Genomic DNA, 144,179 nt, shown 5'->3' on the forward strand with positions numbered 1-144,179 from the left:
AGCTGGAGGTACCTCCCTTGTCACCATTTTTCTCTTGGTGTCAGGAAAACTTGTTAAAAGTGATTCATGCTGATAGCGAAGCAGCAGACAGAAATGACACTTATGCCGTGTACACACAGACGGACTTTTCGGCATCAAAGGTCCGATGATCTTTCCGACGGACTTTCGATGGATTTTCGAATGAACGGACTTGGCCACACACGATCACACCAAAGTCTGACGGATTCGTACGTGATGACTAAAATAAGGAAGTTGATAGCCAGTAGCCAATAGCTGCCCTAGCATCGGTTTTCGTCCGTCGAACTAGCATACAGACAAATGGAATCCGTTGGAAAGATTTAAAACATGTTTCAAATCTAAAGTCTGCCTGATTTTCGACCGAAAAGGTCAGTCGGAAGTCCAATGAAGCCCACACATGGTCGGATTGTCTGACGGATTCGTTCCGGCGGACGAGTTCGGTCGAAAAGTCCGCCCGTGTGTACACGGCATAAGTGCTATTAATTGAAACATGTTCACACTATAGAGGGATATGCTTTGCTCATATTTCAAGTCTGGGGTTTACAACCACTTTAAGTATTTGCATAATCAAATACCTCTGGACTTTAGCGAGATTGCACCAATATGCTCAGCCCAGATACCTGCAAACATTTGGTGGTTGTACTATTTGTTTAGTTCTTGGTGACTTCTGGTATGCTCTCCATGCCATCTTCAGCTTCCCCCATCCTACTTTCCTCATCTCATGGTGTTATCCAGTCCTTTCCCCATATTAAAGTATTACAGGCAGTTACCAATTCCTTTGCTTTCTATACATCAGTAACAGTATACTGACTCTTGTGTTATTGCTCTGTGACATCTGCATTTTCATTTATCACAGCTACAGCATTTTCAAACTGCCAGCAAAATGGGTAATATTTTAAGTCTAAATTAGACTATACATTTGTCCCAGCTTTTAGCAGCTTTCATCAAACAAATGACTTTACATTCTAAATGGGGAAGGGGCACCTAGATTCTCTCCTTCGTACCATTATGACAGCACCTATGACTGTCTGTTTATGTTACCAGATTTTATAAAATAAATCCAGGAATATCTTATTGACCACACCCACTTTTATCTACAAACTCACCCCCCCCCCCCCCCCAAAATTCATGCCCCCATTTTTTGATATGCCTTTGAATAATTGGGTCACAGACTTTTGGAACTAAGGATAGACATTCAAGGTACAAAATAATAGATTTTAGGTAAGAGACACCAAGATATCTATGCATAGTTAGAAGGGGCACCTTCTATCAAGAAGAAAAATGCAGCATGCATAGTACACAACCCATAGAACAACTGGAGGAATGGCCAATAAAGTGGGTGTTGTTTCACAGTGTAAGTCTTGTAGTGTGGCAGTAAAATAAGTTCCAGCATTGGTGTCATTGTAAGCTCTAACATTGGTGTAATTGGAAACAATAACAGCCCTCATTACTAATGTAAGTGGTCACAATCGTAGGCCTCCGTGTTTTTTTTTTTTTTTTTATGGAAACATTTACTTTGAATAGGAGACACTTATGCAGACAGGTATAAATGTTAGCCTGCCTGTGCTTCCTTCATTTTGTCATTTTGTTATTCCACACTGCTGTCAAACTGATATGTGCAATAAGGTAAAGAGCAAAGTTTAGTAACACACAACAATTATCCAAAGCTAAAATTTGACTGATTGCTTTAGACTGCACTTTGCAAATCACCAATGCTCATTGTACTCTATTTTGATTGCAGAAAGAAGACAAGGCCACACTTGAATCTGTGTCCTGATATAGCTATCATGCAAACAAAGTAATAAGCTTGTCAAATAAGGGAAATTAGCAAAGGACAGTAGCCCACAACAATAATAACCCCTCAACATTGGTGTTCAATGCTGAGAGCGCACACCACTGCCCCCCTGCATATCAATGGTGGCTACACCTGGGCATCATGAAGAGATGACTATCCATCTGAAAAACATGGAAAAGATCAAAGATGTTTAGTTTTTTAAGATGTACACATGTAATTGTAAAAATATCAATTTATCCTATCTTTTTAGCTTAAGTGAGACACTGGCACTTTCATTCACAGTGCAAGGGCCAGGAGTAGGTATCTCAGAGTTCAGAGGTCATTAGCATGTAATCCAGAGTGCAGGGGTCTGGCGTAAGAAGCACACAATTCAGAGGTCAGCAGTATGTAATGCAAAGTTTAGGGGCAGGAGTAATTAATGCAGCAGAGTTAGTTAGTCTACTGACCTCTGATCTCAGAGTTCAGGGTTCAAGCATAGTAAGTAGTGCAAGTAGCAAAAGAAGCTGTGAACTTCCATGCAGGCTATGCTGTAGTAGATATTTAAATGCCCTCTCTATGCAGCTGAGCTGCAATATGTAGGTGGGGCTTGGTGTGGGTATGGCTTGAGTGTGGACACAGGAGGCCCCATGAGATGTCAGTTCGCCCCTGCCTTCAACACAAATATTTGCATTGACACAAAAAAAGCTCCATAGGCCACAGTTCTACATTAACCACTTCTATACCAGGCACTGCCCAGGACTATTTTCAACTTTAAGCGCTGTCACACTTTGAATGACATCTGCGCGGTCATGCAACACTGTACGCAAATAAATTTTTTATCATTTTCTTCCCACAAATAGAGCTTTCTTTTGGTGGTATTTGATCACCTCTGAGGTTTTTATTCTTTGCTAAACAAACTAAAAAAGACCAACATTTTTGAAAATAAAAAAGTTTTTCTTAGTTTTTGTCATAAAATTTTGTTTTTCCCTTCACTGACGGGCACTGATGGGCACTGATGAGGTGGCACTGATAAAGTGGCACTGATGGGCACTGATGAGGAGGCACTGATATGTAGAATTGATGGGCACCAATAGGCGGCACTGATATGTAGCACTGATGGGCACTGATAGGCGGCACTGATAGGTGGCACTGATGGGCACTGACAGTCGGCTGTGATGGGCACTGACAGGCGGCTGTGATGGGAACGGACAGGCGGCACTGATTGGCACTGATAGGTGGTACTGTTTGGCACTGACAGGTGGCACTGATGGGCAGCACTGACGATGAGGTACTGAGAGATTACTGACAGGTGTTACTGCTGGGCACTGATTGGCACTGTGGTGAGCACTGATTGGCACTGTGGTGGGCTCTGATTGGCACTGTGGTGGGCACTGGCACACTTTATTGTTGGCACACTGCTGGGCACTGATTTACAGGTGATTTGCACAACTGAGGGGGCTGTGCTGATAATCAATGTGCTGATTTATCAGCACAGACCCCCCCTCTGACAGGGAGAGCCGTTGATCGGCTCTCCCTGTCAGCGTGAACTGAGAAATGACGTTTACCGGCACTTCCTGGTTCACGCGATGATCAGCTGTGATCACGTGGTAATAAGTCGCACCCGCGATTGCTGCGCGCCCCTATGGCCGTGCGCCGGCATGTTATCCTGCTGGACATCATATGATGCCCAGTCAGGTTAACAGAACCACTTCCCGGCCGTCATTCTGCATGACGGGCGGGAAGTGGTTAATGTTGCTAGCTGATCCTCTGGTGGACCTGAAGCTAAATTGGTCTCCTTACATGTCAGCACTGAGCAGTGGCTGCCTAGTGAAATACTCATTTCAGCCAGGGGCTTACTCAGAGGAGAAGTGGCTGTACAAGTTGCCTGTATGTATATCAGCTATATAGAGTGTATGTCCATAACGTTTACATGCAGCATGGGCACCTTTTATGCAGAATCTTTTCACCAGCAAAATCTCGTGTAATACTTTACAGTTGCATGCATAATACCTGACAGTGACTTTTTTTTCTTTCATAAATGTAGCTTTTACTATTGTAACTGTTATTGTTGTTCTTTTCTTCTGTTCTTCCAATTGATAAGCTTGCACAGGTGGTGTCTAAATCTCAATGATCTGGGGATAATTATTAAAGTGGTGTCCCCAAAGGGGTCACTGGCTGATGATGGTCAAAGGTACAGTCACTGCACACGTCCAGCACAGATGACAATGAGCAGAGTTGTTCCTCACTAGTGCAGAGGCTATCATCACACACAAAGCACACCGACACAAAGCGCAGTCTAGAGGATGAGAGCCTCTTGAGCCCGTCGGGAAAGAGAGCCCTGACTGATGGGGGCATGACCAGGGAGGAGTTGCAGGAAAATTGTTATAACTCAGGATTGGTAAAAGGGGGAAAAGGGTTGGGCCTGAGCTCAGGAGTTTGGCACCCCAGGGGATTATGGTCCTTTTCGGAAGGAAGAATGGAAGAGCTCGGACCTGACCCTGCGGCTCCAGCTATGGACACGGATCACCTCCTGGCTAAGGTCCGTGAGCTGGCCCTCAGGGGTCAGGCTGACTGGCTCTTTGCCCTCTTATCCCCTGGGGTGCCCTCTCCTGCCCCTTCCACTGACCCTTCCCCTGTTCCTCCTCCCGTGTCGGATGGACGCAGGGCCCGCAGACGTGCCCGTCCACCTTCTCGTTTCAGCCCCAGCCCCTCTGCGGCCTCTCACTGCTCCCCCCCTCCTCCCCCCATCCATCCCTCTCCGGTTCGGGTTCCCAGGGCTCCAGCAGCCAGGAAGCGGGGGTCGGCCGCCCGCTCTCGGCGTGCCCCCCCTCGTCGGTCGCCTTCCCCAGCCATCCGGAATGACGTGCGGCCCCCCCCTCGGTGTCCCCGTTCTCATAGCCCCCGCTCAGCAGCCCCCCCCTCGCCCCCCTCCCCTTCCCTGTGTATGGCGCGAGGCCTGGATGGAGCTGGAGCGCTCCGCCCCACGGCCTCGCGTTGCATAGTTCCTGCTTCCGCCCCCGCTAGCAGCGGGGGGGCGGCGGGTGTGCGGCCGCTCCGCTCCTCGGCCAGGCTGTCCTCTCGCAGGGCGGCTGGAGGGGGCCGGAGCTGCTCGCCTGCTCCGGCGGCTTTCGATCCCTCGGACGGAGGCGTGTGCAGCGGCGGCGCCTCGGCTCGGTACCGGCTCCCCCTAGCGGCCAGTTCACTCCCTGCGCCTAGCCAGGCGGGAGTATTCGAACTGGCCGTGCACAACGCAGAAAATGCACGCGCCCAGCACCCCTCTGCGCCCGGCTGGGCGGGGGGTGATTGTGGGGGCAATCATAGGGGAGCATATGGGTGCGGGCTGCCTCATCCTGCGCCCTCCTGGGCGGGGTCGCAGCTGGCCCAGGATTCATATGGCCAGGGTGCCTTGCAAAACGCGGCCCTTTCAGCACCCGGCTGGGTGGGGGGTAATTCTTCTCGGGACGGGAATCATACAGACGTGGCCAGGTCGCAAGGTCCCCCTGCGCCTCTATGGGCGGGGCACTCGGCGGCTTCTGGGCCATCGGTAGCGGGCTTTTCACAGGGCAGGACTCCCATTGCGCCCGGACGGGTGGGGGACAGGTCCCAGACCCAGGCCGCGCCATGCCATTTAGCATCCCGGATGGGTTGTGCCCCCTCTGCGCCCGGCAGGGCGGGTGCGGGTTTTTCGGCCCTCACGGATGCCATTCCCCCCCGTGCTCTCAGACGCCCTCCAGTGCCCGGTCGGGCGGAGGGCTCGCGGATTCCCCCCCGCCAGTCACCGGGGTTTAACCCCTCCTACGTGGTCAACATGGCGGGTAACGCCAGTCTCCCTGCGGCCGGCTGGGCGGGAGATTCCGAATCCGGGCTGGCGGCAGCTTCCGCCCTGGATCAGCCGGTCAGAATCCAGAGACGCTCCTGCACCTGCACAGTCACTGCCCTCAGCCAAGAGGACCCTTCAGTGTCCGTGGCGGGACCCCCGCCTTTGGATCTATCAGTCGGCCGAGACGGCCCGAACATACACGGCCCCGTTGCTCCTCACGGTGCTGGCCGTTCCAACCTGCAGTCTTCCGGAGTCGCATGGGACACTGCCTCGCCCGTTGATCGCCCGTCATCGGTGATGCCCCCAAGGATCAGTGAGTATGATTGTGAATTGATTTGGGGGAGGTCAGTTGATGATTCCGTATCGGGCCCTGAAGACCGTATAGCGTCGGTGGTTAGGTCGGTTCTCTCTAGTATGGGCGTTTCGGGTGCGGCGGCAAATCTTTCCCCTCCTTCCGGAGGGGCCTTGTGGGCTGTAGCTCCCACGGGTTCCCACATACCGGAGGAGACGAAGGAAAGAATATAGAGGGGGGTGGTGGTTGCGCTGTGATGGGGAAGGGGATGGGAAAAAAGGGGGGGGGAATCTACACTAGAGTGTATCTGGCAAATATGCCAAGTGACCTGAAGGTAAAATATATAGAACAAAACACAGCACACTAGTGTATAATAAATGACTAAAAAAGTGACTAGTGCATATAATAAACGAATGGATAGAAAGCACTAAATAGTGTAGGTATAAAAGCAAAGTGGTAATGAATCACATAAAAATGAACAATGCACATGATAAGAAGGGCAATCACACTGATGACATATAATGCATATCTCACTAGGTGCACAAAAGAGCTAGTGAGTAAAGAATAGCGAATGATCTTAAACATAAATCAGAAACGCTTGACCAATAAAATACATCAATAAATAATGATAAATAGTGATGGCAAAAGGAAATATAATTCCAGAAAAATATAGAAACCGTGGATCTCAAAATGTATATATAAAAATATAATGATGGTGTTGAATATAGACGACAGTCCCACCACCAAGTGTAATAATGCTGGGTCACAATTCAAGTAGACATCCAAACAAATTGACAGGTGAAGGGAGGGGGGTGGTCTTTGATGGGGGCACCTCAGTGAACACAGGCCCCTTACCTTACAGCTGTAAGGTATACAGCATAAAAGACACTCAGTGGAATATGGAATCCAGAATGGTTGCGGCTGCCGGTATGGCTTGTGAATGCAGTGGTATCACATACGGAAAAAACATATAGACAGCATATAGTGTGATACCATATGACACTGGGGGGATGGACGAGCTGAAGGAGGAGGGGGGGGTTGCACTCACTTTGTGGCAGATGAGCGCAAGCCTCAATCCACGAGTGCCGAACTCGTATAGTCCACACTGCTGGCCGTAGACCCCTCTAGCATCTCATATCTCCTGTGGCTCTCCACCCGTCATCCGTCATAAAGATAATGTGGTAGCAAGACAAGAAGACCGCATATAGCGTAATCCAGTACAGTAAACACACTTTATTTATGTTAAAAACAGTGGTACACTTACAAAAAACAGACAGCTGGGGGGTAAAACTCCGCGAGCGCCGTGCTCGTAACATCAGCTGTTGTGTGGCAGCGTCCCGTGCTCCTAACGCGTGTCGTCACGTCACGTGACTTCTTCAGAGGATAACACGGGATAGAAAGCCAATGCTTTTAAATGGTCCCTGCGTAATGAATACACGGCGGCCATTTTCCCGGAGGACGCTGATAGTAAAAGGTGGTACAATGCCTGGCGGCCATTTTCCCAGGGTCATATATATCAAAACAGAATGTAGAAACTATATAAAAAAAATATATAAAAATGCCAGCAGTCACACCGCTGTAAGGGCCTCAAATAATGCAATATGAAATGAATTGAGGCCCTTACAGCGGTGTGACTGCTGGCATTTGGGTTCCACTGTCCTCTGCCAGTGATGTTGACCCGTTGCAATATGTTGTCTTTATGGCTGCATTCACGACCAATATGTCATTCTGCCCGTTTTTATATATTTTTTTTATATAGTTTCTACATTCTGTTTTGATATATATGACCCTGGGAAAATGGCCGCCAGGCATTGTACCACCTTTTACTATCAGCGTCCTCTGGGAAAATGGCCGCCGTGTATTCATTACGCAGGGACCATTTAAAAGCATTGGCTTTCTATCCCGTGTTATCCTCTGAAGAAGTCACGTGACGTGACGACACGCGTTAGGAGCACGGGACGCTGCCACACAACAGCTGATGTTACGAGCACGGCGCTCGCGGAGTTTTACCCCCCAGCTGTCTGTTTTTTGTAAGTGTACCACTGTTTTTAACATAAATAAAGTGTGTTTACTGTACTGGATTACGCTATATGCGGTCTTCTTGTCTTGCTACCACATTATCTTTATGACGGATGACGGGTGGAGAGCCACAGGAGATATGAGATGCTAGAGGGGTCTACGGCCAGCAGTGTGGACTATACGAGTTCGGCACTCGTGGATTGAGGCTTGCGCTCATCTGCCACAAAGTGAGTGCAACCCCCCCTCCTCCTTCAGCTCGTCCATCCCCCCAGTGTCATATGGTATCACACTATATGCTGTCTATATGTTTTTTCCGTATGTGATACCACTGCATTCACAAGCCATACCGGCAGCCGCAACCATTCTGGATTCCATATTCCACTGAGTGTCTTTTATGCTGTATACCTTACAGCTGTAAGGTAAGGGGCCTGTGTTCACTGAGGTGCCCCCATCAAAGACCACCCCCCTCCCTTCACCTGTCAATTTGTTTGGATGTCTACTTGAATTGTGACCCAGCATTATTACACTTGGTGGTGGGACTGTCGTCTATATTCAACACCATCATTATATTTTTATATATACATTTTGAGATCCACGGTTTCTATATTTTTCTGGAATTATATTTCCTTTTGCCATCACTATTTATCATTATTTATTGATGTATTTTATTGGTCAAGCGTTTCTGATTTATGTTTAAGATCATTCGTTATTCTTTACTCACTAGCTCTTTTGTGCACCTAGTGAGATATGCATTATATGTCATCAGTGTGATTGCCCTTCTTATCATGTGCATTGTTCATTTTTATGTGATTCATTACCACTTTGCTTTTATACCTACACTATTTAGTGCTTTCTATCCATTCGTTTATTATATGCACTAGTCACTTTTTTAGTCATTTATTATACACTAGTGTGCTGTGTTTTGTTCTATATATTTTACCTTCAGGTCACTTGGCATATTTGCCAGATACACTCTAGTGTAGATTCCCCCCCCCTTTTTTCCCATCCCCTTCCCCATCACAGCGCAACCACCACCCCCCTCTATTTTTTATGCGTTTTTGTCTGTGTGGAGCAGTTTTTAGGTGTTGCAGCAGTGCCCCCCTGTTAGTTTATGAGTCCGCGAGCAGCGCAGGAGTCTCTTGCTCGAAGGAAACAATATGGCGTCGGGATTTCGTTGATTTCCTCGCTCTAGTTCCGTCAGACAGGGAAACGGTCGACAAATCCCGGCGGGTAGACGTCATTACACAGGGCGATAAGGTCAAGCAGCTTCCTAGAACATTTGGGAACTGGCTGCAAGGTTTTTGTGCCTACGCGGGTGTGCTCTGCGAGCGTTACCCAGAGTTGGCGACCTCCTTGTTCTGCTACCTGGACCTTATCTGGGGAGCGTACAAGGTTTATGGGGGTCAATGCTGGTTCCAGTATGACACCCAGTTTCGACAGAAAATGGCGGCGCGCAAGGAGCTTCGCTTCGACTGTCAGGATGGTAGCCTATGGTTGTTGCTAATGTGCCCTCATAGGCCAGCGTCCTTTCAGTCCGCGGTCGGCGCTCCTCAACCCGGAGCGTTGGCCGCCTCCAAAAAAGGTGTCTGTTGGCTTTTCAACGAAAGCCACTGTAAGTGGTACTCCGCCTGTCGCTTCAGGCATGAGTGCTCTAGCTGTGGGGGTGCACACCCCTCCAGCCGGTGCTTCAGGAAGGGAAAACAGACATTTTCCAGAGCGGGAGCCAAGACCGACCTTCCTAAGCCGGAGGACGCCGGTGAACGTCCTAGAGATGTTGCCCTGGCTAGACCGGTACCCACTTTGTAGGGAGGCCCTGATCCTAAAGGATGGCCTGGATCGAGGTTTTTGGATACCGTTTTCCCCGTCGGACGCTCCTACCATGTCGGCTAACTTAAAATCGGCTGTGGAATTTGAATCCGTAGTGGCCGAGAAACTCCAGAAAGAGCTGGAGATGGGGCGCATGGCGGGCCCCTTTGATCTTCCCCCATTCCACAACCTGCGGGTGTCCCCACTCGGCATGGTCCCCAAAAAAGCGAGTGGTAAATTTCGTTTAATTCATCACTTATCGTACCCTTCCGGCTCCTCTGTCAACGACGGAATTGATCGCGAGGAATCGCGGGTGCATTACGCGTCATTTGATAAGGCTCTTCACCTCGTTAGGGCAGCAGGGCGTTCCGCTCTTTTGGCAAAAGCGGACATTGAATCCGCTTTCCGCCTTCTCCCGGTCCACCCGGATTGTTTCCACCTCCTGGGTTGCTACTTTCAGGGAAGCTATTTCTTCGATATGTGTCTGCCTATGGGTTGCGCCATTTCGTGTTACTTCTTCGAGTTATTCAGTAGCTTCCTTGAGTGGGTAGTCGCCCGGGAGGCCGGGTCTCAGTCCATGCTGCACTACTTGGATGATTTCCTTTTTGTGGGTCCCTCGGACAGTGGGCGGTGTCAATGCTTGCTCTCTGTTTTTCAAGATGTTTGTCGGCGTTTCGCCGTCCCGCTGTCCGTGGACAAGACCGAGGGTCCGGTAACGGTACTATCTTTTTTGGGCATCGAGATCGACACAGTGGCTATGGTTTTTCGCCTGCCGAGGGAGAAGCTGACCAGGCTTCTATCCCTGGTTCGTTTGGCGAAAGGGTCCAAAAAACTGCAGCTGAAGCAGCTACAATCTCTGCTGGGGCACCTAGTATTCGCGTGCAGGGTTATACGCATGGGGAGGGCTTTCTGCAGGCGATTGTCTTGGGCCACGAAGGGCGTTACGGCCCCGCACCATCACGTTCGGATCACCAAGCCCATGCGGGCGGATTTGGACATTTGGCTAACCTTTTTGCAATCCTACAACGGACAGTCTTGTTGGTTGCAGGAGGAGGTACCGAACTCACAGCTGGAGTTGTACACTGACGCGGCAGGCTCCTGTGGTTTCGGTGCCTTCTTTCGGGGGGAGTGGTCTGCGGAATGTTGGCCGGCCTCATGGGCCCGCATGGACTTATTGCGCAATCTCACCCTTTTGGAGCTTTTCCCGATCATTGTAGCGGTGGAGCTTTGGGGCGAACAGTTGCGCAATCGTCAGGTGATCTTTTGGTCAGACAATATGAGCGTAGTGCAGGTAGTGAACAAGCAATCGGCCAGTTCCCCCCCGGTTGTGTCACTGTTGCGTTTTTTGGTTTTAAGATGTTTGCATTTTAACATTTATGTTAGGGCAAAACACGTTCCGGGAATTTCCAATGACATTGCCGATGCTCTTTCCCGCCAACAGTACCCCCGTTTTCGTTCCCTGGCTCCGTCGGCTTCGCTGGAGGGCCTCCCCTGTCCGGCCCACTTATGGAACCTCGTTTCCGGGGATTGTTAGAACTGCTTCGGTCGTCGCTTTCTCCGCGGACGTGGGCGTCGTATTGTCGGGTCTGGCACGAGTGGTCACAAGCGTCGGGCGGTGAGTTCTCTATTTCATCTCCGGATGATAGACGTTTGATATTATTTGCTTACCTGGTCCAGTTACAGGATAAGGGAGTGTCGGGTTCCACTGTCTCTTCGGCTATGTCCGCCTTATCCTTTTGGTTTCAGCTCCTGGGATGGGGGGATGTCACAAAAGCCTTTCCAGTGCGTCGGATATTGAGGGGCTGGAAACGCATCACTCATCTGCCTGATTCCAGGCGCCCCATTTCTTTACAGATCTTATCGGATGTTTTGGCTATGTTGCCGAAGGTGTGCTCATCCGAGTTTGAGATTTTGCTGTTCCAAGTAGCTTTCTCATGGGCGTTTTTTGGGGCGTTTCGCATCGGGGAATTAGTGGCGAAATCCAGGTCTTCCACTGGGGGTATTCGATCGGAGGATGTTGCCCTGTCAGAGCGCAGTGTCACCATTTTATTGCGCTCCTCTAAGACTGACAGTCTTGGCAGGGGCCGCCGAGTGGTGCTGCACCACTGTGGCGGCCCATTCTGTCCTGTGTCTCTGGCCTTTCCTTTTCTTTCCGCGCGCCCCCCATCCCCTACGTTTTTTTTGTGCACGCTGACTCCTCCTCTTTGAGTCGTTTCCAATTTTTAAAAGTTTTTCGTTTTTGCCTCGAGGCTTTAGGCTTACCAGCGGGCGATTTTTCGACTCACTCATTTCGCATAGGCGCTGCCACCGCCGCTTCTGGCTTAGGGTTTTCCGATACGGAACTTCAGCGGCTGGGTAGATGGGTGTCGTCTCGTTTTTCGTTGTATGTTCGCCCTCACCTTTTGTGTTAATTTCAGGTTTCCCCCCGACTCAAGTATGGATACTGGGCGATTCCTTTGTCTTCTGGGCGGCTCGTCGCGCAGGAATCCGAAAATATGGGAGAAATTTGGGACTCTCTTCAGAAGTGGCAAGGATTCGCTGGCTGGGCCTGCGCGGGCTGCGTTGGCATCAGGTACTGTGGGAATGTTGGCACCTTCGTACCCGCGTGTCCGGTCACATCGTCCTTGTGGTTCACGCCGGCGGGAATGACGTAGGTTACACCCGGTCCGTGGACCTAATTGCTGCCATAAAGAGCGATATTGCTCAATGCCTGGCGATGTTTAACAGCGTGACTTTCGTATGGTCAGAGATTGTCCCTCGTTCTATTTGGGCTAGAGAAGTTCCGGGACCCTGTTTAGAAAATTTTCGGAGGAAGGTCAACGCCCAAGTGTCCAAATTTGTGCGGAGGATCGGGGGGGTCGTTGTCCGTCATAAAGATTTGGAGGGAAATAACAATGACTTGTTGAGGAGGGATGGTGTCCATCTTAACGACATTGGCATGGACATATTCAACCTGGGACTTCAGAGGGGGGTGGAACAGGCGCTGGCTGCGGTGGGGCGCCCGTCAGTGGATCACTGACTGGCTGGTGGCGGTTTTGGTGACCTTGCCAGAAAATATGGAACCCCTTTGATGCCCGGATGGTAATTGGGAGATTGACGGCCGGTCCGGCACTGATGGTAAGGACAGGCCCCTCCTTCATCTCCCTTTTACATTTGTAGTTGAGTGCTCACAACTGTGACTGGCACGGTCCTAAAGGTTAATGTTAATGTTGATTTAAATAAAGCTGTGGCCTTGCCCTTTCCAACGTTAATGGTTGTATGTGGTTTTTTATTGGATGAGAAGAAGGGGTAAGGTATGACAAGTGGTATGGTTGGGACCTGGGCTTATTGCACCTCAGCAGTCATGAGAGCCTCTTGAGCCCGTCGGGAAAGAGAGCCCTGACTGATGGGGGCATGACCAGGGAGGAGTTGCAGGAAAATTGTTATAACTCAGGATTGGTAAAAGGGGGAAAAGGGTTGGGCCTGAGCTCAGGAGTTTGGCACCCCAGGGGATTATGGTCCTTTTCGGACGGAAGAATGGAAGAGCTGCCCACCCTCCCGCCCTAATTTTTGATGGAATGTCACAGCGTGTTGCGGTTTTGGTGACCTTGCCAGAAAATATGGAACCCCTTTGATGCCCGGATGGTAATTGGGAGATTGACGGCCGGTCCGGCACTGATGGTAAGGACAGGCCCCTCCTTCATCTCCCTTTTACATTTGTAGTTGAGTGCTCACAGTACAACTGTGACTGGCACGGTCCTAAAGGTTAATGTTAATGTTGATTTAAATAAAGCTGTGGCCTTGCCCTTTCCAACGTTAATGGTTGTATGTGGTTTTTTATTGGATGAGAAGAAGGGGTAAGGTATGACAAGTGGTATGGTTGGGACCTGGGCTTATTGCACCTCAGCAGTCATGTCTCTTTGTAATTGGGTAGTATGGAATACTCCAGAACAACTAACAGAAACAAGAGGAGACTCCTGTCTATGCTGCAAAATTCAACAACAGTTCTTCTGCTCAGGTCAGAGTAAAATCTTCTCATGAAAGACTAATAGGGGCCAGAGGTATGTACTCCTCAGGAGTGGAACCTACTTGACCCAGGTTCAGAGGACAGGTCTCCCATGAGATACTAGAGGAGACTACTATATAAAACTCTCAAGAGACTAATCACTTAGCCCGAACTTAGCGTAAAGTATTTCCACAAAACTAAAGAGGACTAATCATTATGTACCTCTCAAGAGAGGAACTACATGGCCCAGCAATCCCAATATTACACAGTCACCAGGATCTTGCAGTAAAGCTGTACTCACAAGGCCAGGGGAGCAGCTGTGCCCATTCAGCTTCCTCTAGGTGCCTACCAGTGAGGCTGTGAGAACTGGATCCTTAGGTGGAGTCTTGGGGTGTCAAAGAAACTTTCAGATGTAGGCCCCCTGGCCCTGCCACAGCTGGGACCTCAGTGAACAGCAACTTGAAACAGCAGAATGGCTGAAGGCAGGGGGTCACAAACCCCCCCCCCTCCAAATACACACACCTAAACAGGAGAAATCCGATGAACAGGAAGACCCTGCTGTTCTGAAACTCAGACAGTTTGTATGCTCCTCAGCCACCTTCTGGGCATACCTATTTAGGGATTCGCTGTGAAAGACTACATTTACCTAACATCCTAGCAACTAGGAGGGCGCTACATTATCTTTAACTGTGTGACAGTGTATGTATATAATTTTAAAAAATCAACCTGTGACTGGTCCTGTCTTAGGACTAGTGGGGTTTGTATGCTGATAATTAAAGTGTTTGTTACCCCAACATTTCATATTCCCGATATGTGACTGCTGTACCATGTACTTGTATGAGAAAGTATCATGTTCTCTTTGTATTACTTCCTTTGTATTAAATCCTTGGTGTTCCCAGGCCAGTCCCCTTGCTTTCATATTAAAAACTGACCGCACTAAGCAGGAGAGCAGACTGTGGTCAGTTCTCTAGCTACAGTCAGGTCCATAAATATTTGGACATTGACACACTTCTAATCTTTTTGGCTCTATACACCACCACAATGGATTTGAAATGAAACAAATAAGATGTGCTTTAACTGCAGACTTTCAGCTTTAATTTGAGGGTATTTTCATCCAAATCAGGTGAACGGTGTAGGAATTACAACAGTTTGTATATGTGCCTCCCACTTTTTAAGGGACCAAAAGTAATGGGACAGATTAACAATCATCCATCAAACTTTCACTTTTTAACACTAGGTTGCAAATCCTTTGCAGTCAATTACAGCCTGAAGTCTGGAACGCATAGACATCACCAGGCACTTATGCACCTTCCCGCCCAGACCAATTTTCAGCTTTTAGCGCTCTCACATGACAATGAATGACAATTACTCAGTCATGCTACACTGTATCCAAACAAAATTTTTTATCATTTTCTTCTCACAAATAGAGCTTTCTTTTGGTGGTATTTAATCACCGCTGGGTTTTTTATTTATTGCGATATAAGCGAAAAAAACAACGAAAATTTTGAAAAAAACACACTTTTTTAGTTTCTATTGTAAATTTTTGCAAATAAGTCATTTTTCTTCATAAATTTGTGGCAAAATTTATACTGCTAAATATCTTTGGTAAAACTAACCCAAATTAGTGTATATTATTTGGTCTTTGTGAAATTTATAGAGTCTACAAACTATGGTGCCAATCACTGAAAATTGATCACATCTGATCATACCTGATGTACTGAAGGCCTATCTCATTTTTTGAGACACTAACAAGCCAGGAAAGTACAAATACCCCCCAAAGGACCCCTTTTTGGAAAGTAGACAGTCCAAGGTATTTACTAAGAGGCATGGTGAGTTTTTTGAAATTGTAATTTTTTTCCAACAATTCTTGGGAAAATTAAGATTTATTTATTTTTTTTTAACACAAACTGGTTATATTAACAGGTTATTTCTCTCACACAGCATATGCATAATTGCAACTACACCCCAAAATACATTCTGCTACTCCTCCTGAGTATTGCGATACCACATGTGTGAGACTTTTACACTGCCTGGCCACATACAAAGGCCCAACATTGAAGTAGTACTTTCAGGCATTCTACAAGCATAAATTGCACATCCTTTCTCAACCACCTATTACATTTTTAAAGGCCCTGGAGCACCAGGACAATGGAATTGCCAACAAAATGACCCCATTTTGGAAAGCACACACCCCAACGTATAATCTATGAGGCATAGTGAGTCTTTTGAACGGTTCATTTTTTCCCAGAAGGTTTTGGCAAATGTGGAAAAAAAATGAAAATGCATTTTTTTTTTACACAAAGTTGTCCCTTTATAAGATATTACTAACACATAGCATGTACATAGCAAAAATGACACCCCAAAATACATTCTGCTACTCCTCCTGAGTATAGAGATACCACATGTTTGGACTTTTACACAGCACCTCCAGGCATTCTAGAAGCATTAATTACAAATAATATTTTCTGACTACCGATCACATTTTTGAAGGCCCTTCATATTTTTAACACATAGCAGGTACATACCAAATAACAAAAGATTACCTGTGGTTTTAGAAGTGCAGTGGTCCACAGAGGAGAGCATCGGTTCAGACAGCAGGCAGCAATGAGGTCAGCGACAGCAAAAGCAGTCATCCAAGCAGCAGGCAGGAATACTGTCCATAGTTCGTACAGGCAGAGATACTGTCAGCACAGCCAGTGCACAGCCAAAGCACAGGTCCAGGTAGCAGGCAGAGGTGTCCCAGCAGAAATACTGTCCAAAGTTAGTAGAGGCAACAGGCAGATATATGGTCAACACAGCCAAAGTATTGGTCCAAGCAGCAGGAAGAAATGTGGTCCATAATGCCATGGGTCATTACAGGCAGCAAAATGGTCAGCACAGCCAAAGTATTGGTCCAGGCAGCAGGAAGGCCATCAAGCTTAAGGCCAGGGGGACAGGGGTAGAGGCTTCTCCCACCCAAATCGCTTTGAAGCCTCCGGGCAACCATACCCTGTTCTGGGAGCACAGAAAACGAAAAACTGCTTTTCTCTACTCAGACCGCTATTCTGAAGCCCCTCACATATGTGAGAAACCTGTATACTGAAGTAGATGGCCAAAAGATCAGTCCAAGTGGCAGGCAAAAACATGGTCGATTAACAGGCTGAGGTTGGTGCACGTGGAAGTCAGAAACGTGGTTTAAATCAGCAAGCAAAGACATCGTCGGTAAACAGGCCAGGGTCAGTTAATTAACATGGTAGCAGGCAAATGGGGAAATAGCAGTCTGTTAATAATAAGGGGAACTAACATTGGATGGATGTGTGATAATTTTTGAACCAATCTCCGATGCACAGGCCAGGTTGGGAGGGACATTGGGGACAATAATAGCTGGTATCTCTTCTTACTCCTCCTCTGCTGCATACACAGCATTTCTTTTGGCGTCTTCTTCCAGATTCTGTGGGGGGAATGTGATAGGGAAAGTGTTGCTCGTGAAGTCGACTCACGCTATCAGAGTGAATGCTTCCTGGGGCGGGACCTTGTTGGTAAATGAGGGCAGTGACGATATCTTCAATATACTTGAGGTAGGTGATTTGTTGGTTTTGAGTTGCTTTTTGGTAGCAGACAAACAAATTAAAAAGGGCCATGTGAAACAGGTGAAACGCAACTTTTTTGTACCAATAACGGGACTTTGTGGTTGATAAATAGGGCTGTAGCATCTGGTCGTTTAAATCCACCCCCCCATGTACATATTGTAATCGTGGACACATTTACAATGGGGCCACGTCTTCTTTGGATCTCCACCATGGTGTCATTGTGGATGGTAGAGAGGATGTGGACATCTTTCTTGTCCCTCCACTTCATGGCCAACACCTACTCGTTCCTCATGAATGCCGATTCTCTGTTTTGCAATTTTTTTGTCAACAGATTTTGTGGGAATCCCTTCTGTTTTTTTTTTAAAGTACAGCAGACCGGGGTTTTTTTACTATAAAGGTGACGAAAAAGGGGCAGGCTGGTATAATAGTTGTCGACATATAAATGGTATCCTTTGTCGAACAGGGGGTATGCCAGCTCCCAGACAATTTTCCCACTGGTTCCAATATATGTGGGGCAATCATGGGGCTGGAGCTGGGAGTCTTTGCCCTCGTAGATCCGGAATGTGAAGACATATCTAGTGGCTCGATCACATAATTTATTTAATTTCAGCCCATACCTGGCTCTCTTGCTTGGTATATACTGCTTGAAGTGCAGTTGGCCAGTGAAATATATGAGGGACTCATACAGCGCGCCGCCGAGTTTGTTGTGACATGTGATCGGCTGTGACTTTGACACAGCCGATCACGTTGTAAACAGCTAAATTCATTGGCTGTTTACCGTGATTGGGGAAGTGCTGTGTCTGAGGGACACACGCCGTCCCCCGCTCTCCGCATGCCCCCGCGGGCGCGCTAGGGGGTTATCCTGCTGGGCGTCATATGACGCCCAGTCAGGATAACACAACCACCGCCTGGCCGTCAATCTGCTATAGGCCGGACGGGAAGTGGTTAAAAAAGAGAAAAAAGGTATTTATATATTTTTTTTTTTATATCTATACAAAAAATGTTTTGCCTTTCATTTTTATTTTAAACTAAATGAGTTGTTTTACAAGGTGATCGTTTACAATCACTTTAAGGATTTAATGCCTAAGCCTTTTTCTGACACTTGTTGCTTACAAGTTAAAATCAGTACTTCTTGTTAGAAAATTACTTAGAACCCCCAAACATTATATATATATATATATTTTTTTTAACAGTGACCCTAGAGAAGAAAATTGCAATCATTGCAATATTTTATGTCACACTATTTGCGCAGAGGTCTTTCAAATGCAATCTTTTTTCAAAGAAATACACTTTCATGAGTTTAAAAAAACAAGTTAGCCCAAATTTTTTGTATATTGTGAAAGATAAGGTTATTCTGAGTAAATAGATACCTAACATGTCATGCTTTAGAATTGCGCACGCTCGGGAAATGGCAACAAACTACGGTACTTAAAAATCTCCATAGGCGACACTCTAAACATTTTTACCAGTTAGAGTTACAGGAGGATTTCTAGTGCTAGAATTATTGCTAACGCTCTAATGATCGCCGCAATGCGTGGTTTAAACACTGTTTACATTTGCAGGCGTGACTTACGAATGCGTTCGCTTCTGCACACGGGCATGGAGGGATAGGGCGCTTTAAATTTTTTTGTTTTTCTTATTTATTTTATTTGTTTTTTTTTGTTTTGTTTTTACACTGTCCCTTTTAAAAAAATTGATCACTTTTATTGCTGTCACAAGGAATGTAAACATCCCTTGTGACAGTAATAGTCAGTGACAGGTACTCTTAATGAGGGATCTGGAGTCTATAATACCCCAAATCCCTCCTTTGCACTTAAAAGCATTCAAAACGCCAAGTTCGGCTGGGTTGAACACTGTCATTTTTTTAAAAACCTGGCGCCTTTAAGGCTTCAGTAAACCAGAAGTGATGTCATGACAGGCCCCATGGTGGGACGGGAGAGCCCGGGCAAGCCACAGAAGGCGGCGGGGGGGGGGGGGACATCCCCTCCCGCTGCTTGTGATAACAAATGACTGGCTGCTTAGCTGCATCAATTGTTTTCATATGAAAGACAACCATTGGCTCTAAAAAACGGTACCGAGGTGATGCCTGAAGCTGCAAGCATCACCCTGGTACAACCCCCTAAAGCCGAAGGCCACCTATTTGCGTTACATCGGCGTGATGAAGTTTAAGGTTGGCACTGTTATCCACAATTTTCAGTTTAATTTGTGTGACTAATGCCCCGTACACACGGTCTGACTTTGTTCGGGCATTCCGACAACAAAATCCTAGGATTTTTTCCGACGGATGTTGGCTCAAACTTGTCTTGCATACACACGGTCACACAAAGTTGTCGGAAAATCCGATCGTTCTAAACGCGGTGACGTAAAACACGTACGTCGGGACTATAAACGGGGCAGTGGCCAATAGCTTTCATCTCTTTATTTATTCTGAGCATGCGTGGCACTTTGTCTGTCGGATTTGTGTACACACGATCGGAATTTCCGACAACGGATTTTGTTGTCGGAAAATTTTATATCCTGCTCTCAAACTGTGTGTCGGAAAATCCGATGGAAAATGTGTGCTGGAGCCTACACACGATCGGAAGGTCCTATCACACATTTTCCGTCGGAAAATCCGACCGTGTGTACGGGGCATTATTATTCATGTTTCTGTGCTATATATGTTTTGATACAGTTATTTATAATTTACTATGATCTTTGATGTTTGTCATCTTTGTAAACTTTCAATAAATGAGTTTAAACGTAATTTTAAAAAATCCAATCTTATTCTTTCATAATCCTATCTTTTTATTTACCAAGCATATCTGTCACACATTTCCACAATTCTTATTTGTTTAATTTCTAGACCACTAATTATCATCATACAACTTTGAAATCCCCCTGATGAAGATACGATATTTCCCTTGTATCGACATGCATAGGGGAGGGGACTGGATGGTGTAGGAGACAGCTGGTCTACCTTATGGAGTAGGAGCACATGATCTCATTCACGGCTTGGCGCTATGAAGGCATGCTATAGAGCGGTACACTAACGCACCAGACCCATGCGAGTACCCTATAATAGGGCTTTGTTTGCAGTAAATAAAATATTTTAAAATGGTATCACACTATGGAGTTTGATATTTATATGTGAGGTGGCTACATCTTTGAGCAGTGTTTGGACCTTGCAACCTAACCTGGAATCCGTTTTGATGATTTAAAAGTGTGTATTGACCAAACTTAATTGCGAGGTCACACGGTCTGAGGTGAGAGGCCATTACCTTGGGGTGGGGAGCACCTGAGTGTAATCACTGCTGCAGATTGCTATATTCACAGTCACCTGTCAAGTCACATTTATTATTGCTGTATTAACCACTTCAGCCCCGGACCATTTGGCTGCCCAAAGACCAGAGCGTTTCTTGCGATTCGGCACTGTGTTGCTTTAACTGACAATAGTGTGGTCGTGCAACGCTGTACCCAAACAAAATTGATGCCCTTTTTTTCCCACAAATAGAGCTTTCTTTTGGTGGTATTTGATCGCCTCTGCGGTTTTTATTTTTTGCGCTATAAACAAAAAAAGAGCAACAATTTTGAAAAAAACGCAGTATTTTTTACTTTTTGCTACAATATCCCCCAAAAATATATAAAACAATTTTTTTTCCTCAGTTTTTTTACATATTTTTGGTTAAAAAAATCGCAATAAGCATATATTGATTGGTTTGCGCAAAATTTATAGCGTCTACAGGGGGATAGTTTTATGGCATTTTTATTTTACATTTTTTTTTAATTAGTAATGGCAGTGATCTGTGATTTTTATCGGGACTGTGACATTATGGCGGACACATCGGACATTTTTGACACATTTTTGGGACGATTGTCATTTATACAGCGATCAGTGCGATTAAAAATGCATTGATTACTGTGTAAATGACACTGGCAGTGAAGGGGTTAACCACTAGGGGGCAGTGAAGGGGTTAAGTGTGTCCTAGAGAGTGATTCTAACTGTGAGGGGGCTGGGCTTGAACACACAAGACAGTGATCACTGCTCTCGATCACAGAGAGCAGTAGATCACTGTCCTGTCACTAGGCAGAACGGGGAATGCTTTGTTTACATAAGCATCTCCCCGTTCTACCTCTCTGTGACACGATCACGGGCACCTGGCGGACATCGAGTTCACGGGATCCGTGATCACGGAGACCGCGGCCGGCGGGCACGCGCTCGCAACACCGCTTCTTAAAGGGGACGTACCTGTACGCCCTTTTGCCTGCCAGTGCCATTCTGCCAAGGTACATTGGCGTGCGCTGGTCAGCAAGCGGTTAAGGACACTGAAAACTGATCCTGGGTGGTCAGAGTATCACGGACTTACATGCACTTGAGCACTTTATGGTTCATTTTTGTATCAATATTTATATTTTATGATATATGTATATATTCATGCTGTATGATGTTGAAAGCTGAATGATGACTTCAGTCGCTTATATTTTATTATTATATTCTTGGATTTGAGTTATAGGTACATCACTTTAATAAATTTTTTTGTTTTTTTAGGTTTTTGCTGCAGGTTCAGCAGATCATTAAGGGGATAGCGCAGTACATAATTTATTTATTTAACATTGAAATATAAAACAGCCTCCTGGCTTTAAATCCTAGGACTCTCAGAAATAAAGTACAGTGCTGCTCCTACAGCAAATGTACGGTATCTCCAGGTGTTGGCCTGGTCAGTGCAGACAGAGACACTTTCCTAACTTGTATATGCATCTGCTGCTCTCTGGCAGCACAAACGTCTCATTAACTGGTCAGAGCCCTGTGATATAGCCAGCACCCATACAGAATGCTTGTAGCTGACAAATTAACCCAGGGCTGGAGGCTTCATCCCGCCCAAAAGTATACAAATCCACTGGGCTCCAGAACCCATGCCAGGATTTACCAAACCTAAAGAAGAAGGCAAAAGCCAGTTCTCTCTGCTCAAAACCAACCTTCTGGAGCCCCTCAACCTGCATGAGTAAAAACCCTGGGTGAACTCTAACCTTTCTGGCACCATGGTATAGCCCTGTCACAGTTTCCTAGCTAATTTCAGTATCTTATGCCGCGTACACACGATCGGAATTCTCGTTGGAAAAGCTATGATGGTTTTTCTGACGGAATTCCACTCAAGCTTGTCTTGCATACACACGGGTCACACCAAATTCCGACCACCAAGAATGCGGTGACGTACAACACGTACAACGGGAGAAAAGGGAAGTTCAATAGCCAGTGCGCCACCCTTTGGGCTCCTTCTGCTAATCTCGTGTTTATCTCGTGTTAGTAGAAGTTTGGTGAAAGACGATTTCAGACTCGTGCTTTTTCAGATAGTTTTACTGCTGTTTTGTGCTTGTGGGTTTGTACCTGTTTTTCAGTACGTGTAGTCAGTTCGTATATGTTTTTCAGTGCGTTCTTGTCCGCTCGTTACTGATTTTCAGCTCGCTCTTCACAGGCCTCGCTGTTCTTCAGTGCATTCTGTTTAGTTTGTTCTGACCAGATGACCGTTTTGAAGCCATGTTGCTAATACGTGCTCGTCATAGAGTTCGTGCTGTGCGGGGGCTTGGTGTTGGGCTTCTAGCTTTGACACAAGCCCAGTCCATGAACAGGGCGAGGAGGAGTTCATGGACCAAGAATTGGTTGCTCCAGCGTGACCAATTCTCTCACATGCATTTGCTGCTGGAGATCCAGGAGAATAACCCTGATGATTTCAGGAACTTTCTCCAGATGACGGACCCCATTTTTCACCATGTGGCTTTGCTGTCCCCTTATATCATCAGGCAGGATACCCGCATGCAGAAAGCCATCACTCCCGAGCAGAGGCTAGTCACCATGTACTTGGCGACTGGGAGAAGTCTGCAGGACCTCAAGTTCTCGACAGGTATCTCCCCCCAGGCTCTGGGGATCAATATCCCAGAGATCTGTTCTGCCATCATTCAGGTCCTGCAGAAGGACTATATTAAGGTAAGATTTCTCCTTTAACATCACATTCTATGTATTTAATGTTTGCTAATATATTGTATTTCTTTCATCATTCCCTAATTACCATGATTGGAAAATGCTGTGAATGTCCCCTTTGTCCTCATGCATGCTGGAATTTTTAAAAGTTTGTTTTTTTGTCCTTCATGCATATTTGCCTTCACTAACCTCCCCAGCATGCTATCCTGGGCCCATATACACCTAGCCGAGATACTTAATGTATTTTGTCTGCTTGATTTTAGTACTTTACCCCAAACACCCCCTAAAATGTGTACAAATGTTATTTGTGTCCTTAAATTCATGCATAGTGCAAGAGGTTTTTATTTTTGGGGCCCAAACTCATTTGGAATCCTCCCCCCCCCCCCCCCAACCGCTAAGTCAGCTAATAACAATCCTCTATCTGCTGACTTTGCCAAACCCATACACACTATGCCTACCTCTTTTGTGGTCATATGTATGGATGAATTCACCAAAGCATGTAGTGGAAGGGCCTGCCTGAATACTTTCAAATGGTACTGGTTAAAGTTTTGTTCTCCTATTATCTTGATATGTAATTGCAGAATGTAAAAATGTGCTTCAATTTGTACTGTGTGTATTTATATTTTTTGTATTATGACACTTCTTTACCTGTCCAGTGGGCTGCCAATAGTGTAAGTAATGAGGGGCTGGCCACAGTAACACACATTATTTATGCATTCAGCTCTCAATGAAGTGGAAAGGGTTACCTGTCCAAAACATACCCCCCCTAAAATATTTCCAAGGGGCCATCAGAGGGGGTAAGGAATCTGATAAGTGGACCTTATATTTTTGCCTTTAAATAGTCCTTAAAATAAATGTTATACTGATGTTGGCCAAGAATGTTTGTGTCTAATCTGCTTGCAATGTTTATGTGCAAAATTACTATTTTTTTTTGTTTGACTCCACAGTTTCCTTAAACGCCACAGGAATGGCAGACTGTGGCTTCCCAATTTGCCCAGCAGTGGGACTTTCCTAACTGCGGTGGGGCAATCGATGGGAAGCACGTCCACATCGTCCCACCTCCCCATTCGGGGTCATACTATTATAATTACAAGGGGTTTAATAGTATTGTGTTGATGGCGGTGGTGTCGGCGACATATGAGTTTCTGTATGTGGGCGTGGGGAGGAATGGCCGGATGGTGCAGTATTTGCCCGGACCGAGTTCTATCGACGTCTCGAGAGTGCTGGTTTGGGATTGCCACCTCCGGAGGAGAACGTGGAAGGACATCCATTTGTCTTCATCGCAGGTGAAGCATTCGGTCTGGGTGACCACGTGATGAGGCCATTCCCCCAGAGGACCCCGTAGAAGAGGGTTTTTAATTATCGGCTGGCCAGAGCCAAAAGAGTCGTGGAGAATGTGTTTGGGATACTGGCCAGCCGGTTCTGCCTATTTCAAACAGCCATAAATATGGCGGAGTACAAACTAAATCACATAATTTTATGTTGCTGCATCCTGCATAACTTTTTGAAACGCAATAATCCTAATTATGTTGCCTCAGTTGGGCCTGAGGCTGGACTTCAGGAAACAATGACAGCCCTGGAAGCTGGCCGTTCTGGCTTGGCCCCCCAAAGCGCCCGTGAAGTGCGAGAAAAATATATAGAATATTTTATGGGTAGGGGGGCCATTGCTTTGCCAGTAAATTTGTAAGCAATTTTCTCTTTTATCAGATAAAATCTTGATTTTCATTTACTGCTTGGGTTTATTTTTGATGTCTCCTAGGTTCTCCTAGTGCACTAGTAGTGCCAAGTGGTTTTTCCATTATTAAATAACACCCATTGTCACTAAAACACCAACTTAACGCAAAACCTAGTATTGATCATTGAAAGAAGAAGCCACACATTGTTCAGTATAAAACCTTTTATTACGTGCACATGTGCATTGCAAAATATATTTTTGTTAAAAACCCAAATTCTTGGTTTCATAAATTTTGAGGTTTTTTTTTTTAGGGTACATAAACAGTCATGTTTCAAAACATAACATACACAACTCTGGAACTTACAACGTTCAACATTGAAAAACTGAAGGCAATATCAGACATTACAGTGTCCAAAATGTGTTGATATTGCCTTCATCAGATGGGGGTGAAGTCACCCCTGTAAAAGCCAAATTTTGAAAATGCACACAAATTGGGAGTCAAACTGGGGATTTCCCTCCTGATCTCATGCCTAATGTCAACTTGTGCTATCTCCCATCATGGGGGATCAATGGACATGTTTTGGGGGTGCAACCCCTTCCTCTCACCTACTTGAGTTTTGAGGAAGGAGTTTCAGGCACAAAACGCGTACATTGATATCCCCTGATGGCAGATAGCACATGTTGACACACTATGTGCATCTTCAAAATTTGGCTTTTAAAATGTGTAAAAAATTTGTCCGCTAATATCAAAAATGGTGCCATTTTTTGGGTATTTATATTCTTCCTAGTACATCAATCATGTTCTTCAGTTTTTTGTTCTATCTCATTTGTCTTTTGCTTTTATAAAGTCTAAATCCCGACTACAAAATACTATGTCCTGGATTAGCCTTTGGGCACTGTCACTGGTGAAATTATGTGATTGTTCTTCCACAACCTGCACATCACCTAAAATAAAAAATACACACCATGTATTAAAAATATGCAGGCATACATCTATTACCTGAATCTGTGGTGTCAGACACTCACCTTTTGTGGTGACAATCTCCACTACCTCTCCTGCCTCCACATCCTCAGGTTGTGACCCCTGTTCCCCTTCTTCAGGAGAAGGGGGGGGGTGCCTGGTGTCCTCTGATGTTCCGAGTCTTTTCTCCCCTATGACAGTGAAACAAAAGGTATACTTAGCACACCGATATTCGAGGCCAGAAATAGGAATATGAAACATTGCTTGGAAGTGGGGTACAATTGTCTGTTTGGGCAGAGTTCAAAGTTGAAGACATCATTTTTTCCCTTACCAAAGCTGGAATACTTACCTTATTTGGACAAGATTCACACATGTAGACACCCCTAGTATCCCACTGTGTGGGACACCCTAAAAAGGTTGTTCTTGTGTCCCACACTAGTGCTCCTGAGTCCAGATGTGTAAATAGCTGCTGAGTGTTCTCTCCTTACATTACACTGAATCAAGTTTGCAATTCCTTCTAGTTTGAAACACATCTAGACAAAAATGTCCTAAGCTTCTTTGAATACAAATTATCATGCCCAAATGTAGTTAACCCTGTATCTGCCAAAAACATTGTATTTATTTGGCAAATGAACGATATTTACTATGACTGATTACTGTGCCCACGAACATGAAAGTAGCCATTTTAAACTGTCCAACAGTAAAAAAAAGAGCAGCATGCAAGGGAAAATAATAATAGGAACACACGACAACTACTTACTTTTTAGAAGCACTTTCTTGATCCTTCTATACTCAATTTCAGGTCTGACCAGCGTTTCCTCAATTGCTCCTTGGAGCGTCGTACCCCAAAATTCCTGTGCAGACTCTTTACAACTTTAGTCATGATCTTGGCCTTTCTCTCATTAGGGTTGGTGTATGGTCCATACTTCCCATCATAGTCAGCCCTCTTCAATATGTCCACCATCTCCACCATCTCTACAAAGGACATATTTGAGGCCTTAAATATCCTACTGGATCGGGACGTTTCTGGCTCCGGGCTTTCCTCCTCATCGTTACTGCTATTATACACCTGCTGTGTCTCCGCCATGTTCCCCTCCTCCACTGCGACGAAAGAGACGGGGCGGGGAATATTCTAGAAAGAACATCAGGGGCGGGCGACGCAGGTGGAGTTTCACGCATGCGCAGTGTATAAAAAGCTAACACGCGTGTGTCGTACCTACGTTCTGTGAGCGGAGGAAGGAGGAACGGAAGCGACGAGCGTAATAACGAAGGTAACATTTTAACTTGGGGCATGAGTGGCCTATACTGATTCTTCTATTTATTAACATTCAATTTGCAACAGTCATGAGCTGAAAATTGTGCGTGATTTATGAACTAAAAACTAAAACTATGTCACTTTTTCATACACAGGAAGACCTCAGCCAGGACGAGGCTCTGGAATGTGGCACACAGGAGGAGGCGGGGGTGTCAGCCAAGAGGAGGCGGGGTAAGTGTCAGCCAGGAGGTGGCGGGGCCCAGCCTCACCCAATCCCAGGTCCCTCCACTCCGCCTTCCACCCAAAAGGCCCAGGAAGGGGAAGAACGTGGATAAGGCAGCACTTGCCCTCATTAAGGAGGCTAATGAGGCCCTGAAAGCCCCCTCGAAGCTCTAGAGGCCTATGGCATCTATATTGCCTCAAATTTACAGCAAATGGAGGCTATCCAACGCTGCAAATGCGAGAAAATCACCCCCCATAAGGGGTTGAGTGGCCAAATGAGGGATGACGTCCACTTATGTACGCTTGCCCATCCTCCTCCTCCTCCTGCCACAAGTCCACCTCCAGAGCCACAGCCTCCAAGGAAGGCTGCAGGGAAGCATGGAGGGAATGTTGCACGGAAGAGAAGAAAGTGATTGCCTGGGTTCAGTCTGGTCTGACAGAAGACGCAGCCTGTTGTAGTACCACAGCCTGGGGACATATATGTCATCTGCTGCTGTTCCTGATCTCTGGGAGTCCTGGACCAGATTGTGCTCCCTTCTATATGGACTACCAATTTTTTTATCCACAGAGTTGATGTGTGCCCTGGGGGGCCAAAGGCTTCGCAAATTCCAGCTGTTTCTCCAGAGTTGCCTTCCCTCATTATTTTGTTATGAGCCAGAATAAATGGAGGTTTTTGCTTATGAAAATACTTGCCGATGTGTTTTTCTTCAAATAGGACAGTTTTTTTGTTAGTAGGCAGGTACATTTCAAAAATACAATGTCAAATTAACAAGGGACACCAACACCAAGCAACCTCCTTGAGGTTTACAAATACAAGATAATAATGGTGTTGTGGAAATGTGACATACAAAAAAAATAAAAATATGGAGATGACTATAAAATAATTACAAAAAAATACAACAGGAGATCTTGATTTAAAAAAAAATGACTATAAAAAAAAAATTAAAAACATTATTATGGAGATCTGGCTTTAAAAACAAAGATTATTCATGAGATCACGAGAAAAAAAAGAAATACGTTTGTGAGAAGTCTGTGTGAATATGAGCAGCAAAACAACTTCATTCTTCTAGCATTATGAAGAAGAAGAGAATGCGCTGCATTGAAAGATTTAAAAATTTGCAGTGTGACGAATGTGCCATCTCCATTACGAACGGTCGTTTTATCTGACTGAGCGGCTCCGTCTCGTACTTGATTCTGAGCATGCGTGGTTTTTTGCGCGTTGGAATTGCATACACATGAACGGAATTTCCGTCTGAAAAGAACATGCCCTCAATCTTTTGCTGGCGGAAATTCGGCCAGCAAAAGTCAGATGGAGCATACACACGGTCACATTTTTCGGTCTTTTGCTGGCCGAATTTCCGATCGTGTGTACGCAGCATAAGATATTAACACTATATGCACTGCAGAAGAGTGGTATCACTGACATATGGCAACATAGCTATATTTGGTCAGTGACAGTGGGGTTTATTTACTAAAGGCAAATCCACTTTGCACTACAAGTGCACTTGGAAGTGCAGTCGCTGTAGATCTGAGGGGGACATGCAAGGAAAATAAAAAACAGCATTTTTGCTTGTACATGATTGGATGATAAAATCAGCAGAGCTTCTCCTCATTTCACATCTTCCCTTCAGATCTACAGCGACTGCACTGCCATGTGCACTTGCAGTGCTAAGTGGATTTGCCTTTAGTAAATCAACCCCATTGTCAAAATTTGATCATGTGGTCATATTAGGTCAATGCTGTCACCATGTAATGTGGTGTTGAGGGGCAGGGATTTCCATGGCTGCAGCTGATTGGGAAGGCGGCCTGCTATCATGTGACAGTTTCTCACGGGTTCAGACAGAATTCAGTTTGGCCCGAACTTTAGCTCATTGCTAGTGTGTAGCCATTTTAGATGTTGCTGGAATAAAATATACTGCTTTATACAGTATTTGTTTTTTTTAATATAAGTGGATTGCATACAGTATCTCATTAAATTTGTTAGAGTTGGATAAGGGAAGAATGGTAACTTCTTGCTTTGGTGAATTGAAATCTGATTGGATGTTATAGGTTGGTGCACATACCAAAAAGTTATTGCTCATTTTGCTGTTTGATGAATATGATCAAATGTATTATACCCTGCATTGAGTTTGCTTGTCAACGTATACAAGGCAAACTCATAAGAGACTCTTCTTCAGATTGTCATAATGTACTTGGCTTCTCTTTGTGCTAATTAATCTTAATAATTACATGTGTCGTTATTGGCAAAGATCAACAGCTCCTCTCTTACAGAATTTCTTTTTATGAGTACTACATCTTTAGAGGACAGAACGGACAATGCTGTGTGTAATTTATCTAACAGAGCTCAGAAACTATGCTGTCACTCCTCAACTTTTTATCTCTCAACTCAATCTATAATTCAATCTTTCTTCCAAGACATCTTATTGCAGACGTTTGACTACTGTCCCTGTCCTCAGGACTCCCAATACCTCAAGATTTGTGGATGGTCTGGATTTATGGTGGCAGGGACTGAGAAAGCAAAAGCCAGTCAGTCAAACCTTTGAGCCAAATGAATAGCTAAGATGCCAACAGTGATTATTTTCACACCATGAGACCTTTTAATTAGCATGCCAATAAATTGATATATCAAACTGTGCTAATTATTAATCCATCTACGTTATTAAGTGTGGAACTAGGAGGCATATTTTGTGTTCCCTATGCACAGATTGAATATTCAGTTCTCTAAATCCTATCTTTAAAATTATACAATTATGCTCTGTTTCTAGTTGTTTAACTCTCCCTTACCCTCCTCCTGGTATGCTTCATCAACTGTATTTCTTATTGACAGCATCTTGTGATCAATTACATTTTCTATAGCGATTATACAGGAGATTTATATATTGGCATTTGTGATCAATGACAAGCACAATTGCAAAGATAATTAACCATCCTCACAGGGATTTTTTTTTTTACTCTTTTTTGTTTATAAAAGAGATTGTTTTAGTTTCAAAGTAGAAATGAGGAAACATTGTTAGGTAACAGATTGCATTTTATTTATAGTACTCTATGGACCCTGCCCTGTGCTGTTGTGTCCCTATTAATTCCATGTAATATGTGATGTTGCTAGGCTGTAATCAGTCTGACTTATTATTTACCTTTTTATTGGTTCTGCAAGTCTTTCTAGATCTCAGTGGATTGATTGCTTCTGCCTGTTAGGGCCCTTTCACATGGACGTGTCAGTGTACGGGCTCCACTTTGCTCAGCAGGGGATCGCTCCGTTGATCCCCGCTGAGCAGGCAGATGACAGGTCTGTCTCTGTACACTGTGCAGGGACTGACCTGTCAGAGCGCCGCTCTCCTCTATGGGGATCAGATGAAGACGGACCGTAGAGTCCATTTTCATCCGATCCGCAGATGGATGGAAAAGTAGGGTTTTCCTCCGTCACACTTTAAAGGATCGGAGTGGGTCAGATGTCAGTGGACATGTCACCGCTGACATCCGTCGCTCCATAGACCTGTATGGAGTGTCTGTTCAGGTCCGCCTAAAAAACTGACAGGCGGACCTAAACGGTCCGCCCTTGTAAAAGGGCCCTAACTTCGAGGAATGGTTTGGGAGATAATACATGTTTTGGAGCACCTTTCTTGAACTCTCTGTTCCCTTGGGCCTGTCCCTGGGAGGATTCCCATGTGAGTGATAGTTATTGGCCTTTTCTCAGTTTAGGCATGTGCTGAAGGCCCAAGAATTTGAGCACCCAGTATTACATGTTTTCTATAAAATAAGAATATGTATATAGACAGTAAAAAAATAAAACATTAGTTTAAAAAAGCATAAGCTTAAAGTACATGTAAAGGATATTTTTATTTTATTTTTTTGTGAATAGAGTGGGTAATGGTTGGGCTTGCTGTCGTACATTTTGTGCTGTCTGCATCCCTGCTGAGGAGATTGAGCTCTTTTATGTATCCAGGGGACCATTGTCCGTAATACAGAAAGTGATGGCAAATCTAACATTTTAACATTTCTAACATTTTCTGGTTGTCACCAGCCAGAAGAGAGATAAAACGACTTTAAAGGGACACACGTTCTTATAATAACTCTAAAATGGGAATTACATTCACTTTAGATTTCCTTTCATTTCCTGTTAGTCACTGAGAATGGAAGTAAAGTAAACTTCTCCAATGAGACATAGGCAGCAAAAAATAATCTGATAGAGATTTTAATCCTTCCATACTCTATCCAAAACTAAAAAGATACATATACTTTAAAAATAAATCTAAAAATGACCTGAAACTTTCCTGTAACATATGTATCTAGTAAGAACAAGCATATGAAGCCTGGGTCAGTGCATACAATTGAGTTGATTGCAACCTTTCCATATCATGGTTACTGTTGCCAAGGTTGAAAAAGATCTAGCGCACAAGACCTTTCATATCGACAAATATATAAGCTTAATTTGCATTGAGGATGACATTGGCATGACCAAGCCAAACTAGAGGCCATGAAGGCAATGGTCTTGAATGTTAGCACCTTTCCTGCAAAACAAATATTGCCAGAGTAATGCCTCGTACACACGGTTGGATTTTCCGACGGAAAATGTGTGATAGGACTTTGTTGTCGGAAATTCCGACCATGTGTAGGCTCCATCTCACACAATTTCCATAGGATTTTCCGACACACAAAGTTTGAGAGCAGGATATAAAATTTTCCGACAACAAAATCCGTTGTCGGAAATTTCGATTGTGTGTACACAAATCCGACGGACAAAGTGCCACGCATGCTCAGAATAAATAAAGAGATGAAAGCTATCGGCCACTGCCCCGTTTATAGTCCCGACATGCATGTTTTACGTCATCGCGTTGAGAACGATCAGATTTTACGACAACTTTGTGTGACCGTGTGTATGCAAGACAAGTTTGAGCCAACATCCGTCGGAAAAAATCCTAGGATTTTGTTGTCGGAATGTCCGAACAAAGTCCGACCGTGTGTACGGGGCATAAGCTATAAATTGTAACTTACACAGTTTTTTCCTTCTATTAAACCCATCTTTCATTTAGGAATTCAGTGCTGCAAGTTTTCAGATGTTGTAATGGAACAGAAATTGGCTATAGAGAACCCTAGAGCAAAGAAACATTTTCTCTCATATCAATTTGCAGACATTTTCTTCTCCACTATCTACTCTTTTTATCCTATTGTAGTGTTTCTACCTGATGTTCTCTTTATCTTCATTCTAGGTCTTTAATGTCTTCAACGTTCTAAATTTTCCTGTTTAGCTTTTATTTCTTCTGACTCTTATAGATTCCTGTCTCCTTTTATGTCTCATTTCAAATGCCTTTCTTTATTGGTTTTCTTTTCCCTTTTCATAACTTTTTGGCCTCTCTCTTTCTTCAATATTTTTTACATTACTCTGATTACAGCATAGCTTACACAGAACAAAAAGGGAAGGTTCTGCTACAACTGTTTAGTTTTCCAATCAGGCTGGGTTCACACTAGTGCGAATTCGCATTAGCAGGAGATTGTGACCGGATCTCTATGGAGCCAGTTCACATATCTCTGCAGTGGCTCCGGTGCGTCTTTTGGTCCGTTACAAGTCTGAATTCAGCCAAAAATTCGGGTTGAAATCAGTCCTGAAACGGTGAACGAGGATGCACCAGACTCTTGCTGTGAGCCGCTGCGTGCTCATATGTGAACCCAGCCTTATGCTAGTAATTGTTTTCCTCTCTTTATTATTATATTGATAACTGCTTTTCTTCATAATAACTGCTTGACAATAACCAGTAGTTGAGAGTTGTACACTATGTTTCTACATAAACTTTGACTACTGTGACACATTTGCTAAAGCAGTTATAAATAAGTTATCCAAGACCATATCTTTACTTTATTTTAGTCTCCATCAGTTGAGGAAGGCCCCCATCCTCCCCTGTACGCTGTCTATAACTTTCAGCCAGCACACCATGGTCATGCTCATTACTTTTATTGCTTAATTTGTACTGCTTGCCCTTGCTGTGTGCCCTCCACTCTCTGCAGTCAGGGAGAGCCAAAAGAGCCAAGGGACCCATCTCCCAGCTGATAGATCACTGTCTGAATTTGAGAAATGGAAACGGGCTGCATTTTAAAAGTGTAGCTCCTAAGTACACTAAAACAATTCATTTATTTATTCACTGGTGAATTCTAATTGTAATCTTTGCAAAAGATTGCTAAGAAGTACCACATTATAAAGTCTTTAGTTACAGTGATATAATACTGCACAATGCATACATCCCTTTTTTGTCCTATAATCCCATTATTCTTTAACCTAACTTTTTCCCCTTCATTTGACTATTTAACTAAATATTTGAGCTATTATTTTATGTTCAGTTTACCAGTTAAAAATGTTTGCTTTGTTTCTTTATCGTACATCACAGGACACAGAGCCGGTTATATTCATAATTGTTTGGGTTATACGCCCCCTTTAGGTGAATGGACACTGGTAGATCAAACAAACAGGAAGTCCTCCCCTATATAGCCCCTCCTATACAGGAGGTTCTTCAGTTTTTTTTTGCCAGTGTCTATAAGGTGATGGTCACTGATGTACTACATGTGCTCTTGGAGGTCCGGAACGATTCTACTGAGAATCATGGACTTCAGTCGGATCCATTTGAAAAAGCTGTCAGCCAAAAAGGATGGTACCTGAGCCTCATTAGATAGGAGAAAAGATTCCTCAACGTTTGCCTGTAACGCAGCCTTATTGCGCTAGACCCTGCATAATGGAACCCTGATGCAGTGTTTGTTCTGACCAAGATGCTTTCCTGCAGGGTGCTATACAGGTCCTGGGGAGTGGACCCCAGATTCAGGGGGACCCAGTCCCCAAAGGTCTTTTATGACAAAGCCCGCCATGATGGGTGAAGGTTGGACTCCTGTTATGTTTAGAGTCCTGCAGCAAGAATGGTAAGTCTGCATGTTGCAGTTTCTCTTTATAATAAAAAAAAAGAAAAAAGAGATTTGGCTCTCTTTCTCCCAATGGCCACTGGGGGGAGTGTGCTGTTTGTTCATGCTCTGTGTACATCTCAGGAAGTGTTGGGCTGCAGTTTCTCCTCCAGCCACTAGAGGGCGCATGTTCACCCAGTTTGGGCTATTCCTGTATAAGCAGAAAGTAGAAGGGCGGACATTTTTTTGAGGAAATACCATGTGGGCTGAAGTTCAGCAATGCCTCATGAGCCCATAGCTACTAATGAAGTGTAAGTACTTACTATGGGAGAGCTGCGTGACCAGACAAGTCATGATTATATACTGAAAAAGGTTATACTTATATACTTACTCATTAATCCAGGGGGCTTGTACAACTGTTTGTTGATACACCCCTGCACTGGTATCAATGCACTTAAAGGAGTAGCATGCAGTTGATATGTACAGGCTTACATTTAGGTTGCACTGAAGCAGCATAGAACCTGCATTCAGGATGCATTGGATGTGTTTGGCTAGTCCTGCAAAAACTAGTATTGGGCCAAATGCAGTTGGGCAGGTGCAGCATAATATGACATTTTTTGTATGCATACATGTATAAGTGCATATGAACTGCATTTGTATTTGCATAGTTACATGCCTGTTGGCATGGAACTGCATATTTACATGCCTGTTTGCATCAGAACTGCATATTTGCATGCATGTTTGCATAAGAACTGCATATTGCATGCCTGTTTGCATAGGAACTGCATATGTACATGCGTGCTTGCATAGGAACTGCATATGTACATGCCTGTTTGCATAGGGACTGCATATTTACAAGTGGGTTTGTATAAGACTGCATATTTACATGTGTGTCTGCATAGATCTGCATATTTACATGTATGTCTGCATAGAACTGCATAATTACAGGCGTGTCTGCACAGAACTGCATATTTACAGGTGTGTCTGCATGGGGCTGCATATTTACAGGCGTGTCTGCATGGGGCTGCATATTTACAGGCGTGTCTGCATAGAGCTGCATATTTACATGCATGTCTGTAAAGAAATGCATATTTACATTCGTGTCTGCAAAGAAATGCATATTTACATGAGTGTCTGCAAAGAAATGCATATTTACATGTGTGTCTGCATAAGAACTGCATATTTACATGCGTGTTTGCATTTAACTGTACATACCTGCATACCTGGGTACCTGCGTATCTACAGTATCTAACAAAAGTGAGTACACCCCTCCAGTGTTAATTTAGTCAACTAAAATGACTAAAACATTTTAGTCGACTAAAATTACTAAAACATTTTAGTCAACTAAATGAATACTATTTTAGTCGTCTAAAATACGACTAAAACTAAAACAATTGAGATGACTAAAATACGACTAAAACTAAAAGCCATTTTAGTCAAAAGACTATGACTAAAACTAAATTGCAATTACTGAAATGCACTGGAGATTTTAGTTGACTAAAACGTAGGACATTTTAGTCGACTAAAATGTACTGGAGATTTAGTCGACTAAATACGACTAAAACTAAAACCATTGCAGAAGACTAAAATGGGACTAAAACTAAAATGCCATTTTAGTCTAAAGACTAAAATTAACACTGCACCTCTCACATGTTTGTAAATGTTTTATTATATCTTTTCATGTGACAACACTGAAGAAATGACACTTTGCTACAATGTAAAGTAGTGAGTGTAAATTTGCTGTCCCCTCAAAATAACTCAACACACAGCCATTAAAGCCTAAACCGCTGGCAACAAAAGTAAGTACACCCCTAAGTGAAAATGTCCAAATTGGGCCCAAAGTGTCAACATTTTGTGTGGCCACCATTATTTTCCAGCACTGCCCTAACCCTCTTGGGCATGGAGTTCACCAGAGCTTTACAGGTTGCTACTGAAGTACTCTTCCACTCCTCCATGACGACATCACGGAGCTGGTGAATGTTAGAGACCTTGCGCTCCTCCACCTTCTGTTGGAGGATGCCCCACAGATGCTCAATAGGGTTTAAGTCTGGAGACATGCTCAGCCAGTCCATCACCTTTACCCTCAGCTTCTTTAGCAAGGCAGTAGTCATCTTGGAGGTGTGTTTGGGTTCGTTATCATGTTGGAATACTGCCCTGTGACCCAGTCTCCGAAGGGAGGGAATCATGCTCTGCTTCAGTATGTCACAGTACATATTGGCATTCATGATTCCCTCAATGAACTGTAGCTCCCCAGTGCTGGCAGCACTCATATGGCCTCAGACCATGACACTCCCACCACCATGCTTGACTGTAGGCAAGATACACTTGTCTTTGTACTCCTCACCTGTTTGCCGCCACACACGCTTGACACCATATGAACCAAATAAGTTTATCTTGGTCTCATCAGACCACAGGTCATGGTTCCAGTAATCCATGTCCTTAGTCTGCTTGTCTTTAGCAAACTGTTTGCAGGCTTTCTTGTGTATCATCTTTAGAAGAGGCTTCCTTCTGGGATGAGAGCCATGCAGAACAATTTGATGCAGTGTGCGTTGTACTGAGCACTGACAGACTGACCCCCCCCCCTCCCACCCCTTCAACCTCTGCAGCAATGCTGGCAGCACTCATACGTCTATTTCCCAAAGACAACCTCTGGATATGACGCTGAGCACGTGCACTCAACTTCTTTGGTCGACCATGGCAAGGCCTGTTCTGAGTGGAACCTGTCCTGTTAAGCCGCAGTATGGTCTTGGCCACTGTGCTGCAGCTCAGTTTTAGGGTCTTGGCAATCTTCTTAGAACTTAGGCCATCTTTATGTAGAGCAAAAATGATTTTTTTTCAGATCCTCAGAGAGTTCTTTGCCATGTGAGGTGCCGTGTTGAACTTCCAGTGACCAGTATGAGAGAGTGAGAGCGATAACCCCACATTTAACACGCCTGCTCCCGATTCACACCTGAGACCTTGTAACACTAACGAGTCACATGACACCGGGGAGGGAAAATGGCTAATTGGGCCCAATTTGGACATTTTCACTTAGAGCTGTACTTACATGTGTTCCCAGTAGTTTAAACTTTAATGGCTGAGTGTTGAGCTATTTTGAGGGGACAGCAAATTTAATAAGGGGTGTACTCACTTTTGTGAGATACTGTATGTACTTGCATACCTAGGTGGTTGCATAGTGATAGACCAATATGGTTTTGGACTTGCACCCTTGGCGGATTGCGTATAAGATTTTGTCAAATCTAGTTGCTACTTCATTTACCTGTTATACGAGTTAAATGGCTCCAGAAAAGAGAGGCGGCCGGGTACACCGCATGTACACTGCCCTCCAGGTCCAGTGATCTGGCGGTGTTCACATCTCCTGATGGACCAGTCGCATCAGATATATCTGAACCACTGTGATGTTTGGCATTGCAGTGATTCTTGACTCATTAGGAGTCATTGGACTGCGGCCATATAACCCTGAACATGCCTGATCACCGTTAATCAGAGCCTAAGCAGGATCATGCCTGGTTAGTATTTGGATTGGAGACTCCCCGGGAATACCAGGTTCTGTAAGCTTTTCCGCTACTAAGTGAATCTGAGGCTGGTGTGTTTTGAGAGTATCTTAAGCCAGAGGATTTTAGGGCGATCTCTGAGGTGGTTCGCTCCGACTTTAGCCGGGAGAAGCCTGCTAGGTTAACTACGTCTCTTGGGACCTTCTGGGTCTGCCACAGAGTTGTCAATCTTAGGCCTTGCATTGGCTCTTGAGCAGAAGTTATGGGCTCATTATTGTAAATACTCGACCCAAAACCAAATGGGGGCATGAGGTCTATCTTAAGATCTGCTAGACATCCTTCTGTGCCAGATAGGCTCAGTCAGTTCAGCGATGACCTCTCTGCAAGAGGTGGATTTTGGGGTCTATAGTCATCAATGTGCCGTAGGCATATCTTCATGTGCCGTTTTTTTTCCAGGCTCATCAAAGGTTTCTGCAATTTGCAGTAGAAAGTTGTCTTTTTTCATTTTGTGACTTTGCCATTTGGGCTGGCAACAGCTCCTGAGGGTTTGCAAAGCTTCTAGCCCTGGTGTTGGACTTGCTGAAGATGCAGGGGGCATCAATCTCAGTATACCTCAATAAACTTTGCTCAGGAAACAGTCCGTACCAGATTTTCCTCCTTCGATACAGGAAGTTGTATCTAGGTCAAAGCACCTTCCTTACATACAGTCCTACTCCAGGTCTTTTGTAGAGGATCATTCTCTCTGTCTGGAACATGAAGATCCAGGCATTGGATTGCCAGAAGGCTCTGTTCCCAGGCTATTGCACAGCTAAAATTGGTGGTTGATGGTTCAGAATCTGGAGAAGGGGAAATTCTTACATTCAGGGGTTTGGAAGATAATAACCACTGATACCAGTCCCTCCAGTTGGTTTGAAGGTGGCTACAGGTCAGTGAACTTGGTCTCCATAGGAGAGAATACTGCCCATCTGTCAGAAACCATGAAATCAGACCGAGACAAAAGCACAGTTAAATCACACTTGTTTAATAATAAAAGAAAATAGAACAAACGTAGTCAAAACATAGCCAAAGTTTGGTAACAGGAACGGATAGTCAGCCAAGCCAGAAAGTCAGGGAGCAGTGTAGTGGAACAGCAAGCAGGATCTGGAGCCAGAAGGGATGTCAGCCAAGCAAGTCTTTAAACAGGAATGCAGGAGATAGTCTCTGTGATGTTGACCAAGGCGAAGGCAGAGATCCTCTGGACTTGGACGGCTTAAGTAGGCAGGACTGACAAGCAGGATATCATCAACAGGTAAGTAGCTGTGGAGAGATAGGAACTGGCAATTAGCCGACAGCTGAGCGGCCAGCTCAGAGAAGGAAGGGCTGAGCCCAGCCCTGACACCATCAATATCTTAAAACTTTTGCCCAGTACACCTTGCTCTGGATTATTGGATGAACCAGTTGTAGGTTCAATCCGACAATGTCTCTAGAGTGACATATATCAACCACCAGGGCAGCGCCAGGAGTTGTACAGGAAGGTGAACCACAGACTGTCTGGGGCAGAATGACAGGTGCTGTCTTTTGTCACTAGTACAGTACATATATCAGGTATGGAAAAATGGCAGGGGAGTTTTCCAGTTATCAGCGATGCCGGTACCATGTGGTCCCTGCATCCTGAGCCGTTTTTTGGCAATCTGCCAGTGTTGGGAAACTCTGCAGGTGGATCTACTGAATTTTAAGTTCTACAACAAGTTGGACAGGTTGTATCCGGGACACTGGCTATAGGGGTAAATGCACTGGTAACACCTTAGGGACCAGTTCTCCCTAGTTGGCGCGTTCCCTCTGTTTCAACTACTGCCGCATCTTTTGCAAAGAATCCGGGAGATGGTAACACGGATAATAGTGTTAGCCAAATTAGCCCTGGAGGGTATCCTACACCGACATAATGAATCTTGCGGGGGACGCTCCTTGGTCACCTCCGGTCCAGCCAGACCAAATGGTCTTGGGGTTTCCATTACAGGACTTGGAAATCTTTTATGCCCGGGGTGTGGCTAGGAAATGGCACCCGTGGAAATATGTGAGTGCAAGATTTTTTCCTTTCTCCAATCGGTAGGGGAAATTAGACTGGTCTTAAGTGCCATTAAGGGTCAGATTTCGTCCCTATCCATTTTTTCCCAGAGACCGTTGTTGTGCACCCCTTGATTCAAGCTTCATGCAGGGTGTAAAAGCAGACAGTCCCACCTGTCAGTCCACCCTGGTGTCCTTCGGACTTGAATTTGGTCTTGGCTGTCCTTACAGAAGCTACCTTTTGAACCAATTCGAGAAACTCTGTTAGTTCTTTGACTTGATGGGTGGCTTTTTTGGTTACTATTGCTTCGGCAAGAAGAATGTCTGAGCTGGCGCCTCTTTAATGTAAGGAGCCATTTTTGGTCTTGCATCATGTTAAGATGATGTTGCGTCCTCATCCGTCTTTCTTGCCTAGAGTGGTTTTCTAGTTTTCACTGGAATTAGGACAGTGTCTTGACTTTCTTTTTCCTAGTCCACAATTGGCAGGGAAAATATTGCAACATACTCTGGATATAGTTCGGATGGTTAGGATTTATTTGAATTGTCAGCACAGGCTGAAATCCTGGTTTGCGCTGCCAGAAGAACTCTGGAAAGGCTAGCGGCATCCAGGTCAACTATTTTTCATAGGATCCGCCAATTAATCATTCAAGCCTATGGTTTGAAAGGGCAAAATCCCACCCTTGCTGGGGACAACTTCTCTACCAGAAGTGTGGGAGCATCTTGAGCGATCCACCATCAGGCGGTGGCTCAGGTTTGCAAAGCCACTTCTTGGTCTTTGGTTCATACATTCATAGGGTTTTTACCAGATGCATTTGAAAACAGTAGAAGTTACTGCCTTTGGCCTCAGCGTATTACAAATAGCAGAGTAGGCCCTTCTCTGGTGGCAGTTTTCTGTGATGGTGCTTCCCTCCCCTCAAGGGCATTGCTTTAGGACATCCCAAATAGTTATGAATATAACTGTCTCTGTGTCTTGTGATGTACGATAAAGTAAAGTAGATTTTTCCTACATCTTACCTGTAAAATGCTTTTTTTGGAGTACATCACAGGACACGGAGGTCCCTCCCCTCTTTTTGGGAATTTATTGCTTGCAAAACCGAAGTACTACCTGTATAGGAGGGGTTATATAGGGGAGGACTTCCTGTTTGTTTGATCTACCAGTGTCCATTCACCTATAGGTCGATGTAACGAAACGTCCTACACTCTGCTTGAGTGCTTTCATCATATAACGTTCCTCCCAGTCTGAATATAGATATCAGTTATTCCAACCGCTGACAACACTTTGTACTGCGACCAGTACCTTTCCTGGAAGGAGGAGAGAATTTTTCCCTGGTGTCGCTGCTCATATGCTAGCGCTTTCTTCCACAGTTTCCAACGAATTCCTTCCGAATTCCTCTTCCATGGTGGCTGGTATCTGTACCTCTCCTCCTCTCCTGCTATCCGGACCTTGGATCCAGGTGGGGGTTTGGATGTCCCAGACTAAAGGAAGCATCCCACTGCTTGCCACCAATGTAACGAAATGTCATGATGACATGAATGATTATTCCAACCGCTGACAATAAACAAAACAAGACAATACTCGTTTGGTTGCTGAACATGGACTGTTTATTAGAACAAAAATACAGTCTTATATACAGTTGAAGAGGAGGTTCCCCCCTCCTGCTCATATTACTCTAACAATACACCTTTAACCAGAAACCTAATTGACATGAGCTAGTTATCTAATCATTTAGATCTGGTGACTCAGAGATATTGTCAGGGCTGGGCTCCGCCCTACCTTCTCTGAGCTGGCTGCTCAGCTGTCTGTTAATTGCCAGCTCCCATCTCTCTCCACAGTTACGCACAGTTACCCAGCTGTTGTTGATTTGTTGGTCAGTCCTGCCTACTTAAAGTCGTCCAGCTCACTTGATCTTTGTCAACATCACAGAGTCTTTCTCCTGCGTTCCTGTTGAAGACTTTCTCGGCTGACATTCCTTCTTGCTCCTGATCGTGCTTGCTGTACTACTATGTTTATCTCTGGCTCTCTGACATTTGCTTGGCTGATTACCCGATCCGGTTACTGAACTCTGGCTTGTTTTGTCTACGTTTACTCTGTTTACCTTATTATTATTATTACTATTATTATTATACAAGTGTGATATAACTACTGTATACTTCTGTCTCGGTCTGATTGATGGTTCCTGATAGATATGACCTTTCAGGGTAGACTTGACGTCTCCTCACTCAGCTTACAATACACATAAGTATAAACACATCCCCCAATAACGGATAGAATGGAAAAGAGCTGCGCTCATAACATTAAACATAAATGGTGAAATGATTCCATAAATTGATAACTCAATAGTCCATGGATTCAATTCAGGTAACCACCACAGTGACTTCACACAAATTGGAAGAAGTGCCCGACCACTATATAAATTGCCTGCTTACCAGATAGTAGGCAACAAGAAGCGATCGGCTGTAACCCAGCCACGGCCTTTATCGTGCAAAGATGGCTGCTGGACCCACACAGGAATACACCTGGTTATGGACCTGATGATAACAACCCTCTAAGCATCCCGCTGGATCATGGCTATGCTTGAGATGTACTCTGGGGAAGCTCAGAGAAGGGAGAAACTGACCACAGCGTGATACAGTATACCATTTATTAAAAAAAAGAGAATGTATTGCACTTACATAAATAAGATAAAAAATTCATAAAACAAGTGCCGGCTGGCGAACACAGGAGCCCTTCCTCCTCACAGACAGCATGGTGACGTCAGTGCGTGCCCTCCCAGACACGTTTCGTCATAGGTGACATTTTCGTTGGGGGTCGGGCAACGCAATGACTCCGTAATCGCCATTTTGGTACTGGGCATCCAATACATAACAATACGACTAGAGGGAAAATCTTCATATTAGACCCCGCTCCACCTCCAGTGGATTAGGGGGTAATAAATAATGGTTAGAGGACAGCAGAGGCAATCCAATCTAACGTATGGGGAGCATTAACTACTTGTTGTTTTGTTCTCCCTTTTTCTTTTTTTCCCTTTAATATAATGCACTTTTTCACATACAAATGTTCTTCTTTAAGAAAACTAATATTAGTGTTTACACTTTATATTATCTAAATTTATCAATGAATTGGTTTACTTATCCACTCATTCTACCTTTAGGTCACTGGGTCTATCCATATTAGGGTATTAACTACTGAAGGGTTATTGACCTTTCACTTTTCACCCTTATATTTTATTTTTTAATTTTCATTTGGCCGTTTACTTGGTTATTATTAATTTAATCACTTAAAATTGATTCAATTCACTTCACCTTTTAATACACATATTTTTTTATATTTTATATTTTTGTATACATTTTTTAAATATTCTCTTTTTAGGTCTTTTTTGCTTAATTCATTTATTTGGTATGATACCTAATAATTTTTGTCCTATTTATGCTGACTCTAATTGTACTGCCGAGTCCTTTCCGGTGAGGTTTGTGAGTAGTTAATGCTCCCCATACATTAGACTGGATTGCCTCTGCCATCCTCTAACCATTATTTATTACCCCCAATCCACTGGAGGTGGAGCGGGGTCTAATATGAAGATTTTCCCTCTAGTCGTATTGCTATGTATTGAATGCCCAGTACCAAAATGGCGATTACGGCTTGACGTTCATTGAGCCGTCTAATGTATGTTTGCCGCTTTGGAATGGATTGATGCCCATAACCAAAATGGCATTTGCGGCCTGACGCTTACGTCTCAGAATGAGGTTTGGACCTATTTATGGTGGTGTGTCATTGCGTTGCCCGACCCCCATTGAAACCACGAAACGCGTCTTGAAGAGCATGCACTGACATCACCAGGCTGTCTGTGAGGGGGACGGGCTCCTGTGTTCGCTGGCCAGCACTTGTTTTATGCATTTTTTATCCTATTTATGTAAGTGCAATACATTCTCTTTTTTTTAATAAATGGTATACTGTATCGCGCTATGGTCAGTTTCTCCCTTCTTTGAGCTTCCCCGGAGTACATCTCAAGCATAGCCATGATCCAGCGGGACGCTTAGGGGGTTGTTATCATCAGGTCCAAAACCAGGTGTATTCTTGTGTGGGTCCAGCAGCCATCTTTGCACGATAAAGGCCGTGGCTGGGTTACAGCCAATCGCTTCTTGTTGCCTACTATCTGGTAAGCAGGCAATTTATATGGTGGTCGGGCACTTCTTCCAATTTGTGTGAAGTCACTGTGGTGGTTACTTGAATTGAATCCATGGACTATTGATTTATCAATTTATGAACTAATTTCACCATTTATGTTTAATGTTATGAGCGCAGCTCTTTTCCATTCTATCCGTTTTTTGTGTGTATCCCACGATTGAGTTGCTGCCTTTGTCTCAATTTTTTCATTTATAAGTCTAGCGCGGTTTTTTAAAATTTTCTTTACATCCCCCAATAGTTTACTATGAGACAAAGGTATGCTAATGAGTACAATAGACTATTGGGTGAAAGACCCGGGGCTTTCCAGATCTCCATGGAATACATGTCCAATAATGAACAATATACAGTAGTCCCAATGTCACAAAAAATAAATAAATAGAAATAAATAGCATATAAAATTAGTAACATGTTAGAGGAAATATAAAGTAAAGAACTAAATTACTTCGTATTTATTCCTAAAAAGTGTAAATAAAGAAAACAAAATGGAAAAGGGGGATGTGGGGTAGGAAATAGGGGGTAAGGGACAGAAAATTTGTGAGCAACCAGAATGTTATGAATTAACTGATCATTATGAGTAATGTTTTTGCCTCATCTGAGTAGTAAAAAGCATTCCATAGGACTAGGTTTTCCATGTCGGTAATATTTTCAACTTTTGAAAACCTTAGTGATAGCATGGATGTATGCGGGTCTTTCCACTTCAAGGAGATACAAGAATTAGTGGCATTGATCAAATATCGCAGGTTTCAATTTTCGTAAGTTTTAATTGGTATTTCTGAGTTATGTAGGAGAAAAAATGAGGGGTCCTCGGGAAGGACATAATCCGTAAATTTTTGGGAAATCTCCTGTACTTCTCTCCAAAATTATTTTGTTTCGGACAAGCCCAAAATAGATGTAAAAGGTCTCCCCTGTTCTCCTGTCACCTCCAGCATCGGTCTGAAATAGAAGGAAAGAAAGTATGAAGTATTGATAGAGTCCAGTACCATTTCGCTAATAGTTTAAAATGTAATTCCTGTAGTCCGGTAGATATAGAAGATTTGAGAGAAAACCAAATGATACGTCTGCATTGATCGTTGTCAAAGGTTAAGTGAAATAAATCCTGAAATTGAAACAAATACTGAAAAAAATAATATGGAGGGTGGTTGCAGATTCCCTCTATTTATTCCATATATGTATTAACTTGTCAATTCCTATAGTTAGCTAGTCTATTAAAACTCTGATCACGTTACTGTTGATATTACAATAATATAAGGTTAGCTATGAAAAGAAACACACTGCTTAATAAAACAACATCTTATTTATTGCCCAAGAAAATAGGAAAACACTAACATGAAAATACAAAGCATATAACAACAAGAAACATCAAATATACCTTTCACAAGGTTGTCCTATAGATACGGTATCATCAGCTGGGCTCGAGATGGTAACAGAGGGAGCTCTCTATCTCATCTAGACCTTTGACGAATCAACGTATTTATGGGGCAGTCCTCCTCAATATATTATATTACTGTCCGTCCTGCTGTATTGGTCTCTAGGGGCAGCATTGTCCATGTATCATGTCTATGCATCCTGGGTCAATCTTCAATGCCTTTGATCCTTTGATCTTTGTAACCCACCTTCATCAATTATCCTGGCTGCCATGGCCCTCTTTGATCACACCAGACAGTCAGGAGCCAAACTTTTGTTCAGTCTTGCTTCTCTCAGATGAATAATCCGATATGCTACAAAGCTTTGATGTGCAACTTTTTACATTCCAGACAGCTCCCAAGAAGGCGAAGGCTTGGTATATCCATAGTTCATATTTCAAACACCTCTTGTATTTATGAACTAACATGTTGCCTTCCAACATTATGTTTAAGTCACTCCCCCATTACTGGATATAATTTGGTTTATGGTCACCAGATGGAGTATTCAAAATGGAGTAAGTCAAGAAGAGAGAGTGTTGTATATGGCCTGTGTCGGAGAGGAGGAGATAGGTCGTTGAAAAGCTTGAGGAGGATTAAGTGAATAAAGAAACTGTTTACTTTGAAGTGGTTCCCAGCAGTCCAAATGAAATGGACCAGAAGCATGCATTAGGGAAAAGATGGAAGGCCAATGGAAGGAATCAAGGAAATGAGAGGCTTGGAAGCAACGGGAGTGAAGCAGACAATGGACTCTAGTAAACCTGGTAGAAAATGGGGGTTACCTATGATGGGGTGAAGAGGGAAGTTGTCAGGAGACAGGGAAAATTCAGAAAGGTGCTGATTTTTAAAGTAGGGGCAATTATAGCATGTGAGCGAAGTGGTGATGGGAGATCAGTGAAACCTGTTTTGCCAACCGTCAGTATTTTGACTGGCAGCCAGTATAAAATGGGCACTTTTCTCCTGCAAGTAAATGCTAGTGACAGGAAAAGGTTGTCAGTAAAAAATATGGCTGTGATGCTCGGATCGGAACTGCACATGTGGAGATGGCCGAGACCATCCAAGTGCCTGCTAGAGTGTGTTCGGGCGGTGCTGGCTGGAGGCGAGTCTGGTGGAGGTGGCGTCTGAGTGTGATGTGTGATGTCATGGTACAAGGGAGCTAAGCAGAGGGGCTGGAGCCTCGTATGCGGGAAAAGAGCAAGACAAGCCGGGAGTGGGACTGTCAGTGCTGTGTGGACTGAAGGGACCACCTGGCGTGGAGAGAGACTGTCACTGTGACTCAGGAGGGGACGTGTCATGACGGTTAGGTGTCATCATCTTTGCTGCTGCACACTGCTGTCAGTGTCACTGTGAGAGTCAGTTTTTATATGTGTGCGCCTGCCCATTATGATTTATTGCCCTTCTGAGAACTGTCCCTGAGATACTAACTATATCGAAAGGAAAAAGAAATATGTTTTTGGCCCTAATCTACCTATAATCACATTGATAATTGCATATTGTACTTGTTTGTAGCCTAAATACTGAAATTGGCACCTAAAACTTTAATTTTGTAACTTACACAAAACAAAAATACATTTTATATATATATATATATATATATATATATATATATATATATATATATATATATATATATATATATATATACATACATACATACATATATATATATATATATATATATATATATATATATATATATATATATATATATATATATATATATATATATATATATATATATACATATATATATATATATGTATATATATATATATATATATTTTAGTGGGGATGGAAAGTATTCAGACCCCCTTAAATTTTTCACTCTTTGTTATATCACAGCCATTTGCTAAAATCATTTAAGTTCATTTTTTTTCCTCATTAATGTACATACAGTACCCCATATTGACAGAAAAACACAGAATTGCTGACATTTTTGCAGATTTATTAAAAAAGAAAAACTGAAATATCACATGGTCCTAAGTATTCAGACCCTTTGCTGTGACACTCATATATTTAACTCAGGTGCTGTCCATTTCTTCTGATCATCCTTGAGATGGTTCTACACCTTCATTTGAGTCCAGTTGTGTTTGATTATACGGATTGGACTTGATTAGGAAAGCCACACACCTGTCTATATAAGACCTTACAGCTCACAGTGCATGTCAGAGCAAATGAGAATCATGAGGTCAAAGGAACTGCGTGAAGAGTTTAGAGACAGAATTGTGGCAAGGCACAGATCTGGCCAAGGTTACAAAAAATTTTCTGCTGCACTTACATAGTTACATAGTTACATATAGTTACATATAGTTATATAGTTAGTCAGGTTGAAAAAAGACATAAGTCCATCCAGTTCAACCTTAAAAACAAGAAATAAAATAAAAAATATCGTACAATCCAATATACCCTATTTTATATCCTCAGTTGATCCAGTGTAAGGCAAAAAACCCCAGCAGAGCATGCTCCAATTTGCTACAGCAGGGGAAAAAAATCCTTCCTGATCCCCCAAGAGGCAATCGGATTTTCCCTGGATCAACTTTACCTATAAATGTTAGTACCCAGTTATATTATTTACATTTAGGAAAGTATCCAGGTCTTTCTTAAAGCAATCTCATGAGCTGGCCAGAACCACCTCTGGCGGGAGTCTATTCCACATTTTCACAGCTCTTACTGTGAAGAAACCATTGCGTATTTGTAGATGAAATCTCTTTTCCTCTAGACGTAAAGAGTGCCCCCTTGTCCTCTGGGTTGACTGTAAAGAGAATAACTCAATACGAAGTTCACTATATGGACCCCTTATATATTTGAACATGTTGATCATATCCCCCCCTATTCTCCTCTTCTCAAGAGTGAATAAATTCAGTTCCTCTAATCATTCCTCATAGCTGAGCTCCTCCATGCCTCTTATCAGTTTGGCTGCCCTTCACTGCACTTTCTCCAGTTCCCCGATATCCTTTTTTGAGAACTGGTGCCCAAAACTGAACTGCATATTCCAGATGAGGTCTTACACTTAAGGTTCCTAAGAGCACAATGGCCTCCATAATCCTTAAATGGAAGACGTTTGGGACGACCAGAACCCTTCCTAGAGCTGGCCGTCTGGCCAAACTGAGCTATCGGGGAGAAGAGCCTTGGTGAGAGAGGTAAAGAAGAACCCAAAGATCACTGTGGCTGATCTCCAGAGATGCAGTTGGGAGATGGGGGACAGTTGTAGAAAGTCAACCATCACTACAGCCCTCCACCAGTCGGGGCTTTATGGCAGAGTGGCCCGACGGAAGCCTCTCCTCAGTGCAAGACACATGAAAGCCCACATGGAGTTTGCTAAAAAAAACACCTGAAGGACTCCACGATGGTGAAAAATAAGATTCTTTGGTCTGATGAGACCAAGATAGAACTTTTTGGTCTTAATTCTAAGTGGTATGTGTGGAAAAAAACAGGCACTGCTCATCGTCTGTCCAATACAGTCCCAACAGTGAAGCATGGTGGTAGCAACATCATGCTGTGGGGGTGTTTTTCAGCTGCAGGGACAGGAGGACTGGTTGCAATCGAGGGAAAGATGAATGCGGCCAAGTACAGGGATATCCTGGATGAAAACCTTCTCCAGAGTGCTCAGGACCTCAGACTGGGCTGAAGGTTCACCTTCCAACAAGACAATGACCCTAAGCACAAAGCTAAAATAACGAAGGAGTGGCTTCACAACAACTCCGTGACTGTTCTTGAATGGCCCATCCAGAGCCCTGACTTAAACCCAATTGAGCATCTCTGGAGAGACCTAAAAATGGCTGTCCACCAACGTTTACCATCCAACCTGACCAAACTGGAGAGGATCTGCAAGGAGGAATGGCAGAGGATCCCCAAATCCAGGTGTGCAAAAATTGTTGCATCTTTCCCAAAAAGACTCATGGCTGTATTAGATCAAAAGGGTGCTTCTACTAAATACTGAGCAAAGGGTCTGAATACTTAGGACCATGTGATATTTCAGTTTTTCTTTTTTAATAAATCTGCAAAAATGTCAACAATTCTGTGTTTTTCTGTCAATATGGGGTGCTGTGTGTACATTAATGAGGAAAAAAAATGAACTTAAATGATTTTAGCAAATGGCTGCAATATAACAAAGAGTGAAAAATTTAAGGGGGTCTGAATACTTTCCGTCCCCACTACAAATATATATATATATATATATATATATATATATATATATATATATATATATATATATATATATATATATATATATATATATATATATATATATATATATATATATATATATATATATATAAACCAAAAGTATTGGGACGCATGGCATCCCAGTCTTAATCCATAGGGTTCGATATTGAGTTGGCCCACCCTCTTCTGGGAAGGCTGTCCACAACTTTAGGAGTGTGTCTATGGGAATGTTTGACCATTCTTCCAGAAGTGCATTTATGAGGTCAGGTACCTTGTAATGCCGTTTGGTCTTTGCAATGCTCTGGCAGTTTTCCAGGAATTTATCAACGATGTCCTCTGGGATTTGTTGCAGCAACAGTACGTCACAAAAGTGAGTACACCCCTCACATTTTTGTAAATATTTTATTATATCTTTTCATGTGACAACACTGAAGAAAATAAACTTTGCTACAATGTAAAGTAATGAGTGTACAGCTTGTATAACAGTGTAAATTTGCTGTCCCCTCAAAATAACTCAACACACAGCCATTAATGTCTAAACAGCTGGCAACAAAAGTGAGTACATCCCTAAGTGAAAATGTCCAAACTGGTCCCAAAGTGCCAATATTTTGTGTGGCTACCATATATTTCCAGCACTGCCTTAACCGTCTTGGGCATGGAGTTCACCAGAGCTTCACAGGTTGCCACCAGAGTCCTTTCCACTCCTCCACGACAACATCACGGAGCTGGTGGATGTTAGAGACCTTGCGCTCCTCCACCTTCCATTTGAGGATGCCCCACAGATTCTCAATAGGGTTTAGGTCTGGAGACATGCTTGGCCAGTCCATCACCTTTACCCTCAGCCTCTTTAGCAAGGCAGTGGTTTCGGAGGTGTGTTTGAGATTGTTATCGTGTTGGAATACTGCCCTGTGGCTCAGTCTCCGAAGGGAGGGGATCATGCTCTGCTTCAGTAAGTCACAGTGCATGTTGACATTCATGGTTCCCTCAATGAACTGTAGCTCCCCAGTGCCAGCAGCACTCATCCAGCCCCAGGCCATGACACTCCCACCACAATGCTTGACTGTAGGCAAGACACACTTGTCTTTGTACTCCTCACCTGGTTGCTGCCATACGCGCTTTAAACTATCTGAACCAAATAAGTTTATCTTGGTCTGATCAGACCACAGGACATGGTTCCAGTAATCCATGTCCTTAGTCTGCAAACTGTTTGCGGGCTTGCTTGTGCATCATCTTTAGAAGAGGCTTCCTTCTGGGACGACAGCCATGCAGACCAATTTGATTCAGTGTGCGGCATATGGTCTGAGCACTGACAGGCTGACCCCCCAACCCTTCAACCTCTGCACCAATGCTGGCAGCACTCTGGATATGATGTTGAGCACGTGCACTCAACTCCTTTGGTCGACCATGGCGAGGCCTGTTCTGAGTGGAACCTGTCCTGTTAAACTGCTGTATGGTCTTGGCCACTGTGTTGCAGCTCCTTTTCAGGGTCTTGGCAATCTTCTTATAGCCTAGGCCAGTGATGGCGAACCTTGGCACCCCAGATGTTTTGGAACTACATTTCCCATAATGCTCAACTACACTGCAGAGTGCATGAGCATAATGGGAAATGTAGTTCCAAAACATCTGGGGTGCCAAGGTTCACCATCACTGGCCTAGGCCATCTTTATGTAGAGCAACAATTCTTTTTTTCAGATCCTCAGAGTTCTTTGCCATGAGGTGCCATGTTGAACTTCCAGTAACCATTATAAGTGAGTGAGAGCGATAACACCAAATTTAACACACCTGTTCCCCATTCACACCTGAGACCTTGTAACACTAACAAGTCACATGACACCAGGAAGGGAAAATGGCTAATTGGGCCCAATTTGGACATTTTCACTTAGGGGTGTACTCATTTTTGTTGCCAGCGGTTTAGACATTAATGGCTGTGTGAGTTATTTTGAGGGAACAGCAAATTTACACTGTTATACAAGCTGTACACTCACTACTTTACATTGTAGCAAAGTGTCATTTCTTCAGTGTTGTCACATGAAAAGATATAATAAAATATTTACAAAAATGTGAGGGGTGTACTCACTTTTGTGAGATACTGTATGTGTGGTGATTTATCTCGAGGATATCCTCTTATTTTCCAATTCCCTAGAGAGCCACCACACAGATGTCTGTCATGTGCTTCAGAGGCTGAGAGATAATAAATTGTATTGTAGCTTGGAGAAGTGCGAGTTTCATTGTGAACAGGTTCAATTCCTGGGTTATGTCATTTCCACGGCTGGTTTTTCGATGGACCCAGAGAAACTTTTAGCAGTTCTACAGTGGCCCCAACCCGTGTGTTTACATCCATTGCAACGTTTTCTGGGCTTTGCCAATTATTATCGGAAGTTTATTTATAACTTCTCATCTCTCGTCAAACCCCTGACTGAAAACAAGAGAAGACGGTAACCCACAGAATTGGTCTCCAGTTTCCATTAATGCCTTTGAGAGTCTCAAGGCTGCCTTTGTTTCTGCTCCTGTGTTGGAACAGCCTGATCCTACGGTACCTTTCATCCTTGAAGTTGATGCATCTGAGACTGGAGTTGGTGCCCTGCTGTCTCAACGTCCTACCTCTGAGAGCGCTATGCATCCTTGTGGCTACTTTTCCAAGAAATTGTCTCCTGCAGGATTGCAATTATGAGATTGGGGACAGAGAGTTGTTAGCAATCATTTTAGCCCTTAAGAATGGAGGCATCTCCTCGAAGGTACCACTGTGCCGCTTCTTATTCTGATTGACCATAAGAATCTCACATTCTTGTCTGAGGCTAAACACCTCTCTTCCTGAAAGGCTCTTTTCTTGTCAAGCTTACCTGGTACTAAGAATGTAAGGGCTGATGCATTGTCTGATGCATTTTCCTCCGCTTCCAAGATGGAGTCGGTTCCTGTTCCTATGATTCCTCGTATTTTGGCTACGGTTCGTACCACTCTCACTTCACCTTTGGGTGACAGAATTCTTGCCGCTCAGATCCATTCTCCTTCTGAGAAACCTTGTGACCGCTGCTTTATCCCTGAGAATCTCCGCACTGCCGTACTCCAGACTTACCATTCTCCCAAGGCTGCTGGCCACCCAGGGAAGAATCAACTCATTTCGCATTTCCAAACAATTCTGGTGCCCTAGTCTACGTGCTGATGTAGCCGCCTTCGTAGTGGCTTGTTCTGTGTGTGCTCAGAGTAAGACTGAGGCATGCTCTTGAAGCCCGATTTAGGGAACAGCCCCTAGTGTGGAATAAAATGCCCCTTGTGTGGAATAAAATGCCCCTTTTTCATAGTATACTCCAAGTAGGTTCCACTAAGGGACTTATATCTGAATTATTTGGACAGATAAGCAAAGAAGCCAATGATGAGGGGAAACTCCATAACGAAAAAAAAAAGATGGGAAGAGGATATAGGGGTAATAACACAGGAGCAGTGGAGAAGGATTCTAGAAATGGGCCCGATGGTATCGGTCTCACCTCCGCAGAAGATATCCCACCTGATGTTGATAAATAGAGCTTATTATACCCCTAAGAGGTTGTTTAAGTTTGGCAGGAGATTAGATGACAAATGCCCTAGATGTCAGGGAACCGGTGATCTTATACATATGGTGTGGAGGTGCCCCAAACTGTATCGGTACTGGGAGGAAGTGCTTAAAACCATAAGTGATATATTTGAAATAACACTGAAGATGGATGCTATGGTATGCATTTTGGGGTACAGAAAGGAACGGGGAGAGAGGAAGAGTACCACAATTGCAATATTAAGGCGTTTGTTTCAAGCCAGAAAAATTATTGCAATTAGATGGCAATCTAGAACAACATACCAAATAAATTTCAAATCTTGTGACGTGCTAGTGGTGTCCTACACCCACGTGAAGAATCCAAAATTTGTGGCGCTATCCTAAATGCACTTGTGTTAACACTGTATCCAGTGTAAAAAACTAATCTAGTGTACCCTTTATTTCAGGTGTAGAATGAAAATTCAAAAATCAAAAATCAAAAATGAATACTAAATAAATCAATTAAATAACTCAAATAACTACCATACCAACAGTGACTTAGTGCTGATAAAAATAAATCATATATGTGACACCTTCCTTAGAAAATAGGTGACTTAATATAAATAACTAGCACCTTGCTTGTTAACAATGTGACTGAAAAATATGACTGAAAAATAAAGTCCGTGGAAAATACACACGTATGTGTAGAAAAAAGTCTGTGATAGTGGTTGGATAAAAAGTAACAATTGTGCCACAGCAAGTCCTTAGTGTATCCTGATGTTAGATGGAACCTTCCACCACACCTCTGTGTTCAGTGCTCCCTCTCCCAATAGACAGTCTCTCACCAGCTCTCTCTGCCTCCACTCTCGTATGAGGCTATAAAGCATAGGAGTATCCAGGCTATCAGCAGGGGTGAAGTTACATCCATCCAGGGATTTGCTCCATATAAGAATGAAAAAAAACTCCCAATAGTGTGATAACGTCACAACTTTTAATAATACACACTTCAAATAGCACTACAAAGGATGCACTCACATTGTGTAAAATCTTTAAAAGCACAGCACAAAACCACAGCAATCTGCACACAGCAAAATCAACACAGCGATCTGGACAAGCCTCACTGGGGGGTATGCGGTCACGGTGGACCCTGTCACGGCTGGCGTGTAAGAAGACTCTCTCACCCTCTCCTCGCTTGCCCGTCCACCGGACACACCGTCTCTCCTGTTAGGCAGACCACCACGATCGCTTCCTCCTGTCACTAGGTATGTAGTGTTTAACCTCCGCTCGGCCACGCCCCCGACATGTTTCGCTACGTCTGTAGCTTATTCATGGGAACAACCCCTACAGCGAGAGATTGGATCAGGGAAATAAATGAGACTATATGTAAAGAAAGAGCAGTGTATACAAAGAGAGGTAATCTTAAGGAATTTGACGCGATGTGGAGTCGTTGGTTGGAAATAATGGGGTTCCCCCCTATAGAGTGAAAAATGAATAATAAATTCAGAGAATAACAAAAAACTAGACTTATTGACAGGAAAAGGATTTACTAGATATTGCATCTGATTTAAGCTCTTTTTGTAAAATATGTGAAATTATGGAAATGGTGAGACTCGATTTATGAACCTATTTTGAGATAACTTGAGGGGTAATGTGAGGGGTAGGAAAGAGGGGAGGGATTAAGGGGTAATGCTAGGTTTATAACACTGGGAACAGGTGAAGCGAGTGGGATGGAAGAGCTCTTTGATCCCCTTGGTCTTTATCACTCATCTTACTGTCTTTTAACACAATATGCCTTCACTTCTTGATTATTTATTAACCTTATTGTGAAAGAGAATGTTTGTGTACTTACTTTTTAATTGATTTGTTAACTCTTGGAGAAAGAGAAGGGGAAGGGAAATAATAATTGAATAGGGGAAAAAAAATAAGGAAAGAAAAGGCCAAGCTACTATGATGTAATGAGATGGGACAAAAATGAACTAAAATGGTGAATTTAGCCTCTCAAAAGAACTCGCTGAAGTAGCAAAAAAGAAAAAAAAAAAAAAAAGAAGAGTAAGACACCACGACACCTTCCAGTGGGCCACCTACAACCCATATCCAATGGAGAGAGGCCTTGGACCCACCTGTCTATGGATTTCATTTTGGAGTTACCCAACTCTCAGGGCAACACAGTTATCCTTATGGTGGTTGATCGGTGCTCGAAAATGTCTCATTGTATTCCTACTAAGAAGTTTCCCACATCCGAAGAACTAGCTTCCATTTTTGCTAGGGAGATCTTTCACTTACATGGGCTACCCAAGGTTATAATCTCGGACAGGGGTAGCCAGTTTGTGTCCAGGTTTTGGCAAGCCTTTTATTCACAGTTGGGAATTCGGCTTTCCTTCTCCTCTGCAGATCACCTGCAGTCCAGTGGGGCCGCAGAACGAGCCAACCAGCCCTTGGAGCAGTTTTTACGTTGCTACATTTCTGACCACCATAACAACTGGTTAGACCTCTTACCTTGGGCAGAGGTTGCTCACAATAGTGCCGTCAATACCGCTTCCAGATTGTCTCCATTCATGGCAAGTTATGGCTTCCAACCATCCATGTTGCCTGACTCATTTGTTCCTCAGAGCATTCCTGCATTAGAGGAGCATCTGCGTGGTCTTCGTTCCACTTGGGTACAGGCCCAAGTGTCATTGCAATGTGCCAATGATAGGTACAGACTCCATTCGGACTGCAGACGCCTACCTACGCCTTCCTATCAAGTTGGGGACAGGGTCTGGCTGTCTTCTCGCAACCTCCGACTCCGTGTTCCCTCATTAAAACTGGCACCACGGTTTATTGGGCCTTTCCATATTCTCCGTAGCATCAAACCAGTGGCTTACGCTTTAGACCTTCCTTCTAATATGCATATTTCAAATGTATTTCATGTCTCCTTATTAAAACCTTTTGCATGGAACCGTTTCACCACTTCGGTACCACGTCCTCACCCAGTTCAGTTTGAGAACCATGAGGAATATGAGATACAATCTATCATTGATTCCCATAGCTTCCGTGGGCGCATACAGTACCTGGTTCATTGGAAGGGGTACGGTCTGGAGGAACGCTTTTGGGTCTCATCCTTGGATATACATGCTCCTGTCCTCCGTGCCTTTCATGGACGTTTTCCCCTCAAACCTGGTGGTCCTCTGAGGAGGAGGGGTCGTTGAGGAGGGGGTAATGTCAGGTCTGGGCTCAGCCCTTCCTTCTCAGAGCTCTGTGCTCAGCTGTTGGTCAATTGCCAAAGTCTCTTCTTTCCACAGTGACTCACCGGGTCTTCATTTCTTGCTCATCAGCTAGAGCTGTTGGTTGTATAAACTCCTTGGATGAGATCTTCATTGCCTTTGCCTTGGTCAACATATCCTGACTCTTTCTGCTTTGTTTTCCTGTGAAAGACTTTTGCTTGGCTGACCTCCCCATCAGGTTCCTGATCCGTTTGTTGCTCCCAACTTCGCTGATCTCTGGACTCCTGTTTTTCTGGCTTGTTCTGACTACCCATCCTGGTTACTGAACTCTGGCTATGTTTTGACTACGTTTGCTCTGTTTTTACCATTTTACTAAATAGTGTGATTTTTACTGCACTTCTGTCTCAATCTGATTCATGGTTCCTGACAATATAAATATTTTGCAGCTTACCAATTATTAGATGTGGTGGCTGTATTATCAATGGCTACCCTCGTAGATACAATAAATTAATGAGTATAGATATGAAAGAACAGGAACAGAAAGTATTACACAGGATTATCTGGTGAAAAAAAGGAAAAGGTCGGAGAAAAAGAAATGAACTGCTACAATATATTAGATTCTTGTTTTTGGATTTAGTAAGCCTTAAAAAGAATTGTAGACTCTTTCCCTAAATTGGAAGATAGAAATATGTCACATATAATGTATCTACATTAACTGCAACAGTTATTGATATGGAAAGGGGAAAATATTGAATGTAAGAGACATAATAAAAGTACATGCATATGTATATCTGATTAAAACAAATATTATATATACTTGTATAATCATATTTCATGTTTCAGTACAATATTTCAGACATATTTATAATTATTTTTTAGAGTCATGGATTGTAAATTTAGGCAGTCATAATATTATGTACATTACACTGAGATAATGTGCCCGTTATTTGAGCAATAAACAATCTGTTAGCTACATCTACAACAAGAACTAGAGTATTAGGCATCTGGTGTCTGTCTGCTATACAGTGTATGCTTTATACTCAACACAGGCCAAGGACAAAGTGTTCTGCCTTAATAGGATGAGCAAGCCTTGATACTGTTCACCTATGTAGGTTTATTGTCATTTGTTTTCAGATGTGCTGACTGTTAATCTAATATTTGACTCTTTCTTGTTGAATTACATACAAAAAGTCATCAAATGTAATGTAAAAACAATTTAACAGAGAAATCCATAAAAGTGGTAAAAGAAAAAATCCTAGTACAGAACTTGTATCTACCTATATGGAGTTGTGCAAAGGGTTCTGCTCTGATCTTTACCAAACCACAGTCCTAATAATAAAACATGATATTTACCAAACAATATACAAAACATTTTACATTGTCATATCCATATTAAACATTTTTTTAAGCAATCAAGGTAATTGATTGAAAAGGTAAGAAAACCTCTAGTATAAAGATATCTCAAAATCAGTAAGGCCTTGTTCATGCTACCATACACTGTGTCACAAAGCATGCGTTTCTGTGCAATGAGTCCCATTGCGTTAGCTATTCCATTTAGAATAGGCTCCATCAAAATTCAGAACCTCAATACATGAATATGTGGATCTTGCTGCATTTTTCACAGCATACAGTACAGCGATGTATATCTTGTTTTGTAGTGCACTGCAGTTGTACACGGGTACATTTTTTAGGTGCATATGTACTATGCATCACTGCAACATGCTGGTGTAAGTGAAACCTAAATAATATCTAATATTTTAATCAATGTGCTTGGGAGTTTGTCTCCACTTTAGCAACTAGCATTCTCAACACATTCTGCACATATAAGAGAATTGTGGACAATAGAAAGCACAGAATGATAGGGACACTGGAACACCAAAAGAAGTAGCAAGGCAACAGCTAGAGGGTTCCAAGTTATGGTACTGTTAGAAACCATTGGAGATCAATAGATGTGCCTGATTAAAGCTGACACGGACATTCGCTGTATTGTTCACTTAAACACAAGAGACTCCATTTTGTTCTCACTGTTGAAATGTGTTCTGAAACCTTCACCTAAAACACAAACTGTCAGGTCACCTGTATCCAGGTGACAGATGCACCCCGTTGGGGTCAGGAGTGCACCGCCCTAAGGCTGACTGCTGCGAATGGAACTCGGGGTGGTTCAGGAAGGCAGGTCCCCTGGAACAGTAACACGGATCCCACAGTGAGTTAGAGCATAGATTCCCCAGGGCATGGAGTCTAAGAGCCAGCAGGTGTTCACCAGAGCCTCTAGTGGTGAGGATGGACTGGGCTGCAACTGGCTCCAGGCTGCGGCCCCCAGGGTCTCCCAGCTCATGCTCACGGTAGGCTACAGGAGGATGGAGAGGAAGCAGCAGCCCAGGACAGCAAGGGATAGTAAGGTGATAGCCAAATGTCGGGGCGACTAGCAGACAAGGATAACAGAGAACACGCCAAAAGTCAGGGTCCCAGGCAAACAGGGATAGTCGAACGCGCCAAAGGTCAGGGTCACAAGCAGACAGGGATAGTCGGGAACACGCCAAGATCGGTAACAGAGACAAACTTAGAGCACACGGCAAACAGGAAGCGAAACACACAATATTGCACGGCAAGGTAGGCTTGGAGAATACAGTGTTAAATAGTGGTTCCTGTTGAGGCTAGGGTGGAGCCACACAGAGGGAAGATTACTTAAGCATGCAGGTGTGAGAGTACAAGCCTCAAGGCTGATACACAGACCAGGTAAGAGACAGACAGGTCATGAATGTATTACTGCAAGGTCATGACACAAACACATCTTCTACTAGAAGCTCTCTACTCCCCCCCCCCCTCAAGGTTTTACTTTTGCAATTGTTCTATTCACTAGCTTTTAATAATATATTTGTATTTGTTAGCTTTTAATAACCTCTCACACCACCCCTTTCTTATCTATGTATAAAATAACATGTAATAATAAATTTTAACACTGAATGGACATCTTAAACACAGTAATTGTGTCCTGTGAATCTGTTCCTGCAGCTGCAGTATTAACTTTTGTTTTAGAGTCAAAATCAGAAATAATTCCATAACAGTTTTGGCGAGTCAGATATCAGGAGTTTTGCAGAGTCTCCAGAAGGAACCGCGCTTTGAGCGGGATCATCGGGAACGCAGACCTCTAAATGCCGGCTAGGTAAGCTGTCCTTAAGCTTGCTATATTTCTGCCTTTCCTATGTATCCTCTCTGTCAGTTCTCAAAGAAACCAGACCACTCTCGGACCTTTCTGGTTGGGTAAGGTGTGCGTGTGAATGTGTTTGTGTCCCCCTTCATGGGTTGGACTGTTTGTGGATAGGGAGAATCCTCCGCAGTTCCCTGCGTTGACTCCTTGTGGGAAACCTGGGTCAGAGGCACATGGTAGGGTCAGATAAAACTCAGAGAAGAGTAGAGACGAGGAGGGTCTCTTAATAAGTGTTTGTCTATCCACATAGATAAGTGGAGACTATTCTTGTAAATCTGCAGATTTGCTGTACTATTTGTTTTAGAGGCAAGAGGGTATAGGCACAAGTAGAGAAGACTGGCCAGTCAATATGGGCATTAAATAATTAAGGGAATGAAGAGTGAGAGGTCTTCAGAAAATGCCCAGCGCAAGATGAGCGCTAGAGAATATATGAACCGAAGGTACGGTTCCGCCTATACTGAGCCCCTAGATAAATGGGTAGAATGGACAAAGGGAACAGCTAAACCTTTAAAATCTGAAGGGACTTTTGATTTACAAGTATGGCAAACTTTTCTGCACAATTATGGCCCACTACTGTGCAGTGAAGGAATGTGGAGAATAGCTTGCACATGGGAGACAGAGGCTAAAGTAGCAAATCAAACTGGTTTGATGGAGATGTTTAATAAAAGTACTGCCCAAATTTACTACGTTTGGCCAGAAGACTCTGTAGAGAAGGACCACCCACCTTATGTGGCTGCTAGTTTGGCTTTAAGGGGTCCACGCACAAAAGCAAAGAATTATATTACATGGAACACACAATAGATGAGCTGGGCATTATGGTAGAGAGCAAAAGTTTAACAGCCTACAAAGAGGGATTTGGCTCATATCCTAGAAACAGATGATTGTCAAAAATAAAAAGGCATATATGCAAAACTAGATCTCTCTGAACTTAAGGCTTTGGCCAGAGAAAGAGAGATAGAGTCTGAACTTCCGGAGCAAACCATAATTTCCAAATTGTGACAGTAAGATGAAGAGAGAAGGAAGGGAGACGCCACCCCTTCTGCCCCTGGCACAGAGCAATCTGTTGCAGTTTATCCTGTCAGAACCCAATTAGTTTTTGCAGATAGTGCTGTTGACAGTAAGTCTGAAATTGAATGGCATGTACCTTTTAGACCCCAGGAAATGAGAGCCATTTTAGAGGGATTGGGAGATCCTAGAAAGAATCCAATTGGGTTTGCAAACAAACTTAGCACTGCACAGGAAGCATATGAGGCTTCTGCTACTGACATTCATCAGCTTCTTATTAAAGCAGTGGGAAGCAACATGTCTGGTTATATACTTAAAGAATGTGGTGTAGACGTCAAAAATCTAGGTAAGATGGTTAGTGGATGAGAAGTTTGTGAGAAATTGAAGGAAAAATTGCCCCAAATATATGGACAAACCAGACATGCTGAATTTATGAATGCTAAGCAAGGGAAAGAGGAAGCAGCAGGTGCTTATTGGAGGCGATTAAGCGATATGGCTGAAGAAGCAGGCCTTAAACTAGAGGAAGAGAAGGCGGGAGAAGCTGCAAGTCCATCTACACAACTGGTGAAACAAAGATTTCTTGATGGTTTAATACCCCAGTTGAAAGAAAAGTTGTTCACAGCAAGGCCTGAGGCAGACAATATGTCCATTCAAGGCCTCCTGCCTATCCTGTTATCCATAGAAAACAGGATTAACCAAAAAGACAGCAAACCCAAGGTTATGTACATGGGGAAGCAGAGAGGAAGAGACAAAGGTAATTTCAGAAATCATGGCAATCGGGGACCAATTATATGCTACAATTATAATAGGGAAGGACACATAGCAAAAATTCTGCCATCTTATTGACCGTAGACTGGAAAAGAGCTTAAAAGGCACCTCATGCTGATCCCAGTTCTCTGCCAAAAGCAGTGGATCAGGCATAGGAAAATGGCATGCCAGTATCAATCATGTTAAATAGGGGAGACAATTGTCCCAAGGCCAGAGTAAAAGGATTATTATCTACAAATGTTATTTCTGGTGTTGGCCTAACCGGGACCTCTACTGATTTGGTTGAGTCCAAACCACTTAAACTCAGGCTAGGACAGCAAACAGAAATTGTCACTAAAGTGTTAGTTTCAGACACAGTTCCTACCAATCTTTTGGGAGCTGACATTTTGAACCAAATTTTAGCAAACATAGACTATACTCCTACAGGAGTCCAAGTGGTCAGTAGTCTGTCAGGAGAAGTTTTAAATTCTGCCTGTGGAGTATTTTTAATCCAAGACTCCACCAGAATTGAACGTGATCCCCGCTGAATTATGGGCCACCAGCAAATATGATGTAGGAGCCCATCTCCCACACATTAAACAGTACCCACTCAGTATTGCTCAGACTGAGGTTATAAAGGATCAAATCACTCAACTGAAAGCAGCACGGGTTGTTGTACCAATTAAGTCCCAGGTCAATACACCCCTGTTCCCAATTGCAAAGAGGCCAGACAAGAAGGGAGGGCAGGTGACATACCGCATGGTGCATGATTTGAGAGCCATTAACAATATAATTGAAGCAGATACCCCGATTGTGCCCAACCCCCCGCACTTTACTAAGTGAAATACCTGCCTACAGCACCTGCTTTACAGTGATTGATCTTGCAAACGCTTTCTTTTCGGTACCCCTGCACTCAGATTGCTGGCACCTTTTTTCATTTACCCATGATGCCCAAAAGTTAGCATAGACAAGATTGCCCCAAGGCTGTGTGAGTAGCCCCTCTGAATATAATACTGCGTTAAAGCAAGTATTGGACCAATGGCCTCCCTCACACCCAAACAGTTTTGCTTCAGTACATAGACGATTTGTTTATTTGTTCTGATACAAAGGACATTTGTAGCAGAGAAACAGTAAGCCTTCTCATGTTTCTCTATAACAGTAACAACAAAGTTAGCACAGATAAGCTACAATACTGCCAAAAGAGAATGATCTTCCTGGGTCACTGCATTTCACATGGAATCCTTCACCTAACCCCAGATTGCGTTAAAACTCCACAATAATGTGAAAAGCCAAGAAATGTATGGCAACTACGTGCCTTCCTTGGGTTAGTGGGACATTGTAGGGACTGGATTCCAAGTACATAGAACTTATGGCTCCTCTATATGAGGCTACCACTAGAAACCCTTTCAAACTCACATGGGACAATGAATTGCAGATGAAGGAGCTTATTAAAATTTTGTCTGAAGCTCCCGCCATTGGACTTCCTGACTATACTAAGACTTTCTCATTGTTCTGTCATGAAGTCAATGGATTTGCTGCAGGTGTACTCACCCAGCTACATGGAGACAAACAGAGGCCTGTGATGTATTATCAGCCTCATTAGACCCTGTCATGAAAGGCTCCCCCAGTTGTATGGGAGCCATAGCAGCCTGCAGTTTGCTGCTAGACAAAGTAACTGAGCTTGTACTAGATTCTGCTCTGATCATAGGCGTGCGCAAGGGGTGTGCCAGGTGTGCCTGGGCACACCCTAATCCTGGTGTTGGCAACCCATCAGTTGTGGGCAGATGACAGGCAAGCCGCGATCCTTACTTGCTGACCCCCAGAACCTGGACAGGATAGGCGGCTGGAGTGGAAATTAAGGGACCGATCTGTATTTTCTTCTGCAGCAGCTGAAAGTAGGTTTCTCCTCCTCTTCCTCTCGCCGATATTCAGCTGCCTTGGGAGGAAAATACAGGGGATTGGTACCAATGTATGCCACCCCTCTCGTCCCAGTTCCTTTTCTTTCTGCTGCCCAGTGTGCTCAGCTACTCTGCCATATTGTTTTAGGATGACGAGTGGGGAAGAGGCCAGTTATTATGTCACAACTCACAAAGGCATATGTGTTGGAGCTTTGAGGTGCACACCCTAATACAATAGGCTGCGCACACCTATGGCTCTGATCCTGTATGTACCACATGTAGTACAGGAAATCATGAATCAAGTAAATACCAGACGTGTCTGCCAGTAGATTTGCAAGTACCAGTCTGCTCTTTTTGCTCCATCGAATTTAACAATCAAACGATGTGTTACTTTAAATCCGGCTACTCTTCTTCCTATAATTGATGAGGAAGATGCAACAAATGGTACTGATGTAGAACCTGAGTGTTTTTCTTATGATTGTATGGCTCTGATGGAGGTAGAAAGGGCCTCCGTCACACCAGAAAAAGATGAGCCTTTATCAGATTGTGGCACACACTTATTCGTAGATGGTTCCAGATTTTACACTGATGATGGTTAGCCACACACAGGGTTTGCTGTAACCACTACAGACACCATTTTACATAAGGAAGCATTGATACCCCAGATGTCAGCACAGGAAGTGGAGTTGTGTGCTATAGTCAAAGCATGTCATCTCCTAGAGAATCAAAGGGGAAACGTTCACACTGACAGCAGATATGTGTTTGGAATAGCTCACAATTTTGGGCCTACTTGGAAAGCACAGAACTTCCTGACTAGTGCAGGGAAGCCAGTGAGACATGCAAAACTCATAGAGCGACTATTTGAGGCCTTTCAGAAACCAGCAGAAGTTGCCATCTTGAAGGTAAAAGGACATGCAAGGGGAAATGACATGACATCCATAGGAAATGCTTTAGCAGACCAAGCAGCAAAGGATGCTGCCCTTATGGCATTTGGAGTCACACCCACTGTAGGGGTCGCCCAGGTAGCAGGGACAGATTCCCCTCATCAAGAGCAGTGGGATGTAGAAACTTTAATTCAGTTGCAGAAGCAGGCCCCTGATGAAAAGAAGGATAAGTGGATCAAATGTAATGCTACCCAAAATCAGCAGGGCCTATGGAGCGCTGACAACAGGTGGTATCTACCCAGGAGTTTGTACCCGGTTTTAGCACAACTGGCACATGGCGTCAGTCATCTTTCCAAGGGCGCAATGGTGGCACTTACTGACTGCTATTGGATAGCACCTGGATTTAGTGCATTTGCAGCCAGGTTTTGTGCTTCATGTCTCACTTGTGCTCTGTACAATGCAGGGAGGCCTGTCCATGTTCCCCAAAAGCATTCTCCTAAGCCAGATTTCCCTTTCCAAAGAATTCAAATAGACTACATTCAGATGCCCAGAATAGGCACCTATGAGTACGCTTTAGTGTGTGTTGACATGTTCTCAGGTTGGCCTGAGTGCTGGACGGTAGCTAAAGCAAATGCAAAAACAGCAAAGAAAATTTTGAATGAAATAGTTTGTAGATATGGAGTTCCTGAAACTATTGAGAGTGACAGAGGAACGCATTTTACTGGGGAAGTAATGAAAGGGGTAATGGAAGCCCTTCACATACAGCAAGCTTTCCATACACCTTATCATCCACAAAGTAGTGGTAAAGTTGAGAGACTTAATGGAATTTTGAAAAACAGATGTGCAAAAATGAAAGCAGATACAGGAAAAGGATGGGTGGAAGCTTTGCCATTAGCCCTATATTCTGTACGAACTACCCCTAAACAACCACATGGGCTGTCCCCCTATGAGATTTTATTTGGAGGGCCACCCAAAACAGGGCTATATTTTCCCCAACAGTTGCAGGCTTCTCACTCTAATCTGTTAGAATATGTTCAGATTTTGCAAAGAACATTGAATAAAATACATGAAAGTGTTTATAAATCTATCTCCGACCCAGATTCTGTTTCAGGTATTCACAGAATCCAACCAGGTGACTGCGTAGTGGTCAAGCGACACGTGAGAAAGCCGCTAGAACCAAAATTTGACGGACCACATTTGGTGCTTTTGACAACCGGTTCCACTGTCAAGTTGGAATGAAAGCCCACCTGGATTCACGCTAGCCACTGCAAGAAAATCCTGAAGTGATGATATCCTTTGAACAAAATGATGATGATGTTTCTTTTCTTTTTGTTGTTTGTGAGAACTGAGACATGGAAAAATAACCCTTTCATCCAAATATTAAAATTGTATGCAACTCATAGCAATGCTAGTAACTGCTGGGTGTGTTCTCACTTACATCCCCAAACAGGAACAATACCCATGATAACAATGCCTCTCAAATTCACTGATCTAAACAGGACCAGAAAAAATGGCTCATACATAGTCTCAACAGCTAATGAGCACAGATCAGTAACTTTGATGGTCTCAAAACAGACACTCCACAGATTTGTTTAAACATTACATGCCCGTTTAACACTAAATGTACACAGTTGGGCAATTCAGATTGCACCGGAGTGAAAATGACAGTTTATGGAGAAAACTATGGTCAATATTATCATATCTCAGATCCAGAACTAAATAGAACCCTTTATAGTACAAATTGCTCACAGTTCCCATGACTATAGTATAACAGATGATACATACACCCATTGCTTTACCCAGCCAACCCAACTCCATAACCCTTACCCTTTCCCCATTAATGGAGACCACACCGTTTTGGAGTAAATTATTGGCCGTAGTAGCCCCTTTATTAACAACTCAATTAAAATTAACATAACTTTAAACAACATCTGTTAAACCTCAAATAGTCGCGTTGGTCTTTGCAGGACACCCCCCCCAGAATTACCATAACGATCATCACCATGCACTGCGGTACCTTTAACTAAAAAATAGGCCTCCAGCTGACATCTAGCTGGGAGACAACCAAACCACCTACCGCAGTGCACCCTTTCACCATATTCCAGCTAAACCAACGTTAGCTGGAATACCACCAATGGGCCCATACCACCGATGGGTCCTGCATTCATCCTTATCTGGAGGTTTCTTCCTTCACCCGCAAAGACAAACACCCGCCACAGCAAACAAGAGTAAAACCTTACCCTTGAGTGCACCTCCAAACCCTCAATGCTCTCTGGATGCCATCCTGTAATCCTAAAGTCCACATGTCGATCCCCACAGCATGAAGGTGCACCCCATCTCCTCGAAGGTAACGCCAGGTATCCACTTCCAGCTCCAAATGTCTGATTGCCAGCCCCCCATTCTTGACCACAAACTTGCTGACATCCCTGTTAACCTTCTTCCTGGCCTTATTAACCCACTCCACTGATCTCGCCAACCTCCACGTAGTCAGGGCAACCATGTCTGACCACACTATCAGCATCCCAGGAAAGGCCATGCGGAGACGCAGGAAATCAAACCTAATATCCCGCGTAATATCCAACTTGGATATAAGGCCTAAATCATTACCACCCACATGTAATACTAAAATGTGCGGAGGTCTGTCCAACTGTGCAAAACGATGCACTTCCAGAACAATCCTGCTCCAAAGCATCCCTGGCACCCCCAATCACCAAATGCAAACCTCCCGTCTAGAAATGCCCAACTGTCTGCGCTCCAGCCTCACATCAGCCCTTCTGGCACCCCAACATACATATGAATGTCCCAATATCCAGACCAATCCCTGCGTTCCACCTGCAAGAGAAGAAAAAACACCCACATAACAGTAAATCAGTATCCCAAAACACACAGCCCCATGCCAACATCCACCCAGATCACCTCTAACCCTCTAAACCTCCAACAGATCAGGCCGAACATAGGACCTAAACCTCTTCGACTCCCACCTACCAATGCGTTTTACCACCTTCTCATCCAACCCCCATCTTACCGCCTCCGTAGCCTCCCCTATACGAAATGAATGTGAATTAAAAATTCAGCTCCCCCAAACCCAACGCATTTAAACATTTCTGGAAAACAGAAATAAATTGAAATCTTGACAGTGATTCCCTTTTTTCATGCACTCAAAATGATCCACAACTGGGCATAAGGGCGAACCTGGTATCGCAAAAACCAGTATCCATTCTCCCCTGCCCTCACGATCCGTTTTAGATTTGCACACCCGCATGGACAATCTATCCTCGCCACAGATGACCTCCGCAGCCCCCATCCCCTGTTTCTCCTTTTTGGAAGGACTAACTCCCCAATCCTAAATGCCCCAAAAAACGCCAGGGCGAACGCTGTCCTGAACAGTACCACTTCATAGCGTGATGAACAAGTATCAAGCAACTGGGCAAAGAGTCTGCCCAGGAGCTCGAATGACACCGGGCGCCTAGCGTCCTTGCTCGGCCAAGAGCGCCGATACCCCTTCATTGCTTGTCTAACTCAGAAATCCTTTGTGAAATCCTGGTAACCCTTCAATTTAAACCAAAAGGCGAGCCCCGCCAGCTTCTTCCCCAAACCCGACACTGACACCCCTTCCTCTAAATTATGGGAGACAAAATATAACACCAGTAACCTGAACTTCCGTTCCCCTTCTGCACACCCAACCTGTTTCAACAGCAAACCCCACTCGGTCCAAAACTCTGCTGTAGGCAGCCCATGTCGCCCCAACTCACTGATCCAGCCGGAGACATTTCCAAGGCAATCTTCCACAGCCCCGGGGGACAAGGGACCCCTTGCATATCTGCCGCAGGTGCCAACTCCCAGAATTTGTCCCACTGAAAGCGAGACAAAGCATCAGCAATCACGTTCTCCACTCACGGTAGGTGTACAGCAAAGACAAAAACATTCAACTGCATACACCTTAGCACCAAGTGTCGTAGCAACCGCACCACTGACATAGATGCCGCTGACACTTTGTTGATGTCCTGCACCACCCCGATTGTCCCCATGAAACCGCACCTTCAGATTCCTGAAGAATTCCCCCCATACCTCCACCGCCAACACCACTGGAAACAATTCCAACAGTACCATGTTTTTCAATAGACCCACCGCCTTCCATGAATCCGGCCACGGTCCTGCACTCCACTTCCCCTGAAAAAAGGCCCCAAAGCCTGTCGATCTGGCCGCATCCATATAAAGCTCTAGATCGAAGTTACTCCTGGCCCAGACATCCACATCCTCCCATTAAAACTTTCCAGGTAGCAGAATAGCACCCAGCAGTGTTCAGGGTTCTTTTCCCCGATCACACTCGCCAGAATCACAAATGCCTGAAGCCAGTTCTGGAATGTCCGCGGTATGAGCCTGTATCTCCTCTTCTCCTCATCCTCCTTCTTGTTGTCCTCAGATTTAACCCTATCTAAATTGAACTTCTCAAGCGGCAATAGTGAGAATATCTCAACACACTCACATTTCCAGATCTTCTTCCTAACCTCCTGCTTAAGGTGAGCTCCCAAAGGTCCCTCAAAACATACATATAGCTCACACTTTGCCGAGTCCGCCAACCTGATCAAGTCTTGTTTTTTACCCGCGTCCCCCGCCCCCCAACTTTCTCCCCTGACGATTCCTTGTTCGCTGAGTCTGGCGCAGCCACCACGGTGTCTCCCACTGCGGGCGCAGGTGTCGCCGTGGCGGGACCTGGAAGTACCCCAGACCCTGAATCCCCTGACCCTGAAGCCCCCCCAGGTGCCACCCAGGCCGTCACTGGCGTAACTGGCCTGCCCGCCCCGGGCTCAAACCTACTCACCAAATATTTTAACCCCGCCAGGAACACCTGCAATCCCGCATCAGCCGAAGCTTGATCACGGACCAATGCAGCCAGTGGGGAGCCCGCGGGAGAGACCGCCCACTGACATTAGACCTGAGCACCTGACCTTCCTCCCAGAGCTTTCCATCACCGGCACTGAAATGCGCTTTGCAGGGGGCTCTGAAGGGACCCATTAAGGACACCCTGTGTGACGCTGGGCCCTGGGGGGGTCTGGGGAGAAGCACTCCGGCGGCCGTGACCGCTGAGTTCGTGCAGACACCCTCCCCGTGGTGCTGGCACGCTCTGCTCCTTCGCCCAGGACCAGGGACACCTGATCCCACAGCCACCGCTCACCTCTGGACGCCGCTGCGGCTCACAGTTGCGCAATGAGCTCCTCCACGGATGCCATGCTTCAAGCTGTCTCCCTCCGGCTCACACTGATGCTGGGGAGGGACCTCCTTTCCTTCACTTCCTGCTGGCTCCTCCTGTTCCTCCCTTCCCTCCACTCAGAGGCATCTTAACAAAATTGTTCCTGTCCCCTGTTCCCCCAGTCATGTAAGCCCTGTGTTTATTTTTGTTTGACATTACTCCGGGCTTCTCTTGATTATAGTATAACAGATGATACATACACCCATTGCTTTACCGGGCCAACTCAACTACATAACCCTTACCCTTTCCCCATTAATGGAGACCACACCGTTTTGGAGTAAATTATTGGCCGTAGTAGCCCCTTTATTAACAACTCAATTAAAATTAACATAACTATAAACAACATCTGTTAAACCTCAAATAGTCGCGTTGGTCTTTGCAGGACATCCCCCCAGAATTACGATAACGATCATCACCATGCACTGCGGTACCTTTAACTAAAAAATAGGCCTCCAGTTAACATGCTAGCTCGGAGACAATGAAACCACTGACCGCAGTGCACCCTTTCACCATATTCCAGCTAAACCAACGTTAGCTGGAATACCACCAATGGGCCCATACCACCGATGGGTCCCGCTTTCATCCTTATCTGGGGGTTTCTTCCTTCACCCGCAAAGACCAACACCCGCCAACTGCCACGACATCCTAGAATCCAGGCGTTCTGTGAAAGAAAACAGGTTACGAGAGACAACCCAAATACCTACTATACCAGGGAGGGTGGGTGGGAAGCTGTCTCCTCCGGGTCACACTGACGCTGGGGAAGGACCTCCTTTCCTTCACTTTCCGCTGGCTCCTCCTGTTCCTCCCTTTCCTCCACTCAGAGGCATCTTAACAAAATTGTTCCTGTCCCCTGTTCCCCCAGTCATGTAAGCGCTACGTTTATTTTTGTTTGGCATTACTCCGGGCTTCTCTTGATTATAGTATAACAGATGATACATACACCCATTGCTTTACCGGGCCAACTCAACTCCATAACCCTTACCCTTTCCCCATTAATGGAGACCACACCGTTTTGGAGTAAATTATTGGCCGTAGTAGCCCCTTTATTAACAACTCAATTAAAATTACCTTAACTATAAACAACATCTGTTAAACCTCAAATAGTCGCGTTGGTCTTTGCAGAACATCCCCCCCAGAATTACCATAACGATCATCACCATGCACTGCGGTACCTTTAACTAAAAAATAGGCCTCCAGCTGACATCTAGCTGGGAGACAACCAAACCACCTACCGCAGTGCACCCTTTCACCATATTCCAGCTAAACCAACGTTAGCTGGAATACCACCAATGGGCCCATACCACCGATGGGTCCTGCATTCATCCTTATCTGGAGGTTTCTTCCTTCACCCGCAAAGACAAACACCCGCCACAGCAAACAAGAGTAAAACCTTACCCTTGAGTGCACCTCCAAACCCTCAATGCTCTCTGGATGCCATCCTGTAATCCTAAAGTCCACATGTCGATCCCCACAGCATGAAGGTGCACCCCATCTCCTCGAAGGTAACGCCAGGTATCCACTTCCAGCTCCAAATGTCTGATTGCCAGCCCATTCTTGACCACAAACTTGCTGACATCCCTGTTAACCTTCTTCCTGGCCTTATTAACCCGCTCCACTGATCTCGCCAACCTCCACGTAGTCAGGGCAACCATGTCTGACCACACTATCAGCATCCCAGGAAAGGCCATGCGGAGACGCAGGAAATCAAACTTAATATCCCGCGTAATATCCAACTTGGATATAAGGCCTAAATCATTACCACCCACATGTAATACTAAAATGTGCGGAGGTCTGTCCAACTGTGCAAAACGATGCACTTTCAGAACAATCCTGCTCCAAAGCATCCCTGGCACCCCCAATCACCAAATGCAAACCTCCCGTCTAGAAATGCCCAACTGTCTGCGCTCCAGCCTCACATCAGCCCTTCTGGCACCCCAACATACATATGAATGTCCCAATATCCAGACCAATCCCTGCGTTCCACCTGCAAGAGAAGAAAAAACACCCACATAACAGTAAATTAGTATCCCAAAACACACAGCCCCATGCCAACATCCACCCAGATCACCTCTAACCCTCTAAACCTCCAACAGATCAGGCCGAACATAGGACCTAAACCTCTTCGACTCCCACCTACCAATGCGTTTTACCACCTTCTCATCCAACCCCCATCTTACCGCCTCCGTAGCCTCCCCTATACGAAACGAATGTGAATTAAAAATTCAGCTCCCCCAAACCCAACGCATTTAAACATTTCCGGAAAACAGAAATAAATTGAAATCTTGACAGTGATTCCCTATTTTCATGCACTCAAAATGATCCACAACTGGGCATAAGGGCGAACCTGGTATCGCAAAAACCAGTATTCATTCTCCCCTGCCCTCACGATCCGTTTTAGATTTGCACACCCGCATGGACAATCTATCCTCGCCACAGATGACCTCCGCAGCCCCCATCCCCTGTTTCTCCTTTTTGGAAGGACTAACTCCCCAATCCTAAATGCCCCAAAAAACGCCAGGGCGAACGCCGTCCTGAACAGTACCACTTCATAGCGTGATGAACAAGTATCAAGCAACTGGGCAAAGAGTCTGCCCAGGAGCTCGAATGACACCGGGCGCCTAGCGTCCTTGCTCGGCCAAGAGCACCGATACCCCTTCATTGCTTGTCTAACTCAGAAATCCTTTGTGAAATCCTGGTAACCCTTCAATTTAAACCAAAAGGCGAGCCCCGCCAGCTTCTTCCCCAAACCCGACACTGACACCCCTTCCTCTAAATTATGGGAGACAAAATATAACACCAGTAACCTGAACTTCCGTTCCCCTTCTGCACACCCAACCTGTTTCAACAGCAAACCCCACTCGGTCCAAACTCTGCTGTAGGCAGCCCATGTCGCCCCAACTCACTGATCCAGCCAGAGACATTTCCAAGGCAATCTTCCACAGCCCCGGGGGACAAGGGACCCCTTGCATATCTGCCGCAGGTGCCAACTCCCACAATTTGTCCCACTGAAAGCGAGACAAAGCATCAGCAATCACGTTCTCCACTCACGGTAGGTGTACAGCAAAGACAAAAACATTCAACTGCATACACCTTAGCACCAAGTGTCGTAGCAACCGCACCACTGACATAGATGCCGCTGACACTTTGTTGATGTCCTGCACCACCCCGATTGTCCCCATGAAACCGCACCTTCAGATTCCTGAAGAATTCCCCCCATACCTCCACCGCCAACACCACTGGAAACAATTCCAACAGTACCATGTTTTTCAATAGACCCACCGCCTTCCATGAATCCGGCCACGGTCCTGCACTCCACTTCCCCTGAAAAAAGGCCCCAAAGCTTGTCGATCTGGCCGCATCCATATAAAGCTCTAGATCGAAGTTACTCCTGGCCCAGACATCCACATCCTCCTATTAAAACTTTCCAGGTAGCAGAATAGCACCCAGCAGTGTTCATGTTCTTTTCCCCGATCACACTCGCCAGAATCACAAATGCCTGAAGCCAGTTCTGGAATGTCCGCGGTATGAGCCTGTATCTCCTCTTCTCCTCATCCTCCTTCTTGTTGTCCTCAGGTTTAACCCTATCTAAATTGAACTTCTCAAGCGGCAATAGTGAGAATATCTCCACACACTCACATTTCCAGATCTTCTTCCTAACCTCCTGCTTAAGGTGAGCTCCCAAAGGTCCCTCAAAACATACATATAGCTCACACCTTGCCGAGTCCGCCAACCTGATCAAGTCTTGTTTTTTACCCGCGTCCCCCGCCCCCCAACTTTCTCCCCTGACGATTCCTTGTTCGCTGAGTCTGGCGCAGCCACCACGGTGTCTCCCACTGCGGGCGCAGGTGTCGCCGTGGCGGGACCTGGAAGTACCCCAGACCCTGAATCCCCTGACCCTGAAGCCCCCCCAGGTGCCACCCAGGCCGTCACTGGCGTAACTGGCCTGCCCGCCCCGGGCTCAAACCTACTCACCAAATATTTTAACCCCGCCAGGAACACCTGCAATCCTGCATCAGCCGAAGCTTGATCACGGACCAATGCAGCCAGTGGGGAGCCCGCGGGAGAGACCGCCCACTGACATTAGACCTGAGCACCTGACCTTCCTCCCAGAGCTTTCCATCACCGGCACTGAAATGCGCTTTGCAGGGGGCTCTGAAGGGACCCATTAAGGACACCCTGTGTGACGCTGGGCCCTGGGGGGGGTCTGGGGAGAAGCACTCCGGCGGCCGTGACCGCTGAGCTCGTGCAGACACCCTCCCCGTGGTGCTGGCACGCTCTGCTCCTTCGCCCAGGACCAGGGACACCTGATCCCGCAGCCACCGCTCACCTCTGGACGCCGCTGCGGCTCACAGTTGCGCAATGAGCTCCTCCACGGATGCCATGCTTCAAGCTGTCTCCCTCCGGCTCACACTGATGCTGGGGAGGGACCTCCTTTCCTTCACTTCCTGCTGGCTCCTCCTGTTCCTCCCTTTCCTCCACTCAGAGGCATCTTAACAAAATTGTTCCTGTCCCCTGTTCCCCCAGTCATGTAAGCGCTACGTTTATTTTTGTTTGGCATTACTCCGGGCTTCTCTTGATTATAGTATAACAGATGATACATACACCCATTGCTTTACCGGGCCAACTCAACTCCATAACCCTTACCCTTTCCCCATTAATGGAGACCACACCGTTTTGGAGTAAATTATTGGCCGTAGTAGCCCCTTTATTAACAACTCAATTAAAATTACCTTAACTATAAACAACATCTGTTAAACCTCAAATAGTCGCGTTGGTCTTTGCAGGACATCCCCCCCAGAATTACCATAACGATCATCACCATGCACTGCGGTACCTTTAACTAAAAAATAGGCCTCCAGCTGACATCTAGCTGGGAGACAACCAAACCACCTACCGCAGTGCACCCTTTCACCATATTCCAGCTAAACCAACGTTAGCTGGAATACCACCAATGGGCCCATACCACCGATGGGTCCTGCATTCATCCTTATCTGGAGGTTTCTTCCTTCACCCGCAAAGACAAACACCCGCCACAGCAAACAAGGGTAAAACCTTACCCTTGAGTGCACCTCCAAACCCTCAATGCTCTCTGGATGCCATCCTGTAATCCTAAAGTCCACATGTCGATCCCCACAGCATGAAGGTGCACCCCATCTCCTCGAAGGTAACGCCAGGTATCCACTTCCAGCTCCAAATGTCTGATTGCCAGCCCCCCATTCTTGACCACAAACTTGCTGACATCCCTGTTAACCTTCTTCCTGGCCTTATTAACCCGCTCCACTGATCTCGCCAACCTCCACGTAGTCCGGGCAACCATGTTTGACCACACTATCAGCATCCCAGGAAAGGCCATGCGGAGACGCAGGAAATCAAACTTAATATCCCGCGTAATATCCAACTTGGATATAAGGCCTAAATCATTACCACCCACATGTAATACTAAAATGTGCGGAGGTCTGTCCAACTGTGCAAAACGATGCATTCCAGAACAATCCTGCTCCAAAGCATCCCTGGCACCCCCAATCACCAAATGCAAACCTCCCGTCTAGAAATGCCCAACTGTCTGCGCTCCAGCCTCACATCAGCCCTTCTGGCACCCCAACATACACATGAATGTCCCAATATCCAGACCAATCCCTGCGTTCCACCTGCAAGAGAAGAAAAAACACCCACATAACAGTAAATCAGTATCCCAAAACACACAGCCCCATGCCAACATCCACCCAGATCACCTCTAACGCTCTAAACCTTCAACAGATCAGGCCGAACATAGGACCTAAACCTCTTCGACTCCCACCTACCAATGCGTTTTACCACCTTCTCATCCAACCCCCATCTTACCGCCTCCGTAGCCTCCCCTATACGAAACGAATGTGAATTAAAAATTCAGCTCCCCCAAACCCAACGCATTTAAACATTTCCGGAAAACAGAAATAAATTGAAATCTTGACAATGATTCCCTATTTTCATGCACTCAAAATGATCCACAACTGGGCATAAGGGCGAACCTGGTATCGCAAAAGCCAGTATCCATTCTCCCCTGACCTCACAATCCGTTTTAGATTTGCACACCCGCATGGACAATCTATCCTCGCCACCTTCTGTATTAACTTTTGTTTTAGAGTCCCAATCAGAAATAATTCCATAACAAAGCCCAACAAGATTTAAAATGTCAACACAATATAATAGATTTCTGTATAGGAAAGGATTACAGTACTTTTAAAAAAGGAACCTTAAAGTGTTTCTAAACCCTGGAACATGCATTCACTATACAGTGCCTTAAAAAAGTATTCATACCCCTTGGAATTTTCCACATTTTGTCATGTTACAACCAAAAATGTTAATGTATTTTATTGGGATTTTATGTGAGAGACCAACACAAAGTGGCACATACCGTATTTTTCGGACTATAAGAAGCACTTTTTTCCCCCAGAAATATGGGGGAAAATGTCCCTGCGTCTTACGGTGCGAATATATGACAGGCACCGCCCCCCGTCGCCACTGGCACTGCCCCATGCCACCGCTTGCATTGCCTCCCACCGCCACCACCGGAAGAGAGGCAGGAGAGCGGGGGACAGACTTCCAAACCCCCTGTGGGCGCCGGGTGATTTTCCAGCTGGTTCCTGAGACAGAAAACAGAGCATTTGGCCGCTCGGGCTGCTCTGTCTTCTGTTAGGTGGAAGGGATAACATCAGGTAAGGCTGCGTTTGTAGCAATGTAGCACTCTCCCAAGAAAAAAAAACAACAATACACACCAAACTGAGCATGTGCAGCTTTCCCCTAAGGCTCTGTTCTATCAGGAGGTGGTTTGGGGCCTGTAGAAGAAGGGGAGGATCAGAGAAGACAGGATCAAACAGCCTTTTTACACAATGCAGAGGTTTAACCCCTTAGGTTCCACAGTGAGTATAACAAACATGCTTTACTGCATATACAGACTGATTTTACTGTTGTGGGTTTACTAAAACATTAAAAAACATTTAGCTGCTGTACTCATCTAAGCCAATCAGGCAGTCTTTTCTCCATGGGCCTTCTCCCTCCAGACTTGCTCATGATGCAGGATGATCACTGACACATAGAGAGGGTTACACATAATATAGGAAGGGCAAGGGTTTGCTGTTAAGGGTTTCTAATGTATTGTTATCCTTTAGCCTTTTTCTGTTCACTATATTCCTTATGTACAGCTGCTGTTTATTGTACTAATTCAAACATGAACCATTCAACCTGTCTAAATGTTACTAACATTTCTTCTTACAAAGCGTTTATTTATATTAATTACTGCATAGAAAAGCAGGGTGGGGACCACCCATGTTAATACTGAGGACACAGAGGAAGCCGTGGCTAATTTTTTGGTAAAATAAAAAAAAAAAGAAAAGAAAATTAATACATCTTGTTTAAGCTGAAATTACCTTCCCCTTTTTTGGCAATATAAATGTATGATTAAAGGCTGGCTGACTTCAGTTGAGTCAGTTAATAAAACTGAAGAAAACTCAGAAAGAAACTAAAATGGTGGTATTAATATTTATGAGTTTTTAAAATTGGAAGCAAAGTCAGCAGCTGATTTTTCATTCACATCACAAGCCAGAAGAATAACAAATGCAATAATGGCCAGGCAAAATAATTTTAATAACCTTGCATACAATAGACAGGGTTGGCAGTGTAGGATTACCTAGTGAGGCAAAGTAGGTATATGCCTACAGGCATTTGTCTTCTAAGAGTACCAAGTAAAAGAGCTAAACAGCTTTGTGACTAATGGCACCACCACTATGATTTCCATGTAATGGTAGTTTTGCAATCTGTTACTGAAGCTTTATAGATCTAAAATGACTTCATTATAATGCATACTAACAAATCTCCATGACTCAGCATGGAGTGCCAAGAAATACACTTTAGGATTTCATTGCATATTTAATCAGTAACCTTGATAGATAGAATGGAAGTCAAATACAGTTAAAAATCTTATTAAAGATTTTAATAAGGGGGCGTGTCCAAGATAGCGATGTGAGCAGCTGCTTCCTCTCGTGATCCGCCACATCGCTGCTGCTATTTCGGCACCCGAGGGTGTCTTTTCTCCTGCAGTGACCGGTTGCTCCTCTGGATGAGACACAGATCCTCCAGTCCACAGACTGGCAAGGGGAAGAGGCTTCGTTTCCCTTTGATATTGGAGGAATCCCTCAGCCGCCAGCCCCAGTCTCCCACGTGGTGGCCCACCCCACGCGCCATTACCACATGGCCTCTCAGATGGATCCTATGGAGTCGGCTGACTCCCCTCCACCAGACCTCACGGACATGATGGCAGCTATCGCTACCTGCCAGGCCGCGCTGACTGCAAAAATGGAGGCGATTCAGATGGACGTGGGACTCCTGTGGCAGGACATGGAAAAGCTCCGTTCCAGGGTCACTGAAACGGAATGAAGAGTGGGGCAGACAGAGGATACTGTGGCAGAGCACCATGACTCTACAGACGAAGGGTGGAGGATGCGGAAAATAGAAATAGGAGGAATAACCTCCGTATGGTGGGCCTAGCTGGGGGGGAGGAGGGCCAGAACCCGACCGTCTTTGTGGAAGACATGCTTCGAAACCTGCTGCCTGATGCCCACTTCTTCCCTCATTACGCTGTCGAAAGGGTGCATCGCGTTCCACCCGGACCCCCTTGAGAACCTTCATCCCTCGGATGCTTAATTTCAGAGACAGGAACGAAGTGCTCCATGCCTCCAGGATTTTGGGAGATTTGATCTTTCATAACTCCAAGCTGCTGAATTTCCCTGACTATTCAGTAGAGACACAGAAGCTTAGAAAGTCGTTCAACCAGGTCAAGACCACCATGTGGGCTTGCAACATCCGCTACAGCGTTCTGTTTCCAGCCCAACTGAGGGTCCAGGACGGAAAAGTGACCCGCTTCTTCACCTCACCAAGGGAAGCCTCTGCCTGGCTGGAGTTTCTGCCACCTCATCGCTGATGCCATGGGTCTGTGAGTGCAGCATTTGAGTCGTCACATATGGCTCCTAGTTTGGAAGAAGTCTCAGTTTGCGTTACTTCCCCTGCCATGTTTGCTTGCAGGCCTGTGGGGATGAACTGAATGCCTGCATTGCACCTGTTGTGTCTTTGTTACCTCTTTCAGTGCACATTCATGCCTCGGCCTACAGCACCACAGCGGTCACCTGACATATGCCATGGGATCAGGGCAGAGTGAGTATCTTATAATAAGCAAGATGCACTGTTTGATTTTTGGCTGTGACGGGCTCTCGGGCCTACAGGATGAGGTCGTCCGCCCGAGGATGAGGTCGTAACGGACCCCACTATAGTGTTATGGCGCCTGTCGCACCTCCTCCATTGAGGGACTTTGTAACTCAAGTTGGTGCCCCTGACGCTGTCAGGTGATCTTCAATATGGTGTCTCATCTACCAATCTGCAATGTTTTACTTTTTTCTTTTTTGTTTCCTTTTTTTCTCCCATTTTTCTTCACTTTTACATATGGTTGACTTGCCTCGGGAGAATGAATCCTTTCTGCTCCTGCTACTGACTGATCAGCTCCTCTCCATCGGCCTGTGGGGGGTGGCTCGCCTATGGTACAGGTTTTTGGGTGGGCGTTCTGAGGGGGTGGGTGGGGGGGGGAATGTTGCCCTAAATGGGCCCATGTTTTATTTGGTTTTATGTTTGTTCTCTATTGCATGACATTACCATTTTCTATTGCTGTGCCTGGGTGTTTATTACTGCAGTATAATCTTTGCTGCTTCCTCTGGGTCCGGTGGCCTTGGTTGGGGGTGGTACATACCTTAGATCCTCAATTTTATCTAACAGATGACATCTATGTCCACATTTAACATATTATCTTGGAACACAAAGGGGCTCGATTCTCCAATTGGGTGATCCCTCGTGTTCCAATTTCTCAAAACCTACAATCTGTACCTTTGTGTGCTACAGGAGACCCACTTGATGGGAAGTAGAACTATGGCACTGAAAAAAACGTGGGTTGGGTACCACTACCACTCCACCTACTCAACTTTTGCGAGGGGGGTGAGTGTGCTGGTGCACAAGTCACTTCCGTTTAAGCTCCTGGACCTGGCCTTGGACCCAGGGAGGTAGATATGTTATCCTTCACGCACAAATATACTGTTTAAAGTGGATTATTGTTGGTTTGTATCTGCCGCCTCCCACTTCTCTGGCGCTGTTGAATAGGATCACGGTGAAGGTGGCGGAGTATGCTACTGACAATATTTTCCTTTTGTGAGATTTTAATTACGGTAAGTATCTGACTTGGATATGGACAGGCTGACGGCAACAAGTTCTTCACCTCAGGGTTTGTCGGAATGGGCAGCCACCTATGGTCTGTAAGATGTGTGGAGGTGGAGGAATCCGCAATCTCGGGCCTATACCTGACACTCAGCTAGATTTGGCCTTCGCCAGTGGGCCTGTCCTGCCCCGAGTCAGAGACGTGTGCATACTCCCGAGGGGTATTTCGGACCACGCACCAATGCTCCTGAGCCCGGATGCTCTTGTCAACCCCACAGACCAACTTTGGCGGTTGTCCAGGTTCTGGATCTCGGCTGAGCCGTTAGATATGAAATATAGGGAAGCTATGACTGGATATTGGGCGGTTAATCCGGGAACAGCGGAGGAGGGCACAGTTTGGGAAGCATTCAAGGCATTCACGAGGGGACAGTACCAGACCATCATAGCTAAAAACCCGTAAAGAAAGAAAGGCTGACCTGATCAGGGCCGAGGCTGCGGCAGGGGATCAGGAGGCTGCCTATGTAAGGACTCAGGACCCACAGCAGTACACACGGTTACAATCCCTGACCAGGGAGGTGCTCCAGATTTGCACTTCCCTCAAGCAGAAAAAGCTATTATACCATTCCCAACGCATTTTTGAACAGGGAAAGAAAACAGGGAGACTACTAGCTTGGCTTTCGAAGGAACAAGCGGGGGGTATTAGTATATCTCACATTTAGGATCAGAATAGGGATCTTCTCTGCGCCCCAGACGAGATTAACCGGTGTTTCGCCATGTTCTATCACACACTTTACAGCTACCGGGTGACATATAGCACAGAAGAGTTGAAAACCTACCTAGAGCCTATAGATATCCCATTTCTTACAACGACATACCGCAACAAGATGGATGCCCCTATTACTGTTGGGGAGATCTTAAAGGCGCTTAAGTCACTGCAGGCGGGTAAGACTCCAGGAGCTGATGGACCTTGCCCTCAGATTACACAGGGTATACACCAAGTCTACTGAGACAGGGGAGCTCCCGAGCTCCATGGGAGAGGCGGTCATAGTGGTGATCCTTAAACCAGGGAAGGACCCCTCATTGTGCTCTTCCTACCCACCCCATCTCCCTCCTAAATGTGAATGCGAAGTTACAGGCCAAAATCCTTGCTAATAGACTGAGCACGATAATAACTGCGCTAGTCCACCCGGACCAGACGGGGTTTATGCCGGGATGAGGGACGGACATAAATATTAGAAGACTTTACACTCACATTGCAGCGGTGCAACGGGAAAATGCAGGGGTGGTAGCCTCTCTAGATGCAGAGAGGGCCTTCGACTCTGTCGAGTGGAGTTTTCTTTGGGCGGTCCTATCAAAGTTTGGATTTGGTCCTCGTTTTTTAACTTGGATCCAAATGCTGTATGCAAACCCGAGGGTGAGAGTTAGGACAAACGGATGTCTGTCTGACTCCTTCCATTTGGGGCACGGGACTAGACAAGGATGCCCTGGCCCTGGAACCCCTAGCCATCCTTCTGAGAGCAGACGAGAGAGTGAGGGGCATAATGGTGGGACCTTTACGCGGATAACATCCTGCTGTACTTGGCCGATGCCTCATCGTCTCTTCACTTGGCACTGGCTTTATTTGATCAGTTGGGTCATTACCCGGGATTCCGTATAAATTGGGGGAAATCAGTACTTTTCCCCCTACACGCCTCATTTCCATGCACAGACACACATACCCCCCTTAAATGGGTTGACAAATTCACATATTTGGGAGTTAGGGTGACTAGCTAGATTACTGATTACTTGGAGAAAAATGTAAACTCGTTGCTAAATCAATTGAGTAATAGGTGTAGCGCTTGGCGCAGTCTCCCGTTGCCACCAGTGGGAAGCGTGAACCTATTGAAGATAGTCTACATATCAAAATTCTTATACTTTTTTTTTTTTAGGAATACTCCGTCTCACGTCTCCAAGGCTTTCTTTAGGCGATTGGAGGGAATCATAACTTCCTTTGTATGGGCTGGATGACCCCCCCAGAGTAGCAAAACGCATACTCTGCCTCCCATTGTCAGAGGGAGGTTTGGCTTTGCCAAACTTTCAACTTTACTACTGGGCAGCTGTTTTGGTCACGGTGGGATGGTGGTTCTCCCAGCCTAGACAAAACCCAGCGGTAACGCTGGAGGCGGGCATCTTGGGTTCCTACGCGGCCTTGAGTAACTTGGTATTCTGAGGCCCCAGGGCTCCCTCCTTCCTGACATCGTTGATGCACACCACGATAAGGGGTTGGAGGGATGCCAGAGCGATCTATCAAAAACCCCTCCATATGCCTTCACATACAACTTTGTGGGGTAATCCATTGCTTCCCCACTTGTGCAGTGTCCCAGACCCAGCCATATGGGCCAAAAAGGGTGTAACAGCCCTAAAACATGTAATGGTTGAGGGCAAATGTATCTCTTTTTGGGAACTGAGGAACAGATTCTCAGTACCTGCTTCCTTTAGGTTCCGCTACTGGCAGCTAAGACACGCAGTGATGGCCCAATTTCCAGGCCTGGTGGTCCTGGAATCAGACCCAATTGAGTGCCTCTTGATCTCTAGCGTCATGGGGAAACCGTTGTCCTCATACCCGTACCTGACTGTGGCCTACGACACTAAACTGACCCTCTCACTAGATAGATGGAGGATGGATATTCCCACCCTCGATGAGGAGAAATGGGAAGAATGTGTTACAACCTTTATCCCCTCAATGATTGCTGCGAAAGATAGGTTTATTCAACTTAAGTTCCTACATAGGGCCTGTTATACGCCGCAGAAACTGTCCCACATATTTAGTCAGTTGGACCCTAAATGTACCAGGTGTGGTCTTGAGGTGGGTAGCTTCTGGCATATGGTCTGGTCCTGTCCCAAATTACGCCCCTATTGGGAGGCGATCGTGGTCACCCTGAGCAACATATGTGGAGTGAGCATACCCTCTGACCCACTCGTGTTGCTGCTAAGTCATCTGGAGGACATAGAAGGGGATAGATACAGTAAGCTCTTCTTGACCTTTGCCCTTTATTATGCACATAGAGAAATCCCCCTAAGATGGAAATCAATGGATGCACCCTCCCATTCCTCCTGGATTCAATCAGTTAACTCAGTTCGGCCCCTATACAAAATCACATACAGCATCTCACAAAAGTGAGTACACCCCTCACAATTTTGTAAATACTTTATTATATCTTTTCATGTGACAACATTGAAGAAATTAAACTTTGCTACAATGTAAAGTAGTGAGTGTACAGCTTGTATAAAATAGCTCAACACACAGCCATTAATGTCTAAACCGCTGGCAACAAAAGTGAGTACACCCCTAGTGAAAATGTCCAAATTGGGCCAAAGTGTCAATATTTTGTGTGGCCACCACTATTTTCCAGCACTGCCTTAACCCTCTTGGGCATGGAGTTCACCAAATCTTCACAGGTTGCCACTGGAGTCCTTTTCCACTCCTCCATGACGACATCACGAAGCTGGTGGATGTTAGAGACCTTGTGCATCTTCACCTTTCATTTGAAGATGCCCCACAGATGCTCAATAGGGTTTAGGTCTGGAGACATGCTTGGCCAGTCCATCACCTTTACCCTCAGCTTCTTTAGCAAGGCAGTGGTCCTCTTGAAGGTGTGTTTGGGGTCATTATCATGTTGGAATACTGCCCTGCGGCCCAGTCTCTGATGGGAGGGGATCATGCCATGCTTCAGTATGTCACAGTACATGTTGGCATTCATGGTTCCCTCAATAAACTGTAGCTCCCCAGTGTCGGCAGCACTCATGCAGCCCCAGACCATGAGACTCCCACCATGCTTGAGTGTAGGCAAGACACACTTCCCTTTGTACTCCTCACCTGGTTGCCGCCACACACATGACACCATGTGAACCAAATAATTTTATCTTGGTCTCATCAGACCACAGGACATGATTCCAGTAATCCATTGTCTTAGACTACTTGTCTTCAGCAAACTGTTTGTGGGCTTTCTTGTACATCATTTTTAGAAGAGGCTTCCTTCTGGGACGACAGCCATGCAGACCAATCTGATGCAGTGTGCAGCATATGGTCTGAGCACTGACAGGCTGACCCCCCCACCCCCCCCAACCTCTGCAGCAATGCTGGCAGCACTCATACGTCTATTTCCCAAAGACAACCTCAGGATATGACACTGAGCATGTGCACTCAACTTCTTGGGTCGACCATGGCGAGGCCTGTTCTGAGTGGAACCGCTGTATGGTCTTGGCCATTATGCTGCAGCTCAGTTTCAGGGTCTTGGCAATCTTCTTATAGCCTAGGCCATCTTTATGTAGAGCAACAATTTTTTTTTTCAGATTCTCAGAGGGTTCTTTGCCATGAGGGGCCATATTGAACTTCCAGTGACCAGTATGAGAGAGTGAGAGCGATAACGCCAAATTGAACACACCTGCTTCCCATTCACACCTGAGACCTTGTAACACTAACGAGTTGCATGACACCGGCGAGGGAAAAAGGCTAATTGGGCCCAATTTCAACATTTTCACTTAGGGGTGTACTCACTTTTGTTGCCAGCGGTTTAGACATTAATGGCTGTGTGTTGAGTTATTTTGAGGGGACAGCAAATTTACACTGTTATACAAGCTGTGCACTCAATACTTTACATTGTAGCAAAGTGTCTTTTCTTCAGTGTTGTCACATGAAAAGATAGAATAAAATATTTACAAAACTGTGAGGGGTGTACTCACTTTTGTGAGATACTGTATGAGAGCAGAAGATGTCCACACGAATTTGATAAGGTATGGTCCAGTTGCATAGATGCATGTGGTCAGTGAGTGGGGCTGGCTCTCACCGCACCCCACCTGCCGCAGGCTCTGGATACTCTGTGACTGGTTGGAGTGGCCGCTTCCCTCCCCCTCCCTGATGCCTCTGCTTCCCCTCCCTCCTGTCGTACCTATCCTTCCCCACTCTCTTTCGCACCCTGTGGTCTCCCCCCCGACCCCCACCCATCATATTTTACCACTTTTTAATGAAATGTTCATTATGAAAGTCTGGACAGGAAGGGTACAATGTCGGATGCTGATGCCCTAGGGACTCTCTCCCCTATTTACGGTTCTTCTGCTGGGCACTGTAATTAATAGCTTACCCTGCACGATGAACTCTGGGGTGTAATTAATTTTACTGATGATAATTTTATCATGCAATGTTCCATGCCTGTTGGCATGCAATTTGTTATGCTGATTTGTTCAATAAAAACTTTTCTGTTAAAAAAAGATTTTAATAAATGACAGTAGACCACCCCAGAGAGCCAGCGTCACTTCCATTCCAATTCAACAGTTTTTCTGAACGTAAACCTTGCATCCTAAGCCCAGACTGTACACAGGTTTTTGACTTACCACCTCTAAGCCCTTATGCATAATAATTTAACATGTGAAATGCATCAAGGTTGCTTTTAAAACCTCTTGTGCAGTGAATACTGTTCATTTAATAAATCTTTGATCAAGCAACAAGTATTGTGGAACTATTTATTTGATATTTCTGAACTAACCAAGCAATCTACAAAACTCTTTTTCCCTTAGCCTCAAGGGGTTCACTCTCTTAGTTTCACTAAAGTTAAATGAACACGACATCATCATAGCTCTTTTCGCCCATGTCAGCTGAAGGAGAATATCTCTGCCATTATATTATATTATATATAAAAATTTTCAAGATTTTGTGCTTCGTATATCAAGAATGCTAGCTGCAAAGCAATAAAGTGAAAAACAAGGCACATTAAAATAAAATAAGGATTTTTACTAATTAAATAATAACTCGACTTTCACTTTAATTGAAATATTTTTTTATTAACGTGTGTTAATGTTTAAAAATGTATTTGCATTATAGTTTTACATTTTCTATCAGACAAGTAGTAGTGCTACAGAGTAACTGTGCTTCAGGCTGGGTTCACACTATAGCCAATAGGATGCGGATTTCCCCTCATCCAATTCGCATGTCAGGAGATTGTGATCAGCTCTCTTTGGAGCTTGTTCACACATTTCTGGAGCGCCTCTAGTGCGAATTGCACAGGAGTCCTGTGCGTCTTCTGGTCTGTTTCAGGTCCGAATTCAGCCAAAAATTCGGACTGAAATCGGACCTGAACCGGTGAACAGGAACGCACCGGACCCCTGCTGTGAGCCGGAGTGTGCTGTGGTGTGAACCAAGCCTTTAGGGTTCTATGCACGCAGTTCAAGTCTACTAATCTCAATATGCTGGTTAAAAATAATACAGCCTCTAGATAACTTATCTCATCATGGTATTATGGTAGCTGATATATATGTTGGCCATAATGGCAAATAAAAGGACAATGTGGCATGCTCTGATACAATATAGCCCATTCCTGTAAAAGAGAATGCATCACACCTGCAGTACATCTTTCCTTCTTGTAAATGAGAAATAGGAAAAATGTATTCCTATGCACAAAAACTTTGCAACGAGTTGGAACAATAGACAAATACTGATAGTTTGAGGTACTTTTATAACCCCTCTAGTACAGCCCTAAATGCCCAATTCTTAATGGGCTTTTTTTGGCTGCTATAAAAATTCTGGTGAATTATTAAATATGTATAGGCACAAAAGGGAGAATCTGTTTATGCAGTTTGCACTTTAACCAATGTATGGGATAGATCTGCTCTAATGCCCCCTTTCTAGTACCACATATTCAACTTTATACTCAACTGGCAGTAAACAAAGGGGTGGGGATGCTCACAGATGTCAATACCCAAATATAGACATGGTCATAATTTGCCAATGATGTCAGATGGCATTCTCATTTGTTTGCTTTCAGCTGTCAGCCAGAGAATTTTTTAGTCAGCTGAATGGAGCCAGGGATGAGTCACTGGTCGCTAGGAAGCCGGCAGCTGTCAGAGTCCTAGTAACTACAAGCCCTGTGTGGGAAGTTGTCACAATAATGACAGCTTCCTAGCACATGTCCCCAACTCTGAGCACAGATGTCTTTCTGTACTCCAACTCAAAGTTGGTCCTAATTACTGCCAGTTTGCATATCTGCGAACTGGTGCTTATTCTTTTTAATCTATCGCAGCTATACCAACAGATTTTAAAAGTTGCATTAGTAAGGATTACCTGAATCTGGCACATGTGTACTGGTACCAAAACTGGCACAAAGATTTCATAACAAAACTAATTTGGGTTAGCCTGGATCAACCTCCAAAAATCAAGAAAATTGGTTAGAGTGAGTGTTAGATACGACATTCATCCACATGATACATGTAGGATGCAGTTCAGATTGCCCTAGCGCATACAAAAAGAAAAACAAAGAGAATAAGGGTCTCTTAAGAGGGCAAAAAAACCACCTGAACACTATCTGAAAAAGCAAGTCAAAGTTTGTTATACAAAAATATAAACACCACACTAATAGAAATTTCACAAAAAATGTAGCGGTCTATGGTAGATGATAATCACAGACCCTATTAAAATTGACAACGTTGTCATTAAAAGCAAGGGGACCACGGCAAAGCATACCACTCACAAACACCATTCACCACTCATAAACACTGATGATGAAGTAAATATAAATTGCAAAGCAGCTGCTAGTGAAGATCAGTGGATCACTCTTCAGAGGCTTAGTATAACGGGAATGTGGGTAAATTGTGGATGGAGAAAGTCCATTGAAGGAACTAATTCAGCACAATGGATTAAGCAGTAAGGAGCCTAAATTAATAGATGAGATAGCCCAGGGAAATCAGCACATGTGACCGGCAATGCTATCCTGTATGTATAAGGCAGTCGTGGGTATAAGCAGAGTGACAGCGGTAGTTTATGGCAGAAGCAGTAGGGGGAGTGTTAGCAGCTAGGGGGAGATTATAAGCAGTATGGGTTGAAGCGATACATGTCTCACCATCCAGAGGACATCCAGCATCCGCAGCCTGCAGTGCTCTACCCCGGGAGATGGCAGGAGTGTGAATCCATCTTTTCTGCCAGATAAACAATGTCCTTGCTGTGTCCTCGCTGTATAGCGATCAGCATATGTCCTGCCTGTGCAGGTTTGAAAGAAGCCGGTCAACAGCTGTGAGATCCCAGCTGATCCTCCAACCACAGTGTGCGCGCAGTTCCGTGATGACGTGCTGACGTCACGTGCTGACGCGTTTCACCAGCCAATGACCGCTGGTTTCTTCAGACCAGTGAGGAGTCCGTGGATCAGGTTTAAATAGACTGTATAATTGAGTGGTGTATTAACTAGCTATTACCACTAGATGTCATCCAGGGCACCTCTCATAGCGAACATTCAGCAGGGAAAATATAAATAAAAAGCAGCAATTGGTTTTACATGATCGATAATGGCCTGTCTAAGTATTTTAGTGAAATGGATACCATAAAATAAAATGTAATTTTCAATGTTAGTAAATGCTGAGAAACAGCTAAATTTGAGACAAATATATATGATTTTTTATCTCCTCAGTAATAAGAAAATAGGAAGCGACTTAGGCATTTATTTATCCAGAAAGGGTTGTAGACTGCATTCAGTGTTTAACCCTTTTGGGACCATGGAGTCCATGAAATAAGTCCACATTTTCTCCTTCTGGAGGAGAATAGTATCAAAATCGCCACGTCTGGCAGGCAGATTTAATCTGTAAATTCCTTTCACAGTCAAGCCCCTTGGATCCCGATTGTGAAACTTGGCAAAATGCTGAGGGATCAGACGTTCATCATCCTTCTTTTTAATACCAGCAATGTGCTCGCCAATCCTTATGCGGAGAGTACGTTTTGTTTTACCTATGTAGATTTTATTGCATGGGCATGTGAGCATGTATATAACCCGAGTTGTAGAACAGTTAATAAATTGTTTTATTTTATAATCTTTCCCTCCACGTGGATTGGCGAACACATTGGTCTGGTGTACATACTTGCAAATATTGCAATGTCCACATGCATGCATACCGGAAGGAGGCCTGAAGTTAGTAAGCCAATTCTTACTGGTTGTTCGTGTATACTCAGAGTGGACCAAAAGGTCACCAAGATTACGTGATCTTCTGGCTGGTTAGTAATCAGTGGAGCTGATTTTAGAATGTGCCAGTGTTTCTCAAGGATCCCCTGTACCATTTTCCACTGGGAGCCATATCTGGTGATGATCCTAGGGAAGTTCTGCTCACTATTTTCCAGACGTGAGGATTTTGATGTAATGAGAAGCTCATCACGCTTTTTCAAAGAGGCTTTTTTCTGGGCTCTTTTAAGGGAGCGATGAGAGTACCCTCTTTGTCTGAACCTGAGATACATCTCCCGTGCTTCAAGGAAATCAACATCCTCAGAACAGTTCCGTCTGATTTGCATGAACTGTCCTGTGGGTATCCCGTTAATCAGGGGCTTAGGGTAATGACTCTGGGCTAAAAGTAAGGTGTTAGCAGCTGTCTGTTTACGGAAGGTGCTGGTAGTGATTTTACTTCCAGATCTTTTAATTAGTAGGTCAAGGAAAAGGGAGTGTCTCAGTATGGTGTGAGTAGGTCAGGCGTATATTCCTATCATTATTGTTTAGTTCGGACATAAAGTCCATAAGTTGTTCGGCTGATCCTGCCCACACCATAAAGACGTCATCGATGTGCCTCAACCACAATAGAGAGTGGCTGAGGTACATCGAGGACTTATAGACAATTTTCTCCTCCCAGAGGCCCAGGTGGAGGCACGCATATGAGGGAGCCCAAGGTGCCCCCATACTTGTGCCTCTCAACTGTTGATAATAGTTACCCAAGAATTGGAAAAAATTGTTGTTAAGCATGAACTCCAAAAGTTCTCCAATAAATTCATTTTGGGTACCCTGCAGGGGGTGATGATGATCAAGAAAGAACATAGTTGCCTAAAGGCCACAGTGGTGGGGTATTGATGTATATAGACTCTCTACATCAATCTCCACCAACAGGGCATCGGTAGGGAGAACAAACTGCGATAACTTAGCAAGAACATCTTGACTATCACGGACAAAAGAGGGGAGCATGTTAACTAGATGTTCAATCATAGAGTCCACATATTTACCAATTTTCTCAAAAGGGCCTTTGATGGCAGAAACAATCTGTCTACCAGGTGGGCAAGTAAGTGATTTATGCAATTTGGGTATTATATAAAACGTGGGGGTAGTCATTTCATCCACTTTGAGAAAAGAGTATTCCTTTTTAGTGAGGAGGCCGACCTCCATTCTCAACTTTAGTTTTCCATTCAGGGTATTAACCAAGGCTGGGAAGGGGGAAGAGGGGAGTTTTTTGTAGGTGGAATTATCACTAAGTAGACGTAATGTTTCCTCCTCATATAACTTCTCACTTAGAAGAACCACATTGCCTCTCTTATCGTTTTTTTTTATTACAAGGTTTGACACATTTTCCAGATCATGTAAGGCCTGTCTTTCGGTAGTAGTTAAATTGTTTGGGCCAATCCAGTCCCAGTTGATTTTTCCCAGGTCCTGTTTAACCTGGTCTAAAAACAACTGGAGCCATTTATGTTTAGATAGTGAAGGCATTTTAGTGGATCTAATTTTCAAGTTAGAGGGTCGTCTAAGTGAGTCGCATGGATTTATTTCAGAGTCACTGTAACAGTTTTCCTCCAGTAGGGATATGAGGTTTTCAATAGCCTCCTTTGCATCCCTATCCAGATTGACTTCAGGAGTCTGGAGGTCATCTGTACTTCTAATATGCCAAAGTCTAAACAGGACTTTCCTTAGAAAGAGACTGATGTCTTTAAAGACCTCAAACTCGTTCATAGGCGATGTGGGAGAAAAGGAGAGTCCCTTTTTAAGTAATTTGATATGGTCATCTTTAAGTTGGAAATCTGACAAATTAACAACACTAAGGTCCATGGGGGAGGCGCTGGTAGTGCTACCCAGCGTCTCCTCTGACTCCTCAATCTCCCACTCCTTCGGTTCTGTGTGCATTCCCTGTCTTTTCCTCTTCCTTCTATGTTTCCTTTGCCTCCTTTGCTTCCCTGTTTGTCTACTGATCGCTTCGAGTCCTCTAGGGATACTCTTCCCTCCAATTCTTCTAAAAAAAGAGACTTTTTGTGAGGTATCTTTGTCTAGCTCACTAGTTCTATGTTTGTGTCTCTGTCTTGAGTTCCTAGAAAGGGATCTACTTCTATTCTGTATTGTGAGATTAAAAATATCTCCACTTTCCCAATCAACTAAATTCTGTCGGAATTTTTCTTGTTTGGTATATTTTAAGTTTTTTTGTATCCTTTCTATCTCTTTTTTAATAAATTCATTATTCTTATCAAATTCTGGATCTAGTTTATAAGGTTCTAATAGTTTGGCACTAGTTTCAAGTTCCTCACATATCTCCTGTAATTGGGTTTCTTCCTCAGCAACTATAAGTTTCATCAAGGATAGGCCTCTATTCAGACATTCATTTTTCCTTGTCAAAAGAAGTTTATTGAGTATACAATGTTTTAAAGATACATAAAGTAAGTTTACAAGGATCTATAAAGTAAGCTCATTGTTTTACAGTAGGGTTTATATAGGTAAATATCATGAAATTTCAAATATTAAACATTGGGTTCACGTAAACCTAAATTAAAGATATATATCATTTCCTTAGTTACTTTTGTAGGTATTTAAATGATTTATACCTACTATACATATTGTTTACAAGTAGAGTGTATATAGGTCAAATAAATTCTGATAATGAGCTTTAATCGTAAGGTGGAGAAAAGGAAAGAGAAAGAAGAAAAAGGGTTGAAAGGTAGAGGTATGGTCCACAAGGTTGTCCCGCTCGTCAGTTTATTATTCTTTTTAGTTCTCTTTGAAGCCTTAGAATGGGTGTCTCTGTAAGTCATTTAATCTGTTACCATGGCAACAGGACAGAGTCATTGAAGTTTGACAGGAACTGTTGTTTTATCCAAGGATGCCAAAGTTTTTCAAATTTTGGAATTTGATTTTGATCGATGGCTACCATCTTAGCATGGGACATTGTATTATTCATTCTGTGAATTGTTTCTGCTAGTACCAATGTAGGAGATTTCCATGCCTTGGCCACGGTTTGTTTTGCAGCCGTTATTAGTTGGATCATAAGTTTGAATTGAGAGAGTGTTAACCATTCCGGTTTTAGATTAAGTAAAGTTAAATATGGATCTGGTTGTATTATTTTTTAAAATATTTTAGATGCAATCACGAAGACTTCCTTCCAGAAGGTTTGGATTACTGGGCACGTCCACCATATGTGTAAATATGTGCCTATTTCTGGGCATCCTCGAAAACAAAGAGCTGAGGTATTAGGTGAATATTTTGCCACTCTAGCGGGTACAAGGTACCAGCGAGTTAGGACTTTATAATTTGTCTCCAGTGCTAAGATGTTGGGTGAAGATGACTTAGATGTGAGCCATATGTTAGACCAGTCCGTGTCTTCTAAAGTTCGTCCCAGGTCCTCCTCCCACCTCTGAACGTAAGAGGGTCTATTAAGATTTGCTACTCCATATTATTGATTATAAAGTGATGAAATTGTACCTTTAGCAAATGGATCTTTTGTACAGATTGATTCAAAAATGGATAATTGGGATAATGGTGTATCCCCCTTTAGGAATGGTGTATAGAAATTTTTGATTTGGAGATATCTAAATATCTCAGAGTTTGGTAGATCATATTTTTCTCTAAGCGATGGGAATGAAAGGAATGATTTAGATGCTATGAAGTCATTTAGTGTCTGAATGCCTGATGTTGTCCAAGCTTTAAAAGAATTTGGGTAGATCCATGCCGGATAAAAGGCCGGATTTCTGATAAAAGAAAGGAGAGGATTGTGTGGAGATTGTAACTGATATTTGGTTTTTAGTTTATCCCAGAGAGATAAAAAGTGTTTAGTTATGGGATTATGAATTTTAAAGCGGTCTTTAGGATCAAGCCATAATAAATTTGATATTAATAGAGGGTCATTTTCTGAAGCCTCTATAAATACCCATAATGGGATTTCCTGTTTTGCATGGTATTTGGACAGACTGGCCAAATGTGCTGCTCTGTAGTAGTTAGTAAAATTAGGGTATCCCAGGCCTCCTTTATTTTTGGGAAGATGTAGTGTGTGTATAGGTATACGTGGTTTAGAAGAGCCCCATATAAACGAAGTTGCTCTTTTTTGTACTATTCTCAAAAAATAGGAAGGAATTGGAATAGGGAGGACTCTGAATAGATAAAGCAATTTGGGTAGAATAGTCATTTTGATTGCATTAATCTTCCCTATCCAGGATAAAGGAAGTTGCGACCATTGTTTTATTAGATTTGTGATCTGTCTTAATGCAGGAGGATAATTGGTTGAGAATAAGTCAGAATGAGATGCTGTTAAATGAATTCCAAGATATGGGATTGATTTTTCTGCCCATGTGAATGGGAGTGCAGCTTTAGCCGGGATCAATTCCATGTTTGTGAGTGAAATATTAAGCACTAGGCATTTCTTAGGATTAATCATGAGGCCGGATAGGGCTGCAAATCCATCAAGAGCTGGTATTAAGTTAGGACCAGAGACCTGTGGTGATGATAGAAAAAGTAATATATCGTCTGCAAATATACATAATTTGTGTGTAATACCTCCTACTTCAATGCCAGTTATAGTTTGGTTTGTTCTGATGTATTGGGCCATGGGTTCGAGTATAAGGGCAAATAATAAGGGAGATAATGGGCAACCCTGTCGGGTACCTCTTTCGATATTAAAGGCTTCAGATTTGTATCCAGCATATTTTATATAGGCTTTGGGTTTATTATATAATGCTTTGATCCATGTTAAAAAGTGGGGTCCAAAACCCCATTTTTGTAATGAATATTGCATATATTGCCAGGATACTGTGTCAAATGCCCTCTTAATATCGAGAGATAGAAAACATAAAGGGATTTTCCGTTTTTTAGCAATATGTGCCAATAACACTGCCCTGCTTATATTATCGCCTGCCTGTCTATTTGGCATGAAGCCTACTTGATTTCTATGTATTAATTTTCCTATAATGCTATTGAGGCGTTTTGCTATTATTTTTGCTAATAATTTAATATCGAGGTTTAACAGAGAGATAGGCCGATAATTCACACAGGAAGTATCATCAGAAAGGGGTTTTGGGATCATACAAACAATTGCCATTAGTGTTTCTTGCCGAAAAGAATGTCCATCTAGAAGTTTGTTAAAAGTTTCAGTGAGAATGGGAGAGAGTATTTCTGAGAATGTTTTATAGTATAAAGCCGAGTAGCCGTCTGGGCCTGGTCTTTTGTTAAGTTTTAGGTCTTTTATGGTGTTAGCAACTTCATCTATAGTTATAGGCTCATCCAAACTGCTTTTTTGATTCTGAGATAACTCAGGTAAGGTTATTTTTGAGAAGAAGGATTCAGCCTCTGTAGGATTAAATTCATTGTTTGTCTTGTATAAAGTTGCGAGATGTGAGTGAAATTTATGGACTATTTTAACTGGATTACAAGTGTAAACATTTTTTGATAATTTCAAACGTATTGGTTTGAAAGATTTGTTAGTTGAATTTAATGCCCGAGCCAAATATGTACCTGGTTTGTTTGTATTCATGTAGAAATTGTGTTTGGAGCGTTTGAGGGATTTATCAACTGACTCAGTGAGAAATAGATCGTATTCCAATCTAGATTTTTCCAGATGAGATTTTGTACTCTGAGATGGATTATCTTGAAATGATATGTAGGCTGCATTAAAATTGAGTTCTAGTTTTTTTGCTAGATTTTTGCGTTCCCGTTTAAATAGTGCCATTTGTTTTTGTATTGTACCACGCAAGACAGGCTTATGAGCTTCCCACAGTGTTATTGGGGAGATGTCTGTTGTATTATTAATTGATATGTATTCCTTTAAAGCTTGTTCAATGGCCATCTGATGTAGTGGGTGTTTGAGCATTATGTCCGGTAAGTACCACGTTGGGTCATGCGCTTTTGGTATGGCTGAGGCTATAGTAGTGTATACTGCATTATGGTCAGACCACGGAATCGGAATTATATCTGATGCAATAATTTCTGGTATCATTCCTATTGTTAGAAAAATATGATCTATTCTGGTGAAGGTTTGATGAGGGTGCGAGAAATAAGTGAATTTCTTTTTCATTGGGTTACTTTCTCTCCACAAATCTACCAGATTGTATTTGGAAAGAAGTTGAGAAAAAGGTAATCTAGAGGTTATTTTGGATGGAGTAAAAGGTGATTTATCTAGAAATGGGAGGAGGACCTGGTTCGAATCCCCACACATTATCACTGTTCCTATTTTGTGTGCATTAATCACTTGTAATATATGTGAGAGGAATGGTGTAGGTTGTTTGTTAGGAGCGTAGTAGGAAATCACCGTGATTGCTGTATCCATTATATAACCCATGAGTATCAGGTATCTACCTTCTGGGTCTTTAATTTCTGATGATAAGGTGAATGGTGTGGATCGGTGAAATGCAATTAGAGTTCCCCTTTGCTTGGTACAGGCAGAAGCCGTGTAAATTTGTTGATAAAAAGGAGAAATATATTTTGGAGTAGAATCTTTGGTGAAGTGTGTTTCTTGGAGGCATACTATGTGAGCCTTCTTGTTATGGAAAGTACGGAAGGCTTTGGTCCTTTTTTGAGGGACATTTATTCCCTGAACATTCAGGGAAAGTATATTCAGTGGTGCCATGGCAATAGATCAAATAGTTTTGACTTACTTTTTGTTATGCAGAGCTGACTGCGCAGATCAACCTGTGTGGACTGAAGAGATGAATAGATAGAAAAGAAACCAGTGAATTCTGGAGTAAAGAGTAAACAAAAAACATATGAGATTAGATGATACATTGTATAAATTATTTTTTGCAAGTAATCACAATTTACCCGTGAAAGAGAATAAATATCTCTCTCAGGGGAATAAGTGCCTTCGTCACACTCCCACATAATATGGTTGGGAGAGTGAGGAGGGCTAATGGGGGTACACGGATCTTCCGCTTACAGGAGAGAAGTGCTATGTCAAAAGACATCAAAATGATGTTTCATTAATTGGAGTGCAGAATATAGTTTTTGTTGAAATTATTTATTCCAGGGTGGTTGTATATGGTAAGTCTTGCCCTAGGCTAAATAATTCAGTTAGAAAGGTACTGTTAATAACTTTGGTATTGATGAAGATAGTTTGAATTATTTTGGGATTTTAACCCTTTTAGAGTAAACAATTACATATTTTATTCATATGTAACTGTTTAGATATGTTAACTCATAAAATTGAGGTTGTATTGCTTCAGATTAGAATAAACAAAAACATAATTCTAGGAACTAGTTAGGTAATAATATATTTGTTTTAAGAAAAGAAAGAAAAAGCTTCCATTACTTCTGGATTATTGAACATATTTGTCCTAAAAAGTAATAAATCTATTGTTATTACCTGATAATATATAACTGAACAAGAATTTCCTTATTTCACTTATATATTCTAAGGCTATATGAATCAGAAGTAATAAGAAATATAACTGGAATGTAACATGATCCCACACAGTGTGTGACTATCAGAATGCACTTACATTCAGTTATAAATATAGGTTTTTTATAGAGAACCATCTCTTAGTATAATAAATGAAGAGATATCAGGAATTAGGATGTCAGTCCATTGAATCTTCTTGGTCCATGGATGATGTGGCATAACGGCCTCTTTTGTGAGAATGATGATTCCCATTTTGTTCTGAAATTTTCTGGGTGCTGCCTGAAGGTGAAGATGATGCCATTCTTCTGCGTGTGGAAGTGTTGCTGCTTGTGGGTTCTGTCAGATTTAATTTTAAAAGGGTTTGTTGTAGTTCATCTGCTGATCTGCTTCTGTAAATTGTACCTTGGTAGTTAAATCTGACTGAAAAGGGGAAGCCCCATTGATACATAATGTTGTGGCGTTGCAGTTCCATTAGTTGGGGTTTCATGGATCGTCTTTTAGTAATAGTAAGTTGGGATAGGTCAGCAAAAATTTGATAATTGTGTCCTTGAAAATTAAGTTCCTTTTTTTCTCTTGCAGCAATTAGTATTTGTTCTTTCGTTCTGTAATAATGAAATTTTGTGATTATATCACGTGGGGGTCCATCTTTCTTTTTGGCTGTGAGGGCTCTGTGTACTCTGTCCAGTTCTAAACGTTCAATAGGGATATCTGGCTTTAGTTCTTGTAATAGAGCAGTAATAGTAGATTGCAGGTCTGTCATAGTTTCAGGTATTCCCCTTATGCGCAAGTTTGAACGTCTGGCTCTATTTTCGTAATCTTCGAGCTTAGTTTGAAGTATTAAATTCTCTTTTTTTAATTGTTCCAATTCTGTTATATTTTCTTGGGTTGTAATTTCAATTTCATCCATTTTTATTTCTAAGGCTGCGGTGCGGTTTCCCAGCTCTCTTATTTCTTTGGTTAGGCTTTTTGTTATTTGGTCTGAGGTTTGTTTTAAAGCCTTATGAAGCATCTTTTCAAATTGTAATAATATTACTGGGAATGCTGAGGAGGCTTGTGGAGAAGTTTGTGAGAGGATTTGTTCTGTATCTGACTCAAATGGAGAGTCTTGCTGTGACATTTTCTGTCTGTGAGAGCGCCCTGATGCTGTATCTTGTGAGGTGACTGGAGCTGCTTCAGCTGCAGTGAGTGCCTGTGAGCTCTTTGTGAGGTGATTTTTATTTCTGCCACGGTTTCCTCCCAGTACCATATTTCCTGCCCAAACTTTCACAGTTTGTTCCCTGGGGCAAAAAGGTTCAAATGGATACCTTTTGAGCCTGCAGGCTCTGCTTTGTCCTTCTCTTCTCTCCTCAGCGGTGTGGAGCTCTAACAATGCATGTCTGCTCCGCTAGGCTCCGCCTCCTGCCCCCCTAGACATTCATTTTTCCATACCGATAGAAATCTAGGGGTATGGAGATGCTCGGCAGGGACTATCCTCTCCCTAAATCCCCTAGGAATAATTTGGTTAGAAATGTGTAACTTTAAAGAGGAGATGTCCCATTTACAATTCAAAAATTTAATCATAAGTTTTTTATGTTGTTTGAAAAGTTTCCTAAATGGTTCCTTATCTGTTTCCCGATTTTCTCCACCAAAAGTAAACGCCGTATCAATAACAAAGATTTCATAAATAAGATGCAGGCCATTTTAATGTGGCCCTACCACCATAAAAGTGTTGTTATCACTTTATTTAATTCAACCCTGTATGTCTGTGCATACCCTTAGGCAGGGCTGGACTGGGACAAAAATGTGGCCCTGGACTTCATCCAGACCGGCCCAGAGCACAACACATCAGTGTACGGTACATCAGGGCACAGCACATCAGGGTAGAGCCCAGCACATCAGGGCACAAGGCACATCAGGGTACAACACACCAGGCCACATCAGGGTACAGAGCCCAGCACATCAATGTACAGGGCACATCAGGGTACAGGACATCGGGGTACAGAGCCCAGCACATCAGGGAACAGGACATCAGGGTACAGCACATTAGGGTACAGGACATCAGGGTACAGGACATCAGGGCACAGTACATCAAGGCACAACACATCAGGGTACAGGGCACAACACATCAGGGCACATCAGGGCACAGTACATCAGGGTACAGGACATCGGGGCACATCAGGACACAAGGCACATCAGGTCACGGGGAACATCAGGGCATAGGACATTGGGGCACAGCACATCAGGGCACGGGGCACATCAGGGCATAGGACATCGGGGCACATCAGGGCACATCAGGGCATGGGGCACATCAGGGCATGGGGCACATCAGGCCACATGGCACATCAGGGCACAGGGCAAATAGCACATCAGGGCACGGGGCACATCAGGGCATGGGGCACATGGCACATCTGGGCACATCAGGGCCCGGTGCACATCAGGGCACATTAGGGCACATCAGGGCACATGGCACATTATGGGGCACATTATGGGGCACATCGGGGCACATAGCACATCAGGGCACATAGCACATCAGGGCATGGGGCACATCAGGGCATGGGGCACATCAGGGCAAAGGGCACATAGGGGCACATGGCACATCAGGGCTCGGGCACATCACGACACATTATGACACATAGCACATCAGGGCACATGATGGGGCGCATTATAGGGCACATCAGGGGGCACATCATGGGATCTTACTAGCCAGTATGCAGAGTAGCACAGCAGCGCAGGAAGTGTCTGTCTGTAGTAAGTTCTCTCTCATGTCACGCAGTGCTGCTCGCTCCCCGGCGGCCCCTCCTCTCTTCTCGTCTATCCCAGATGATGTCACAAGCCAATGGGGATAGACGAGAAGAGAGGAGGGGCTGTCGTGGAGCGAGCGGCGCTGCATGACATGAGAGAGAACTTACTACAGACAGATGCTTCCTGCGCTACTGTGCTACTCTGCATGCTGGCTAAATCTTGATCTACCCGGCAGGTGCCGAGCACCGCAGATGCGGATGAAACCGGCCCACTCTGAGCCATCAACCCACCGGGAATCTTCTGGTAGTCCCGATGGCCAGTCCATCCCTGCCCTTAGGCCTCATGTACACTGCTGCTGGTAAACGGACGTTCAGGGGCAGTTGGCTGCTTTTTTAAGCTGCCCCTGAACTCATCCAATATTATCTTATGTGTACATGTACACAGGTTCGTTTAACCGGCGCACGCCGATGTACGTCGGCAGAATGGCACGGCTGGGCAAATGGGCATATCTGTACGTCCCTTTAAATTTGCCGCTGTGCTATCGCGTGCGCGCCGGCACCTCCGTGAGTCAGGTTACGGTTCCCGCGGACTCGATCACCGCGGGGATACCCACGATCGCCTCACGGAGAGGAAGAACGGGGAGATGCTAATGTAAACAAGCATCTCCCTGTTCTGTCTAGTGACAGTGTCACTGATTTCTGCTCCCTGTGATCGGGAGCAGAAATCAGTGACATGTCACACGTAGCCACACCCCCCCACAGTTAGAATCACTCCCCAGGACATACTTAACCCTTACGCTGCCCCCTAGTGGTTAAACCCTTCATTGCCAGTGTAATTTACACAGGAATCAGTGCATTTGTATAGCACTGATTGCTGTATAAATGACAATGGTCCCAAAAATGTGTAAAAAATGTCCGATGTGTCCACCATAATGTCGCAGTCATGATAAAAATCGCTGATCGCCGCCATTACTAGTAAGAAAAAAATTATTAATAAAAATGCCATAAAACTATCCCCTATTTTGTAAGTATAACTTTTGCACAAACCAATCAATGAACGCTTATTGCGTTTTTTTTTTTTACCAAAAATATGTAGAAGAATACGTATCGGCCTAAACTGAGGAAAAAAAAATGTTTTTTTATATATTTTAGGGGTATATATATTATAGCAAAATGTAAAAAATAATGCATTTTTTTTCCAAATTGACGCTCTTTTTTTGTTTATAGCGCAAAAAATAAAAACCGCAGGGGTGATTAAATAAGAAAGCTCTATTTGTGGGGAAAAAAAGGATGTCAAGTTTGTTTGGGAGCCACGTCGCACAACCACGCAATTGTCAGTTAAAGCGACACAGTGCCGAATCGCAAAAAGTGCTCTGGTCTTTGGCCAGCAAAATGGTCCGGGGCTTAAGTGGTTAATGACGTTTTTAGGCAGTTGAGTTTAGAGGCCTTTTTTGGAAAGCAAAATATTTTTTAGAAGCGTTCTAAACGCCGCATTTTCATTTTTGCCTATTTTGAAAAAAAAAATAACTTGACTATCTGTCAAGTTAAATCATTCAGGAGAGGTTGTAAAGATGTCCCATGTACACTAAGTCTTACAGAACAACGCAACACATGAAACATGAATTACCGTATTTATCGGCATATAACACGCACTTTTTTCCCCTTAACCGGTTCAATACAGGGCATTTTCACCCCCTTCCTTCCCTGGCCAACTTTTAGTTCTCAGCGCTGTCGCACTTTAAACGACAATTGCGTGGTCGTGCAACGTTGTACCCAAAAAAAATTGACGTCCTTTTTTCCCCACAAATAGAGCTTTCTTTTGGTGGTATTTGATCGCCTCTGCGGTTTTTATTTTTTGCGCTATAAACAAAAGAAGAGCGACAATTTTGAAAAAAACACAATATTTTTTACTTTTTGCTATAATAAATATCCCAATTTTTAAAAAAAAAAACAAATTTTTTCCTCAGTTTCGGCCGATACATATTCTTCTACATATTTTTGGTAAAAAAAAAATCGCAATAAGCGTATATTAATTGGTTTGCGCAAAAGTTATAGCGTCTACAAAATACGGGATAGATTTATGGCATTTTTAAAAAAAAAAAATGTATTTATTTTTTTAGCGGCGATCGCGATTTTTTTTCATGACTGCGACATTATGGCGGACACATCGGACACTTTTGACACATTTTTGGGACCATTCACATTTATACAGCGATCAATGCTATAAAATTGCATTGATTACTGTGTAAATGTGACAGGCAGTGAAGGGGTTAACCACTAGGGGGCGGGGAGGGGTTAATATGTTTCCTAGGGAATGCTTCTAACTGTAGGGGGAGGGGACGTACAAGGGGAGGAGACCGATCAGTGTTCCTCCATTCTGGGAACACAGATCGCTCTCCTCTCACCTGACAGGCTGTGGATCTGTGTGTTTACACACACAGATCCACGGTGCGGCCCAGTTAACGGGCAATCGCGTGTGCCCGGCGGACATCGCGGCCGTCAGGCACACGCACCGGGTCCCGAGCAACGCGGCGGGCGCGCTCACGCGCCCCCTAGACGGCCGGGAATCCCAGGACGTCATATGACGTCCACCCAGAGATCCCATCCCAGGACATCATATGACTATATGTGGGTAGGGAAGTGGTTAAAATCAGGGGAAAATTGTGGGTGCGTGTTATACGCCGATCTCCGCTGATTATTTGCGATCGCGCCGACATACACATCTGAGTGTACAGATTTAAATATGGCGCCGGCGGACTCGGCAGAGCAGAGCGAGCGCCGCCGAGATAGCAGGGACTGGGCGGAGCCGAGATACACATAGCCGAGTGTACTCGACTCTTCTCGGCTCCGCTCACAATCACACCCAGTCCCGCCATTGGACCTGTGTTATGTCCATCATAGGGCGGGACTGGGCGTGACTGTGAGCGGAGCCGAGAAGAGCTGTGTACACTCAGCTATGTGTATCTCTGCTCCGCCGAGTCCCTCCGCGGCGCCATATTTAAATCTGTACACTCGGATGTGTATGTCGGAGCGATTGCAAACAATCAGCGGAGATCGCAAGGCTGCACTGGGGCAAGGCTGCAAGGCTGCACAGGGGCAAGGCTGCACTGACAAGGCTGCACTGGGACAAGGCTGCAATGGACACTGGGGAAGGCTGCACTGACATGGCTTCCTTAAAATTCCCTCCTAAACTTGGGGTGCGTGTTATACGCCGGCACGTGTTATATGCCGATAAATACGGTAATGTTCAGAAAATTAGACATTGATTTTTTTTTAATGAAAAATCAGTTAACTGTGTATTAATTGTATGAAGTGAAAAAAGGGTGTGGCGCTAAAAAATGATAAGACCAATGATCGTGATATCTAAAAAGGTGTAGGTATAAGGCCCTGAGGTCTATACCCCATAGGGCTAGTGATAATGAAATAAAATGTGAAGTGACAGATCTTCAACTATCACCATGAACAAAAACTTAAAAATAAGACTAAAAATAAAAAAAACGTAGGTGGACAAATGTGTGAACACATACAAACAGTATGGGACGTGTCTGAGTCCAATAGGTCACCTCTGGGTGAAATACGATCAAAATAATTGACTCAAAATCTATGACAATGAATAAGTAGTAAGTAAACAAAATGACATAAAACAGATTACATCAATGTGTTGTGCATTAACCCACAAGTGGCCTGCTCCTCAAGGCCAAACCTGAGTGTAAAAACAAGAGTCCATTGGGATGGTGTATATATGTGAATATTTACAGTCCAACACTGTGCATTAGGGTGATCTCAGGTAGCTCCCCGACAATTTGGATGTAAACAGTCTTCATATAGGGTAATTGAGAACTGATGAGAAAAACTTTGCATACGGATGAATTCTTGATATAAAGACTATCACTCAGAAAGTAGACGTAAATTGCCCTTACCAGACAGGATGGACTCACAGGCCCTTGGCGGTGAGTCAAGCAAGCTTTTGCCGTCAGGCGGTATGATGCAGCGGACTGTATGGTGATCCTGGATAGGTCTCATCGGATGTCGCCGGATGACGTACCCCTGTAGTGGCTAGGCAGGAATCAGATGTCTTCAAACCTCCGCCACGGTCATCAGTTGGAAGGATAATTTCCTCAGCGACCGTCCATATATATTGGCAAAGTAAGAAAGAAAAAACTTCCACATGGTGTAAATCCTTTTAAAAACGTTATAGCGTTTATTGTACTCAGAGGAGATCGTAACAAAAACGAAAAATGTACAAATATGGGCGGTAAAAACTCGACTCACAAAAGTATAAAAGTATAAGAAAAGGTATAAAATTGGCACAGTAGATGATGGTGGGGTAAAAACACAGTGATCCGACGCGTTTCGCCTTTAAAGACTCAGCAGGTCTTTGAAGACGAAACGCGTCGGCTTACTGTGTTTTTACCCCACCATCATCTACTGTGCCAATTTTATACCTTTTCTTATACTTTTATACTTGTGTGAGCCGAGTTTTTACCGCCCATATTTGTACATTTTTCGTTTTTGTTACGATCTCCTCTGAGTACAATAAACGCTATAACGTTTTTAAAAGGATTTACACCATGTGGAAGTTTTTTCTTTCTTACTTTGCCAATATATATGGACGGTCGCTGAGGAAATTATCCTTCCAACTGATGACCGTGGCGGAGGTTTGAAGACATCTGATTCCTGCCTAGCCACTACAGGGGTACGTCATCCGGCGACATCCGATGAGACCTATCCAGGATCACCATACAGTCCGCTGCATCATACCGCCTGACGGCAAAAGCTTGCTTGACTCACCGCCAAGGGCCTGTGAGTCCATCCTGTCTGGTAAGGGCAATTTACGTCTACTTTCTGAGTGATAGTCTTTATATCAAGAATTCATCCGTATGCAAAGTTTTTCTCATCAGTTCTCAATTACCCTATATGAAGACTGTTTACATCCAAATTGTCGGGGAGCTACCTGAGATCACCCTAATGCACAGTGTTGGACTGTAAATATTCACATATATACACCATCCCAATGGACTCTTGTTTTTACACTTAGGTTTGGCCTTGAGGAGCAGGCCACTTGTGGGTTAATGCACAACACATTGATGTAATCTGTTTTATGTCATTTTGTTTACTTACTACTTATTCATTGTCATAGATTTTGAGTCAATTATTTTGATTGTATTTCACCCAGAGGTGACCTATTGGACTCAGACACGTCCCATACTGTTTGTATGTGTTCACACATTTGTCCACCTACGTTTTTTTATTTTTAGTCTTATTTTTAAGTTTTTGTTCATGGTGATAGTTGAATATCTGTCACTTCACATTTTATTTCATTATCACTAGCCCTATGGGGTATAGACCTCAGGGCCTTATACCTACACCTTTTTAGATATCACGATCATCGGTCTTATCATTTTTTAGCGCCACACCCTTTTTTCACTTCATATAATCACAATAGTCAGGTTGTTGTGTTGGCGGCTTTTCTTTATTTGGAGCTGGCGCAATTTTATCTTATCTAATTTCGTGTATTAATTGTAGTCATCATAAAATCAATGATTAAAAAAAACACCCTTTTGGAGCTTTAAATTTACAGTTAGAAATTAATGCTACAGAGACTTATGCAAGTTGCATTAGTATGAGTGTGTACAACACATAATCACTTGGATGAAAATAGTATATATTTTACAGTACCTAGATAATTATGATATATGCTGATTTAATTCAGTAGATATCATAATTATCTAGGTACTGTAAAAAAAAAAAAAAAAAAAAAAAAAAAATATATATATATATATATATATATATATATATATATATATATATATATATATATATATATATATCTTAGGTATTCCAGAAATCATCCAAGCTTGAAAGCTTCAACGTAAGTAAATATTAGTGTCTATACAAATGACTGCATGCATCTTAGAAAGTCATAGTTTATATCCAGTGCTTTGAGTTTATAAGGACATCTTTATATATCACTAGCAAAATATGCCTGTCCCTGAAGCAGCTAATTTAAAATGGTGTGGATTATTTAGGTGTAGTATTATTAGTCAAATTGTTTATGTAGTGTCTGTCAGTGTAAACCGTGTTTTTACTAAGACTCTGAAAACATGGGCAGCAGTAGTGCAAGCCTCCTATCACGCGGGTGACCAGGGGGCAGTAAAAACAGGTGATGATCTGTATTTTTACTGCCTAACTACAAGCAGACATGGTTCCACTTGAATAATAACACATTGCTTTCTGGCAATGTTACAGCTATGTGCCGAGATGGCACTGCCTGTCAAACCGTCCATGTAAGTGAATGGAGCAATGCAAAATTGCCTTTCTGCAGTAAAAAAAAAAAAAAAAATTAAAAACAGGCATCAGTAGGTGGCAGTATCACGTCCCTAACATTTGCAAACCTCCTTTCAATGTCTTCTGAAAACCAGTCCACCAAAGCTTGCAAAATACTTCTAGAACTTCCCAGAAATAGCTTCAAAATAACTAGGGATATGCTCTGCTCAGGTGTGCATGCAGGCACAGATCTCACACTACAGATATACAGTTTTTAGGTTGTAGGGACAGAAATGCCTAAATACCCTCACATACCTGGAAGTACATTGATATTTTCCAGTAGGCGTTCCAGATAAAAGGTAAATTACAGGTACTCCTAAGGCACAGTTAAAGTGGATGTAAACCCAATGTCATCCTTTCTAAACTACTGCCATAGGGGTTATCTATAAGGATATACATGCCTCCTGCATGTACCTTTACCTGTCAAATGTCTCCCCTCTGTCTGTTATTAGACTCGAAAAACTGCATATTCTGTGGGTGGGTCTGTTGTCTGGAGCTCGGTGGGTGGAGTCATGATGTCAGTAGACTCCCCGCCCACCTCTACACTCCCCTTGTCAATATGCATTTTCTCCTGTGTATTTCTAACACTGAACTTCTGCTATGATCTCTAACATCCAGTGAAAAGACAGGAAAGTAACCACATGACTTCAGTATTCCAAATCATGCTGAGGTGTGGAACAGCCAATCCTTGCAGAGCTGTTGAAGAAAGGAGTGGGGGAGGGAATTAAAAAATAATGCATGTCTTAGGCTAGTGCACGAGATGTAAATCACCTGTCACTCACAGCAAGGGGGAGGATTTGACAAAGTTTTTCTCTGTTTGTCAAGTTTTATCTCACTGAACAATAAATGAGGATTTCTCAGAGCTGGATTAACTCTTTGTGGCAAGACTGGGCTCAAATGATAGGAAATCTTATACTCTACATTATGACATCAAAATAAATAAATAAATAAATACATTTGGGTTTACATCCACTTTAACATTTCTAAATTATTCCTAGAACATAGTGAAATTTCACTTTAACTTAGTTTCCACTTTAACATTTCTACCGAGACAGGAATATATAGATTCCAAAATTATGGTGACGTTAGCACACCGTTCCTCAAAGATGGTATGACACGGTTGCAGTTGGCATGGGCATTCCCCATATTTCCAAAACCCCCCAAGCATAACACAGTATACCTGTGTATAACATCTTTTTGCAGTTCTCTAAATGTTAGTAAATTGTCTAACCTGCTTTAACCACCTCCAGTCCAGCCAATTCTGACATTCCTCTCCTACATGTAAAAAATATAATTTTTTCTTAGAAAATTACATAGATCCTCCAACCATTTTATATATATATATATATATATATACATACACACAGTATCTCACAAAAGTGAGTACACCCCTCACAATTTTGTAAATATTTTAATCTATCTTTTCATGTGGCAACACTGAAGAAATGTTACAATGTAAAGTAGTGAGTGCACAGCTTGTATAACAGTGTAAATTTGCTGTCCCCTCAAAATAACTCAACACACAGCCATTAATGCATAGCTCCCAACTGTCCCTGATTTGGAGCGACTGTCCCTGATTTGGAGCAATGTCCCTCTTTCCTCCTCATTTGTCCCTCACTTTGGTCTGATCTATATAGTTGTATATAAAATGTACGTTTTATCTTTCAAAAAGTGTTTCCCAGTGCTAAACCTTTCATCCAAATTCAAAATTGCTGCATTTGTAAATTTTAAAAGCCAATATAAAGGAATAGTAGTGCTAAAAAAAGCCCTTGTGGATTTAATTAACCTTTTTTTTTAGTTAAGTTTCCTTTAAGGGGGGTGTGGCAGGGGGCATGCCCTACGCCTACATACGTTTGCTAGTAGGTATCATTCATTCCCATCTCAAACTGTTGGGATGTATGATTAATGTCTAAACCGCTGGCAACAAAAGTGAGTACACCCCTAAGTGTAAATGTCCAAATTGGGCCCAATTAGCCTTTTTCCCTCCCTGGTGTCATGCGCCTCGTTAGTGTTACAAGGTCTCAGGTGTGAATGGGAAGCAGGTGTGTTAAATTTGGCGTTATCACTCTCACTCTCTCATACTGGTTGCTGGAAGTTCAACATGGCCCCTCATGGCAAAGAACTCTCTGAGGATCTGAAAAAAAGAATTGTTGCTCTACATAAAGGTGGCCTAGGCCAGTGATGGCGAACCTTGGCACCCCAGATGTTTTGGAACTACATTTCCCATGATGCTCATGCACTCTGCAGTGTAGTTGAGCATCATGGGAAATGTAGTTTCAAAACATCTGGGGTGCTAAGGTTCGCCATAACTGGCCTAGGCTATAAGAAGATTGCCAAGACCCTGAAACTGATCTGCAGCACTGTGGCCAAGACCATACAGCAGTTTAACAGGACAGGTTCCACTCAGAACAGGCCTCGTGCACTCAAGAAGTTGAGTGCACGTGCTCAGCGTCATATCCAGAGGTTGTCTTTGGGAAATAGACGCATGAGTCCTGCCAGCATTGCTGCAGAGGTTGAAGGGGTGGGGGGGGTCAGCCTGTCAGTGCTCAGACCATACGCCGCACACTGCATCAAATTGGTCTGCAAGGCTGTCGTCCCAGAAGGAAGCCTCTTCTAAAAATGATGCACAAGAAAGCCCATAAACAGTTTGCTGAAGACAAGCAGACTAAGACAATGGATTACTGGAATCATGTCCTGTGGTCTGATGAGACCAAGATAAACTTATTTGGTTCAGATGGTGTCAAGTGTGTGTGGCGGCAACCAGGTGAGGAGTACAAAGGGAAGTGTGTCTTGCCTACAGTCAAGCATGGTGGGAGTCTCATGGTCTAGGGCTGCATGAGTGCTGCCGACACTGGGGAGCTACAGTTTATTGAGGGAACCATGAATGCCAACATGTACTGTGACATACTGAAGCATGGCATGATCCCCTCCCTTCAGAGACTGGGCCGCAGGGCAGTATTCCAACATCATAACGACCCCAAACACACCTCCAAGACGACCACTGCCTTGCTAAAGAAGCTTAGGGTAAAGGGGATGGACTGGCCAAGCATGTCTCCAGACCTAAACCCTATTGAGCATCTGTGGGGCATCCTCAAATGGAAGGTGGAGGAGTGCAAGGTCTCTAACATCCACCAGCTTCATGATGTCGTCATAGAGGAGTGGAAGAGGACTCCAGTGGCAACCTGTGAAGCTCTGGTGAACTCCATGCCCAAGAGGGTTAAGGCAGTGCTGGAAAATAGTGGTGGCCAAACAAAATATTGACACTTTGGACCCAATTTGGACATTTTCACTTAGGGGTGTACTCGCTTTTGTTGCCAGCGGTTTAGACATTAATGGCTGTGTGTTCAGTTATTTTGAGGGGACAGCAAATTTACACTGTTATACAAGCTGTACACTCACTACTTTACATTGTAGCAAAGTGTCATTTCTTCAGTGTTGTCACATGAAAGCTATAATAAAGTATTTACAAAATTGTGAGGGGTGTACTCACTTTTGTGAGATACTATATATATATATATTTTTTTTCTTAAGCAGAAGCCCTAGAGAATAAAATGGTGGGCGTTTTATATTTTTATGTCACATAATATTTGCACAGTGGTTTTTCAAACACAATTTTTTTTTTAAATACACTTTCAGGAATTTTAATGCACAAAAACACAATAGAATACCCATTTTTGGTAAAATATAAAATATATTATTTTATTGTTTATTATATTTAAATAAAACATTTTTACACTGTCTCTTTGGGGTTTTTTTTATTAACTTTATTGCTGTCACCAGCTATAACCAGCTATGTTCATCATGGGCCGTGACAGGTCCTCTTTATGGAGGGATCCCTGGCCTCCAATGCAGCTGATCAGATACAGATCAGTCTGATTGGCTGCTTCACTGGCCGGTAAGTGGCCAGTAAACTCTAAGCTGAAACCAGAAGTGATGAAATCCTTGTTGCTTCTGGTTTCTGACCTCACACAGTGGGAGGAACAACTCAGTTGCCAGCTGGAAAAAAACAAATACCTTGGACATCGCTACAGCTGACAGCCCTTCCTATCCAGTACATCGCTGAATGGGAAGAGGTTAATAGCTTACATTTAGGCCTCATATACTCTGGGTGTTTAGCCTCGGTGCACGGGGCTCAGGGATTAGGACGCTGGCGGAGGGCACAGATATACTGTCCAATCCCCCTGCTGGCAGCCCCTCAAACTCAATGAGATGCTGACAGCTGCTGTGGATGGATGGGCTGGACAGTGCACCTAGCTGTATTTATGTTTAGAGCAGTATGCAACCAGGGACAGATAGTGAGAATGCAAGCAGTCTGCATTATGAGATAATAATGTTGTTGGAACATTTCCTTTACAACTTCCCATCTGGCTATAGTACATAAAAGGCCATACGGAAGCAGCGTTGATGAGGTTGGATGTACCCCTACGTTCATCCGCTCGTGCGCAGCACTGGGATCTGTGACCTGCAGTATCCGAACCCAGCCAATCACCAATTGTTGTACCAGGCAGCTGTGAGCAGCCCTGCTACCATGTGATTGGTGTGACCAATAACAGCACGCACATTAACTGTAGTTAACAATGCTGTCATTCTTTATTACTGTGTGAGCTCTGTGATTGGTCACAGTGATCACATGATACCAGGGCCAATCACAGCGGCTCTGTACCATAGTTACATAGTTACATAGTAGGTGAGGTTGAAAAAGGCACAAGTCCATCAAGTCCAACCTATGTGTGTGATTATATTTCAGTATTACATTGTATATCCCTGTATGTGTTAGAAACCAGTTAAATCACACTACTTTACTAATAAAAGTAAGAAGAACAAACATAGTCAAAACATAGCCAAAGTTCAGTAACCGGAACGGATAGTCAGCCAAGCCAGAAGTCAGGGATCAAAGTAGTGGAACAGCAAGCAGGATCTGGAGGCAGAAGGCCAGCAAAGGTCTTTGTCAGCAAAGCCAATCTTTAAACAGGACCGCAGGTGATAGTTTCTTGTGATGTGATCAAGGCGAAGGCAGAGCTTCTCTGGACTGGACGCCTTAAGTAGGCAGGACTGACGAGCAGGATCATCAACAGCTGAGTAACTGTGGAGAGAGATGGGAGCTGACAATTGGCCGACAGCTGAGCGGCCAGCTCAGAGAAGGAAGGGCTGAGCCCAGCCCTGACAGTACCCCCTCCTCAACGACCCCTCCCTCTCAGAGGACCACCAGGCTTGAGGGGAAACTATATATGGAAATCACGGAGGAGGACAGGGGCATGTACGTCTGAGGATGAGACCCAAGAGCGCTCCTCTGGACCGTACCCTTTCCAATGCACCAGGTACTGTATGCGTCCACGGAACCTACGGGAGTCAACAATGGACTGTATGTACTTCATACTCCTCATTGTTCTCAACCTGTGCAGGGTGAGGACGTGGCACCAAGGTGGTAAAGCGGTTGCAGACCAAAGGTTTTAATAAGAAACACATGAAATACATTCGAAATACGCATATTAGAAGGAAGGTCTAATGCGTAAGCCACTGGGTTAATCCTGCGAAAAATACGGAAAAGCCCAATAAACTGAAGTGGGAACTTCAGTGAGGGAACACGAAGTCGGAGGTTGCGAGATGACAGCCAGACCCTGTCCCCAACCTGGTAGGAAGGTGCAGGCAGGCGTGTGCAGTCAGCATGGAGTCTGTATCTATCATTAGCATGACACAAAGCTCCTCTAATGCAGGAATACTCTGGGGAACAAACGAGTCAGGCAACATGGAAGGTTGGAAACCATAATTCGCCATAAACAGGGGACAATTGGGAAGCAGAATTCAAGGCACTGTTGTGAGCAAACTCTGCCCATGGTAATAGGTCTTACCAGTTGTTGTGATGGTCAGAAATATAGCAACGTAGGAATTGCTCCAAGGACTGATTGGCTCATTCTGCGGCCCCATTAGTCTGCGGGTGATACGCAGAGGAGAAAGCAAGCTGAATTCCCAACTGTGCACAAAAGACTCGCCAGAACTGGGACACAAACTGACTACCCGTGTCCGAGACAATCACCTTGGATAGCCCATGTAAGCGAAAGATCTCCCAAGCAAAAATGGAAGCCAGTTCCTTAGAAGTGGGCAACTTCTTAAGTGGAATACAATGACACATCTTTGAAAACCAGTCAACCACCATAAGGATAACAGTGTTGCCTTGGGAGTTGGGTAACTCCACAATGAAATCCATAGACAGGTGGGTCCAGGGCCTCTCTCCATTGGGTATGGGTTGTAGGAGGCCCACCGGAAGGTGTTGTGGATTCTTACTCTGAGCACACACAGAATAGGCAGCTACAAAGGCAGTTACATCAGCATGTAGACTAGGCCACCAGAATTGTTGGGAAATGGCCCAAATGAGTTGATTCTTCCCAGGGTGGCCAGCTGCCTTGGGAGAATGGTAAGTCTGAAGCACGGCAGTACAGAGACTCTGTGGGACAAAGCAGCGGTCACAAGGTTTCTCAGGAGGAGCATGGACCTGAGCAGCAAAATTTTGTCACCCAAAGGTGAAGTGAGACTGGTGCGAACCGTAGCCAGAATACGATCAGGAGGAATCACAGAAACCGGAACCGACTCCAACTTGGAAGTGGAGGAAAATTGTCAAGACAAGGCATCAGCCCTTACATTCTTAGTACCGGGTAAGAATGAGACAATGTAATTGAAACTTCACAAGAAAAGAGCCCATTGTGCCCTTCTGGGAGAGAGGCGTTTAGCCTTAGACAAGAATGTGAGATTCTTATGGTCAGTAAGAAAGAGAACCGGCACAGTGGTACCTTCAAGTAGATGTCTCCATTCTTTCGGGGCTAAAATGATCGCCAACAGCTCTCTGTCACCAATCTCGTAATTGCACTCCGCAGGTGACAATTTCTTGGAAAAGTAGCCACAAGGATGCATAGCGCTCTCAGAGGTAGGACGTTGAGACAGAATGGCGCCAACACCAGTCTCAGAAGCATAAACCTCAAGGATAAAGGGTAACGTAGGATCAGGATGTGCCAACATAGGTAGCCTTGAGACTCTCAAAGGCTTTAATGGACTCCGAAGACCAACTCTGTGGGTTACCCTCCTTTCTGGTCATATCAGTCAGGTGCTTGACCAGAGACGAGAAGTTACAAATAAACTTCCAATAATAGTTGGCAAAGCCCAGGAAACGCTGCAGAGGATGTAAACCAACAAAGGCAGCATTAATGAACAGAGCTGCAGCCACAGAGTCGATTAGAGCCTGTATCTCAATGGACGACTCAGCCCAAGAAAGGGTGACCGAAACCAGGGGCTTAGCCTTCTGTATAACTGGGGACGAAACAACGCCACCTAAGGTCTGTCCGTGACAGGACCTCAAGGTTCGGGCGTTCCCTGGACGGGTAGGACAAGACTTCAAAAAGTGACCTGCCTGGCCACAATAAAGGCACAATCTCTCCCTCCTCCTAAAGGTTCTCTCATCCGCAGAGAGACGCGTGAAGCCCAAGTGCATGGGTTCATCTTCACTGACTGACTCGGTACAAGGAGGAATGGGAGGTGAGGGAGGCATGGGTGGGACTGCAAAGCTCGGAGGCAAATGTACAGGGGGCATCTGCAAGCGCTCCTTAAAAGAGAGTCTCTCTCTCTGAGTCTGGAGTTAATAAGGATGGCAAATGTGATCAACTTCTCCAGCTCAGTGGGTATATCTCGGGATGCTCTCTCATCCTTGATGGAATCTGAGAGACCATGAGAGAAAGCAGCCACGGGGGCCTCATTGTTCCAAGCAACCTCTGCTGCCAAAGTACGGAATTTAATGGCGTAGTCGGCAACAGTTCTCGTACTCTGATGGACATGAGGCACTTGACAGCAGAAGCGGAGCGTGCAGGAACATCAAATAACCATTTAAAGGAGGCCACAAATTCAGGGTAACAACAGGTTTTTGCGTCTCCCAGAGGGTTTTCCTAGGTCAAGGCTCTCTCAGAAAGCAAAGATATCACGAAACCTACTTTGCTTCTGTCCATGGGAAACACCTGGGGCAGCATCTCAAAGTATATCACAACCTGGTTAAGAAACCCTCTGCATTGAACTGGATCGCCCCCAAATCGCTGGAGAAGAGGAGCGGAACCAGACATACCTCTTATAGAGGTAATACTCAAGGCGGGTGCCTGCACAGAGACTGGTACAGCAGCAGGGATGGCCTGCAACTCAGGTTGTACCGGATTCCAGGTGAGCCGTGCGACTCAGAAGCATTTGTAATGCTATGGCAGGAGATAGTTTCTTGTGATGTGACCAAGGCAAAGGCAGAGCTCCTCTGGACGGGACGGCTTAAGTAGGCAGGACTGACCAGCAGGATCATCAACAGCTGAGTAACTGTAATTTTGTAATGCTATGGCAAACTGATCCATGCGGTGATCTTGCTTATCCAGTCTGGAAAAAATATTACCAATAAGTGGATTGAGTGTATCTTCTGAATTCATGGCCTTCGCCTACTGTCAGAAACCATGAAATCAGACCGAGACAGAAGTACAGTTAAATCACACTAGTTTAATAAAAAAAGTAAAAAGAACAAACGTAGTCAAAACATAGCCAAAGTTCAGTAACCGGAACGGATAGTCAGCCAAGACAGAAGTCAGGGATCAAGGTAGTGGAACAGCAAGCAGGATCTGGAGCCGGAAGGGATGTCAGCAAAGCTGACAAATAGGACCGCAGGAGATAGTTTCTTGTGATGTGACCAAGGCAAAGGCAGAGCTCCTCTGGACGGGACAGCTTAAGTAGGCAGGACTGACAAGCAGGATCATCAACAGCTGAGTAACTGTGGAGAGAGATGGGAGCCGGCAATAAGCCACCAGCTGAGCGGCCAGCTCAGAGAAGGAAGTGTTGAGCCCAGCCCTGACAGTATGTTGTGGTCATTCAGGTGCTTATCTAATAGTTTTTTGAAACTATCGATGCTCCCCGCTGAAACCACCTCCTGTGGAAGGGAATTCCACATACTTGCCGCACTTACAGTAAAGAACCCTCTACGTAGTTTAAGATTAAACCTATTTTCTTCTAATTTTAATGAGTGGCTACATGTCTTGTTAAACTCCCTTCCACAAAAAAAGTTTTATCTCTATTGTGGGGTCACCAGTACGGTATTTGTAAATTGAAATCATATCCCATGTCTTCTCCAGAGAGAATAAGTTCAGTGCTCGCAGCCTTTCCTCATAACTAACATCCTCCAGACCCTTTATTACCCACCCCTGACCATTCCGAGTACTCCCCATTTATTACCACCCTCTGAGCTCGCCCTTGTAGCCAGTTTTCAGTCTATGTACTCACCCTTTGGTCCATGCCAACGGACCTTATTTTGTACAGTAAACATTTATGGGGAACTGTGTCAAATGCTTTTTGCAAAAACCCAATACACCACGTCTACGTGCCTTCCTTTATCGAGATGGCAACTCACCTCCTCATAGAAGGTTAGAAGATTGGTTTGGCAAGAACGATTCTTCATGAATCCATGCTGATTACTGCTAATGATACCGTTCTCATTACTAAAATCTTGTATATAGTACCTTATCATCCCCTCCAAGAGCTTGCATACTATTGATGTGTCCAATATATTTTTTTTTGCTCTCCTCCGCTATGTGTCTTTTGTGTTTTATCTCAGCCGCTCTAATTGCACCCTTACATTTCTTGTTGCATTCCTTATAAAGTCTGAATGCTGATGATTATCCCACAACCTTGTATTTTTTGAAGGCCTTCTCCTTTGCTTTTATATGCATTTTTACATTGGAGTTAAGACATCCAGGACTTTTGTTCTCTCTTTTAAAATGTATTACCCAATGGGATGCATTGGCTAATGCCCTTATTTAATATGCTCTCAAAGCAAACCCATCTCTCCTCTGTGTTCATTGTTCCCAGTTTATGCCTTCTAGCAAGGTTCATAGTTTCGGGAAGTCTTTTCAAATTCAGTGTCTTTGTATTCCCCTTATGTTTCCTATTTGTATTTGTATTATTTATACTGAAGCCAATTGACCTGTGATCGCTATTTCCTAAATTGGCCCCTATTTCCACATCCGTGATCAGGTCTGTAATGTTGGTAATCAGTAGATCCAGTAACACTTTATTTCTAGTTGGTGCGTCTACCATCTGAATCATGAAATTGTCCTGCAAGGCATTTAGGGACTGGCGAGCCTTAGAAGAATGCGTGGTTCCCTCCGCCCAGTCTATGTCTGGATAATTAAAATCCCCCATTATGATAACACTTCCCATCCTTGCTGCTAATCCAAATTGTGATAGGAGATCCGTCTCCCTCTCCTCCTTCAGGTTAGGGGGCCTATAGCATACTCCCAGTATTATTATCCCCTTAGCTTTAGCCCTTTGAAGCTCTACCCATAAGGATTCCACCTCCTCCCTAGCTCCCTTAGTGATGTCATCTCTCACATTCACTTGTACATTATTCTTGATATATAGGCATACCCCTCCCCCTTTTTTACCCCCTCTATCCCTGCGATAAAGAGTATACCCTTGAATAGTTGCCAGCCAATCATGAGAGCTGTTGAACCAGGTCTCTGAAATTCCCACAAAATCCAAATCCTCCTCATACAACAGTATCTCTAGTTCACCCATCTTGTCCGCCAGGCTCCTGGTGAACATGCCACAAAGTTTAGACAGGTCGCATAATATCCTCTTATTGGGTGTTCTGAGATTGCAATTAGAGCTTGTTACTATACTTACCTTGGGTTTTATGTGCTTTAGTCAACTTGCCACTAATGCCCCCAAACTACACTCTGGAATATGTTTCGCGCTGACTACCTCTACCTCTGGGCCCTCCCCCCCATCGCCTAGTTTAAAAACCCCTCTAACTTTTTGGCCATCTTTACTCCCAGCTGATCTGCACCCTCCTCATTTAGGTGCAGTCCATCCCTTCTATAGTACTGGTGATCGACTGAGAACTCGGCTCAATCCTCCAGGAACTCAAACCCCTCCTCACTATACCAGCTCCTCAGCCACTTGTTTACTTCCCTAATCTCCCTCTGCCTTTCTGGTGTGTCTCAATGTACTGGTAGTATTCCTGAGAATACTACCTTGGAGGTCCTTTTCATCAATTTAGGGCACAGTGGTGTAGTGGGTAGCACTCTCGCCTAGCAGTAAAAAGGGTCGCTGGTTTGAATCCCAAGCACGGCACTACCTGCCTGGAGTTTGCATGTTCTCCCTGGGCCTGTGTGGGTTTCCTCCGCGTACTCCGGTTTCCTCTCACACTCCAAAGACATGCTGGTAGGTTAATTCCTTCTGTCCAAAATTTGGCCTAGTATATGAATCTGAGTTTGAATGTGAGTTGGGGACCATGGATTGTGCGCTCCTTGAGGGTAGGGACCAATGTGAGTGTGCGATGTATGTGTGGAGCGCTATGTAAATTGACAGCGCTATATGGGTACCTTAAATAAATAATAATATAATAGATGAGCATCTTAATGAGACACAATGTACAGGGATAGGGAGAATTGTAGACACTCAGGATGGACTGGAGTCTTTATTCAACCTTACTAACTATGTAACTATGTAAAAATTTAGCTCCCAAGTCCCTAAAATCGTTCTTTAGGACACTCCATCTGCCTCTGACTTTGTCATTGGTGCCAACGGTCTTCCCCAGCCCCTCCCAGTAATCTGTCCACCAAACCTGAGCGCCTGGTAGACAACATACAGTTCGGCGCTTCAGGTCTTTGTCACAGATTGCCCTCTCTGTCTTTCTAAAAATGTTGTCCCCTACCTCCAGAATCTGTCTTTCCTTTCCCTTCGCCCCCCCCCCCCCGACCACACTCTTACTGGAGGAGTTCTTCCCCTGGCAGCTAGGAGAGTCCCTCAGCTCCAGCAGTGCTGGTCCCTGTCTGGTTTCACCAATGTCACTCAATGGAGTGTACTTATTGGGATGCTCCAGCCCTGGATCAGCCTCCCTGGCACTCCCCCCTCTACCCTTCCTAACTGTCACCCATCCACTCTTTTCTGCTTCCCCTGATTCAGAACCTGGGCTTCCAGGGAAAATTGTGTTGACATTTTGCACAGCAGCATTCACCCTCGATCGAATGATCAAGGAATGCATACATGCCGCAAGATGTACACCGAGTCACATCTCCACACCCGCCGGGCATCATACCTACTAATTTAATGAGGATTGGGGATTATACCCTGTCCAAATTACCTAACAACTAGCTTCCTAAAACTAATACTCAACAAGACAATACACAGGTACCCAACTAGACAATACACAGGTACTCGCAGACTCATGTGCACTCGCAGACCCACATACACTCGCAGATCAACGTGGACTCGCAGACCAAGGTGTACTTGCAGACCCACGTGCACACGCAGACCCACTCACAGACTCGCAGAACCATGTGCACTCGAAGACCAACGTGCACTCGCAGACCAATGTGCACACACAATACCCAAAATACACAAGTATACACAATAAACAAGTACTAACAATCCACACACACTACTCAGACAACACTCAGGTACTCACAATACACAGGTACTACCTGACACTACCCAGGTACTTTGACCCCTGTTATAACCTCCTGTTTTCAACTCTGGTTTTTAACTCACCACTTAGTCCAGTTCTACTAACTCTATTTTTTAACTCACCACTTAGTCCAGTTCCACTAACTCTGGTTTTTAACTCACCACTTAGTCCAGTTCATATAAAATAGGGTTGTCAGGAGCTACATGAAACATGTAGAGCAGGGGTCCTCAAACTACGGCCCGCGGGCCGAATCCGGCCCTCCAGCGTTTTTTATCCGGCCCGCGGGCTGCCCCTTTAACATCGCAGCACTCCCCCTGCCCTTTGCTACTTTTATCACACAGGACGGGAAACATGACAGGTCTGGACAAAGGACCTTTTGTGTTAAGAAGCAGGTGATTGGTTACTAGGCATCGGGGCGGTCCCAGGAATCAATCACCTGCCTTTCACTTGCAAAGTCCCGCCCTTTGTGCGGACCTACCATGCTTCATGTCTTGTGTGATACAGGTAACAGAGGGGAGTGGGAAGGCTGTGATATTATAGAAGGGGCGGCAGTGTAATATCGATGAGGGGAGTCTGTGATGGGATGGCATCTGTGATAGGAGGCATCTGATATGGGGGGGACTGTGATATGGGGGGCTCTGTGATGGCGGAGTCTGTGATGGGGGGGATCTGTGATATGGGGGGGATCTGTGATATGGGGGGATCTGTGATGGGGAAATCTGATATGGGGGGGATCTGTGATATGGGGGGATCTGTGATGGCGGAGTCTGTTATGGGGGATCTGTGATGGGGGATCTGTGATATGGGGGGGGGGGATCTGTGATATGAGACGATATGTGATATGGGGGATCTGTGATATGGGGGAGTCTGTGATATTGGAGGAGTCTGTGATATGGGGGGGAGTCTGTGATGGGGGATCTGTGATATGGGGGGATCTGTGATGGGGGATCTGTGATATGGGGGGATCTGTGATGGGGGATCTGTGATATGGGGGGGATCTGTGATGGGGATATCTGTGATATGGGGGAGACTGTGATATGGGTGAGTCTGTGATGGGGATCTGTGATATGGGGGGATCTGTGATATGGGGGGATCTGTGATATGGGGAGTCTGTGATGGGGGAGTCTGTGATATGGGGGATCTGTGATATGGGGGGATCTGTGATGGCGGAGTCTGTTATGGGGGATCTGTGATATGGGGGATCTGTGATGGTGGAGTCTGTTATGGGGGGGGGATCTGTGATGGCGGAGTCTGTTATGGGGGGATCTGTGATATGGGGGGATCTGTGATATGGGGGGATCTGTGATGGCGGAGTCTGTTATGGGGGGATCTGTGATGGCGGAGTCTGTTATGGGGGATCTGTGATGGCAGAGTCTGTTATGGGGGGATCTGTGATGGCGGGGTCTGTTATGGGGGATCTGTGATGGCGGAGTCTGTTATGGGGGGATCTGTGATATGGGGGAATCTGTGATGGCGGAGTCTGTTATGGGGGGATCTGTGATGGCGGAGTCTGTGATGGGGGGATCTGTGATGGGGGGATCTGTGATATGGGGGGATCTGTGATGGCGGAGTCTGTTATGGGGGGATCTGTGATGGCGGAGTCTGTTATGGGGGATCTGTGATGGCGGAGTCTGTTATGGGGGGATCTGTGATGGCGGAGTCTGTTATGGGGGATCTGTGACATGGGGGATCTGTGATGGCGGAGTCTGTTATGGGGGATCTGTGATGGCGGAGTCTGTTATGGGGGGATCTGTAATATGTGGGGATCTGTGATGGTGGAGTCTGTTATGGGGGGATCTGTGATGGGGGAGTCTGTGATGGGGGGACTGATATGGGGGGATCTGTGATGGGGGATCTGTGATGGCGGAGTCTGTTATGTGGGGACTGTGATATGGGGGATCTGTGATGGCGGGGTCTGTTATGGGGGGATCTGTGATATGGGGGGATCTGTGATGGGGGAGTCTGTTATGGGGGATCTGTGAAGGCGGAGTCTGTTATGGGGGGGGTCTGTGCTATGGGGGGGACTGATATGGGGGGATCTGTGATGGGGGAGTCTGTTATGGGGGGGATCTGTGATATGGGGGGACTGTGATATGGGGGGATCTGTGATGGGGCGTCTGTTATGGGGGTATCTGTGATGGGGGAAGTATGTGATATGGGGGAATCTGTTATGTGGGGCTTTGTGATGGAGAGGAGTTTGTGTTGGGGGGCTTTGTGATGGGGGGATCTGTCATGGGGGGGCTTTGTTATGGGGTGAGTCTGTGATGGGGAGGGGGGGTCTGTGATTGGGAGTGGTTCTGTAATGAGGGGAGTCTGTGAAATACTGATAAGTTCATATTGATTACAATTGTTCTTTATTTTAAATATTGTACTGTTTTTTCCTGTTTTTTTTTTTTTTGCACTACAAAAAAGATGTGTGCATAGGAATTAGTTCATATTTTTTTAAACTATAGTGCGGCCCCCCAACAGTCTGAGGGACCGTGAACTGGCCCCCTGTCTAAAAAGTTTGAGGACCCCTGATGTAGAGGAACTCAAAATTGGACCTACATCTTCAGAAGCTCCACTATACTGTGGGGTCCTTACGCTGTTAAGTCTGTATACTTTTTTGCCTCTGTATGCAAATCATGTTTTTAAACCACTATTTGCATTTATGTGTAATAACCTTTTTTGTATAATAAAACTTAATTTTTGTATATTCAATTGTCTCATCCCTGGGTACCGAGATAGTCCACTCCCACAACTTGTATCATGGGGCATTAATTGGAGTAGCTCCTGACAACCCTCTTTCATATCATTGTCAATTAAGGATAATGGTACCCGCCCATACCTTTATGTACTGATTTAGATCGAGGCATTTTTTCGTCACTTTGTCCAGTTCCACTAACTCTGGTATTTAACTCACCACTTAGTCCAGTTCCACTTGGTCTAAGTTCCAGCAAACTCAAAGATAAGCAGGAACAAAATTATTTCTACAGAAAGTTATATAGGACTCAAGCACCTATGACCAATTAACCACTCCCCTTAATTGGTAGGCTAAAGGAAGGAAAAGAAAAAAAAGGCTGTTTTAAAAAGTGACAGAAAAAGGTGTTAAAAAGCTGCAAGGAAAAGCCCCAAAAATAACCTAAAAATGCAACATAGCAATCACCAGCAGTCAAAAGCAAAACATGTTCACTCTCCACTCAAGGCCCCCACTGTTTAGCTTCCAACCAGCAGTTGGATATCACCATGTTATAGCTGTGTTCAATCACAGCATCACAGTAGTAGAAAAGGTTTCATGCTTTCTTGAATGAGACCTTTACACAGTCTTTTAATGATTTCTCATTGCTTTGATAATGATCATAATAATAATATGCTATAATAAGCAAACATAGTGTAAAAAAAACAAAAAATCCCCCTTCCCGCAGAGTAGTACAGTGTCACTATGTTAATACTGCACTGCTCTAGTGACAATATGTAAAATAAAAAAGAAAAGAAACAATGCTGAATTGGTACTAAGGGGCCCAAAGTGTGCCAAGAAAATATCCCCCACACCATTACACCACCACCAGCCTGAATCGTTTTGATACAAGGCAGCAGTGGTGGCTGATGCTCAAATGCTGCCACTGTGCCCAAACGCAGTCACTGTGCCCATCAAACGCTGCCACTGTGCCATCAAACGCTGCCACTGTGCCAAACGCTGCCACTGTGCCCATTAAACGCTGCCACTGTGCCATCAAAAGCTGCCACTGTGCCCATTAAACGCTGCCACTGTGCCATCAAATGCTGCCACTGTGCCAAACACTGCCACTGTGCCATCAAATGCTGCCAGTGTGCCCAAATGCTGCCATCAAATGCTGCCAGTGTGCCCATCATATGCTGCCAGTGTGTTCATCAAATGCTGCCAGTGTGCCCATCACATGCTGCCAATCAGCCCTACTTATGCTGACCGCCTCCTCACACCCCCTCCCCCACGGATGGATCGCGGGACACCCCGCTACCACCCCCAACCCCCCCATGGATGGATCGCGGGACACGCTGGCCCACTCACACCCCCCCCACCCCCCCGTGGATGGATCGCGGGACACCACCATGCAGGAGGCACTTACCTTGGTAAGGTGTCCTCTTCTCCGGCGTCTCCTCTCCAGTGAGCTTCCTCCGCTCTGTCCCACTTCCACCAAAGCGCTGAGCATCCAATAAGGACACCTGATGCTTTGGCCAATTAGGAAACAGGTCTCACTGACCTGCCTCCAGATTGGCAGGGAGGCAAAGTGGTGTGAAAATAGTGAATATTCATTCGCTATAGTCACACAATTGGGTGGGATCAGGGAGTATTCTGCGCCCTGAGCCCACCCTTTTTTGAAGCCTATTAGAGCCTCTGGCTCTAATCAGGTGCTTCAAAAAAATACACCCCCTCCTGCCCCGCCGTAGGAGTCCATGCGTCTGGCGTCCTGAAAGGGGCTGGGCGCATGGATGGGGTGGGGCAACGGCCATGCGCCCACAATGCATAGGCCACCACTTCAAGGCAGGATGAATCCATGCTTTAATGTTTTTTACGTCAAATTCTGACCCTGCCGTCTGAATGTCGCAGCTGAAATAGAGACTTATCAGACCAGGCAACGTTTTTCCAATCTTCTTTTGTCTGGGGAGCCTGTGCGAATTGTAGCCTCAGTTTCTTGTTCTTAGCTGACAAGAGTGGCACCCACTGTGGTCTTATGCTGCTGTAGCCCATCTACTTCAAGGTTTGATGTGTTGTGTGTTCAGAGATGGTATTCTGCATACCTTGGAGGTAATGAGTGTTTATTTGAGTTACTGTTGTCTTCCAATCATCTCAAACCAGTCTGCCCATTCTCCTCTGACCTCTGATATCATCAAGGCATTTTTATCCACACAACTACCGCTCACTGGATATTTTCCCTTTTTCGGACCATTCTCTATAAACTCTAGAGATGGTTATGCGTGAAAATCTCAGTAGATCAGCAGTTTTTGAAATACTCAGACCAGCCTGTGTAGCACCAACAACCATGCCATGTTCAAAGTCACTTAAATTACCTTTCTTCTCCATTCTGATTCTCAGTTTCGTCTTCAACACGTACTAGATGCCTAAATGCATTGAGTTGCTGCCATGTGTGCATGATTAGCAATTTGTGTTACCAAGCAAATGAACAGGTGTACCTAATAAAGTGGCCAGTGAGTGTATATCGATAAATAGATATACTGTGCAAATGTTTTAGGCAGGTGTGAAGAAAGAATGCTTATCAATTTCCAAAATGCAAAGTAAGTAAACAAAAGAAAAATCTAAATCAAATCAATATCTGGTGTAACTACCTTTTGGCTTCAAACCAGCATCAGTTCTTACACTTTCACACTTTGTACACTTGCACAAAGTCGGCAATTTTGTAGGATTAGAATCAGGTTTAAGATTACAAGTTATATCAAGCAGGTGCTAATGATCATCAATTTCATATGTAGGTTGAAACACAGCCATTAACTGAAACAGAAACAGTTGTGTAGGAAGCTTAAAACTGGGTGAGGAACAGGCAAACTCTACTACTAAGCTGAGGTTGTGGAAGACAGTTTAATGTTACAGGTCAGATACTAGACTTGTGCACAATGGAAAATTTTGTTTAGTTTCGGTTCATTGTCATTCGCAAAATACATAATTTTGTTCCGTTATATTCCTTATGTTACATTCATATGTTTTCGGATAATTCGTTATTTCTGTAGAGTGTCGATATTCGTTATACTGAATCTCGAATCACGTTGAATTTGTTCGTTATATGCGCTATAATTTTGTTCGTATTAGTTGAAATTCAATATTTATGTATGTATATATATTCGTGATAACGATTTATAGTTTGGAAAGTCGTTTGTTTATTGAATCTTTTACCACACACAATGACAATATCTCTTCTCCTCTGCTCAAATACAATACAACACCCTTCTCACTCACTTCTCAGGAATGCACTTTGCGAGTAATCCAACCTCCAGCACAAAATGAATCAGCTGATTGGACTGTAAGATTTACTTTGAGTTGACCTTTTGTTTCATTAGATCTTTAAAAAACTACCGAATCATGTCAAATTCATTTGTTATATCCGCTATAATTTCTTTCGTATTCGTTGAAATTCGTAATTTTTTTATTCGGACATTTGGATGCATCCGAATGTCCGAAAGATGCAAAATTCGGCCGAATTTCGATTAGTTACGAAACGAATTGCACAAGCCTATCATATACCATGGCAAGACTGGGCACTGTAACAAGATACAAGGTCATACTGCCTCAGCAAGGTCTCTCCCAGGCAAAGATTTCAAAACAGACTGGGGTTTCACGATGTGCTGTTCGAGCTCTTTTGAGGAAGACCAAAGAAACGGGCAACGCTGAGGACCATATGCAGTTGTTGACCAAGGAATCTTAATGCAGCAGATGAAAGGCACATCATGCTTACTTCCCTTTGACATGGGAGGATGTTCATTAGTGCCATCAGCACAGAACTGTCGGAAACCAATGGGACCCAGGTACACCCATCTACTGTCCAGAGAAGTCTGGCCAGAAGTGGTCTTCATGGAAGAATTGCAACCAAAAAGCCATACCTCCCACATGGAAACAAGGCTAAATGTCTCAACAAGGCATAAAGACATAAGAACTGGGGTGCAGAAAAATGGCAGCAGGTGTTCTGGACTGAGTCAAAATTTAAATATTTGGCTATAGCAGGATGCAGTTTTTTCACTGAAGGTCTGGAGAACGGTACAATAATGAGTGTCTGCAGCAGTGGCAGTGCGTCCATAAGGGCGCACGGGCACCGCCCCCTCTCTCCGGCCGCCCCCTCTCTCCGGCCACCCCCTCTATGACCAATGGATAGATTCATACATAGCATGAATCTATCCATGGCCGCCGCTGCCGTGCCCTATTCAGGAGCCCGGCCCCCTTTCGGGCACCGGGCGCCTGAATTACAGCAGTGTTTTTGAAACACCTAATTAGAGCCATAGGCTCTAATAGGCATCAAAAAAGGTGTCACCCAGGTGTGTTAGAACAGCGAATGAATATTCGCTTTCCTAACACTGAACTGCCTCTCCGCCAATCAGGTGCTCGGGTCTGTTACCCGTCACCTGATTGGCTGAAATGGCAGGCGCTGTGATTGGACGCCTATCAGGAGGAAAGAATGGGAGGTGACGCATGGAGGACATCGCTCGCCGCCGTCACCCGCTGCCCCGCCAAGACAGGGTAAGTGCCAGGCAGACGGAGAGCGGGTGGGGGGGATACAGTGGCGGTATTCTATGGCACAGTGGCAGCATTTGACGGGTACAGTGGCAGCATTTGATGGGCACAGTGGCAGCTTTTGATTGGCACAGTGGCTGTATGTGATGGGCACAGTGGCTGCATTTGATGGCACAGTGGCAGCATTTGATGGCGCAGTGGCAGCATTTGATGGGGCACAGTGGCAGCATTTGATGGACACAGTGGCAGCATTTGATGGCACAGTGACAGCATTTGATGGGCACAGTGGCAGCGTTTAATGGCACAGCGGCAGCGTTTGATGGGCACCGTGGCTGCGTTTGATGGCATAGTGGCTGCATTTGATGGCACAGTGGCTGTAAATGATGGGCACAGTGGCTGCTAATGATGGGCACAGCGAGGCTGCAATTGATGTTTTTTTTTCAGAATTTTTCAGTTTGTTTGCACCCCCCCAAAAATTTTGACCACCAGTCGCCACTGGTCTGCAGGCAACAGTGAAACATGGTGGAGATTCCTAACAAGTTTTCTGGCTGAATTTCTGCAAATTGAGTTGGAGATTTGATCAGGATTAATGGCGTCCTCAATGCTAAGAAATATACTTTTCCATCTTGCCATACCATCAGGGAGGCCTGTGATTGGCCCCAAATTTATCCTACAACAGGACAACGACCCCAAGCATACAGCCAATGTCATTAAGAACTATCTCCAGTGTAAAGAAGAACAAGGAGTCCTGGAAGTTATATGTTTTGTGCCCCTGAAGAGCCCTGATCTCAACATCATGGAGTCTGTCTGGGATTCCAAGAGAAGACAGAATATATAGAGGAGTGGTAGGGGACTCCAGTGGCAACCTGTGAAGCTCTGGTATACTCCATGCCCAAGAGGGTTAAGGCAGTGCTGGAAAATAATGGTGGCCACACAAAATATTGACACTTTGGGCCCAATTTGGACATTTTCACTTAGGGGTGTAATCACTTTTGTTGCCAGCGGTTTAGACTTTAATGGCCGCGTGTTAAAATATTTTAAGGGGACAGCAAATTTACACTGTTATACAAGCTGTACACTCACTACACTTTTTTACAAAAATGTGAGGGGTGTACTCACTTTTGTGAGATACTGTGTATGTGTATAATATATATATATATATATAAAATATATATGAAAAAGTAATAAAGAATTCTATTTTTTTTTTTACATAATCAGTCAGTGTCCCTAATTACCGCTGCAGCAGTTGTAGTTTGCCTGATCACTGCCACCCCAGTTACAGTGTCCCTGATCACCGCCACACAATTATATGCATAATTTATTCCCCTTGAAAGCCCAAAGGTGATCTTTAGATTTTGTGCCCCTCTATGCATCTAGGCTGTGAAAAAGACTTACCAATGGGGTATGCAAATACTCAGAAGGCATAGCAGAATGTGTTATGGGGTGTACTGTTGAACTGGATGGACTTGTGTCTTTGTTTCAACCAGATTTACTATGTAATTATGTGTAATTCGAAATGCTTAAGGTTCTCTGCTGAGGCTGTGAAGGTCCGATGAGTTGGATGCCGCTGGTTAGTGAGGTTGTAGGCTGAGGAAAGGTCCATCCAGACCCAAAGCATACTACAAAAAGGATATGTGCCACCAGCAGACCCTCATCTCTATGATTAAGCCTTGAGGCTGGAGCAAAACTTGTTGGATGAATGGAGCTGAGGCTGCTTTTACCTGCTAACCACTTGTGCCGGGTGAGGTGTGCGCAGCTGGGCTATCTCTTCCTATTTTTGCAGTGTATGTAATTATAAGTATGCCTAGGCTGTGTGTGAGAAATAACTTGTTAAAACGATAACTTTTGACAAATTTGATTTCATTTCCTAATTTTCCAAAAAACTGTGACAAAAAAGTACAACTTCAAAAAACTCATCATGCCTCTTACTAAATACCTTGGACTGTCTACTTTCCAAAAAGAGGTCATTTGTTGGGTATTTGTACTGTTCTGGCAATTTAAGGCCTCGAGAAACAGTCAGTACATCAGGATTGATTAATTCTCAAATATATATACCATAGTTTGTAGACTGTAGACTAAATAATATACCCTGATTTGGGTAATTTTTACCAAAGAAATGTAGTATAATACATTTTGGCCTAAAATTATGAAGAAAGGTTATTTATTTGCAAAATGTTATAACATAAACAAAGAAAAACATGTTTTTTTTTTCAAAATTTTCAAAGTTCTATCTGTCTCAAATAAAATCCCAAAAATTTCATTTGGGTACAGAGTTGCATGACTGTGTAGGTGTCAATCAAAATGTGACAGCACAAAAAGCTGAAAAATTGCCTGGGCAGAAAGGGGCTGAAAGTGTAGGGTCTTGAGGTAGTTAAAAGACACGACAAATGCAATGACATCTAATTTAAACTCAAACAGTTACAGGCAGTCCCCGAGTTACGAACAGCCTAGGGACTGTAGGTTTGTTCTTAAGTTGAATATGTTCGTAAGTCGGAACAGCATGGGCAGAACGGCAGATATGTCGTTTTCCGATGTTCCGTCGAATGTGCCCGCCGTCGAAAAGGGTCCGTCGAATGTGCCCGCAGTCCCGTTCATAAGTAGGAGTCATTCGCAAGTCGGATGTTCGTAACTCGGGGACTTCCCGTATAGTCTTTCGTGTGTGCTCTGTGAGAAATGTGTGCTTTGTTCTGTCTCTGTGCTCTGTGCCTGCTTTATGCTTGTGTTTGTGTACATTTGTATGTGAGCTCTGTGATTAATGTGTGTGCTGTATGTTCACTCTGTGTATATATGCTGTAGTAGTCTAACAGTAATTGATATAATCTAATTCTTAAATAATTCTAATGCCGCGTACACACGAGCGGACTTTACGGCAGACTTTGCCCGGCGGACTTTTCGACGTACTTTGCGACGGACTTTCTGAATGAACGGCCTTGCCTACACACAATCCACCAAAGTCCGCCGAATTCGTACGTGATGACGTACGACCGGACTAAAACAAGGAAGTTCATAGCCAGTAGCCAATAGCTGCCCTAGCGTGGCTTTTTGTCCATCGAACTAGCATACAGACGGCGGACTTTTCGACCGGACTCGATTTCAACGGATTAATTTAAAACATGTTTCAAATCTAAGTCCGTCCAACTTTTGAGAAAACAAAGTCCGCTGGAGCCCACACACGATCGAATTGTCCGACCAAATCCCGTCCGCCGGGCAAAGTCTGCCGTAAAGTCCGCTCGTGTGTACGCGGCATAAGGGGTGTATGTATAAAAAATCTTGCACCTCTACTCATCCGTGGTTTGGGAAAATACTGCAAACATGGCCACTAGCTAGAAATGAATAGGAAATAAATACCTATTTACTATGAGTCTCAGCCCCATCTACTGTAATGGCCACAATGCAGTTTTTCCCCAAACCACCGAATTTTTTTAGGAATGAGTAACATTCAATCAGTATAGAAGATAGAAGGAGAACATTCGATTTTGCCCCATTTGCACAGAATGAATGTACTAGCAGTTTTGCTGGAAGAACAGCTATGCAAAATTGACCACGTGTTTTCCTTGATTTACATATTCCAGCAAGGACCAGAAACACTACCACACTATTAACCACTTGAGCCCCGGACCATTATGCTGCCTAAGGACCAGAGGTCTTTTTCCAATTTGGCACTGCGTCGCTTTAACTGCTAATTGCACGGTCATGCAATGCTGTACCCAAACGAAATTTGCGTCCTTTTCTTCCCACAAATAGAGCTTTCTTTGATGGTATTTGATCACCTCTGCAGTTTTTATTTTTTGCGCTATAAACGGAAAAAGACCGAATATTTTGAAAAAAAATGATATTTTCTACTTTTTGTTATAAAAAAAAATCCAATAAACTAAATTTTAGTCATACATTTAGGCCAAAATGTATTCGGCCACATGTCTTTGGTAAAAAAAATGTCAATAAGCGTATATTTATTGGTTTGCGCAAAAGTTATAGCGTCTACAAACTAGGGTACATTTTCTGTAATTTACACAGCTTTTAGTTTATGACTGCCTATGTCATTTCTTGAGGTGCTAAAATGGCAGGGCAGTACAAACCCCCCCCAAATGACCCCATTTTGGAAAGTAGACACCCCAAGGAAATTGCTGAGAGGCATGTTGAACCCATTGAATATTTATTTTTTTTGTCCCAAGTGATTGAATAATGACAAAAAAAAAAAAATATTTACAAAAAGTTGTCACTAAATGATATATTGCTCACACAGGCCATGGGCCTATGTGGAATTGCACCCCAAAATACATTCAGCTGCTTCTCCTGAGTATGGGGATACCACATGTGTGGGACTTTTTGGGAGCTTAGCCGCGTACGGGGCCCCGAAAACCAAGCACCGCCTTCAGGATTTCTAAGGGTGTAAATTTTTTATTTCACTCTTCACTGCCTATCACAGTTTCGGAGGCCATGGAATGCCCAGGTGGCACAAAACCCCCCCAAATGACCCCATTTTGGAAAGTAGACACCCCAAGCTATTTGCTGAGAGGCATATTGAGTCCATGGAATATTTTATATTTTGACACAAGTTGCGGGAAAGTGACACTTTTTTTTTTTTTAGCACAAAGTTGTCACTAAATGATATATTGCTCACACAGGCCATGGGCATATGTGGAATTGCACCCCAAAATACATTTAGCTGTTTCTCCTGAGTATGGGGATACCACATGTGTGGGACTTTTTGGGAGCCTAGCCGCGTACGGGGCCCCGAAATCCAATCACCGCCTTCAGGATTTCTAAGGGTGAAAATTTTTGATTTCACTCTTCACTGCCTATCACAGTTTCGGAGGCCATGGAATGCCCAGGTGGCACAAACCCCCCCCAAATGACCCCATTTCGGAAAGTAGACACCCCAAGCTATTGGCTGAGAGGCATGGTGAGTATTTTGCAGCTCTCATTTGTTTTTGAAAATGAAGAAAGACAAGAAAAAACATTTTTTTTTTCTTTTTTCAATTTTCAAAACTTTGTGACAAAAAGTGAGGTCTGCAAAATACTCACTATACCTCTCAGCAAATAGCTTTGGGTGTCTACTTTCCAAAATGGGGTCATTTGGGGGGGTTTTGTGCCACCTGGGCTTTCCATGGCCTCCGAAACTGTGATAGGCAGTGAAGAGTGAAATCAAAAATTAACGCCCTTAGAAAGCCTGAAGGCGGTGCTTGGTTTTCGGGGTCCCGTACGCGGCTAGGCTCCCAAAAAGTCTCACACATGTGGTATCCCCGTACTCAGGAGAAGCAGCAGAATGTATTTTGGGTTGTAATTTCACATATTCCCATGGCATGTTTGAGCAATATATCATTTAGTGACAACTTTGTGCAAAAAAAAAAAAAAAATTTGTCTCTTTCCCGCAACTTGTGACGCAATATAAAATATTCCATGGACTCAACATGCCTCTCAGCAAATAGCTTGGGGTGTCTACTTTCCAAAATGGGGTCATTTGGGGGGGTTTTGAACTGTCCTGGCATTTTATGCACAACATTTAGAAGCTTATGTCACACATCACTCACTCTTCTAACCACTTGAAGACAAAGCCCTTTATGACACTTATTGTTTACATGAAAAAGTTATTTTTTTTTGCAAAAAAATTACTTTGAACCCCCAAACATTATATATTTTTTTAAAGCAAATGCCCTACAGATTAAAATGGTGGGTGTTTCATTTTTTTTTTTTTCACACGATTTTTCAAACGCATTTTTTGGGGAAAAAACACACTTTTTTAAATTTTAATGCACTAAAACACACTATATTGCCCAAATGTTTGATGAAATAAAAAAGATGATCTTAGGCCGAGTACATGGATACCAAACATGACATGCTTTAAAATTGCGCACAAACGTGCAGTGGCAACAAAATAAATACATTTTTAAAAGCCTTTAAAAGCCTTTACAGGTTACCACTTTAGATTTACAGTACAGAGGAGGTCTACTGCAAAAATTACTGCCCTCGATCTGACCTTCGCGGTGATACCTCACATGCATGGTGCCATTGCTGTTTACGTTTGACGACAGACCGCCGCTAGCGCTCGCCTTAGCGCGAGAGCAGGGGGCGACAGGGGTGCTTTTTTTTTTTTTTTTTTTTTCTTTATTATTTTTTTCTTTTTTATCCTATTTTTAAACTGTTCCTTTCATTTTTTTTTTTTTTATCATTTTTATTGTTATCTTGGGGAATGTAAATATCCCCTATGATAGCAATAGGTAGTGACAGGTACTCTTTTTTGAAAAAATTGGGGTCTATTAGACCCTAGATCTCTCCTCTGCCCTCAAAGCATCTGACGACACCAAGATCGGTGTGATAAAATGCTTCCCCAATTTCCCAATGGCGCTATTTACATCCGGCGAAATCTAAGTCATAAAATGCTCGTAGCTTCCGGTTTCTTAGGCCATAGAGATGTTTGGAGCCACTCTGGTCTCTGATCAGCTCTATGGTCAGCTGGCTGAATCACCGGCTGCATTCTCAGGTTCCCTGTTGAGACAGGAGAGCCAGAGAAAAACATGGAAGACGGTGGGGGGGGGGGCATTCCCTCCCACGGCTTGTAAAAGCAGTCTAGAGGCTAATTAGCCGCTAGGATTGCTTTTACATGAAAGCCGACCGCTGGCTGAAAAGAATGATACCAAGATGATACCTAAACCTGCAGGCATCATTCTGGTATAACCACTTAAAGTCGTGAATGGCGTACCTGAAGACAAAAAAATGGTTAACAATAAAGCACAGTAAACGGTAAAGTATAAAAAATTGCAGACCTGAAAAACAAACATGATAAAACATAATAACAATAAAACATTGCAGAATAGAATACAGTAAAAAAGAGCAGAACAATAGAGAGAATAGAGAGAGAGAGAACAATGAAACGACAACTATTTTTTTTTATTCTATATATATATTTTTTTTTTTACACTTTTTTTGTAACTAACTTTTATAACGGTAACCGGTTCCAGGTTCGGGTCTCTCAAAATGCAATGGCATCTTGGGAGACCCTGTGAAAGTGTGCCTAGTCTGTGCAATGCTGTACCCTACGCTAATACTCAACTAGTGAATGGTAGCGTTCAAAACATTCACCAATGCAAAGACCAGGATTGTCAGGACAGGAGGGACAATAATAGCGGGTGTCACGCCTATATCCGCGCTTTCTACAGACACAACATCTTTTTTGGGGGGGTTTGTTGGGTAGGGGTACTTGGGAGGACATAAAGAAAATGCCTCTCATGCAGCCGACTGCATTTGGTTGGGGATGTGAATGGGGGAAGTACGGGCGCTGCAGAAGTGGTGGGTTCCCAATTAGGATTGGCGAATGCAGCAGGAAGGGCATTGTGGGCACGACGGGCCTGTGTTTGTCTTTTTGGTGGCAGTGGGACACTACTTGTGCTTGCCACCTCACCAGCTTGAACTGCACTTATGGGACTCGCCACGTCACCAAGTGTTACTGCAGTGCTGGTTTGACTACGACCGGGGTGTACTAGGCCGCTGGCGCTTGCCAGTTCAATAAAAAGCTACCAAAAAAACTGTTAGCGATTGCAGGGATCAGGCCTGACTCTGCGAACGCTGCAGTTATGCGTTAAGTGTTTTGTAAGTGACAGTGATCGATCGATACTGCACTTGGGTGGGCTGGGCCGGGCCGGGCGGAGGGGCAAAACACAGGGGCTAGCGGGTATCTGGGCTGATCCCGCTAACACTGCGTTTTTGGGAACCCTAAACTGCTGGGGACGCCAGTATAGATCTGATCGGATCAGATATTGATCCTTTCAGATACTATACCACTAAGGGAGGCATATGCTGCGTGCGTGGGTGTTAGCGGTACTGGCGCTAACCTGACGCTGCTTGGGGCTGGTGCTTGCCAGTTCACCAAAATACTACCAAAAAAACTGTTAGCGATCGCAGGGATCAGGCCTGACTCTGCGAACGCTGCAGTTATGCATTTAGTGTTTTGTAAGTGTCAGTGATCGATCGATACTGCACTTGGGTGGGCTGGGCTGGGCCGGGCGGAGGGCCAAAACGCAGGTGCTAGCAGGTATCTGGGCTGATCCCGCTAACACTGCGTTTTTGGGAACCCTAAACTGCTGGGGACACTAGTATAGATCTGATCGGATCAGATATTGATCCGATCAGATACTATACCACTAAGGGAGGTGTACGGTGCGTGCGTGGGTGGTAGCGCTACTGGCGCTAACCTGACGCTGCCTGGGGCTGGTGCTTGCTTGCCAGTTCACCAAAATGCTACCAAAAAAACTGTTAGCGATCGCAGGGATCAGGCCTGACTCTACGAACGCTGCAGTTACGCGTTTAGTGTTTTGTAAGTGACAGTGATCGATCGATACTGCACTTAGGTGGGCTGGGCGGAGGGGCAAAACGCAGGTGCTAGCAGGTATCTGGGCTGATCCCGCTAACACTGCGTTTTTGGGAACCCTAAACTGCTGGGGACGCTAGTATAGATCTGATCGGATCAGATATTGATCCGATCAGATACTATACCACTAAGGGAGGCGTATGCTGCGTGCGTGGGTGTTAGCGGTACTGGCGCTAATCTGATGCTGCCTGGGGCGACGCATATCACCGCCGGGCGATCAGGGGGCTAAACCTTTATTCGGTAATAAATGGCGGGTGCCCTGACACTATAAAAAATAAACGAACTAACCAGCGTCAACCGTAACACTTATACGGTGATCAGTGGTGAAAGGGTTAACTAGGGGGCAATCAAGGGGTTAAAACATTTATTCGGTAGTATATGGGGGTCCCTGTCACTATAAAACGCTGACGGCGAACCTAAATATTTACGTCCCTAACTAGCGTCACCAGCGACACTAATACAGCGATCAGAAAAATGATCGCTTATCGACACTGGTGACGGGGGGTGATCAAGGGGTTAAAACTTTATTAGGGGGTGTTAGGGGGGTACCCTAGACCTAAAGGGGGCTAACAGTAACTGTCCTAACACTGTAACTGTCACAAACTGACACCAATACAGTAATCAGAAAAAACAAAAAAAAAAAAAAACCTGCTTGGTGTCAGTTTGTGACGGGGGGGGGGGTGATTGGGGGGTGATCGGGGGGGCGATCGGGGGGGGGGGATCGGGGTGTTTTGTGTGCCTGGCATGTTCTACTGTGTGTGTAGTGTGTTTTCACTCACAGTGATGTTTTCTCTCCTCGGCGCTGGAACGGAAACTACCGAGCTGAGGAGAGATGACATCATTTCCTTTGCTGCTGTTAAGCATACAGCAGCAAAGGAATGTTCCCATTGGCCGGCGGCGATCGCGAGGGGGGGGCCACGAACGGATGGTCTCCCCCTCACCTCCGATCGCCGGGGAACAAAAGACGACCGCCTCGGGCACCGGGGGGGGTCCGATCGGACCCCCCACCCGCGGAAGGTAAATCACGTACATGTACGTGATTTTTTGCCTGTCCGTTCCACCTTGCCGACGTACATCGGCGTGAGGCGGTCGTCAAGTGGTTAAAGTGATATTAAAGGCATATTGTTTTTTTTAAATAACAAACATGTCATACTTACCTGCTCTGTGCAGTGGTTTTGCACAGAGAAGCCCCGATCCTCCTCTTCTTGGGTCCCCCGCTAGCTGTCCTGGCCACTCCCTCCTAATGAGTGCCCCCATAGCAAGCAGCTTGCTATGGAGTCACAAGAGCAGGCTCACTCCCGAGCTGCTGCTCTGTGTTCATTCACACATGGCTCAGCCCTGCCCTCGCTCTCTCCTCATTAGCTTACTGGTTGTGATTGACAGTAGCGGGAGCCAAGGGAAGAGGAAGAGAACTGAGAGAGCCACTGCTCTCATGCACATCGCTGGATCGAGATGGGGCTCAGGTAAGTATGGGGGGGGGGGTGGGGCTGCTGCACACTGAAGGTTTTTTACCTTCATACATAGATTGCATGATGTTAAAAAACCTTGAGCCCTTACAACCACTTTAAGGATCACTTCCAGCTGTTACACCCATTCATGCTGGCTTCCTCTAAAGATGAAGGTTACTATGGGTACACATTGTTTTACAGTATATAATATATTATGACTAACACATATGTGTTTGAAGAAGTAGTGTATAAGTACCATGAAATATAGTTTTATAAAACCTACATCTCAAGAAATTATTATTATATACAGTATCCATTGAAAATTTCATTTAAACTAAGAGGACTAAATGCACTCAAACTGTGAATCTAGTACGCCGTTACAAAAAGTACAATGCACTCAAAATTACCACCTCTCGAATTATTATGCAGTATGAAGGATCTAAAATTGTACATTTATTACAGATTATTTATGTTGAAATGTAAAACAGCAACCTATTAGGGTTTCCAGATTTGCTCCTGTAATGTCCAGTGTATAAGCAATGCTTTTAATTTCACAGTTAGAAAAAAGTTAGGACCACTGTATGTTAGGACCACTATGCTCAATCAGACAATATTCACATTTTTATAGGTTAGTAGCTGCTTTTTTGATCAAAATGACCACTTTAATTTCTCTTTAAATGTCAACTGGTGACATGGTCTTTAATAGACCTCTTTTTATATGAAAACTTAATAACAGAGTTGATAATATAAATAAAATTGGTGACCCGCAGCTTACATAATGCTTCCTCCCTTTATTCCTGCTGGCCCAACATAGATGAAAGGGAATGAAAAGGAAGTGTTATAGCTGAAGCTGAGATCACCTTTAAAGTGAACCTGTTTCTTTACCATATAGAGCTCCAGACAAAACTTTTTTCTTAAGTTTTGGAAAAAAGTGGGGAAACGATATAACCTCTCTTTTGATTTTAATTTGTGATCTGTGCTTTAATTGTTATTTCCCTTCGGGTTCTATCAGGAAATCTTTCCAGGGGGAACACAGACTGCAACAAAACATTTCTTAGGTCTTGTCCTGCTGTCAAGGGGACAGTAAAGGTGGTCATACACAACCTGTAGACTGAACAAAAAAAAACAGATTCCTCCATTTACACAATACAGCACAGATAGACAAATCTCCCACTGTGACACCATTGACTAGCAAAATACCATTTCAGCAGCTGTATCTGAATGGATGTGTATCCCGATACTTGGGGGATCATGCGATTGCTATTTGATCACATGATCACAATGTCAACAATGTACAAATACATAAGTGGTCCATATCGTGAACTTGGTGTTGCTTTATTCACTTTAAGGTCATCACAGAGGGGGGACTCTTTACATCTAGAGGGAAAAAAATGTCATCTCCAAATACGGAAAGGTTTCTTCACAGTAATGCCCCGTACACACGGTCGGATTTTCCGACGGAAAATGTGTGATAGGACCTTGTTGTCCGAAATTCCGACCGTGTGTAGGCTCCATCACACATTTTCCATCGGATTTTCCAACACACAAAGTTTGAGAGCAGGCTATAAAATTTTCCGACAACAAAATCCGTTGTCAGAATTTCCGATCGTGTATACACAAATCCGACGCAACAAAGTGCCATGCATGCTCAGAATAAATAAAGACATGAAAGCTATTGGCTACTGCCCCGTTTAGAGTCCCGACATACGTGTTTTTAGTCACCGCGTTCAGAACGATCGGATTTTCCGACAACTTTGTGTGACCGTGTGTACGCAAGACAAGTTTGAGCCAACATCCGTCGGAAAAAATCCTAGGATTTTGTTGTCGGAATGTCCGATCAATGTCCGACCGTATGTACGAGGCATAAGACTTGTGAAAATGTGGAATAGACTCCCTCCAGAGGTGGCTCTGGCAAGCTTAGTAGATTGCTTTAAAAAAAGCCTGGATTCTTTCTTAAATGTACACAATATAACTTGGAGCAAATTGGAGCATGCTTTGCTGGAGTTTTTCGCCTTCCTCTGGATCAATTGTGGGTATAGGTTTGTGTATCAGGACGCCGGACACATGGATTCCTATGGTGGGGGCGGGAGGGGGTGGTACTATTTGAAGCACCTGATTAGAGCTAGAAGCTCTAATAGGCTTCACAATAGGGTGGGCTCAGGGCGCAGAGAGTGCCCTCTCATCCCACCCAATTGTGTCATAATAGCGAATTAATTTTCGCTATTTTCACACTAATCTTCCTCCCCGCCAATCAGGAGGCAGGGCGTCGGACCTGTTTCCTGATTGGCCAAAGTGCCAGGCCACCCTATTGGATGCCTAGTGCTTAGAAAGAGGAGCGGAGGAGACACACACTGGAGCGGATGTCGCTACCGCTCTTGTGCACTTGGAGAGGAGCAGCTGCCTGGCGGTAAGTGCCTGACCACAGGGGGTCTGTCAGAGCCACAAGCCATGCGCGCGAGGGTTTGGGGTGCTGCCAGAACCGCGAGCACCATGATGGGGTGCTGTTAGAGCCGCAAGCTCTAAGGGGGGGTTGCCGCTGTCAGAGCCCAGAGGGGGGGCAAGTGTGCTGTCAGAGCCGCGACTCCCGTATGTGGGGGGGGGGGGTCAGTGGGCACAGCGTCTGCATATGATGGGCACAGTGGCTGCACATGATGGGCACAGTGACTGTATTTGGTGGACACAGTGGCTGCACATGATGGGCACAGTGGCTGTATTTGGTGGGCACAGTGGCTGTATATGCTGGGCACAGTGACTGTATTTGGTGGGCACAGTGGCTGCACATGATGGGCACAGTGGCTGTATTTGGTGGGCACAGTGGCTGCACATGATGTGCACAGTGATTGTATTTGGTGGGCGCAGTGGCTGCACATGATGGGCACAGTGGATGTATTTGGTGGGCACAGTGGTTGCATATGCTGGGCACAGGGGCTGCATTTGATGGCAAAGTGGCTGTATTTGAGGGGCACAGTAGCTGCATTTGATGGGCACAGTGGCTGAATATGATGGGGACCGCGGCTGCATTTGATAGGCACAGTGGCTGCATATGATAGGCACAGTGGCTGCATGTGATGGGGACAGCGGCTGCATTTGATAGGCACAGTGGCTGCATATGATAGGCACAGTGGCTGCATATGATAGGCACAGTGGCTGCATATGATGGGCACAGTGGCTGCAATTGATGGCACAGTAGCTGCGTTTGATGGGCAAAGTGGCTGAATTTGATAGGCACAGTGAGGATTAAATTGATGGGGTTTTTTAAGCATTTTTCAGAATTTTTCAGTTTGTTTGAGCCGCCCAAACGTTTTGAGCACCAGCCGCCACTGTGGGATTGTATTTATTTATTTTTTTCTTGGTTGAACTTGATGGACTTGTGTCTTTTTTCAACCTGATTAACTATGAAACTACAGTGCCTAGCAAAAGTATTCACCCCCTTGGCATTTTTCGTGTTTTTTTGCCTCACAACCTGGAATTAACATGGATTGTTTGAGGATTTGCATCATTTAATTTACAGAACATGCCCACAACTTTAAAGATGTTTTCTTTTTATTGTGAAGCAAACAACAAATAGGTAAAAATAACAGAAAAAGTCAATGTGCATAACTATTCACCCCCCTAAAGTCAATACTTTGTAGAGCCACCTTTTGCGGTTATCACAGCTCCAAGTCACTTTGGATAAGTCTCTATGAGCTTTCCACATCTTACCACTGGGATTTTTGCCCATTCCTCCTTGCAAAACTGCTCCTGCTCCTTCAAGTTGGATGGTTTGCCCTTGTGAAGAGAAATCTTTAAGTCTGACCACAGATTTTCTATTGGATTGAGGTCTGGGCTTTGACTAGGCCATTCCAAAACATTTACATGTTTCCCCTTAAACCACTCAAGTGTTGCTTTAGCAGTGTGTTTCAGGTCATTGTCCTGCTGGAAGGTGAACCTCCATCCTAGCCTCAAATCACACACATAGTGGTACAGGTTTTGCTCAAGAATATCCTTTTATTTAGCACCATCCATCTTTCCCTCAACTCTGACCAGTTTCCCAGTCCCGACTGCTGAAAAACATCATGCTGTGGGGATGGTGTTCTTTGGGTGATGTGATGTGTTTGGTTTGCGTCGGACATAGCGTTTTCTTTGATGGCCAAAAAGTTCAATTTTAGTCTCATCAGACCAGAGCACCTTCCTCCATACATTTTGGGAGTCTTCCACATGCCTTTTCGCAAACTCAAAATGTGCCATTTTGTTTTTTGCTGAAAGTAATAGCTTTCTTCTGGCCACTATGCCATAAAGCCCAACTCTATGGAGCGTACGGCTTATTGTTGATGTTGTTCCTAGGGATCATCAAAGGTTTGGATATTTTTTATAACCTAACCCTGACTTGTACTTCTCAACAACATTGTCCCTTACTTGTTTGGAGAGTTCCTTGGTCTTTGTGGCAGTGTTTGGTTAGTGGTGCCTCTTGCTTAGGTGTGGCAGCACACGGGTGGACATCATTTCACTAATTATGTGACTTCTGAAGGTAATTGGTTGCACCAGAGCTTTTTATGGGCTTCATAACAAAGTGGGTGAATACATATGCACATGCCAATTATCAGTTTTTTATTTCTGAAAAATAGTTTTATGTATATGTTTTTCTAATTTTACTTCACCAACTTAGACTATTGTGTTCTGATCCATCACATATAATTCAGATTAAAAAAAACTTTGAACTAAAGACTGTAATGTAACAAAATAGGTAAAAAGCCAAGGGGGTGAATACTTTTGCAAGGCACTGTGTCTAACTATGTAAAGCTGTTATGAATGAATTAATTCATAATAGCTGTGTTTCCTATGCTGTGATTGGCCCACAGCTATTACATGGTACCTGGGCCAATCACAGCACCCTTTACCATGTAATTAGCTGCAGCCAGTCACAGATTGCTAGTGATCACAACTCTCATGAATATAACCCATTCATGACAGTTGAAAATCTTGCTGTTACAATGATCTTCAATCTTCAATTTAAATATTGAATATTAAATATATATATTTTTTTACATACTGTCACCAGTCAGTGTCTCTGATCAGTGGCACGTCAGTCATATGATGATGCTGTACTGCACTGGTGACAGTATGGAGAAAAGAAATTTGGAAAAAAAACAACTATTATTTAATTTATTCATTTTCAAAAAAATTGCAGCAAAAAATTACAACTTCAAAAAACATGTCATGTCTCTTACTAAATGTCTCAGACTGTCTACATTCCAAAAATGGGTCATTTGGGTTGAATTTGTACAGTCCTGGCATTTGGGGCCTTAAGAAATGAAATGTATCAGTACATCAGAATTGATCAATTTTCATATACTGTATTATATATATATATATAGATATATATAGATATATCTATATAGATATAGATATATCTATATAGATATAGATATAGATATATCTATATCTATATCTATATATATATCTATATCTATATAGATATATATATATATCATAGTTTATAGATGCTATAACTTTCACAGAAAACAATTAATTTACACTTATTGGGATTTTGTTTTACTAAAGACATCTGGCAGAATACATTTTGGCCTGAATTTATGAAGAAATTTGATTTTATTGGATATATTTTATGACAGAAAGTAGAAAAAAATAATTTTCTTTCAAAATTTGTGGTCGTTTTTAATTTATATCCACAAAAAAAAGCTCAGTGGTGATCAAATACCAACAAAAGAAAACTCTATTTGTGTGAAAAGAATGACAAAAATGTCATTTGCATTAAGTGTTGCATGACTGCGCAATTCCCAGGTAAAGTAGCACAATGCTGAATAGCAAAAAAAAAAAGAAAGAAAGTCAGAGACACTAATGATATCCTAACAGAGGTTTTGACCTGCATTTTACAAAAAAATACTGATTTTTGTTGATTTGTTGCAGTCTCACTGGAGAAATTCCCTCTGACTTCCTGTCCCAGGTTAGTTAGTGGAAAAGTGTCCCCAATGAGAACATAGATCCCACAGTGACTTCATCCCTTCCCCACTATGTCCAAAACTAAATAAAAGGCTTTGTCTTTCATTAGGTAAGGTAAAGGAAGTTTCTGGAGGAGAATGTCTGGGTTTTTTTAGCCAAAATCTGGTGACATTGCACTGCTACTGCACCTTTTGTTGCAATGCCACGGTTGATTAATACATTTAAAAGAGGCTGTTGATACCTGATAAATATTCTGCCAAGGTTCGATTAACCTTGAAGTTCAAGATATTTTGTTAAGTGCCATGCTCGTTTGTGTGTACAATAAAAATGGATGTAGGTGTAATTTTCATATAGTGAACAAAAGGCCTTGGCAGACTTCCATTTATAGAATTTATAAATGAAAACCAGTGTGCACTGCATTACAGCAGTGTTATGGCAGAGTATATACAGTGACTGGAGAGTTACACTTTAAGAAAAAAGTAGTCACAATTAGGTGTACTGGAGTGCCTATTTACTCAGATGCAGGCAAATGCCCCATACACTCCATTTCCTACAACTCCCTGGGTTCCTGGGCAAGCTCAGGGAGTTTTATTTCCTCAGCTTTCCTCCCTCCATCAGCAGGTCTGGCAAAGGTAGCTTGGTAAGTCATCTGCAGTCATGGGAGCGAGCCCCCAGTCATAATCAACATGCGACAGCCATGCCAGAGCCTATTAGCCCACAGTTTCTCTGAACGACCCGGCTGATATGAAGGGCCTTACTCCAAGAGTACTCCAATTCCAGTGTGGTAGCCCTTAGTCTTTGGGTCTTGGATCCCTATAGCTGATCGCCTGTGTTACCCGTAATCACAAATAGCTATTTGTGTTCTGAACTGTTCCACTGAAGTAGTGATTCTCTGTTGTTATAGAGTCATAAAGAGACTATTCATTGCAGCCACGTTACCCTGAGTCACAAAGACTTTGCTGTGAAGAGCCCATGTTTGTGCAGCTTTCATAATTTGTATGGTATTATTCTGCAGTGTTTGCATGCTCTTTGGCATCCTGAACCAGTTTTGCATTATGGCTTCTAATTTTGTAGTTGTTTAGTAAACTGCAAGTTACAGTTTAAGCGTTTGTTCATTTGGCCGATTGCCTATTCTGTCAAGGAAACCTGTTTGTCAGTTTGCTTCCCCATTGCCAACCTGTTAGATCACACGCTGGTTATTCCTCGGCACTTTAATTTAGTTTTGTATTTTGTGTAAAAACATGTACAAGATAGCACAAATATGAATTTTACTCTATTAGTTAACCTGCAATATATTACCTGTAAGCCATTGTAATGTCTAGGGTTACTGTGAACCAATAATGGAACTATTGCCATGATATTCTAGATGCCTCTTATGTGGGCCATCTCTGTGGTATGAGATGGGTAGCTTTTGGAACATTGTATACACATGAAAGCACTGTTTGCCACTAAAATACCTAAAATATTTATACACTGTAGTGAAATAGGTACCATTGATCTGTAATCCATCACAGTGCACATTGTTAATCCATATCTTTAGTAGGCAACATTTGTATCTCTCTGAACAAAAACAGCATTTTCCTTCTATTGAGGAAGTGTATGAACTATGTGAAAAATGTTAAACTGCAACCAGGCTTCCTAGGAAAAAAATTCCTCAGAACAAGGGTCCTTAACCACCTCAATACTTACACCCCCTTCCTGCCCAGACCAATTTTCAGCTTTCAGCACTCTCACACTTTGAAAGACAATTACTCAGTCATGCAACACTGTACCCATATGAAATTTGCGTCCTTTTTTTCACACAAATAGAGCTTTCTTTTCGTGGTATTTAATCACTAGTGGGATTTTTATTTTTTGTACTATAAATAAAAAAAGACCATAAATTTTGTGAAAAAAATGCTTTTTTCTTTGTTTCTGTCATAACATTTTGCAAATTATTAATTTTTCTTCATAAATGTTGTCCAAAATTTATACTGCTACATATCTTTGATAAAAATAAACCAAAAATAACCCAAATTAGTGTAAATTATTTGGTCTTTGTGAAAGTTATAGAGTCTACAAACTGTGGTGCCAATCACTGAAAATTGATCACATCTGATCACATCTGATGTACTAAAGGCCTATCTCATTTCTTGAGACACTAACAAGTAGGGAAAGTACAAATACCCCCCAAATGACCCCTTTTTAGAAAATGGACATTCCAAGGTATTAAGTAAGTAGCATGATGAGTTTATTTAAGTTGTCATTTTTTCCCACAATTCTTTGCAAAATGAAGATTTTATTATTATTATTATTATTTTTTTTTTTTATAAAATTATCATATTAACAGGTTATTTCTCTCACAGAGCATATGCATACAACATCTAATTTCTCAACCACCTATTACATTTTTGAAAGCCCTGGAGCACCAGGACAATGGAATTGCCCACAAAATGACCCCATTTTGGAAAGCAAACACCTCACCGTATAATCTATGAGGCATAATGAATCTTTTGAATGGTTCATTTTTTTCCAGAAGTTTTTGGAAAATGTGGAAAAAAATTAAAACGCTTTTTTTTACACAAAGTTGTCCATTTATCAAATATTTCCAACACATAGCATGTACATAGCAAAGATGATACCCCAAAATACATTCTGCTACTCATCCTGAGTATGGCGATACAACATGTGTGAGACTTTTACACAGCCTGGCCACGTTGGGTAGCACCTTCAGGTGTTCTACGAGCATAAATTACACATCTCATTTCTCAACCACCTATTACACTTTTGAAGGCCCTGGAACACCAGGACAAAGGAATTGCCCACAAAATGACCCCATTTTGGAAAGCAAACACCCCAACATATAATCTATGTGGCATAATGAGTCTTTTGAATGGTTCATTTTTTCCAGAAGTTTTTGGAAAATGTGGGAAAAAAATGAAAACGCATTTTTTTTACACAAAGTTGTCCATTTATCAGATTTCCAACACATAGCATGTACATAGCAAAGGTGACACCCCAAACTACATTCTGCTACTCCTCCTGACTATGGCAATACCTCATGTGTGAGCCTTTTACACAGCCTGGCCACATACAGAGGCCCAACATCCAAGTAGCACCATCAGGGGTTCTAGGAGCATAAATTACATATATAATTTCCTGGCAACCTATCATTTTTGAAGGCCCTTCATATTTCTAACACATAGCATGTTCATACCAAGAATTACAATCCAAAATAAATTCTATTGCGGAAAGGGTAAAAAAAAAAAGCATTACCTGTGCTTTTAGTAGTGTCCATAGAGGAGAGCACTGGTCCAGGCAGCAGGCAGGGATGTGCTTAGCGACAGCAATAGTAATTTTCTAGGCAGAAGCCAGGAATATTGTCTATAGTCAGCACAAGGATATTGTCAGCACAGCACAGTCCATGGAAATTGTCCAGGCAGAGACAGCCAGCACAGCCATAATATTGGTCCTGGTACACTGTTACCTGCAGACACTCATTATTTGTACCGCTCTCCAGCCCTTCATAAACATACTGCCTCTTGCTACAGCTAATTATTTGAATAGTCCAGGTAGCAGGCAGAGGTATGGTCCATTCATGCGGCAGGCAGAGGCATGATGGCAGTAAGTCAGCAGCAGGCTGAGGGCTGCAGTCATGTAAGACCTGTGCACAGGGGCACAGGGGTAGAGGCTTCGACCCACCCAAATCTCTATGAAGCCTCCGGACTCCAGACCCTAATCTGGAAATTCTGAAACCCGGAGAAAACAAAAAAATTTTTTTCTCCATCCGGAAAAACATAATCACACACATAGGTTGGACTTGATGGACTTGTGTCTTTTTTCAACCTCACCTACTATGTAACTATGTAAAAACAATTCTGGAGCCCCTCACAGACCCCTGTGTACTACAGTAGCAGGGTAACAGATCAGTCCA

The sequence above is a fragment of the Aquarana catesbeiana genome, linkage group LG01 (genome assembly GCF_042186555.1).
Source record: "Aquarana catesbeiana isolate 2022-GZ linkage group LG01, ASM4218655v1, whole genome shotgun sequence".
NCBI classification, from domain to species: domain Eukaryota; kingdom Metazoa; phylum Chordata; class Amphibia; order Anura; family Ranidae; genus Aquarana; species Aquarana catesbeiana.